Below are 144,179 nucleotides of genomic sequence, written 5' to 3' on the forward strand. Positions count from 1 at the left end.
ATGGCTTGGTTTTTGCTCTGGCATGCAATGTCAACTGTAGGACCTTATTTAGACAGGTGTGTGCCTTTCCAAATCATGTCCAATCAATTGAATTTACCACAGGTGCTCCAATCAAGTTGTAAAAACAAAGGATAATCAATGGAAACAAGATGCACCGGAGCTCAATTTTGAGTCTCATAGCAAAGGGTCTGAATACTTATGTAAATAAGGTACTACTGTTTGTTATTTTTAATACATTTGCATTAATGTCTAAACCTGTTTTCCCTTTGTTATTATGGGGTAGTGTGTGTAGATTGATTACATTTTTAAAAGTTCTCAATTTTAGAAAAAGGCTATAATGTAACAAAATGTGGAAAAAAGGGAAGGGGTCTGAATACTTTCCGAATGCAAAAATGTCTCAATGGGTCTCCTTGTGATTTTTGGTGATGATTATCTACGTACCATGTCATAATGGAGCACTTCCCTATACCGTACGTCCATTCTGGCTCGATGTATACCCCAAAATGCATACATGTATGACCTTTGACCCTCCACGTTGGGCCCATAGAGATGTCACTACCATTCAAATTGTTCCATGCCTTCTTTCATGTTGTATTATGAAGTTAATAACATATCAATACCTTGTTTTGAGAAGATTGTTGTTTTATAATACATTTCTTAAATCCAGTTGTCCCAATTAACCGCATAGGGGTCATAACATTCATGCAGTGATTACCACAATTTATCAATGTCCGATAGTGGTTATCATACCAAAATATAGCTCACAGACATTACCCTTGCCACCCCATAGTGGACCAATATGTGAAATTTGGCCCTCTGGCCCATGGACTATTGATCTAATTAATTGTCAGAGCACCATGCATGCCAGGAAGGCACCATACGCGAGAACAATGAATGCAAGGACAATATTTCAAGTATGAAAACATTTTTATTGGTAAAGCATTTCTATGACAAAAAAAATCTTAACATTTAAGAATAAAAAAATATAGCAAATTACAATCGCAAGTCTTTTACAAGACCATTTTTACGATTTCTCTAGCAACATATTGCTTATTGCACACAATGTCTGCTCAGTGTATGAACATTTGTTTTTTTAAGGCATCTAGATGTTTACAATCCAAAACGTCATCCAAAAACACTGATTTGCAGACATTGTCTGTGGTTGTTTAGAACAAAAAAATACTCTAAATACTCAGTACCTTTCATTATTTGTTCCACAACTCTGTTTTGTTGTTCTTCAATTCCATGAATATAACTGTGCTTTATTACTACACAACAGAATGATTACACGTTGATAAAAACGACATTCCTGCCATATACCCTGCAACAAGAGACTATGCAGATACAGTTCCGACATACCAGCATAAGATTCACCCAGAACAGAACATAACACAAATGCAATTCCAAAAAGCATAGGCTACAACATTACTACACAACGAATGACATAACTGTAGAGGCACATATACACTGCATCTGTTAGGATTCACTGAAATGATTACCATATAATAATCTGCCTTATTATAACTTGACATATTATCAGTCAATATATTCCTGACCTTGCTCATGTGGAATGGTTACTTTGGTGTATCAAAGTGATTCTTTGGAAGTCTCAGTTGCCCAGTGATTTGACTGATGAATGTGCTGGCTGTATTGTTTGCAAATATCATAATATAAAATCCATTCCACCAACTAGCATTGAGGCTTATACAAGTGATAGGTTCCTTTCGAATTATATCAGTGAAATATATAGATAATTTAACGTTCTCTTCCAAGTCTCACTGATAGCCCTGTAGAGAGAGGGTGAAAGGAAGCAACATTCAGTGTTCTCAGACGCTTCAGTGTTTCATCATGGAATATAAAGTGCCGTTGTAGAGTCATTGCTCTTGATTTGCACTTTCTCCTTTTGGCTCTGAGAAATGATCTCTTTCCACACAGCAGTAAAGGTCAGCAGGTACGATACTCCCAACTCTCAATAGATCCACATCTTTGATGCGTCTTTTGGAACATTGTCATCATACTCATGAAGTCATCATTGGTTTTTGAAATCAACAGACATCACTAGATTTAGCAGCGTTTGTAAGAACCTCTGTTAATGCCTTCTAAAATAACATCTTACTTGCTCCATGGCAGGATGGTAATCTTCAAAGATTGTGCAAGTCATGTCCTCTGCTGTATTGCCTCGTTTTATAAGCGCTAATTTGTACTCATTCGACTCGGTTCACTGCTCTGTGTCACTGAGCTTGCCGTTAGATGCCTCGATCATGGCACGGAATCTGGAGTTGTCATCTGCCAGCAGGGCAGCAGGGGTGTCGAACTCCAAAATCTGGAATGAAGAAAATAAACAAGTTCTGACCAACAAGTATTTCGACCCACTAGAAAAATGTTTCCTTAGGTATACAGTAGTATATCAAATATTTTGTTTAGTATATGCTGTTAACCCTTTACACTCGTACCAATATACAGGTTGAAAATTGCAGATATGGACACTGATAAGTGCCTAAATTGGAACACAGTGGCTGTACAGTAACATACTATACATGACGTCAGAGCTCAGGCTCTGTTCTTCACAGCGCTGTATGGGTTTTGACTGACAGCCGTTCTGAACTTGAGCACCCCGTGACAAGAAATTGCCCCCATCCCTCCTGCTAACTGAGCAATTTTCAATTTTTTTTTTGTCTGAGTGAGGGAAAAGCTGTAAATTAAGAGGACTCAATGCATTCTGAAATATGAGACGTTGAGGATTACAATGAAAAATACCACTTTGACGTCAAACACCCGTGAGCCCAAATGTGCACTTCACATTTCCATATCATAAAACTAATGTAATATACAGTGTCAATGTTTATGATGACTATGTTTGATATACAATTACAAGATGACATGGCGTTATACCCTGGGTTGTCTTGAACAGAATGAGCCTGTTTGTTGTATTGTGATGAAAACTTGCCATACACCACGCATCAATGCACTTAAGACTCTATTCTAAGCCCACCAAAATGATGTTCTGCTTCTCTGAATTGCCTTGTGAAAGCCTAGCAGTGTAATATTGTATTTTATAATTTAGCTAGTCATGTTGGCAATAGAACAAGCTTTCAAATTATACCCACCTGTCCCAGATTGCGATTTATAAAATGGACCGCTTTTGGATTGCGTAAACAACAGTAATTGTGTAAAGGCAGGAGTTTTCAGGGCTGTGTTCCAAACAAAACAACTACAAGTGTACTTGCTCTAGTTCCTCAACAGCACAGCTAGGAGAGCTCAAAAAAGCACCTTATAGTTGAATACTCTTCTGCATTGAAATTACTTAGGAACTGGGCACACTTTGGAGAAGTGTGACACCACTTGGAAACACCAGTTAGACCTCTCACTCAAATCCATGTCATTTTTTTCTCTTATGTTGCACTTGTCCCACATTTTCCAGGAATATTATCATCATGTTACTGAATGTATCCAGAGTATTTTCATATTTTGTTATTGTCAAATGAGATGAAAAGTACAGTAAATGTAAAATGCACATAAAAGCAACAGTGTAATGTTTGGGTTCATTATTGTGTCAGGTAAACTGTTGTGTCCTCACCTTTAGTCTAATCATTTGCCCACAATCTCCTAACTGTTCCTGTTTAATTGTTACCATGGTCATGCATATGTTTTCCATATTTCTTCTGTAAGAAACATTTCAATTTAGTCCTATCCATATAGGCCAATTCCCACAAGTGTAAAGGCGTTAAATACAATGCCCTCAGGAAGTATTCATACTCCTTGTCTTATTCCACGCTTTGCTGTTTTACAGACGGAATTCAAATTTATTATTTTCTTACCCAGCTACACACAATACCCCATAATGACAAAGTGAAAACATGTTTTTAGAAATGTTTGCTAAATTATTGAAAATGAAATGCAGAAATATCTAATTGACATAAGTATTCACACACCCATGAGTCAATACTTTGTACAAGCACCTTTGGCAGCAATTTCAGCTGTAAGAGCTTCCACACCTGGATTGTGCAACATTAGCCCATTATTCTTTTCAAAACTCTTCAACCTCTGTCAAATTAGTTGCTAATCATTCCTAGGCAACCATTTTCAGGTCTTGCCATAATTTAAGTCAAAATTGTAACTTGGCGACTCACGAACATTCACTGACCTCTTGGTAAGCAACTCCAGTGTAGCCCTGTGTTTTAGATTATTGTACTTCATCTGTCTGGTGGAAGACTGAACCAGGTTTTCCTCTAGGATTTTGCCTGCGCTGAGCTCCATTCCGTTTCTTTTTTATCCTGAAACTCCCCAGTCCTTAACGATTACAAGAATACCCATAACATGATCCAGCCACCATTATAATTGAAAATATGAAGAATGGTACTCAGTAATGTGTTGTATTGGATTTGCCCCAAACATAACACTTTGTATTAAGGACAAAAAGTAAATTTCTTTGCCACATGGTTCTGCAGTATTACTTTAGTGCCTTGTTGCAAACAGGATGCATGTTTTAGAATATTTTTATTCTGTAAAGGCTTCCTTCTTTTCACTCTGTCAATTATGTTAGTATTGTGGAGTAAAGACAATGTTGTTGATCCATCCAGTTCTCTCATATCACAGCCATCTAACTGTTTTAAAGTGACTATTTGCCTCATGGTGAAATCCCTGAGCGGTTTCCTTCTTCTCCGGCAACTGAGTTAAGAAAGACGCCTGTATCTTTGTAGTGACTGGGTATATTGATACACCATCCAAAGTGTAATGAATAACTTCACCATGCTCAAAGGGATATTCAATGTCTGCTTTTTACATATCTACCAATAGATGCCCTTCTTCGTGAGGCATTGAAAAACCTTCCGGGTCTTTGTGGCTGAATCTGTCTTTGAAATTCACTTCTCAACTGAGGGACCTTACAGATAGTTGTATGTGTGGGGTACAGATATAAGGGAGTCAATAAAAAATCCAGTTAACCACTATTATTGCACACAGCGTGAGCCCATGCAACTTGTTAAGCACATTTCTACTCCTGAACTTATTTAGGTTGGCCATAACAAAGGGGTTGAATACTTATTGACTTAAGACATTTCAGCTTTTCATTTTTAATTAATTCCACTTTGACATTATGGGGTATTGTGTGTAGGCCAGTGAAAAAAAATCTAAATCGAATCCATTTTAAATTCAGGCTGTAACACAACAAAATGTGGAAAAAGTCAAGGAAGGTGTGAATACTTTCTGAAGGCCCTGTATATATTTTTACACTATACTACAAACCCAGAATTAGAAGACGTCAAATGTGTTTCATTAGCCACTGGTATGATTCAATAGATACAAATGGTTACAAGTCCCTCTCAAATAAACACAGAAGAAATAGAATGATATGGCAGCGTCTCAAATGGCACCCTATTCCCTATAGGCCCTGGTCAAAAGCAGTGCACTACATAGGGAATAGGGTGCCATTGAGACGCATTCTATATGTCTGTGGTGCAGAAGACCCACCTGTCCCTGGTCCAACACCATGACCCTGTTACAGCTCATCACAGTGTTGAGGCGATGGGCGATGATCAACGTGGTGCAGCTGCTGAATGACTCGCGGATGGTCTCCTGAATCAGCCGGTCTGTCTCTGTGTCGATGGCTGCAGTCGCCTCATCCAACAGCAAGATCTGGCAACCAAACACATGTCACATTTAAGCACACTTTGCAGAGGTTCAATCACAAAGGTTGGTAGAATAAGGAAGTAACAATATAGAAACAACATTGAATATGGATGTGTATATTACAATCTTAAGGAGTGCTATAACTAGTACTAGTCCCTAAACGTCTTTTGTCGTCATCCTCATTTGATTGAATTTCCAACTGCATTGTATAGAATCAGAGTGACATTACAACACAAGCCACGTGGTGGCAATGTTACGCCTTGGAGAAGCTGCTGCCTTCTGCCCGTCTTATGTGACTACCTCAATATTAGGATGTGAGGCACAAAAGCTTTCCTCTGTGGTAACAGAAAAGAGAAAATCAATCTAACTGCCCTTGTCTATTGTCCTGTGTGTGGTGTGGAGAGAAAGAGACCTGATGCAACGCTAGAGTGTGTGTGTGTGTGTGTGTGTGTGTGTGTGTGTGTGTGTGTGTGTGTGCGCACATGCATGTGTGATGTGTCTGTGTTTGTGTGTGTTTACCTTGCTGTGTCTCAGCAGTGCTCTTGCCACACACAGTAGTTGTCTCTCTCCCACTGAGAAGTTCTCTCCGTTCTCTGTCACCTCGGACTGGAGGGAGTGGGGCAGTTGGCTGATCTGAACATGATGAGAAACAAAATGGAGTCAAAACACAAGCCACATATATCGTTTTCAACTGTTAAAAAAATCTCTAGTGGGGAACTTTAATCTTACACAGGTCTAGGATTTGTTATGAATTACTGTCAGCATTAGTAACACTATCAGAAGGTGTACAAGGCAATGAATAAATAGTATGATGTCAACACATAAGGACTACTTGACATTTGTATACTGACATTATCAATATATTGGGGTTAAACTGACATAGGAATGTATTGCTTACTCTATTTATGTTAACATTTACCATCTATCCCTACTTACCATCTCCTTTATATGGGTCCTTTCAAGTGCATTCCAGATCTGGGGATCTGAGTATTGATTCCATGGGTCCAGATTGGACCTATTTGATAAGGAAAAATAAGAATAAAGAATCAATCTCCATATTTGTGAACAAGCCTAGATAACAGTGCAACAAGAGTCCGGTGAAGTTGCCCGTGGGGTCAGTTTGACATTTCCCCCACTAATGGTTAAAGGGATACTTTGGAATTTTGGGAAATGTCCTATTTACCAAGAGTCAGACAAACTCATGTCATGGATACCATTTGTATGTCTCTGTGTGCAGTTTGAAGGAAGTTGGCGGTAGCATATTGTTAGCTTAGCGCAACTGCTGGAAGTCTATGAGTATCTACTACTCAGCTCCTCTCAAAAGCATGGAAATGAACCTAACTATTCAAAGGCTGGGTGGTTAGCACTTTGTAGTCTAAGTATTCATTACAAGTATATATGAAATTATAATGTTTTTATTATAGTTATTTCTGGAACTATTTTCTCCGGACTACGCATTTCATTCATCGACGGTGGGCGCAAGCATAGGCTGTGCGCAAGTGTAAACACAGCAGGCCAGCTGAGACAGCGGCAGTTTGAACGAGTTTGCTAGATAGATATCAAGTAACCAAAGTGTGAGAAGATAAACCTCACAAAAGAAAAAGAGTACATCAACAGACAGCCAATGCTCGTCCGGAGCAAATATTTTTACCTCGCAGCCGTGACTGTGAAGATTGTTGACACTGCTGGAAGTTAAAGCCATAAAAAATAAATGCTAACCTCCCTTGTTATTGTAATGGTGAGAGGTTAGCATGTCTTGGGGTGTGATATTTGTGCGTCAATCTTTCTCAGTCATCATTATTCACGATTCATTCAGGATTATCCGTAATCATGGTAGCATCCACATTAATGTAGAAGTGTTAAGAAACATTCTATTCTTATTTACAATAAAAGTGACTCCAAAATGACAACACGTTATTTACCATTAATTTCTATTGGGTACAAAATAACCAGAAACACAACCAAAACAAACAGCAAATGGAACCAACAAATTTAAAGGAATATGGGACAAAACACTAAACTATTGACTACTTTAATACAGGTAAATGAATTTGTCCAAATACTTTTGCTCCCCTAAAATGGGGGGACTATGTACAAAAAGTGCTGAAATTTCTAAAACGGTCCACCTGACATGGATGAAAATACACTCAAATTAAAGCTGACAGTGTATCATTTCAAATCCAAAGTGCTGGAGTACAGAGCCAAAACAACAAAAACATGGTCACCTTCCCAATACTTTGAGCTCACTGTACATTTTTGGAAAGTTGAAAGCTTCCAAAGTTTTGAATAGAAAAAGGTCATTCAAGACGGTTGAAAGCCTTTTCAGCATCAACAGACATTATTGATAAATCGATATCTTGTTTTTTAGCGTATTGTATTGAACTGAAACATGTTATTGTATTTGTTTGTAAGGGTCTATTTTTTATAAACCTTGTTTGATTGAGTTGCCATGAATATAACGTTAGCAAGCTAGATAACAACACTCCGACCAAGGATCTCTGAAAGTTAATGGTTTGCTCTGATTTTTTATAACTAGGGGACTATTATGAGAGGATCAAACTGACAAGCCATAAGATGAGACGTTTCCTGACGGATACAGCGGTCCCATCAGTGGCCATTCTACGCACGCCAGAACAAAGTGGAATAGGGGTAAGTGTGATGAGATCTTACATTATCTGATTGATTGAATAGTAGCTAGCTGCTCTCATGATAAAATGTGATAGGCCTGTCACGTTTCTTGTGGATAGGCTGTCCATTCCATCTGTGATGCCCTCCGTTCAAAGCCAAAGAAAAGCAGAGTACAACAAAATGACTAAGAATGCTCAAAACTATGTGCTCTCCTTTTTTCATTATTCAACATTGAGTGGTGCCATTATTTTAGTCTTTATTCAACTTGATTCAAGTACATTCCAACTAATTATACATTTTTCACATGCTTGAGACACAAATAGATTGACTTGACTTTATAGTGTTAGCTATGTAATGCATGACATCATGCCACTAAATCAGAACATCTATTATGGCCTTCTTCAAGTGTGTTCTTCTTTGTATATTTCAAATGATTTTCCCCATTTCCTGTTCCCTTTATTGCTCACTCTGGTTTAGATAGAAGACGTGCCTGCCGTGGACAGTCCACAAGGAACGGACTCCATGTTTGCTGGAGTAACATCACATTCAGAACCAGAATAGAGGACAAGCCTCAACTTTTGCTGGTAAGTACTCAAAATATGCAATCAATGTTTACACTTCAGCACTTGTTTTGTCATATTAGGATGGTAATGCAATCATTGACGTGTCCAGACACATCTATTCTAACAAATGGACAGGTAGCCTGACTGCCCCTCCAAGATAGTTTTGTTGACTTGGGTAAAGTGGAGGGTTTATACCATTCACTGTAGACTACCACTGGACATAACAGCACCCCCATACCATTCACTGTAGACTACCACTGGACATAACAGCACCCCCATACTATTCACGGTAGACTACCACTGGACATAACAGCACCCCCATACCATTCACGGTAGACTACCACTGGACATAACAGCACCCCCATACCATTCACGTAGACTACTACATAACATCACCCCCATACCTACTTTGTACTGTCTATTTTATTGTACATTTGACCTTTTATTGATGTGCATTGTTTGAATGTCTATACTGTGGTGTAAAATACATAATGGTCTTTGCCTCTTCATCGATTGTCATGTCATTACATAGGTATACGCTGTTTTGTTGGCTTCTACCAATTTACCTTAAGTATTCAAATGTTACTGACACATGGATCTGACTGCTATATTTCATAATAAAAATAAGATGTTGTAGCATACTGTAATGAATCACTTCTAGCAGATAGAACCAATACCACCTATTTTGTTCCTAAGGGCATTTATTTCAATGATTTGACAGAATTGGTTAGGCAATGTCTGGCTGTGAAGCTGAATGTAAAACTCTTGTTCCCTCGTTCCAGTCGCTCTCCCTTCAGTGCCCACTCAAACACCAGTCGATATGCAACCAGCCTGTATTGACTAAGAACAAATAAGTTATTATTCATGAGTCGTTTGATCAAATCAAATAGTTTATTATTAGATTATTTGTATCTGAGTGCAATTATGAAACAACAAAAGTTACCGATAGATTATCTTCTTTAGATTTTGTTACTGTGTGGTGGGACAAGCAAGAATAATGTACTTACCAGATAAGACAGCTGTCCATTCGGTCCAGCAGGTATGGGCTGGTTCTTACAGTTTCATTTTGGGATATGGAAGAATGTCTCTATAACTCCAGGATTGATAAGCGCAGAAAATTCCTCAGGGTTTTTTACAGTCTCTGGGTGCCTTGCTTTCTTTGCCATAGATATCAAGCCCCCCCAGTACGTAAATTAGGAAGTTGATAGTAATCTATATTTTATGAAATGAGATTCTATGTATACCTTTGTTAGACTATAAATGACCAACCACATAGCTTTGTAGTAGTTAGGTCTATTTCCCTGCTTTTGAGAGGAGCTGGCTAGTAGATACCCATAGACCTCCAGCAATAGTGCTAAGCTAACGATATGCTACCTTCAACTTCCTTCAAACTGCACGCAGAGACATAAAATGGTATCCATGAGTTTGTCTGACTCTGGGTAAGTAAGAAATTACCCAATATCCAAAGGATCCCTTAAAAGGTTAGGATTGGGGGAGGGGAAGCTGATCCTACATCTGTACCTAGGGGAATCTTAAGTAAATCATTAATTAACCTGATAGTGCCAATGAAGAGAACGGGCTCCTGGGGAATGACTGACAGCTTGCTTCTCAGGTCTTCCAATCCGATCTGTGCAATGTTGATGTCGTCGATGGTGATGGAGCCCCCAGTCAGCTCCACCAGTCTGAAGAGAGCTACGCCCAGTGAGGACTTCCCTAGATAGATAGAAACGGGGGGTTGTGAGTGAACTACGATTAGTTCGGATAGATGATAACCACATCTACATGTGAAGATTACAGTTCACTGGATAATGATTACTTTTATTTTATGATAATCTTTTTGAATGAGAATCATTAGAAAACAAACACCATTACCATCAATTAGAAGGATAAAGTAATCCCCCCCCCCCCCCCCCCCCCTTAAAAGAGTTAGATGCACTATTGTAAAGTGGTTGTTCCACTGGATATCATAAGGTGAATGCACCAATTTGTAAGTCGCTCTGGATAAGAGCGTCTGCTAAATGACTTAAATGTAATGTAAATGTAATGTAATTAAACCCATTGTTATTACATTATTTCTTAGTAAATACCAGGTAAACACCAGCGGAAACAAAGATAATAACATGAAACATTAACGATGTAAAACGACACATGCGAATAACGGAGGGAAGTACCTGAGCCAGTGCGACCCACAATGCCGATGGTCTCCTCTGGCAGGATGTTAAAGGAAAGTTTCTTGAGCACCAGCGGCAGGTCGTCCCGGTAACACATCTCCACGTCCTGGAAGGAGATCCGTCCCTTATCTGGCCAGCAGGGGGCAGGAGAGGAGGGTCCAGTGATCTGCCGCGGCGCCTCACCTTCCAAGGTCTGAGACAGAAAAAAATAGATCCAATATGGAGTGCTAATCTCTGTATCTCTAATCCCATGAAGTAAAGACCTCTACCTCTCAATAGAACTGTAATTTATAGATCTCTAAAAGCTTGTTGGCACTTTGAGAGAAAAAAGTTGTTCCTCTGATATGAGGGTGTTTATGTTTTGATGGGTGTTGTGTGAAACAGGTCCTGTCATGTGCTGTGATGTGTGACGGGCCACACACTGGGTTGCATCTGCTTCCTGCTGGGCCTCTCAGAGACTGGGTGTGCACCAATCGGCACTCGACGCCCTATACTGTGGACTACTTTTAACCAAACCCTATGGGCCCCTGATCAAAAGTAGTGCACTACATAGGGAATAGGGTTCAATTTGGGATGTACTCTGTGTCTGTCTGGAGCTTACCATGACCAACAGCTTTGTGTTATTGGGATTGGGTTATGTGTGTGTGCATGGGTGTGCCGCGCGCAGGAATGTGGATTTAGAGTGTGTGTCTGCATGTGAGTATGCTGTGCCTGTATGTGTGTGTTGCTTCATCTGTGCCTGTGTCCTGCTGCGTTAAGTATATAAGCCTGTGTTTGTTTGTGTCACACCATGTGTGTACTTTCGATTCAGCCACACATGGTTCAGCCAATCAGCAACCCTTCCCCCGACTGTTGGCAGCAGCCCCTGGTGTCATTAGGCCTACCTACCTTTATATAATGATTGATCCTCTCCACTGACGTGAAGCGAGCCTCAGTCTCTGACAGCAATCTCACGGTAAACTGAAACAGACCGGTCAGCTGGAGAAGAGAGAGACAGCGAGAGAGAGAAGTGATTAGTCAATGATTAACACCCTCACACCCTATTACAATCAACCCAGGCTCACGTCAACACTAGTGTTGGTCACTGTGTGCGGTGATACCATTTGGATGAATGAGCAGCACAAACCATAAACCTTTACGGCCCCTAAAGACAGACATACAGTTGAAGTCGGAAGTTTACATACACTTAGATTGGAGTCATTAAAACTCGTTTTTCGTTGGTTAATCCTTGGGAGCAATTTCAAAATGCCTGAAGGTACCACGTTCATCTGTACAAACAATAGTACGCAAATATAAACACCATGGGACCACGCAGCAGTCATACCGCTCAGGAAGGAGATGCGTTCTGTCTCCTAGAGATGAACGTACTTTGGTGCGAAAAGTGCAAATCAATCCCAGAACAACAGCAAAGGACCTTGTGAAGATGCTGGAGGAAACGGGTACAAAAGTATCTATATCCACAGTTAAACGAGTCCTATATCAACATAACCTGAAAGGCCGCTCAGCAAGGAAGAAGCCACTGCTCCAAAACCGCCATAAAAAAGCCAGACTACAGTTTGCAACTGCACATGGGGACAAAGATCGTGCTTTTTGGAGAAATGTCCTCTGGTCTGATGAAACAAAAATAGAACTGTTTGGCCATAATGACCATCGTTATATTTAGAGGAAAAAGGGCGAGGCTTGCAAGCCGAAGAACACCATCCCAACCGTGAAGCACGGGGGTGGCAGCATCATGTTGTGGGGGTGCTGTGCTGCAGGAGGGACTGGTGCACTTCACAAAATAGATGGCATCATGAGGTAGGAAAATTATGTGGATATATTGAATCTTCATCTCAAGACATCAGTCAGGAAGTTAAAACTTGGTTGCAAATGATGGGTCTTCCAAATGGACCATGACCCCAAGCATTACTTCCAAAGTTGTGGCAAAATGGCTTAAGGACAACAAAGTCAAGGTATTAGAGTGGCCCTCACAACCTGGCCTCAATCCTATAGAAGTCAGAAGTTTGGACACACCTACTCATTCAAGGGTTTCTTTATTTTAACTATTTTCTACATTGTAAATAATATTGAAGACATCAACACTATGAAATAACACATATGGAATCATGTAGTAACCAAAAAAGTGTGAAACAAATCAAAATATATTTTATATTTGAGATTCTTCAAAGTAGCCACCCTTTGCATTGATGACAGCTGTGCACACTCTTGGCATTCTCTCAACCAGCTTCACCTGGAATGCTTTTCCAACAGTCTTGAAGGAGTTCCCACATGTGCTGTATACTTGTTGGCTGCTTTTCCTTCAATCTGTGGTCCAACTCATCCCAAACCATCTCAACTGGGTTGAGGTTGGGTGATTGTGAAGGCCAGGTCATCTGATGCAGCACTCATCACTCTCCTTGGTCAAATAGCCCTTACACAGCCTGGAGGTGTGTTGGGTCATTTTCCTGTTGAAAAACAAATGATAGTTCCACCAAGCGCAAACCAGATGGGATGGCGTATCGCTGCAGAATGCTGTGGTAGCCATGCTGGTTAAGTGAGCCTTGAATTCAAAATAAATCACTGACAGTGTCACCAGCAAAACACCACCACACCACCTCCTCCATGCTTCACACTGAGAACCACACATGCAGAGATCATCTGCTCACCTACTTTGCATCTCACAAAGACACGGCGGTTGGTACCAAAAATCTCAAATTTTTGGTACCAAAAGGACAGATTTCCACCAGTCTAATATCCATTCCTCGTGTTTCTTGGCCCAGCAAGTCTCTTCTTCCTATTTGTGTCCTTTAGTAGTGGTTTCTTCGCAGCAATTCAACCACGAATGCCTGATTCACGCAGTCTCCTCTGAACAGTTGATGTTAAGACGTGTCTGTTACTTGAACTCTGTGAAGCATTTATTTGGGCTGCAATTTCTGAGGCTGGTAACTCTAATGAACTAATCCTCTGCAGCAGATGTAACTTTGGGTCTTCCTTTCCTGTGGTGGTCCTCATGAGAGCCAGTTTCATTATAGCGTTAGATGTTTTTTGCGACTACACTTGAAGAAACTTTCAGTTCTTGAATTTTATGGATTGACTGACCTTCATGTCTTAAAGTAATGATGACTGTCGTTTCTTTTTGCTTATTTGAGCTGTTCTTGCCATAATATGGACTTGGTCTTTTACCAAATAGGGCTATCTTCTGTATACCACCCCTACCTTGTCATAACACAACTGATTGGCTCAAACACATAAAGAAGGAAAGACATTCCACAAATGAACTTTTAAAAAGGCACACCTGTTAATTGAAACGCATTCCAGGTGACTACCTCATGAAGCTGGTTGAGAGAATGCCAAGAGTGTGCAAGGCTGTCATCAAGGCAAAGGGTGGCTACTTTGAAGAATCTCAAACATAAAATATATTTTGATTTGTTTAACACTTTTTTGGTTACTACATTATTCCATATGTGTTATTTCATAGTGTTGATGTCTTCAATATTATTCTACATGGAGAAAAAAGTAAGAATAAAGAAAAACCCTGGAATGAGTAGGTGTGTCCAAACTTTTGACTGGTACTGTATATAACATCAAAAAGCCTTCATAAAAACATTCCCATAAAGGGCAGTCAAAATAATTCACCGATAGCAAGGACACACTCTAGCAGTGCGTGTCTGTTTACATACGTGTGTGCGTGTTTACATGCATGTGCATGAATGTGCTTTTGTGTGTGTGTACCTGCACGGCATAGGATATAGCCAAGCCTGCGTAGGCTGGGGGGATCTGGTTGTGCATGAAAACGATGAGCAGGGCTACGGTGGTGATGAGAATGATGCTGATCAGGTCCAGTCGTACAGCCAGCCAGCGCATAGCACAGCTGAACAGATAGTGGGAAGCCTGGTTGGTGTCCAGTAAAGCCTGGTACCTGAGATACACAGAGATAAACCAATAGGAATGGTTAGTGAAAGTCAACGGACCAATAACAGACTTAGTGGAAGGCTGCTCAGTGCCCACATTAGCTCAGCAGAAATCAAATGCTACTCAACTCAAAAGTCCAGGAAATGTTACTAAGGGAGGTTATCTCATTATTAGTTGTGCAATTTGGGCGGCACCTAGCCTAGCGGTTAAGAGCGTTGGACCAGTAACCGAAAGGTTTCTGGTTCAAATCCCAGAGACAACTAGGTAAAAAAAAAAAAATGATGTACCCTTGAGCAAGGCACTTAACCCTAATTGCTCCTGTATGTCGTTCTGGATAAGAGCGTCTGCTAAATGACAAAACATTATTATTTATTTTTTTAATGTAGACGTCTGGTGGGCGAAGCTAACTGGACATGAACTGTCAAAACCAATGTCTTATCAGTGTTTGAAAACACGTCCTGTGACAGATAAAGAAAGTGTCTTCCTATGAGCGCTATACGGTATATTAGTGTACTGTTCTCACCTGTGCAAGAAGTCGTCCCCTCTGCCATAAGCGTGAATGGTGGACAGGCCCTGGAGACTACTGGTGATGTGCGAGGTGAAAGGTGATTGGCTGATGTTCTCCAGACGCTTCAGCTCGCGAATCAGAACCCTAGTCAGACAAAGAGGAAGTGGAACGTCAAGTCTATTACTTAAACGTACCAGAGCACCACTTTAGGGATGCTAAAGAAGTCCACTCACTCACCATTTCTCTAACCTCTGACTCTGTGACCCCCAGACAAACCTCTACTGTTCAACTCTGTTCAACTCACAATGATGCCGCTGCAGTGGATAGCTGCAGTCTTACGGGCTCCTGACCAATTCTGCTATTTTGTGTTTTTTTACGCTGATCTTGTACATAATGTTTCTGCCATAATTTCCTATGACTGAAAACAGATTCTGGACATCAGAATAGCAATCACTAACATCGATTTGAATGAAGATTTCTGCTTCAACAAGTCGGCAGCTCTAAACGTTCTGCTTATCCTGGACCAGGCCCTGATCCCCAGGACACGAAAGAGAAAGCGCCGGCGAGTCACAAGACTACGTCGGCGAGCAAGTAGACCGCCATTGCCGTCTGCTTTTTTTGGTGAACGTGCAGTCACTGGAGAACAAACAGGGAATACAGGGAAACTGAAATCTGTTTTACCTCATTTTTACTAGCATGTCACCTGTGCAACTAGAGGCAACAAATCTCTAGATCATGTTTACTCCACACACAGAAACCCATACAAGGCCCTCCCTCGCCCTCTCTTCGGCAAATAAGACTATAACTCTATCCTCCTGATTCCTGCTTACAAGCAAAAACTCTAACAGGAAGTGCCAGTGACACGCTCAATACAGAAGTGGTCCAATAAAGTGAATGCTAAGCTACAGGACTTTTTCACTAGCATATGTTCCAGGATTCATCCGATTACATTGAAGAGTTTACCACGTCAGTCACCGGCTTCATTCATAAGTGCATCGACGACGTTCCCACAGTGACTGTATGTACATACCCCAACCAGAACCTATGGATTACAGGCAACATCCGCACTGAGCTAAAGCTGCCGCTTTCAAGGACCGGGACACTAATCTGGATGCTTATAAGAAATCCTGCTACGAACTTCGACGACCCATCAAACAGGCAAAGCTCAATACAGGACTAAGATCGATTCCTACTACGCCGGCTCGAATGTAGTCGAAACTCACACATAGCCGATGTGAGTAAGACTTTTAAACAGGTCAACATTCACAAGGCCGGGGGGCCAGATGGAATACCAGGACGCGTACTCAGAGCATGCCAAATTGTTTCAAGCAGACCACCATAGTCTCTGTGCCTAAGAACTCCAAGGTAACCTGTCTAAATGACTATCACCCCGTAGCACTCACATATATAGTCATGAAATGCTTTGAAAGGCTGGTCATGTCTCACATCAACACCATCATCCCAGACACCCTGGACCCACTCCAATTCATATACCACCCCAACAGATCCACAGATGAAGCAATCTCTATTGTACTCCACACTGCCCTCACCACCTTAACAAAAGGAATACCTATGTGAGAATGCTATCGATGGGGCTACAGCAGAGCGGGTCGAGAACTTTAAGTTCCTCCGTGTCCACATCACTAAGGAATTAACATGGTCCACACACACCAACAAAGTTGTGAAGAGGCAACGTCAGTGCATCATCCCCCTCAGGAGGCTGAAAACATTTGTCAAAAAGTTCTACAGCTGCACCATTGAGAGCATCTTGACTGGCTGCATCACAGCTTGGTACGGCAACAGCAAGGAACCCACCGCAAAGCGCTACAGAGGGTGGCGAGTACGGCACAGTACAACCCTGGGGCCGAGCTCCCTGCCATCCTGGACCACTATACCAGGCGGTGTCAGAGGAAGGCCCCAAAAACTGTCAAAGACTCCGGCCACCAAAGCCATAGAGTGTTGTCACTGCTACCGCATGGCAAGCGGGTCTGGAACCAACAGGACCCTGAATAGCTTCTACCCCCAAGCCATAATACTGCTGAACCAAACTGCTAAATAGCTAATCAAATAGTTATCCGGACTACCTGCATTGACCAACTCTCTTGCACGGACTCAACCCACACACTTGCAAGTACTTCCACTAACATCCTAACACACACATAGCACAGGCACACACGCATACTGAGGCCGCACAAACACATACTGCTGGTACTGTCCATTATCTATCCTGTTGCCTAGTCACTTTACCCCTACCTACAGTATATGTACATAGCTACCTCAATTACCCCGTACCCCTGCACATTGCCTCAGTACTGGTACTCCCTGTATATAGCCATGTTATTACCTGGTATTGCCTGTATATAGCCATGTTATTACCTGGTACTGCCTGTATATAGCCATGTTATTACCTGGTACTGCCTGTATATAGCCATGTTATTACCTGGTACTGCCTGTATATAGCCATGTTATTACCTGGTACTGCCTGTATATAGCCATGTTATTACCTGGTACTGCCTGTATATAGCCATGTTATTACCTGGTACTGCCTGTATATAGCCATGTTATTACCTGGTACTGCCTGTATATAGCCATGTTATTACCTGGTACTGCCTGTATATAGCCATGTTATTACCTGGTACTGCCTGTATATAGCCATGTTATTACCTGGTACTGCCTGTATATAGCCATGTTATTACCTGGTACTGCCTGTATATAGCCATGTTATTATCTGGTACTGCCTGTATATAGCCATGTTATTATCTGGTACTGCCTGTATATAGCCATGTTATTACCTGGTACTGCCTGTATATAGCCATGTTATTACCTGGTACTGCCTGTATATAGCCATGTTATTACCTGGTACTGCCTGTATATAGCCATGTTATTACCTGGTACTGCCTGTATATAGCCATGTTATTACCTGGTACTGCCTGTATATAGCCATGTTATTACCTGGTACTGCCTGTATATAGCCATGTTATTACCTGGTACTGCCTGTATATAGCCATGTTATTACCTGGTACTGCCTGTATATAGCCATGTTATTACCTGGTACTGCCTGTATATAGCCATGTTATTACCTGGTACTGCCTGTATATAGCCATGTTATTACCTGGTACTGCCTGTATATAGCCATGTTATTTTTTACTCGTTATTGTTATTCATTGTTTATTTGTTCCTTGTGTCACTATTTCTATATTTTATCTTCACTCTGCATTGTTGGAAAAGGACACGTAAGTAATCATTTCACTGTTAGTTTAAACCTGTTGTTTACGAAGCATGTGACAAATAAAATATGATTTGATTTACTCTGTGACTCCCCAGCCAAACCTCTACTCTGTGACCCCCTGCCAAACCTCCACTCTGTGACCCCCCCCAGCCAAACCTCCACTCTGTGACCCCCCAGCCAAACCTCCACTCTGTGACCCCCCCCAGCCAAACCTCCACTCTGTGACCCCCCCAGCCAAACCTCCACTCTGTGACCCCCCCCCCAGCCAAACCTCCACTCTGTGACCCCCCCCAGCCAAACCTCCACTCTGTGACCCCCCCAGCCAAACCTCTACTCTGTGACTCCCCAGCCAAACCTCCACTCTGCGACCCCCTCCAGCCAAACCTCCACTCTGTGACCCCCCCCAGCCAAACCTCCACTCTGTGACCCCCCCCCAGCCAAACCTCCACTCTGTGACCCCCCAGCCAAACCTCCACTCTGTGACCCCCCAGCCAAACCTCCACTCTGTGACCCCCCAGCCAAACCTCCACTCTGTGACCCCCCAGCCAAACCTCTACTCTGTTAACTCCAGCCAAACCTCTACTCTGTTATCTCCAGCCAAACCTCTACTCTGTGACCCCCCAGTCAAACCTCCACTCTGTGACCCCCCAGCCAAAACTCCACTCTGTGACCCCCCAGCCAAACCTCTACTCTGTGACCCCCCCCAGCCAAACCTCCACTCTGTGACCCCCCCCAGCCAAACCTCCACTCTGTGACCCCCCAGCCAAACCTCCACTCTGTGACCCCCCAGCCAAACCTCCACTCTGTGACCCCCCAGCCAAACCTCTACTCTGTGACCCCCAGCCAAACCTCTACTCTGTGACCCCCCAGCCAAACCTCCACTCTGTGACCCCCCAGCCAAAACTCCACTCTGTGACTCCCCAGCTAAACCTCCACTCTGTGACCCCCCCCCCAGCCAAACCTCCACTCTGTGACCCCCCCCAGCCAAACCTCCACTCTGTGACCCCCCCCAGCCAAACCTCCACTCTGTGACCCCCCCAGCCAAACCTCCACTCTGTGACCCCCCAGCCAAACCTCCACTCTGTGACCCCCCAGCCAAACCTCCACTCTGTGACCCCCCAGCCAAACCTCTACTCTGTTAACTCCAGCCAAACCTCTACTCTGTGACCTCCAGCCAAACCTCCACTCTGTGACCCCCCAGCCAAACCTCTACTCTGTGACCTCCAGCCAAACCTCTACTCTGTTAACTCCAGCCAAACCTCTACTCTGTGACCCCCAGCCAAAACTCTACTCTGTTAACTCCAGCCAAACCTCTACTCTGTGACCCCCCAGCCAAACCTCCACTCTGTGACCCCCCAGCCAAAACTCCACTCTGTGACCCCCAGCCAAACCTCTACTCTGTTAACTCCAGCCAAACTTCTACTCTGTTAACTCCAGGCAAACCTCTACTCTGTTAACTCCAGCCAAACTTCTACTCTGTTAACTCCAGCCAAACCTCTACTCTGTGACCTCCAACCAAACCTCTACTTTGTGACCTCCAGCCAAACCTCTACTCTGTGACCTCCAGCCAAACCTCTACTCTGTTAACTCCAGCCAAACCTCTACTCTGTGACCTCCAGCCAAACCTCCACTCTGTGACCCCCCAGCCAAACCTCTACTCTGTGACCTCCAGCCAAACCTCTACTCTGTGACCTCCAGCCAAACCTCCACTCTGTGACCCCCCAGCCAAACCTCCACTCTGTGACCCCCCAGCCAAACCTCCACTCTGTGACCCCCCAGCCAAACCTCTACTCTGTGACCTCCAGCCAAACCTCTACTCTGTGAACTCCAGCCAAACCTCTACTCTGTGACCCCCCAGCCAAACCTCTACTCTATGACCATCTAGCCAAACCTCTACTCTATGACCCCCCCAGCCAAACCTCTACTCTGTGACCCCCCAGCCAAACCTCCACTCTGTGACCCCCCAGCCAAACCTCTACTCTATGACCCCCCCAGCCAAACCTCTACTCTGTGACCCCCCCCAGCCAAACCTCTACTCTGTGACCCCCCAGCCAAACCTCCACTCTGTGACCCCCCAGCCAAACCTCTACTCTGTGACCCCCCCCAGCCAAACCTCCACTCTGTGACCCCCCCCAGCCAAACCTCCACTCTGTGACCCCCCCCAGCCAAACCTCCACTCTGTGACCCCCCAGCCAAACCTCCACTCTGTGACCCCCCAGCCAAACCTCCACTCTGTGACCCCCCAGCCAAACCTCTACTCTGTGACCCCCAGCCAAACCTCTACTCTGTTAACTCCAGCCAAACCTCTACTCTGTGACCCCCCAGCCAAACCTCCACTCTGTGACCCCCTAGCCAAAACTCCACTCTGTGACTCCCCAGCTAAACCTCCACTCTGTGACCCCCCCCAGCCAAACCTCCACTCTGTGACCCCCCCCAGCCAAACCTCCACTCTGTGACCCCCCCCAGCCAAACCTCCACTCTGTGACCCCCCCAGCCAAACCTCCACTCTGTGACCCCCCAGCCAAACCTCCACTCTGTGACCCCCCAGCCAAACCTCCACTCTGTGACCCCCCAGCCAAACCTCCACTCTGTGACCCCCCAGCCAAACCTCTACTCTGTGACCCCCAGCCAAACCTCTACTCTGTTAACTCCAGCCAAACCTCTACTCTGTGATCCCCCAGCCAAACCTCCACTCTGTGACCCCCCAGCCAAAACTCCACTCTGTGACCCCCCAGCCAAACCTCTACTCTGTTAACTCCAGCCAAACTTCTACTCTGTTAACTCCAGCCAAACCTCCACTCTGTGACCCCCCAGCCAAACCTCTACTCTGTGACCTCCAGCCAAACCTCCACTCTGTGACCCCCCAGCCAAACCTCTACTCTGTTAACTCCAGCCAAACCTCTACTCTGTGACCTCCAGCCAAAACTCCACTCTGTGACCCCCCAGCCAAACCTCTACTCTGTGACCTCCAGCCAAACCTCTACTCTGTTAACTCCAGCCAAACCTCTACTCTGTGACCCCCAGCCAAACCTCTACTCTGTTAACTCCAGCCAAACCTCTACTCTGTGACCCCCCAGCCAAATCTCCACTCTGTGACCCCCCAGCCAAACCTCTACTCTGTTAACTCCAGCCAAACTTCTACTCTGTTAACTCCAGCCAAACCTCTACTCTGTGATCTCCAGCCAAACCTCTACTCTGTGACCCCCCAGCCAAACCTCCACTCTGTGACCCCCCAGCCAAAACTCCACTCTGTGACCCCCCAGCCAAACCTCTACTCTGTTAACTCCAGCCAAACTTCTACTCTGTTAACTCCAGCCAAACCTCTACTCTGTTAACTCCAGCCAAACTTCTACTCTGTTAACTCCAGCCAAACCTCTACTCTGTGACCTCCAGCCAAACCTCTACTCTGTGACCTCCAGCCAAACCTCTACTCTGTGACCTCCAGCCAAACCTCTACTCTGTTAACTCCAGCCAAACCTCTACTCTGTGACCTCCAGCCAAACCTCCACTCTGTGACCCCCCAGCCAAACCTCTACTCTGTGACCTCCAGCCAAACCTCTACTCTGTGACCTCCAGCCAAACCTCCACTCTGTGACCCCCCAGCCAAACCTCCACTCTGTGACCCCCCAGCCAAACCTCTACTCTGTGACCTCCAGCCAAACCTCTACTCTGTGACCTCCAGCCAAACCTCTACTCTGTGACCTCCAGCCAAACCTCTACTCTGTGACCCCCCAGCCAAACCTCTACTCTATGACCATCTAGCCAAACCTCTACTCTATGACCCCCCCAGCCAAACCTCTACTCTGTGACCCCCCAGCCAAACCTCCACTCTGTGACCCCCCAGCCAAACCTCTACTCTATGACCCCCCCAGCCAAACCTCTACTCTGTGACCCCCAGCCAAACCTCCACTCTGTGACCCCCCAGCCAAACATCTACTCTGTTAACTCCAGCCAAACCTCTACTCTGTGATCTCCAGCCAAACCTCTACTCTATGACCATCTAGCCAAACCTCTACTCTATGACCATCTAGCCAAACCTCTACTCTATGACCATCTAGCCAAACCTCTACTCTATGACCATCTAGCCAAACCTCTACTCTATGACCCCCCAGCCAAACCTCTACTCTGTGACCCCCCAGCCAAACCTCCACTCTGTGACCCCCCAGCCAAACCTCTACTCTATGACCCCCCCAGCCAAACCTCTACTCTGTGACCCCCAGCCAAACCTCTACTCTATGACCCCCCCAGCCAAACCTCTACTCTGTGACCCCCCCAGCCAAACCTTAGGGAGGGTTAAACATTTTAATTTCCCGTTGCAAAAATGTTTTCCATTGCGTGTTCTAAGGAACCCGATTCAACTTGTGAACTCATCCCCAAACCAGACACACTAGATCAGGACAACAACAACATCGTGAAATATCTAGGTGGTCGAGGAGAGGGTTGACAAACACTGCATTATAACTCCAATGACAGTGCAGTTATCTGACAGGTTAGTGGACTATGATATGATGAGAGGACACAGGGGAGTCAGAGTGTAATTCTGCCCAGGACAGGACAACCATTTCCTGGCACAGCTCAGGCCATTCCTTGGCTCCGCTAGAATCATTTCTGATTGATGTGTGATTTTATGAGCCACAGACCCACACTACCACGACACTCGACTGAGTCAGCAGGGAAGTGTGAGAGAGAGGGTTTTATTGACAAAGGTGGGGTGGAGTTCTACTTTTAGGTCCATAGATAGGATAGGCTGCACATGTGAATAACAAGTCTGCTCATGAATCATCCCCGGCGGGAGGGAGGGAGGGTTGGAGGAGAAGAGGACAGGGCATTAAAGAACATGACACTCCTTGTTCTGAGACAACCTACACAAACATGTTTATGCAGTTGGTACTTTCATCTCACGATGCCAGCTGGCAAAGTACACCACATCAACAAATGGGACCCGTCCCAAAAAGCACGTTATTCCCTATATTGTGTGGGCCCTGGTCAAAAGTAGTGCACTATATGGGGAATGGGGTGCCTTTTGAGCTTGCTTTTAATGAGGAAACTGGTTAGATGCGTCACACTGAATAATAAATTACCCAAAGACCTAGGGAACCCTAATCCATCTCTACACTTATCGTCTTTAAATCAAAGCACGCACGAGCATACACACACACGTATAAATCGATTGGTTGTAGCCTGACCTGGAGACGCGGTTGACAATGAGGAGGAAGGCTCCCAGGGGCAGGAGGGAGATCAGGAACCAGGGGAATACGATGCCGACCATGACCAGGCAGAAGAGCACCAGGGTCATGTTCTGGAGAAGCATCTCAGCCTGCATGGCCAGACGGACATCCACTGTGGATGGTTGAGAGAGAGAGAGAGAGCGAGAGAGCGAGAGAGCGCGAGAGAGAGAGAGAGAGAGAGAGAAAAGGAGACCGAAAGAAAGAGAACACAGAGGGAGAGAGAAAACAAAAAACTGTCACATCGCACTGTGTTGTCTGGGTGGTATGGGGACCTCAAGGCTCGGAGTATGAAGTCAAGGCAAGACACCTCACCCTCGTCCATGTCTCGGGAGAAGCGGGTGAGGATGCGGCCCAGAGGTGTCGTGTCAAAAAAGCGCATGGGGCTCAGGAGGAGGCGGTGGAACAGCTTGTCGTGGAGCACCGAGGCAGCCCGAACAGTGCACTGTCAGACAAACACAGTGGTGTTTCAACACAGAGCCAGACAGAACACTGGTAAACAGATGGGTTGTCGGGACTTGGGAAAGCTCAACACCCAGTCGCAACAAATGCAAACATACAGTAGTAGGAGTAGACATTAGAGAATTGTTGCCAGCATTCACAGCTATGTACACACACTAGCTAACGCTCATATGACATGTTGCTAATGCTAGTTGGCCATATGTTGTTGTTGTTGATGTGTCCCTATTAGTAGTCACTGTGCTGTTAAGAGCAAGTGGAAAGTTTCTCGTGTCAGGCAAACTGTCAAATCATCAGACATGAATTAATGTCTGGCAGGCTGACACAAAGGTTATGAACCCATGTCTAGGTTAACGCAGTGAGAAACATCTGGCAGAAATGACTTTTGGCAGGAGAGAACACATTCAATCTATTCATAGAATATGCAACACTCCCACATTCACGTTACAGCTAAGGGTAAAAAAAATAAAAGATTAGCCATCTTCGGGAAAAGTTTGTGTCACACAATTACGTGAGGACATAACCTCTGTAATGGGCTGTCAGGAAAGTTTAACAAACACAGGGGACATATCCAAAGGGACAGGGACACACAGCGGCACACGCACACACACAGCCATTAAAGCAGCGTGTCACGGCACTGGACATATAAATGGATTTAGCCTGCAGGCACTTTCAATTATAGTAGTGCAACTCATGAAAATGTCTTAAAGACAAATAGAGAGAGTCAAGGTTGTACCACAACAACTTTGCACTTCTTTCCTTTGAAACGGGCCTGAGCGTAAATCAATGAAAACCTGACTCATGGAGACTATGGTTACGTCCAGAATGGTATCCTATTGGCCCTTGTTAAAAGTAGTACCCTGGAGTGAATCGGCCAGTGATGCACTCTCCTTTGACAGGCCATAGAGTGCATCAATGAATGATCCTGACATTTCAAGATGAGAGAACAATCCACAAGAACCACTCTAAAAGACATTTGAGCAAGATGCTTACCTTGACGAACACTAGCCCCCTCATTGTCTTCAGGAAGAGAGCGGCCCCCATGGACATCACATAAACTCTTGAGTAGTATTGAACGTGAGGGTTGAGCCTCATGCTGTCGCTTGCCAACCCCGCCAATGTTTCATTGGTTTCGTTCTCCAGGATTAATGATGTATTCTGAGGGCAGATGGAGGGATACACACAAGGCATTTCTATCCAATGAAGGAAATAAATGAAACAAAGCCAGCTGAGACAGAAGACATGAAAGAAGCAGCCATTTGGGTAATGTCGCTATTCCAAACACATCCTTCAATCAGACACGGACGACAGCTTCGCAGCACATCCGGTTTTTGCCGGCTCGTCTCGTTTTAATTACGTTTACAGAGACACCGGTACTTTTTTAATTACACGTGCTGAGATTAATGCTCTCACTTTCCCCACTACAACTCAGTGATGCACAGAAGTCGTTTTACTTGTGGGAGACAGCCTGCTACAGTATAGACATCCCTCAGAGTAGGCAGAAGTTGTCCTATCCCACTAACACAGCATCAGATATTTCTTTCAATTCTAATAATTCTAATAAGTATTGTAGGTAGGGTAATCTGATCCTAGTTATGTGTCTGTGTGTAAGGCCATCAGAAAATCCAAACTCACCCCACTGCCCTGGCGGATCCAGTAGCTCAGCCACCAGTTACTGAAGGCGATGCTGCCAGTGGTGAAGAGGAAGAGGATGACATTGATGATGAAGGCACAAGGGCCTCCAGCCGCATTGATGTAGGCCTTGTACACATCCCAGGCCACGGCACCAGAGCCCTTCTCCTCCGCTTTCATGAGCTGGTCTGGAGAGAAGAAAGGGAAGGAAATAAGGAAGGAAAAAAGAGGAAGGAAGGAATGAAGGAAGAGAGGAAAGAAGGAAGGAAGAGAGAGGAAGGAAGAAACCTGTGAGTAATTTCCTCATTTCAAGCCAACTGTTTTAAAGGGAACACATGAACACATTTTATTTGGCGCGTTCGAGTCTCACCTCCTTTCCCTTTCTCCACCGGAGGTCTGGCAACTTTGGCGAAATTCTCGGTGGTCTCAACCTTTTCATCTCCCTCTTTCTTCTCCTTATTCTTCAGGTTTGTTTTCACCAGGTTCTTTTTCACCAGGTTCTAGGAGAGCAAGCCAAAGAGACCTACAGCATAAGACAATCGGCCAAGTCATAACATTGCCAGTAAGTAATTTAAACAGAGATATTGGTGACAGGGTCTTTAGCAGTGTGACACCGATAAATCAATGCCGACCTAAATAATGAAAAGCCCTGTATGCATTAACATTTCCCAGCCACCCACTTGGCTTCTCCTGCCTGAATTACGCAGGATGTGATGTACGATAGTGTTGTGTAAAGAGGGATGGAAAAAGGTGTTTTTACACAGAGGAGAGCTGGGCTAGCCTGGTCCCAGATCAGTTTATGCTGTCTTGCCAGCTCATGCCAATGCATGACAATGACCATAGGAGTTGGAAAGGCTAGATCTGTTCGCAAACAGATCTGTGATCAGGCTAGAGCTGGACATGCGCTCCGTGGTTGGAATTACCTCCTGCTGTACGCTGTTGAAGAGAGTGGCGTAGTCACGGTCTCTGCCCATAAGCTGGGAGTGGGTGCCATGCTCGGCAATCTGCCCGTCCTTCATCAGAATCACGTGGTCACACTCTGCCAGGTACTGAGAGAGGGTCAACACCAGTGAGATCTGGGATTCTCCTGATGAAGAATCCTGGGCTATAGTATGCTCCTCTATATTTCTATATGGCTTCCTTTCCTCAGCCTTCTATTTTCGGGACAAAGTCTTGAGAGTCGTCAATGGGAGACTTGTGTGAAAACTCAAGTTGCACTATAATCACCGACCTAGGAGGTCTACATAGGGCCTCTCTCATTTCCTTTCAGATTAGGCGTCCCAAAGATATACAAGAGAGTAGTTAAGAAAGCCATTTCAGATCATGAATGCCATTTCCTATCATTTGGCCATAGTACACAAGTCACTTATTTGCTGCAAATTCTTCTGTTTCTCACATAAATACAATTTGAATTGATCATTCAGATAATCAGAAGCTCCTCTTACCTGCAGCTGGTGTGTGACAAAGATGGTGGTCTTGCCCTTGGACGCCGTGCGGATGGCATTGTGGAAGAGGTGAGAGCCCACGTGGGCGTCCACGGCACTGAGAGGGTCATCCAGGAGCAGGATGGGCCGCTCGCTATACAGGGCACGTGCCAGGCTCACCCGCTGGCGCTGCCCGCCACTCAGGTTGGCACCCCTCTCACCTATCTTGAGTGAAAACATTGGGACAATGTTGACTAAATGTATCAAGGATAATTTCTGATAGGCTTCACACAGAGGCAGCAACAGACCAGACCAGATATGTACTTACATAACACTTTATCATGTTCTCTCATAAAACACCACAATGCACCCCAAAGCATTCCATCTATACATGCATGTACTACTTACTAGCCTGTTACATGGTAAATACACTTTCTGCTACTTTGGTATAGTGTAAGGCAAATGTATTGTACAGAATGGCCAGAGTTCATATTGAGAGCATCTCCAGCAGAGAGATGCAATAGTGGTCTGATACATACCGCAGTCATATCCCTATAGGGCAGCTCTGTCAGATCAGGGATCAGGCAGCAGGCAGAGACCACAGCATTATACCTAATAAGGAAACACAGCCAAGGACATAACTTAACATGAGAGGGAAACGCAGTCATGGTCCAGAGAAATGAGTAAACCATGAGTTAGAAATGAGCCTTTGGCCCTTCTGAATGTGAAACTATCAAACTATGACATCCAAACGTGACTGGTCATGGACTACAGATGAAAATGAGCCATCTACCTAAATCCAGCACTAAGACACCTCTAAATTCTGCGTTGTTGCTTTCATTGTGTACTGTTCTATAATAAATGACTCAAAAGTCATAAACACGAATCAATCAATCTTACTTGTCTTCGTCATATTCTTTTCCGAACAGGATGTTCTCTCTGAGTGAGTCATTGAGGATCCAGGCCTGTTGAGCCACATAGGCAAAGCCGCCACTGGCTGCCACGTTGCCCTCCAGCAGGGTCATCTGTTGCGCACCAGAGATAAGACTCATGTTAAAACATACTAGAGGTAAAGCTGACCTGGGCTTTCACGAGAGGGAAAATACTTGAACTGCGTTTGATTGCCCGGTACAACGGAACAGTCCCAAAAGTGCAAAAGTCAAGCTTAATCAAACGCACCTCGAATGCTTTCCAGTCTGGTTTGTAGGGGAATCCCCCAGTAATCTGGTTTGAAGGCCAATGATATAGAACCTCACCTGTCCCAGCAGAGCAGACAGAAGAGAGCTCTTTCCGCTCCCCACAGCTCCACATATTCCTACCAACGCCCCCTGCAGATCAGAAGGATACCAGGGAGTATTGGTATGGATTTGTAATTGAAACGCACTCAGTCCATTTCAAAAGGAAAGAAGTTGCTGACTCCCTCCAATTGTCTACTCTGTCAGTCGTTCTCTTTTTTATGAGTTGTGCTACTATAATCAAATGTGCCTGCATGCTAAATCCATTTATCTTTCCAGTGCCGGTCACGCAATGCTTTAGAGCAGTGGTATTCAAACTTTCTCAGCAGGGACCCAATTTTTTCCGCCAGAATTTCGGACGACACCATTGTTTTAGGCACAAATTTCTAGCAACCCCACCCCAAATATAATGACACATCCTTAAAACCTGTACATTTTGTGGACCCCAGGAAGAGTAGCTGCTGCCGCAAAAGCTACAAATAAAATTCTCAGATGGAATAAAAAATATATACAGTACCAGTCAAAAGTTGACACACCAACTCATTCAATGTTTTTTCTTTATTTTTTACTATTTTCTACGTTGTAGAATAATAGTAAAGACATCAAAACTATGAAATATCACATATGGAATCATGTAGTAACCAAAAAAAGTGTTAAATACAAATATATTTCAGATTCTTTAAAGTAGCCACCCTTTGCCTTGATGACAGCTTTGCACGCTCTCGGCATTCTCTCAACCAGCTTCATGAGGTAGTCACCTGGAATGCATTTCAATTAACAGGTGTTCTTTGTTAAAAGTACATTTGTGGAATTTCTTTCCTTCTTAATGCGTTTGAGTTCCTTCTTAAATCAGTAGTGTGGTGACAAGGTAGGGGTGGTATACAGAAGATAGCCCTATTTGGTAAAAGACCAAGTCCATATTACGGCAAGAACAGCTCAAATAAGCAAAGAGAAATGACAGTCCATCATTACTTTAAGACATGAAGGTCAGTCAATCAGGAAAATTTTAACAACTTTGAAAGTTTCTTCAAGTGCATTCGGTAAAACTATCAAGCACTATGATGAAACTGGCTCTCATGAGGACCGCCTCAGAAAAGGAAGTCCCAGAGTTACCTCTGCTGCCTTCATGGTCGAATTTCTGCAAAGAAACCACTACTAAAAGGACACCAACAAGAAGAAGAGACTTGCTTGGGCCAAGAAACACAAGCAATGGACATTAGACCGGTGGAAATATGCCCTATGGTTTGATGAGTCCAAATTTGAGATTCTTGGTTCCAACCGCCGTGTCTTTGTGAGACGCAGAGTAGGTGAACGGATGATCTCCACATGTGTGGTTCCCACCGGGAAGCATGGAGGAGGAGGTGTGATGCTGTTGGGGTGCTTTGCTGGTGACACTGTCTGTGATTTGTTTAGAATTCAAGGTAAACTTAACCAGCATGACTACCACAGCATTCTGCAGTGATACGCCATCCCATCTGGTTCGCGCTTAGTGGGACTATCATTTGTTTTTCAACAGGACAATGACCCAACACACCTCCAGGCTGTGTAAGGGCTATTTGACCAAGAAGGAGAGTGATGAGTGCTGCATCAGATGACCTGGCCTCCACAATCACCCAACCTCAACCCAATTGAGATAGTTTGGGATGAGTTGGACCGCAGAGTGAAAGAAAAGCCGCCAACAAGTGCTCAGCGTATGTGGGAACTCCTTCAAGACTTTTGGAAAAGCATTCCAGGCGAAGCTGTTTGAGAGAATGCCAAGAGTGTGCAAAGCTGTCATCAAGGCAAAGGGTGGCTACTTTGAAGAAGCTGAAATATATTTTATTTATCACTTTTCTGGTTACTACATGATTCCATGTGTGTTATTTCATAGTTTTGATGTCTTCATTGTTATTCTACAATGTAGAAAATAAATAAGAAAGAAAATTAAAAAAACTCTTGAATGAGTAGGTGTCCAAACTTTTGACTGGTACTGGATACAGTTGAATTCGGAAGTTTACATGCACCTCAGCCAAATACATTTAAACTCAGTTTCACACAATTCCTGACATTTAATCCTAGTAAAAATTCCCTGTATTAGGTCAGTTAGGATCACCACTTCATTTTAAGAATGTGAAATGTCAGAATAATAGTAGAGAATGATTTATTTAAGCTTTTATCTCTTTCATCACATTCCCAGTAGGTCAGAAGTTTACATACACTCAATTAGTATTTGGTAGCATTGCCTTTAAATTGTTTAACGTGGGTCAAACATTTTGGGTAGCCTTCCACAAGCTTCTCACAATAAGATGTGTGAATTTTGGCCCATTCCTCCTGATAGAGCTGGTGTAACTGAGTCAGGTTTGTAGGCCTCCTTGCTCGCACACACTTTTTCAGTTCTGCCCACACATTTTCTATAGGATTGAGGTAAGGGCTTTGTGATGGCCACCAATACCATGACTTTGTTGTCCTTAAGCCACTTTGCCACAACTTTCGAAGTATACTTGGGGTCATTGTCCATGTGGAAGACCCATTTGCGACCAAGCTTTAGCTTCCTGACTGATGTCTTGAGATCTTGCTTCAATATATCCACATACTTTCCCTCATGATGCCATCTATTATGTGAAGTGAACCAGTTCCTCCTGCAGCAAAGCACCCCCACAACATGATGCTGCCACCCCAGTGCTTCACGGTTGGGATGGTGTTCTTCGGCTAAAAAGTACAATCTTTGTCCCCATGTGCAGTTGCAAACCGTAGTCTGGCTTTTTTATGGCGGTTTTGAGGCAGTGGCTTCCTCCTTGCTGAGCGGCCTTTCAGGTTATGTCGATATAGGACTCGTTTTACTGTGGATATAGTAACTTCTATACCGGTTTCCTCCAGCATCTTCACAAGGTCCTTTGCTGTTGTTCTGGGACTGATTCGCACTTTTCGCCCCAAAGTATGTTCATCTCTAGGAGACAGAACCCGTTTCCTTCCTGAGCGGTATGACGGCTGCATGGTCCCATGGTGTTTATACTTGGGTACTATTGTTTGTACAGATGAACGTGGTACCTTCAGGCATTTGGAAATTGCTCCCAAGGATGAACCAGACTTGTGGAGGTCTACAATTTTTTTCCCCTGAGGTCTTTTTTTTTTTTTTCTCTTGATTTCCCCATGATGTCAAGCAAAGAGGCACTGAATTTGAAGGTAGGCCTTGAAATACATCCACAGGTACACCTCCAATTGACTCAAATGATGTCAATTAGCCTATCAGAAGCTTCTAAAGCCATGACATAATTTTCTGGAATTTTCCAAGCTGTTTAAAGGCACAGTCAACTTAATGTATGTAAACTTCTGACCCCCTGGAATTGTGATACAGTGAATTATAAGTGAAATAATCTGTCTGCATACAATTGTTGGAAAAATAACTTGTGTCATGCACAAAGTAGATGTCCTAACCGACTTGCCAAAACTATAGTTTGTTAACAAGAAATTTGTTAAGTGTATGTAAACTTCTGACTTCAACTGTATATATTTTACATCAACAAATAACCTTCAAGTCATTACATTTTCATCTCATATAAATATGAAAGAAACCAATAAATACATTTACTAAATACAATTTTCAGAAAATGTTTGAATACAATAATCTGTCCTCTGATTTCTTTGTTCCAATTGTATTCATAAAAAAATATATGTTTTGCAAACCCCACTGCGTTCTCCCCCAGACCTTGAACACCACTGCTTTAGTGTGTGTGTATATGCAGGTTTGCATGTGTGAGTGCATGCATATATTTGTCAATGTGTACAAGCATTTGTGTAGGCTGGTATGAATGGAAATCAGGGTTGTTTTGTGCGTGAGTGAGTACACCTGTGTGATTGATGGTGCTTGTTCGAGCAGTTTACCTTCTTGACGCGCAGATCGATGCGATGTAGGGTTTTGTGCAGCGGTGGGCGGATGATGGAGCTCTGGGTAGAGGAGATGGTGCTCTGGGGGCTCTCCTGTTCCATGTGGGTAAGGAGACTCTGTCCGTTGGGACCCTCGTTGTTTCCCTTACCCTCTTCTGCTGTGATATACAAGCTCAGTTTCTCCTTGCGCAGTACTCGATTCATTCCACCTCTCTTGCACTGCTTCTTGGGGACAGGGGTGGCTTTGGCGGGAGCTTTGGCCTTCTCCCAGGCCAACGTGGCGTACCGGAACTCCACGGCGTTCATCGGGTCATCCGTTTTGGCCAACACAACCTCTCGGTCCTCCATCAAGAAGAGTCTCTGTTGACATGACATATGATATACTGTATGATATATGGAGAAGATTCATTAATGAACATGTCTATTTTGAAGTGTTATGCTGACAACAGTCCATCCTGACTGAACGCTACAATCATTCCCAATTTTGTATAACAATCTTATCTGTCTTTCATTTACCTGAAATCGGTTGACTGCCACAGAACCCTCTGATAATGCTCGTACAGCCAAGGGCGTGACTTTGAGGGCAAAGGTCATGGAGTTGAAGACTGCAACAACGGTGAAGGCCTGAAGGGAGCAACATAGGGGGGTGTGGTCAAGTAATTTCACATTTAGTGTAATTCCACATATTTAAAAGCTACTGGGGAGCTTTCTATTGAAACAAACAACAAAAGCTACTGGTAGATATTGAAGTCACTTGACTCTTGAAAAGCTAGTGACAGCTGAGGGGAGGGGTTTACCTGGGCAGCAGTGAGGTCAAAACCCAGGGCCATGTGTAGAGTGAATGTGCAGACACTGGCGATCACCACAACGATGGGGGCCACGCCCACTGTGAGGCTCTGAACACAACCAGCCCTCTCCAGTATCCTCCTCTCCTCAGATCGCACTGCTGGGGGGGGGGACAGAAAGAGAAAGCGTCAGAGAGCGAGGCAGAGAGCGGCAGAGAGCGAGCGAGGCAGAGAGCAAGCGAGGCAGAGAGCGGCAGAGAGAGCGAGAGCGCGCAACAGAGAGAGCGAGCGACAAACAGAGAAAGCGAGCGACAGAGAGAGAGCGAGCGACAGACCGAGAGAGAGAGAGCGACAGACCGAGAGAGAGAGAGCGACAGACCGAGAGAGAGAGAGCGACAGACCGAGAGAGAGAGAGCGACAGACAGACAGAGAGCGAGTGACAGACAGAGAGAGAGCGACAGACAGAGAGAGAGAGAGCGACAGACAGAGAGAGCGACAGACAGAGAGAGCGACAGACAGAGAGAGCGACAGACAGAGAGAGCGACAGACAGAGAGAGCGACAGACAGAGAGAGCGACAGACAGAGAGAGAGCGAGCGAGCGACAGAGAGCGAATAGACAATGAGCTCTTCTTGTATTACCACTGTAGAGTCTTTCAGGAAGTTACGCCTGGCACTGTACAGTTATATTCAGCCGCAAACAACATTAGAGAGAGTCACTTACAGTCATGGCCAGAAATAAGAGAGACAAGTTGGGCCTCGCGGCCATAAATGGTATGAAATGGACTTTTAAAATTGTGGGCCATTGGCAGTTGTCCAAGTCAAGTGGGTTGTCATCCATGATTGTGTACATCTTCTAAATGCATGTGTTGGCTGCTTCACTCAACAGTCCATCCAGTGCACTCTGGCTCCAAGCCAAGGTTTATTTCTTTCTAACACAGCCAAGGCTACTACGTGCTCCAGGAAAGCTATAACATGACTGCACTCCTCCTAAAACATATTTCATATTATTCTCCAGGGACTCACAGCACTGTTGTTGAATTGCCTTTGTAGAAGCTGCTACATATACAATGTATATTTTTATCAGCAGGTGGAATAGGGCCGTAAACTAACAACACTAACTGAAGAGAACGATATCAGAACTCTTGATATGAAACACTCGATAGCCCTTAAGATGAATGTCCAATTAATGATCATAATAATAGGTATTATCACTATTATCCAAACAGCGGGCTGTTATGAGGATATGAGTCCAACCTGGCTAATTACAGTTATGATTAAAAGCACCAAACGCTTCTTATCCACAATGTAAGGCAGAGCCTCGTGAGAAATGTCCCCCCTCCCTCTCTAATTCTTCAATCTCCTCTAAGTGGAACAACCCTCTGCAGGTCTTAAGTATGAAAGAGCTTTAAACGCTTTTCAAATTAAACTTTGGGCGCAGTGATCCAATCAGGGCTTGTGTAATGTGGGAAGCCATGGAGGAAATCTGAGCCAATGGAACCTAACGTGAATGGAGTTGCCGGGTCAATTCCGGGGATGAATCTAATTTGAATAGATGATTGGAGGATTTGAACTAATGGATTTCAGGTAACGGGTTGAATTTCCTGGACAGACTGGAATTGAAATAGAATTGGCCTAACAGAGAAGAAAATGTAAATACAGTCAAATAAAGGAAGTACGAATTCGAGAGGCGCATTCTCAGCTGGAAATAATCACTCTAACACAGACGCAAAAACAGGAAGTGAGTACTATGATTTTTGCTGTGTCACTGGGACAGTGCTGTAAAAATGATGACTGCAGAGTCACTAGCCCCCGGGCCATAAACATGATGACTGCAGAGTCACTAGCCCCCGTGCCATAAACATGATGACTGCAGAGTCACTAGCCCCCGTGCCATAAACATGATGACTGCAGAGTCACTAGCCCCCGTGCCATAAACATGATGACTGCAGAGTCACTAGCCCCCGTGCCATAAACATGATGACTGCAGAGTCACTGACCTTGTGCCATGATGACTGCTGAGTTACTGGCCCTTTGTCATAAACATGATGACTGCTGAGTCACTGGCCCCGAGCTATAAACATGATGACTGTTGAGTCACTGGCCCCGAGCTATAAACATGATAACTGCTGAGACACTGGCCCCATACCATAACATGATGACTGCCGAGTCACTGGCCCCGTGCCATAACATAATGACTACTGAGTCACTGGCCCCGTGCCATAACATGACTACTGTCACTGGTCCTGTGCCATAACATGATAACTACTGAGTCACTGGCCCCGTGCCATAACATGATGACTACTGAGTCACTGGCCCCGTGCCATAACATGATGACTACTGAGTCAATGGCCCCGTGCCATAACATGATGACTACTGAGACACTGGCACCATACCATAACATGATGACTGCCGAGTCACTGGCCCCGTGCCATAACATAATGACTACTGAGTCACTGGCCCCGTGATGACTACATAATGACTACTGAGTCACTGGCCCTGTGCCATAACATAATGACTACTGAGTCACTGGCCCCGTGCCATAACATGATGACTACTGAGTCACTGGCCCCGTGCCATAACATGATGACTACTGAGTCACTGGCCCCGTGCCATAACATGATGACTACTGAGTCACTGGCCCCGTGCCATAACATGATGACTACTGAGTCACTGGCCCCGTGCCATAACATAATGACTACTGAGTCACTGGCCCCGTGCCATAACATGATGACTACTGAGTCACTGGCCCCGTGCCATAACATGATGACTACTGAGTCACTGGCCCCGTGCCATAACATGATGACTACTGAGTCACTGGCCCGTGCCATAACATGATGACTACTGAGTCAATGGCCCGTGCTATAAACATAATGACTACTGAGTCACTGGCCCCGTGCAAAAAACAATATGACTGTGGCCTGGTGTTTATCCTCACCAAGTGACCTGACCATAAAAACACCAATACAAGCCCAGTGTGTGTGTGGACGTGTTTAACTATTCCTGTGGGGACCAGAAGTCCCTACAAGAATAGTAAACGAACAAAAAGTTGACCAGCTGGGGACATTTTGTTAGTCCCCACAAGGTCAAATGCTATTTCTAGGGGTTTTAGGGTTAAGGTTAGAATTAGTGTTAGGGTTAGAATTAAGTTAAATATTAAGGTTAGGAGCTAGGGATAGTTGTAGGGTTAGGGTTAGGAGCTAGGGTTAGGTTTAGGGTTAGGATAAAGTTTAGGTTTTTGGGTTAGGGTTAAGGTTAGGGTTAGGGTAAGAGTACGGGTTAGGATTAGGGTTAGGTTTAGGGTTAGGGGTTAGGGAAAATAGGATTTTGAATGGGACTGAATTGTATGTCCCCACAAGGTTAGCTGTACAAGACTGTGTGTGTGTGTGTGTGTGTGTGTGTGTGTGTGTGTGTGTGTGTGTGTGTGTGTGTGTGTGTGTGTGTGTGTGTGTGTGTGTGTGTGTGTGTGTGTGTGTGTTACCAAACACTCACTGTGGATGTTCTGAGCGAAAGCGTTTTCCAAGCAATACATCTTGATGAACTTGATACAGCCGAGGATCTCATTCATGAGCCTCACGCGCTGGTCAGTCACTAACACACACTTCTTACGGAAATACGCTGTGAGACGTGAAGCCAGCATCTGTCCCGGATAGAGAGAAGAAAATAAGTAACAGAGGAGAAATGCGAGTGTCGTAACAGGGAAATGAAGGCAGACACAGTCAGACTACATCCCTATGTTTCCCCTAGTGCACTACTTTTGAACAGAGCCCCATGGGCCCTGGTCAAAGGTAGTACACTGTATAGGGAAGAAGGTGCCATTTGGGATGCAGACACAGCCCTATTGCATCAGCTGTACGGCAGGGTTACTGCAAGGAACAGGCTATAAACGGCTTCCAAATCAAGGCAAAGGTCCCCAACAGGCAGGCTCAGACTGAAGCTAACTCAATTGAAAGACTAACAACAGCAAAGTCAACAGGAGATTGGCAGTCGGAGAGTTTTCGGGAAGTTAAAGGGCAACTCCACCTCAATTTCATTATCCCCAGCACAATACCAGTGTCAACATATGTGAAAACAGTGCATTTCTATGTTTTGTAGAAACAAATCAAGTTAAAAACGTTCTACCCGATGACATCCTCAAACATTATAAAAACAGTGATTTTCAAAACACAGATTTGCGGTGACCTGGGGAGCAAGAAAATACCCTCCCTAGATATCCGTTGCAGGTTTTGAAAATCACTGTTTTTTAACCTACCCTCTGATGCCACAGAGAAGCCATTTATAGGACCTTTTTTCTTATCTTTTTAACCACAGATCATAGAAGCAGGCTGTTTTCACATATGTAGACACTGGTTTACTGATGGAGATGAAGATGAAAAATGGCAGAACTGCCCTTTAACTCCCCAAAACCCTTTTAAGGGGAATTAACAGGCTGTGCTGTAAAGGATAACGGTCTGTGAAGTGAAGGACATTAACTTTAGTTCTCCAGTTATGGGGAAATATGATGCTGTTCATCACTAATACTATAAACAGGAAAGACAATTCATGAACGACTAAGTGCTGAGAATGAGATAAGTTCACAGGAATCATGCTCCAAGTAACACTGCTGTCAAAATAATGTTTACTTTCATAGTGTATTCTTTTTTCAGTAACTAAAGCTTTGTTCCTAAATAAATAAACTGTATGAAAAGGTAGCACCAAGATGCCCCTGAGTTAATGAAAGTGGAGTAACTTTCCTTTAGACATCGGTTCACATTTTTTCGTTAGTCGGCACTTTTTTCCCCCATAAGGTGTGGATTCCTTTGTTAGGAGACATGTGGAGGACTTCCTACCATAGCAGGGTAGAAGAAGATGAATATGGCTGATCCGACCAGTGCAGTGGGTCCCAGAAAGTAAGCAGTGTAGGACAGACCCAGGATGCCAACCAGCGGGCCCCCGGCCAGCAGACAGCCCACTGAGACTGCCTCGTATACCCGCTGGCCATCGCTGGAGCAGATGTTGATCAGCTGTAGGGAGGGACATTGACACAGAATGTTAGTGGACACATTGAACAGACCATTTACTTCACAAGGACATAGTGAGTCAAAGAGAATGAAATTAACCCACAGAATCCTGAAATGCTGCAATGAGAATAAGCTACAATAGTAGCGCATGGTCAAAGGGCCGAGACATTGGCAAGACATAGGATTTAATTTTGTTATCTGAGACACACCTACAATGTAACCACTAGAAGTGCATTTCACTTTCAGAACTGAAGGCAATGTCTGTGGGGTAGGATTGCACATTATGGGGAATATTCAGAGGTGGAAACTTTCCGTGGAAATTAACGGGAATATATGTGAATTAAAGGAAATATATGCAAATGAATATTAATACCATTTAAATGTAGATGTTTTTTTGCATTGGATATATTTACCATATCATATAGAGACAGAAACATAAACCTTTTACCTTATCATAAGTAGACATAATTGCAAATTATTAAATCCTTCCAATAGAAATAAAGAAAAGTATTTAGTTATGAACTTTAATTAAATGAGTTGACTCTTCACATGGGATGATTTCATTGAACAACAAAAGAAAGGGAATATTGAATGATGCCCAATGATCCATCGCATCTCCCCCAAAATATTTCAACATACATCTTTAAAATGATAGTCTAGAAAATAAAGCTTTGGTTGTCTTCCTCTCAGGCTTCCATGTCTTCTCCCTGGACCTCCTCAATGTCCACCTCTTGAACATCAGACTCTGAGGCCTCATCTTCACTGTCACTTTCCAACCTTGTTGAGGATGGCTCGTTGTCAGGCTCAAAAAGCCTCAAATTTGCCCGGATGGCCACCAATTTTTTAACCCTTGTATTGGTCAGCCGGTTGCGTGCTTTGGTGCGTGTGTTCCCAAACAAGGACCAGTTGCGCTCTGAGGCGGCTGATGTTGGTGAGATTTGGAGGATGATGTAGGAAACAGGGGAAAGAGCCTCAGAGACACAAAGTCCCTTCCACCAGGTGGCTGATGAGATATGTTGGCAGGACTGCCATATTGCATCTCCATCCCAAAGCCCTTGCTTGGAAGTGTACCTCGCCAGACTGCCAAGAACCTTGCCCTTATCCAGGCAAAGGTGGCGAGACATGGTAGTGATGACACCATAGGCCTTGTTGAGCTCTGCACCAGACAGGATGCTCTTGCCAGCATACTTGGGGTCCAACATGTACGCTGCGGTGTGTATGGGCTTCAGGCAGAAGTCTTCACGCTTTTTGATGTATTTCAGAACTGCAGTTTCCTCTGCTTGGAGCAACAGTGAAGTGGGCAGGGCAGTACGGATTTCTTCTCTTACACCTGCAAGCAGAGTCTGAACATCAGACAGGATGGCATGGTCTCCCTCAATCCATGCAATGGCTACTGCAATAGGTTTCAGGAGATTTCGGCTGCTTACCTCTGTCAAAATACATCATCCAGGAGGATCCTCTTGATGGGGCTGTCTATATCAGCAGACTGTGTGTGATATGGCCATATCTTGGAGAGACTCCTTCGCCTCAAGGAGACTGTCAATCATGATGACAACGCCACCCCAACGGGTGTTGCTGGACAGCTTCCATGTGGTGCTCTTATTCTTCTCTTTGCTTGGTGCTGCTATATCTTGATGACCCTTCACATACCTAACCATTTCCTTGGCTCTCTTGTAGAATGTATCTTCAGTGCCATGATGTCATTGAGCAGCAGATTCAATGCATGAGCAGCACAGCCAATGGGTGTGATGTGAGGGTAGGAATCCTTCACTTTAGACCAAGCAGCCTTCATGTTCGCAGCATTGTCTGTCACCAGTGCAAATACCTTCTGTGGTCCAAGGTCATTGATGACTGCCTTCAGCTCATCTGCAATGTAGAGACCAATGTGTCTGTTGTCCCTTGTGTCTGTGCTATTGTAGAAAACTGGTTGAGGGGGAGAGATTATGTAGTTAATTATTCCTTGCCCACGGAAATTTGACCACCCATCAGAGATGATTGCAATGCAGTCTGCTTTCTCTATGATTTGCTTGACCTTCACTTGAACTCTGTTGAACTCTGCAGCCAGCAAATGAGTAGATAAAGCATGTCTTGTTGGAGGGGTGTATGCTGTGCGAAGAACATTCAGAAATCTCTTCCAATACACATTGCCTATGAGGATTAGAGGTGAACCAGTTGCATACACAGCTCGAGCAAGACATTCATCAGCATTTCTCTGACTACTTCCTCCATTGAGTCAAAAAAAACTTCTGATTCATCATTTTCACCTCGAATAGAAGTAGAGGGACTTTTGTCAGAGGTTGCTTGTTGTGAGCGCAGAGGAAACTTTATGCACTTGGCCAGATGATTCCGCATCTTTGTTGCATTCTTCACATATGATTTGACACAGTATTTGCAAATGTACACCGCTTTCCTTCTACATTAGCTGCAGTGAAATGTCTCTCCACACATCAGATAGTGCCCGTGGCATTTTCCTGTAAAGATGAGAATTATTATATATTTTTTTTAAATATAAAATACAATTCCATCTACAGATAAATAGTTCAGCAGTTAGATTAAACACCTCCTTTTTAAGAAATGTTTTCAAATGAAACATGTATAGAAACAGGTGAATTAACACTCAGTTAGCAGGCTCAAGCAAGCTAAAACCCACATGGTAGCAAAAACTAACTAGCAGAAATTGTTAACAAGTTAGAAAGGATTTAAACACATGTTGCTGTAGGCTCCTATTTACTAGTTAACAAAAAATCATGTATGTCATATAAAATATATTCACCCCACCCAGTATTGTAATCAAAACTTACCAGAAAGCATGTAGTCCTTGGCTCAGACAGTGTAGTAGTGTGGGGCATCATTAGTGTGCAAGATCTTGAGAATCAGCTGTACGTGTGATGGAAGAATGCACTGTACATGTGATGGAAGAATGCACTGTACATGTGATGGAAGAATGCACTGTACATGTGATGGAAGAATGCACTGTACATGTGATGGAAGAATGCACTGTACATGTGATGGAAGAATGCACTGTACATGTGATGGAAGAATGCACTGTACATGTGATGGAAGAATGCACTGTACATGTGATGGAAGAATGCACTGCAAATGTGATGGAAGAATGCACTGCAAATGTGATGGAAGAATGCACTGTGCATGCAGAGGGTTGCAATTCCATTGAATTGGGTATAGTTTAACCAAAATATGCCACAAGACCTAGAATTGCCTTATGCGTATCACACAAAAAAGGTTCAATGTTATAAGCTAACTTCTTTGATAAATTTAAGCAAAATTCCCCAAATTCCCGGGCTTAACTTCCCATGGAAAAATTCCGGAAATTTACCGTAATGTTCCGACCCTTCGCAAACCTACTGTGGGGATAAGGGGCTGATTTGTTCCACCATCACAAAAACACCCTAGCCTGTTCGCAGATCTGTTTGGGACCAGGCATGACAATGACCATAGGAGTTGGCTATACTGCACAAACAGATCTGGGACCAGGCTAACAAACACTCACCTCTCCAGCACTGATGTCTTTGGTGCTGCGCAGGCGGAGGATCTTGTGGAAGGCGAATGTGAGCGCTGCACCCCGGAGGCGAGCGGCGGTGCGGTAGTTGACGGCCCACATGAGTGCCAGCGACCAGGAACGCATCAGCTCCATCAGGAAGATCCCTGCCACTAGGGAGAGGCCGTAGGGCAGCCAGGCCTCCGCACTCTGAGAATACTCCAGCAGGGCACGCACCAGGAGAGCCTGGAAATGGGAATGAGGTGGGAAAGGGAGAGGTAAGAAAGGAAGCGTAGAAGAGGGAGAGGAAGAAGGAGAGGAAGGAAGAGTAGGCAGAAAAAGGAACATTTGGAGCCAGATTAGAGACATACAATAAGGTAATTGAGGAAGACAGACGTAGAGTGAACTGGAGACTTTGGAAGGACAATGGAAAAGATAGGCAAAGTCTTAAATGATGACATTAGATGGTGCCCATCTTTCCCTTTCATTTGGGATTGAGCCATATGGATCTACAGTGCATTCGGAAAGTATTCAGACCTCTTGATGACTTTTTTCACATTTTGCTACGTTACAACCTTATTCTAAAATGGATTAAATAAAAAAATCAATCAATCTACACACAATACCCCATAATGACAAAGCGAGAAAAAATACTGGGGGAAAGTTTAGCAAATGTATTAAAAATTTAAAACAGAAATATCTTATTTGCATAAGTATTCAGACCCTTTGCTCTGAGACTCGAAATTTAGCTCAGGTGCATCCTGTTCCCATTGATCATCCTTGAGATGTTTCGACAACTTGATTGGAGTCCACCTGTGGTAAATTCAATTGATTGGACATAATTTGGAAAGGCACACACCTGTCTATATAAGCTCCCACAGTTGACATTGCATTTCAGAGCAAAAACCAAGCCGTGAGGTCAAAGAGCTCTGAGACAGGATTGTGTCGAGGAACAGATCTGGGAAAGGGTACCATAAAATGTCTGCAGCATTGAAGGTCCCCAACAACACAGCGGCCTCCATGAGAAACAAGATTCTCTGGTCTGATGCAACCAAGATTGAACTATTTGGCCTGAATGCCAAGCGTCACGTCTGGAGAAAACATTGCACCATCCCTACTGTGAAGCATGGTGGTGGCAGCATCATGCTGTGGGGATGTTTTTCAGCGGCAGGGAGACTAGTCAGGATTGAAGGAAAGATGAACGGAGCAAAGCACAGAGATCCTTCATGAAAAGCTGCTTCAGAGCGCTCAGGACCTCAGACTGGGGAGAAGGTTCACCTTCCAACAGGACAACGACCCTAAGCACACATCCAAGACAGCGCAGAAGTGTCCGAATGTCCTTGAGCGACCCAGCCAGAGCCCGGACTAGAACCCGATCAAACATCTCTGGAGAGACCTGAAAATAGCTGTGCAGCGACGTTTCCTATCCAACCTGACAGTTTGAGAGGATCTGCAGAGAAGAATGGGAGAAATACAGGTGTGCCAAGCTTGTAGAGTCATACCCAAGAAGACTCGAGGCTGTAATCACTGCCAAAGGTGCTTCAACAAAGTACTGAGTAAAGGGTCTAAAAGCTTATATAAATTTGCACCCAAGAATATGTTATCAATTTTAGAATTAGGCTGTAAAGTAAAAAATGTGGAAAAAGTCAAGGGGTCTGAATAGTTTGAATGCACTGTACATAACTGACTGGGGTCATGAACTCATCTCAACAGACCACTCAAGGTCTGAAAATGTGCAGGCGTCCAAAATTGTAATTACAGTAAGATTACCAGTGCTACTATAGTTCAATCTATGCCAAATAAATCTGTACAGTAGGCCTACATAGCACCCAGGCAGGAATGTGAGACAAATGATTCATTGTGTAACTTGTAAATACAGTTGATAATTAGTGGAATGAGGAAAGCTGCTAGCATGTACAGTAGCATGCCACACATAGACCTAGCATGACATCCATATAAACAGCCAGAAGTGTTGATAACAATACAGCCACTCAATATCTCAGTTGAAAGGCAATTAAATTCGGAGTTCCTCATCTGAAATTGTGTTTAATATGGCTGTAATAAGCGCTTGCATTGTGGTTCAATATCGGCACAAATGTGTACTAATTTGGGGTATTTTAGGTAGGAGGGGGAAATGAAGTCCGTAGTGTGGCAGTTGGAAAAGAACAGCCTATTTCTGGGACAAAGTGTAACCGTGGTACCAATGGTTAATCTGGAGGATTAATATGGGTTTCACCATCTAAAGCGTTCTAATCTTCTGGTATGTTTTCATTTAAATTTTCAGACCAGCGTGAAATTGGATGAAGTGCTTTTTTAAACAGTTAGAGCTAGGGTACGTCCCGAATGGCAATCTATTCCCTGTAGAGCAGCGGTCCCCACCACAGGACTGCACGGAAAGGATAAATCATTATTTTTTAAATCGGTAAAATAAAATAATAATTATATACAATTATGGGCTATTTGTGCAGTAATTACGCTGAACTTGGTGCAGTCTGTTGGTCCTTTTCTCACCACTCTAATATCTCCGTCACGCCCACAACAGTTACAGATTTTGAATGAGTAATGTGCTCGCTGCGAGCAGTGTTGCCAACTAATTTTCAGGGTTCAAGTTGCTAGAGGCAGGTTGATATGTTGCTAAAAGTTGCTAAATGACATTGTGATGTCATTGCGTGATAACGTAAAACTGCGTCATTACGTAGAATACACAATAACGTTACTCAAATTGACTGGCCATCTCGGCATAAAATATGATTTGACATTTGTTATCAAGGTACAGACTCCCACTCTTTTCTGTACTTCTGGCTGTACAATTTTGATTGAGACATGTTGATTGATGTTGTAAGTTCTGTTCAAGATCAAACATTTGTAACCAACTATATTCACTGGGTTTGGCTCGTCAAACCCGTGCTGCAGTCAGCCAACAATGACTTGCAATTTGCTGAAATTGCTGCTGTCTGTGCACGAGCTGAGCGCCTGCTGCTGACGTCACTCACAATGCACTTTTGCAGCCAGGCACGTGTGTTGTGACTGAGGGTGTGACAGAGAAAATCATTTTTGTGTCATTTAGAGGGAAAATGCGTGCATTATAGCGTTTGAGTCACTTTTCAAAAGTTGCTAAAAGTTCCAAATACATTTTTAAAAGTAGCTAAATATGTTGCTAGGTGATGTTTGGAAAAAAAGTTGCCAGGGTACTCTGAAAAGTTGCTAAATCTAGAAACAAAATTGCTAAGTTGGCATCACTGGCTGCGAGTTCATAGCGGTCTGCGTGAGCTTTGTTGCCCGCCGACTTTGTACTAGCTAGCTACGTTAGCTGACACGAATATTACCAAATAAACGTCGCTGGAGAGCTTCTTCGGAAGATGTAAAGGATATTAAAAAGGCCCAACGACGATTACGATAATGCAAAGATAGCAGAGCCCGAGGCTGCAAAAAATAAATAAAATAAAGCCTCATTCAATAGAAAATATGAGTCCTACCTAAAATATGGCTTTATTGCAACAGGTGACTTTCATGCTCCAAGCCCCCTGTGTACAGTATCACGTTAGACCTACTTAAACTAAAATGTTATGAAAAAGCAGCTATACTAAACTTGTAGGCCTAATCGATATCCCACAGCCAGTCCTGGAAAATATTGTCTATATGAGAACGGCCCATGGTGCAATGGGGACCGCTGCTGTAGCATGCACTACTTTTGACTAGAGTCCTACAGGCCCTGGTCAGAAGTAGAGCACTACATAGGGAATAGGGCATTATGTGTGAACACATCCCCAGTCTCTGAGCCAGTATGCAGGCAGATTGAGGGCTGCAGCAGAAGACAAAGAAAGTAGGAGGGATTTGGAGTGTACTTACAGGCCCAATGAAGCCAGTGACCATGGTGATGAGGAGAGAGAAGATGGCAACCAGCATGCGGGTCTGGCAGAACCTCCAGAAGACGCGAGACAGTGATGCCCCGTCTTTCCCCTTCTGTTTCAGCTCATCATGCCACAGGTTCTCCAGTCTGACCATGGGGGGGAAGAGAGAGAGAGGAGTTAAGATGGACAGATGAAACTTGAGACCATGGCAATAGGATCTGATTAGCCTTCACCCAGTTCTAACCTTTTCCTATTCAAGGGATGGCAAAAACACCTGGGCCTCATTTATAACCGTTGCCTAAATTTGACACTAAATAATTAGCCTTTCTGCAAAGACTGTGCACACAGAAAAATATTGCAATTTATAAACTTGGCGCACGCCATACATTTTATTTTATTTTATTTATGTAACTAGGCAAGACGGTCCCATTTGGGGTGATGCATGCTTCTGATATAAATCAGACACATAGTAAAACTGCGTGAGCGTGAAAGAGCATTATAACGCTGCCTGAAAAACATCCATCATTCACCTTTTATGGTGACAATAACGTGCTTATGTGCTGTATACATTGGAAGTATTGGAATTAGGCCAAGACAGTTTCTAAAGGAAATAGCCATGGCCAACTTGATCAAATGTCTCTGCATGTTTTCTTTTGCAGTGACATTTGCTGTCTGACCATTTTTGAAAGAGAAAAACTATTGCAAATTGTTGTGGATCGTTTGAATTCAATACCGTTGTGCATTTACCTTTTCCCAAACCTAAATATACTGCACTGCCCGCGAATTCTGAAACATTGTCTTCTCTGATGAAAACAACACTTTTTTGGGGGGGTCGTTTTTTGCTGTTGTAAAATGAAGGTTCAATTCAACTAGGCAAGTCAGTTAAGAACAAATTCTTATTTACAATGACGGCCTACAGTAGGCCTACTTAGTGGTAGCCTAAACACTTCAATGCAGAAGATCAACTGTCTGTTCACCTGTTAAATTCACCTGTATGTTATAAACAGCGCTTCCTTTCAGATCTATAGAGCAATAACAACAGTCTTATAATTATAATCTAATAGGCCCAATTAAATGAGAGATGCGCATGGTAATTTGTTGTATGGCTACTTTGGGAATATGAATTCATCATGGCCAGAATAGGTGAGGAACTTATTTTGCAATGGTTATGATTATTGTACTATGTTTAGAAATTAAATATTATAAATTAAATGCTCAGTAGCCCAATCTTTTGGCTACCATCGCTAAAAGAGATCTCAGTGATGTTGAATGAGGGATCTCAAAGGAGCATAGGGTGTTTAAGGGGTGTGAGTGTGTCTCAGTCACCAGATCTCAATCCAATTGAACACTTATGGGAGATTCTGGAGCAGCACCTGAGACAGGGTTTCCCATCACAATCAACAAAACACCAAATGATGGAATTTCTCAAAGAAGAATTGTCGAGTCCTTCAAATAGAGTTCCAGACACTTATAGAATCTCTACCAAGGCACATTGAAACGATTTTGGCGGCTTGTGGTAGCCCAACGCCCTATTAAGAGACAAGGTTGGTGTTTCCTTTATTTTGGCAGTTACAGTGCATTCGAAAAGTATTCAGACCTCTTAACTTTTTCCACATTTTGTTACGTTACAGCCTCTAAATCATTTTTGTCCCTCATCAATCTACACACAATACCCCATAACGACAAAGCAAAAACAGGTTTTTAGAAACCCTAAAAAAAGTAAATATTAAATTTACATAAGATTTCAGACCCTTTCCTCAGTACTTTGTTGAAGCACCTTTGGCAGGGATTACATCCAAGTCTTCTTGGGTATGACACTACAAGCTTGGCACACCTGTATTTGGGGAGTTTCTCCCATTGTTCTCTGCAGATTCTCTCAAGCTCTGTCAGGTTGGATGGTGAGCGTCAGTGACCACCGGGTTCTTGGTCACCTCCCTGACCAAGGCCCTTCTTCTCCGTTTGCTCAGTTTGGCCAAGCAGCTAGCTTTAGGAAAAGTATTGGTGGTTCCAAGCGTCTTCCATTTAAGAATGATGGCCACTGTGTTTTTGGGGACCTTCAATGCTGCAGACATTTTTTGGTACCCTTCCCCAGATCTGTACCTCAACACAATCTTGTCTCGGAGCTCTACGGACAATTCCTTCGACCTCATGGCTTGGTTTTAGCTCTGACATGCACTGTCAACTGTGGGACCTTATATAGACAGACTCCAATCAAGTTGTAGAAACATCTCAAGGATGATCAATGGAAACAGGATGCACATGAGCTTAATTTCAAGTCTCATAGCAAAGGGTCTGAATACGTATATAAACATGTTTTTTATACAACTGCAAAAATTTCTCAACCTGTTTTAGCTTTGTCATTATGGGGTATTGTGTGTAGATTGATCAGGATATATCTTTTTAAAATCCATTTTAGAATAAGGCTGTAACGTAAAACAAAATGTGGAAAAAGTCAAGGGATCTGAACACTTTCCAAATTAGTATGCCCTCTGCAGACAGATGAAGGTGATAGATCAGCTAATATTAAGATGGTGATGGAAATTAGCATTGAGGACAAAATGATTATCTTGGAAAAATGCATAATTCATAACAGTATTTTACACTAAATAGACTAATTTAACATTGTGGGTCAGATTAATCACAGCAACGGCCAATGAGCCCAATGGAGATGAGAATGGATGGCACGTAGGATAATAGTCGCGTGAGCATTACACGCAAGCATGTTAAATATGTGGTAATGCACTCTTTTACCGGTGTGTAAATTCCTCATGAAGAGGGAAAAATGCCTTGACAAAATGTATCATTCCTAATGGCTGGAAAAAGAAAAGGATAGAGCAGGTGCCACATCTAATTGATGTGTTAATGAGTTTATTACAAACGTTACAGAGATACAAAGTGCACTAACCCGTGCACATTCTCCCCTGGGCAGATAATTAAAACTTTAATTCACATTTACCTCCGAGCTGAGTGAGAAATTACAATTAACACTATATCTACACTAAGCCGTCTATGCAGAGAGAGGTTTGCAGGAAAGGAAACATTCAAAGCTTAGTGTAAATATATATCCATTTGAGTTTTTGGTTTGAATTGATATCAATGGTCGATACACCAAGCAGTTTAACTTAGAGAGAAGCCTTTCAAGGCTGTAAAAGGTATACAAGCAAAATAAATCCCGTCCACTGTCTAATGTTGAAAAGAGTCTAGTTGTAGTGCACTATGGAGTGTAATTGCACATAAAGCACCTATAAATCTATAAAACACCTTTCACTTGTCTTAATAATACTGAAAGTAACAAAATAAAAAGTCAGTGCTGCAAAATGTAGGCCTAATAGCAACACTTTGTACTGGCTCGCCTTAGAAAGAAACGTGCCTAAGAAAACAAATGTGGTGACTGAATGCAGCTAGGGGCTAGTCTGCTAGCGTTTCATGAATAGCACCTTCTTTTGGCACTCAAGTGTCAACTCTCCCAGGGGGCTCTCTGGCTCCTCTCCCATCCCTCTCTTTGGTAGTTGCGTTACGTAACTGTTCTAGCCATGTAAACACAAAGTTAAACCCTCCACTCTACCTCTTTTTCTCAGACGTGGCACAAGCATATCATTGTGTCCGTTTTCTGGGCCACGTTTGGACCCAGGCCAGGGACATACTGCGAGCTCTTCTCATGCCTCTCTCCCATGTAGTCCCCTATAGCATGTTATAAGCCTAGCTGACAGGAATTTCTGCTCTTGATCAAAATGTGGAAGTCGTTTAAGATGAGTCACAAATGATCCACCATTTAATATGTCCTTCTTGTGTTCATTCATTCATTCATGAATGACAGATTCACCTCCATAAGGGTGAGGACACAAGACTCAAAGGATTGCTTGAAATGCTGTTTTGGCAGCCACACTGAGGCGAGGACGAGGGATAATGACATAACTGTTCTCTCTGTAGGCAAGACTGAGCGAGGCTAGTCCTGGCTAACTCTAACACCCTAATCTCTAATCCTAGGCTATTAATACCACCCTCCCTAACCGCCATATCTCTCCTGGAAGTGACAAGATGTTCATCAAATCAGGCAATCAACCTCTGTGGAGGGTGACTCTGGGAAATCCCACAAACGGCAAATGTGGAGGTCCACTGATATTACCTTGCGAAACCTTGGCTGCACTACTGTTTTCTGGTTTAACTCGCACAGGGGCAGGAAAAGGGATTCATCAAATATTTGTTGAAGGGGAAAACATTGGGTTTCTGATAAGATACAAAATAATAACCCTGTTGAACCTATGGAGAGTCAATGGACCATAGGGTGCTTGGGCATTGATGTTTGACAATAGCCTCACCTCTGACAGTTGAATTCAGAGGCCTCGTGGCAGGATAGGCCCCATACGTCATCTATGGAGAGGCTGGATGTCTTGTGGGCTCTCCGTGCTAGTGGGGTGAGCCAGTGCAGAGTCATGAAGGAGAAGAGGCCAGCGTTGTCGACTGGGTGCTGGTGCCTGCGAGAAAGACAGGAGCAGAAAAGAACGGACTGAGTGAAAATCTAGGCACCATCTGGGTGCTAGGTGGAGAGAGATAGAGCGAGAGAGATTAAGCGAGAGAGAGAACACACTGGCCCCTGAGAGAAAAGAAAAGAGCCCCTGAGCCTTCACTTTGACCGGGGAAAGATGAATCATGAACCACCGTTGTTTGAACAGCAGTTTGCAGGCACTTCATAGAAATCTTGGGGAGCTGTGAAAAAAGTTCAGGGACAGTTTATCAGTCAGTGTGCGTTCAAACACAGAGCCCTCTGTTAGCGGGGGATAAGTCAATTCCCTTATCATGGCCTCCTGCTGCTCGCTTAAAACAGGAAGACTATAGTTGAGTCCCAAATGGGACCCTATTCCCTTCATAGTGCACTTATTTTGACCAGGGACTATAGTACTGTACTACGAAGGGAATTGAGTGCCATTTGGGATGCAACCATTTACCCTATACACTCACAACTCAGCAGGGCACACTGTCTCATGTTGACATTGCAGGATTTCTGCCGATTAGTAAAGGCTCTAAAACAGCGGTTCCCAAACTAGGGGTCCTGATATGAAAATGGGGTCACGGGAGAAATTCTGAAAAATATATACAAAAATAAATATATCGTCTTTGTATCTCAAAATCACTGTAATGTGGTTAACCTTAAAAATCGAAATGAAAATTATTCAAATCTAAAAGATAAAATTCAACCAGAGAGCTCCCTTAGATCACGGGAAAAGGCCTCACTTGACTGTTGCACTTTAATCATTCCCACGGTGAATGGCTAGGCCTGTTACGCTATGAAACCACACACTATTGCAGAGACTTTGATATTACCGTCCGCAATTGAAAACAATGTGTGGGGAGGCACAAACTCAAATCAATACCTTTGTCATATAACACTGTTAAAAAAATGTATGCTATTACAACAGTATGGCGGGCAGGCCGCTGCACTCTAGTTATGAATGTGTCTCCCTCTGCCATATGGACACATTGTATGATACACCAAAAGCAACTGGTGGCAAGAGAGCGGAGCACAGGACTCTGAGATACTGTATACTGCAGCAGGTAACTTCGACTGTAAACTACCACATCCACTGAGCGAACGCCCGTTTGCAAAGTTATGTGGAGATATGATATCAGAGCATGACAATGTTCTATTTCACACTGAGGCTTTGTGGTTATCGAGGGGGAGTGTTGGAAAGATTTTTTTGCTTTGAGAGAGGAACTGTTGTGTCTCCTTGCCTACGTAACAGACATATTTGGGAAACTGAACGAACTGAACACAAGCATGCAGGGGAAATACAAAAACATTCTACAGACAAGTGACCGAATCAGTGGAAATAATTCTTATTGGACAGAGTCTTTCAAAAGTGAACCATGCCCCCTTCCCTTCGGCTGTGCATGTTTCCTAACAAAAAACAGCATCAATAAGTGTCCCACACAAGGGACGACTGCTCACCTCCAATGCTTGGAAGAGCACTTTGGTACCTACTTCCCAATCCGTTTGACTGTAATTCTGGCTCAGTTGCGATTCCGGTGAGTGAAATTTAACCGAATGCATTCATGGGTCACTACAGAGGAGTTTTGGTTACTGACTCAAAGGGAATAGCCTGCCGTCTCCCTCTGAGTATTAAGGTTGCGTTCAAAACAACTAGGAACTCGTCCGGGTTAGGGAGGGTTTGGCCGGCCGGGAAGTCCTTGTCCCATCGCGCTCTGGCGACTCCTAGTGGTGGGCCGGGCTTGGCTGTCTTCCGGGTTAAGCGAGCGGTGTGTCAAGAAGCAATGCGGCTTGGCAGGGTCATGTTTCGGAGGACACATGGCTCTCGACCTTCGCCTCTCCCAAGTCCGTATGGGAGTTGCAGCGATGGGACAAGACTAACTACCAATTGGATATTACGAAATTGGGGGAGAAAAAGGGGTAAAAAAGTAACGAAAATTTAAAATATTTTATGTGATGGTGAGTTGAGAAGACAGTTAGAAATAATGCTAGAATGTTTTTCAATTGACTGTCATAGCACCAAATAAAAAAAATAAACATTGTCTGTTAATTACAATTTTTTCACATGGTGGAGGTCGCAAGAATTTTCAGATATCAAAATGGGGTCGTGGGCCCAAAAAGTTTAGGATCCCTAGGCCTAAAAAGAGTGTGCTTACTTGTGCGTTATCCTGAAGGGCTTCAGTATCTGCAGGCTGTGACGATAGCGGCCAGCCCTCCGCCTGGGACTGGTCCACGGCACAACCTCCCTCTGGCCTTCCTCTTCATCGGGGTCGGGTAAGGTTGGGGTTGCGGGGGAGGTCAGGGGCAAGCCCTCCACCCTGCCAACTGCCTCCAGAGCATCGGGGAACATGGCTGACCTTCTGTAGAGGGGAAAATGCAAACACAAAAGTTAGTTGACATGTAAAAGTGTTCGAACTGGCCCTTTCTGTGAGAAACCTGGGTTGGAGTTGAATTAGGGTTTTTGGAGAGACACTTAAACAATCTGAATAACCTAACAGCAAGTTTGAGTGCAGTGATTTCAAGCACTTGAGTTGAAAAGTCCTCATAGCAAATAATGGGCCATTTTCAATTCATGAATTTCAGTTAACTCTAAATTAAATCAAATCTTGGTGGGAACCCTTTCTATCCATCTATTGCCTAATCACCTCTTTTCTGAGCCCTATTAGAGAAGTATATTTGTTTTGCTGACTCACCTGTGGAGACCTGGTATGACTGAAAAGCACCTTGCTTATGTAACAATATTCCTTCTGGCCCTCTCCATGTTCTAAACTAGCCTTGAACCAGAGACCTTCTGAACACATCAACAACAGCCTCCCATGAATCATCGGTACCTATGGCTCTACAAAAGCTGCGGCCCTTGCAGGGCAAGGGAAACAACTACTTCAAGGTCTCAGGCCGAGTGACGTCACCGACTTTAACGCTATCTAGTTAGCCATTTCACACCAGTTACACTCAGGTTGTGCCCCCCACAGCCACAAATATGAAGTGCTTATCTATTTAAAGACGCCCGCTGGCGGCTTCAAGGGCTTGGGAAACATTGAGAGGAGGGAGGATATTTGAGCCGCTTGTGTGTTCGCACAGCGTCAGTGATCCTTCTATGGCAAAGCTCCACGATAAGGTCACTCAGAGTACTATGTTGCAGATCGACCTTGGCCAGGGAAAGGACAGCAATGTGGACTAAGACGAAAGGTTTATTTAAGAATGTATTTATTGACACAGACATGCTACCAATAAAGTTTAGCAAGGAAAAGCGGCCATAGGTCTACTACACCCAATGGGTCAGACACACACACACAGTAAAGTAGCATGTTGCAAGAGTCAGTTACAGTTCTGTGTACGTCAGACAGATCTTATCGGTATATGCGCTGAAAAGTAGCACTGTAAGAGTCAGTGTAGTGTCTGTAGCATGAGAACTGCAGAGAAGTGAGACGTTTCACTTTCACTTGAAAGTGATATTCCCCCCCCCCTTCCAACCTTTATCACGTGGCCCCTTCATCATGTGAAGTTTGTCACAAAGGCTGATAACTTTGCAGAACCAGCTGCTATAGCAGAGACCATGCCTAAATAATTCCTAAACAGGCACCGTCAAGCAAACAGCCCCTGGACTGCCCAAACATGTTGATCAAGTTAATATCGTTATACAATTTCCTTATGTCAAATAAGTCCTGTAGGATGGGTAAGTGCATATACTCAATAGTCCACTAAAAACATGAACTTAGCGAACGATAAAAGGACAACAAAACAAATATATATAATGATGCCAAAGCAGGTTAATATTAACCCAAGTTCCATTGTAGACTGTACTTTTAATTGACCCACGTTAAAAGGATGTGACCGGAGCATAAGCAAAAAACATTTTTGTTAACCCTACATTCGAACTGCCCTGTTTGCTGGCAATGTCAAGTCCAAATAAATGAGAGGTCATTCAGTACAAAATCAATTTTGTCTGGGAAAAATTATGCACTGATGTAATTAGAAAATGGTATATCATTTGTAACAACCACAATCACCAAAATCCTTCACAATCATCATCTCCAGTGAAACATTGTAAAAAGTTGTCAACATCTACATTATTCTGTGTAAGAAACTTACATGTGCAAGTCTGCAGTCTGCCCTCAGTTGTCCCCCAGCGGTGCAGCTCTCAAATCTGATGTTTATGAATATTGGTTGAGGTATGGTCATTGGGTTTTATACCACTTTCGAAGGTTGCATCTACTTTTCTCTTAATAAAATACATAGGCAACACTTCTATAACATCAACTTTAAAATAATTAGCCATCTCCCACAGAATGTTTCTTGCTAGTTGTGTTACCACTTTTTCCGGACCTCTTTTCTTCCACTCCGTGCATACGGAATTCCCGATATCCACATGACGTCATCGCTGCTCAACCAACCGTAGCCTTGCTTGCATCGTCGCCGTAGCAACGTGAATGGTGACTACAAGAAAGCCACGTGGTGATCTCCAGCAGGGCGCGCGAACAGCTTACGTTTCTCTGTCTATATTTGGCTATGGAGAGAAGGTAAACAGCAGTCCAGCCAAGGCCATGGAGCTGAGTTGTGTGCTCTTTGACGCTTAGTTGGGTTGGGTGCATGTGATTTCCAAAAGGAAGAACATTGACAGAATATTCATCTAGATAACATGGTGGCTTTAAGCATGCCTGCAATGCATCATGAATGGATGCAAGCTCCCTAAATAAAATAAGGAATATTGTGCTCTGTTGTTGATAAGATGCACTGATTCCTTATGAAAAACACGGGGTTGAGAGACCTATGTAATTTCTTGTTGTCCGACGTAGGTGTCAAAATCAATCTATTTTGCACAATGTATTTCAATAAACTATTGAAAGTAACTTTGAAAAATAATAATTTGGTGGGTGCTTTTGTTTGTCCTATTTCACACATGTACAAGTGTGTATTAATTTGCATGTGTAAATTGGATGGTGCTTTTTTACATATTCCAACTCTCCCGAAACACCCTCGGAGAGTGGAATCACAGCTGGGGTCTGCAATTATTAACGGTGACCATGGAGCAATTAGGACAGATTTTTCACCTTGTCAGCTCGGGGATTCGAACTAGCGACCATTCAGTTACTAGGATCTAACCACTAGGCTACCAGCCACCCTGTGTTTGTGTGTATAGGAACTGGTGCGAGGGTAGTCATTAGTATTCTTACAGTTGGTGTAATGGCCAGGCTGTAGATCTTAGTAGGGATGTCTGCACCAGGCTGTGTTTACCCAGCTGACGGGGGAGTGGGTGGGGGAGACAAAGTTATATTTTTTGCAACTGAATAGTCAGTCGGCCCCTGGCAAGATGTGATGAAAAAGATCATGTTTCCCGGTAGATGTATGAATAACAATAAATAATCAAGCTTTGAAGACTCAACTTGAGAGGTTGACAAAGTTGAAATACCCATAAATACTGCACTAATTTATTATTAACACCTCAGATACAAAGATTTAGTCTGATCAAGTCATTATGGCCAACATCCCTTTCTATTCAGAATCCACTGTTATCTAATAGAAAAATACTTGATGACATTGCTGCTTCTTGTAGAGATCCCCAGGGTGGCCAATGGACGAATCATCTCACCTCTGAATTAGTCAGTGACCCCTGTTGGCACTTCAAACTCTTCTGCATTGTAAGTGCTGCTTAACCTTGTCCAGTGATGTGATCCACTCCGAACTAACACGCTTGTAAAAGCCACTTGAGGACAAGAGAAACTGTGTTGTTACAGTATGAACATTTTTAAGAAACCATAACTCTTTACAGTGTCCTCTATGGGTTTTGAGAGGCAGCGCAGTTGTTTCTTTGTCCAACCCAGCCCATGCAGTGCAAACACTGAAGTTAAAGGGAGACTGCACTTCCTGATTTGGCCTCATTTTGAAGATTGCTCATTAAGAAATGCAAGCAGCCAAACAAGGGTCATGGGGGTGTGGTTTGATGTGGGTGTGTTATGTCAGAGAGGAAAAAAAGGTGAAGCAAGAGGTTTCTCTCTTGACAAAATCTGTCCAAAATAAGCCCAATACGTTTCTATGGGCTTATTTTGGACCTAAGCTTGTAGTCTGCCTTCCCGCCTTTGGGACAACGACTCCCGTTGTTAGGGGAGAGACATGAGCATCTCGTCATTACAGATCTCTGGTTATGTTTGCATATCATACCCTTGTAGGTACTGTAGTTTGTCCTTCCTGAGTTTCCATAGCAACAACATAGCCACTTCCTCAAAATAGTCAATTCCTTAAAATAGTATTTTTCCTTAAAATAGTATTTTTCATATGGAATAGCCTTCATTTCTCAGAACAAGAATAGAATGACGAGTTTCAGAAGAAAGGTCTTTGTTTCTGTCCATTTTGAGCCTGTAATCGAACCCACAAATGCTGATGCTCCCAGATACTCAACTCGTCTAAAGAAGGCCAGTTTTATTCCTTCTTTAATCAGCACAACAGTTTTCAGCTGTGCTAACATAATTGCAAAAGGGTTTTCTAATGATCAGTTAGCCTTTTAAAATGATTAGCTAACACAATGTGCCATTGGAACACAGGAGTGATGGTTGCTGAAATAGGCGTACAGAGGCCCAATGAGGATATTCCATAAATTATTATTATTATTTTTTTTTAATCAGCCACTTCCAGCTACAATAGTCATTTACAACATTAACAATGTCTACAGTGTATTTCTGATCAATTTGCTGTTATTTTCATGAACAACATTTTTTCTAAGTGACTCCAAACTTTTGAACGGTAGTGTATATATTTTTGTATAATCTTTTTAATCCCAGCCCATATCCCTGCAGGAGGCCTTTTGCCTTTTGGTAGGTTGTCATTGTAAATAAGGATTTGTACTTAATTAATGGACTTGCCTAGTTAAATAAAGGTTAAATATAAAAATACAACTTAATCTGTAAGCTGTTATCACTGCCCAAAATCACTTGCTAGCTAGCTAAGTTCCAACTCTGTGTTTGTCAAAGACGCTAGCAATCAGCTTATCAGGTCACTGGTGAGTGGCTGTGTGTGTGCTTCAATGCTATTTGTTTTTTTTACAACTATTACCAGAGTGCATCTGTCCGGCAGTGTTTCATATGGAATCATGTTACAAAACAGGTCGCGGGGGACAAGATTTTGGAATTTTGACAGGTTGCAGTTGGGATACAAGTCCGCTCTGATCGTCTCAATTCTAATTTTACCCCAAAAAGTGGCAGACACTATAAAACACACTAGCAAGTGGCCACACCATAAAGGGCTTATGGCCAAGGGTCATTTCAACATTACATTGACGACTTGTTATCTTATGTAAACAAGTCGTGAGGCCCTGTGTCATGGGCAGGTCTGTACCACTGTCTGGAGATTCTGGCTGCTATGGTTGAATACAGTGCACAAAACTGATAGAGCGCAATCAGCACAGCAGCTTCTCTCATGTTAGTGGGCACTGGGCAAGATCGCCACACCCAACCCTCCTGTAAGTCGTGACAAACTCACTTGCAAAACTCAGTTTGGAACGAGACTGACTTTTTGACCAAAATTATCCTATTAAGACACTATATATGTTTGACTCATATCGATGCCACAGAGGCCATTTTAAACCAGACAAGTTGGTTCTAAGCGACAGTTGACCTTGAACACTGTTGGATGGGTGAAAATCAAGGGTTTACTACGTAGGTTAACTTTCTATCTCCAATCCAGTCATGACCGATCATTGGATAGGTACCATTAAGGAAGTGAGAAAGGGCTGAAGGAAGGATTGTCATAGTATTGGAACAGGACCCAGAGTCTCGCTCTACATTTCTTTGATAATTTGTATTCAGCCCAACGCCATCATCTTAATACAGTGATGCCATCTCATAGACTGGTTTCTCTGTACCACCGGCAGCCAGGAGAAATCAATACATAAACCGTCCCAGAAAATCATTGGAGTCGTCTCACTTTACTGAACTGGGAAATTTGCTGAATGCCTGAGATCAATGAACTGGATCCAGTCTCCTCTATCCATTTCCTGGGTGATTCCTGATCTGTGGCAACCGATGGCTGAGTTTGGAGAAAAAGTTCCACAGCACATACAGAACTTTGTTGCTATGGTGAAGAAACTGTGAAAGAAACTTTTTTTGATTGAGGGAGCGCTGGGTCAAAGATAGAATAGTTAAAGTGATGGTTCACTCAATAGTTTGGCAGATGTTTCAATAAATCAGAAGTGGTCTAAAGTCAAATTAAGGCCATGCTTATCTTTAGAGTGAGTAATGCTCTATGCATTGGAAGAGATCTGCAGACTTCAGGCAAATTAATGGGAAATATAAAGCACCAACTGGATTTGGAGTGTATCCCTTTAAGACTAGCTTTGTCCGTCCACAGCTCAGGAGCAGTGTCAGGCTGGAGCAAATGAAGGCCTCATGCTGCTCTGGTACACTTCACACGAGGAAGAAATCATTTAATTCTCCTGCAAGACAGAGCAGGCGAGCTACACCAGCAATTTGACAGCATGCTCAGTGGTGGCCTTCAGAATGGTGTCGACTTCCAATCAGCAACTCTAAGCTGATTATCTCTATGCTAGAAATTCATAAAGTCAGAGATCCAAGCCTGGCAACCCAACTCATAATTGGGCCCTTACATGACCTGAATAATAACAAATGTAAATTTGACGACCCAAATAACAATGAATGTAAATGTTACGGCTGGATAAGTTACAATCCTATTGGCTTGCAATTGGGATTCTTCTTCTTTACCAAGAGGCGCTGAAATCCCTGGGCCATCTTTGGGGAGCATGGCTTACAACTTGACTATCAATCAGCCCTAATAACAATACATCTAATCTATACAGCACTTTGATTACACTTCTCAAATGCCTACTGAGGATTTCTTTTTAATATTACATACAATAAAAACAACAAATATTTAGAATCAAGGCAGATAAAATAGCAATAGTGGGTTTGGTGCAAATACGTATTAGATTGGGACTAGGACTATGAAAAACAGAAGTGAGTTTTAATCCATTCATGGTTTTAAATACAAGCATTTTGAGGATTTTGAAGCCGATCCTGTAGTTAACCGGTAGCCAGTGGATTTTGGCCAGGATCGGGGTCATGTGGTTTGACGTCTTGGTCCTGGTCAGGACTCTGGCAGCACTGCTAGTTGGATTAGTTGGAGCATTGAGGGACAGAGAAGGGACAGAGAAGGATCAAACTTGACTCCAACGTTAGAGATGACCGGGAGCCTGGCCACTGACTGTAGGGCAGTTTCCTGCATTGGTGACCAGTTTGGGTGTCCCAATAAGCATAGCCCCAATCTTGCTACTGTTCAAATGGAGAAAGTTCTCTTTCATCCATGTCCTCTAGGCAGCTGCTGAGATTTGCTAGGGCAGAGATGGTGTCCGGTTTGGTGTTAATGTAAACCTGGGTATCGTTAGCGTAGCAGTGGAAGTTGATGTTATAATTGGAGGATTTGGCCGAGAAGGAGCATGTCAATTCAAAACAGGATAGGCCCCAGCACTGACCCCTGTGGGACACCGCATGTGAATGCAGACTCCTCCATTCTGGACTCTCCAATAGTGATGTATTGCATCCAATTGGAGAGGTAGGAGAACCAGTTCAGAGCTGTTCCAGAGACAGCAGTGTGCTCTCTGATGCCACAGGAGACAATAAGGGGTCAGTCATGTGTTCAGTGGGAGCTCCCGGGCCTATGGCTGTCACTGTTGATTTTGTCTTAGCTTATCTCTCAGACTCTACAGCAAAGGATGAAAACCCATTTGAAACGGACTGGGCCGATGCAGAATAAATAGGAATTACACGAAGAACACTTAAATGTATTTACCAGTTTTCATAGGGGTAGTCTTATAATGAAGAGTGATCGATGTCCGACTCAATCGTTTTGGTAATGACGACCATAGTAAAATCAGCATGATACCTGTGATACAGTATGTGTTGTTTTTTTAACTACTGTGGTTGTTTTTTACTCAAGTCATGGGAACAATATTAGCATGCTTTTACACACCACATTCAAAACATCTAAGTGACTTTCGGATGATTTGGACAACTTGAATGGGATTTGTGCTACAAATGCTAAAATGTTAGCATGTGGAATCAGTACCAGGGAAAAATATAAAACAAAGCATGGACTGCTGTCATACAGTACCTTGTCTATAGACCGATAACAGGGTAAGTAACCCAATGCGTCAATTTTGTAATTTGGGTGATCTATCCCTTTAAACTTATTTCAATGCATTGACTGTAAATAGTCCCTGTGCCCCAGAACGCCAAGGTAACCTGTCTAAATGACTATCGCCACTTAGCACTCATCTGTAGCCATGAAATGCTTTGAAAGGCTGGTCATGGCTCACATCAACACCATAATCCCAGACACCCTGGACCCACTCCAAATCCCATACCTCCCCAATGGATCCACAGATCACGCTCTCTCTATTGCCCTCTCCCATCTGGACAAGAGGAACACCTATGTGAAAATGCCTTTAACTGACTACAGTTCAGTGTTCAACTCCATAGTGCACTCCAAGCTCATCACTAAGCTAAGGACCCAGGTACTGAACACCTCCTTCTGCAACTGGATCCTGGACTTTTGACGGGCCGCCTCCAGGTGATGAGGATAGGTAACAGCACATCCGCCATGTTGAACCTCAACACGGGGGCCCCTCAAGGGTGCGTGCTTTGTTCCCTCCTCCACTCCCCCCGTTCACCAATGACTGCGTGGCCGTGCACGGATCCAACACCATTAAGTTTGCTGACGACATGATGGTGGTAGGCCTGATTGATCACTGATGACAATGAGACAGGTCAATTTGGTAATGTGGTGCCAGGAAGACAACCTCTCCATCAACATCAGCAAGACAAAGGAGCTGATCATGGACTACAGGAAACGGAGGGCCGAGCATGCCCGCATTCACATCAACGGGGCGGTAGTGGAGCGGGTCGAGAGAAGTTCCTCGTGTCCACATCACTAAGGATCTATCATGGTCCACACACACAGTAACACAGTCGTGAAGAGGGCACGACAACATCTCTTCCCCCTCAGGAGGCTGAAAAGATTTGTCATGGGCCCTCAGATCCTCAAAAAGTTCTACAGCTGCATCATTGAGAGCATCTTGACTGATCATGCTGCATCACCGCTTGGTATGGCAAATGCTTGGCATCCTACCGTCAGGCGCACAGAGGGTACAGCGTACGGCCCAGTACATCACTGGGGCCGAGCTCCCTGCCATCCAGGACCAACACACCAGGCGGTGTCAGAGGAAGGCCCTAAAAATTGTCAAAGACTCAAGCCACCCAAGTCATAGGCCGTTCTCTCTGCTACCACACGGCAAGCGGTAACGATGCACCAAGTCTGGAACCAACAGGACCCTGAACAGCTTCTATAGTTAATTAAATAGTGAACCAAATATCTACCTGCATATACTTTTTGACTCGTCACATGCACTACTGATACTGTTTTAACTATCCTGTTGCCTAGTCACTATTCCTGGTTAAATGTACATATTTACCTCATACACCTGCACATGGACTCGGTACTGGTACCCCGTGTATAGAGCCAAGTTATCATTACTCATTGTGTATTTATTACACTGCTCCAAAAAATAAAGGGAACACTTAAACAACACAATGTAACTCCAAGTCAATCACACTTCTGTGAAATCAAACTGTCCACTTAGGAAGCAACACTGATTGACAATACATTTCACATGCTGTTGTGCAAATGGAATAGACAACAGGTGGAAATTATAGGCAATTAGCAAGACACCCCCAATAAAGGAGTGGTTCTGCAGGTGGTGACCACAGACCACTTCTCAGTTCCTATGCTTCCTGGCTGATGTTTTGGTCACTTTTGAATGCTGGCGGTGCTTTCACTCTAGTGGTAGCATGAGACGGAGTCTACAACCCACACAAGTGGCTCAGGTAGTGCAGCTCATCCAGGATGGCATATCAATGCGAGCTGTGGCAAGAAGGTTTGCTGTGTCTGTCAGCGTAGTGTCCAGAGCATGGAGGCGCTACCAGGAGACAGGCCAGTACATCAGGAGACGTGGAGGAGGCCGTAGGAGGGCAACAACCCAGCAGCAGGACCGCTACCTCCGCCTTTGTGCAAGGAGGAGCAGGAGGAGCACTGCCAGAGCCCTGCAAAATGACCTCCAGCAGGCCACAAATGTGCATGTGTCTGCTCAAACGGTCAGAAACAGACTCCATGAGGGTGGTATGAGGGCCCGACGTCCACAGGTGGGGGTTGTGCTTACAGCCCAACACCGTGCAGGACGTTTGGCATTTGCCAGAGAACACCAAGATTGGCAAATTGGCCACTGGCGCCCTGTGCTCTTCACAGATGAAAGCAGGTTCACACTGAGCACATGTGACAGACGTGACAGAGTCTGGAGACGCCGTGGAGAACGTTCTGCTGCCTGCAACATCCTCCAGCATGACCGGTTTGGCGGTGGGTCAGTCATGGTGTGGGGTGGCATTTCTTTGGGGGGCCGCACAGCCCTCCATGTGCTCGCCAGAGGTAGCCTGACTGCCATTAGGTACCGAGATGAGATCCTCAGACCCCTTGTGAGACCATATGCTGTTGCGGTTGGCCTTGGGTTCCTCCTAATGCAAGACAATGCTAGACCTCATGTGGCTGGAGTGTGTCAGCAGTTCCTGCAAGAGGAAGGCATTGATGCTATGGCCCGCCCGTTCCCCAGACCTGAATCCAATTGAGCACATCTGGGACATCATGTCTCGCTCTATCCACCAACGCCACGTTGCACCACAGACTGTCCAGGAGTTGGCGGATGCTTTAGTCCAGGTCTGGGAGGAGATCCCTCAGGAGACCATCCGCCACCTCATCAGGAGCATGCCCAGGCGTTGTAGGGAGGTCATACAGGCACGTGGAGGCCACACACACTACTGAGCCTCATTTTGACTTGTTTTAAGGACATTACATCAAAGTTGGATCAGCCTGTAGTGTGGTTTTCCACTTTAATTTTGAGTGTGACTCCAAATCCAGACCTCCATGGGTTGATAAATTTGATTTCCATTGATAATTTTTGTGTGATTTTGTTGTCAGCACATTCAACTATGTAAAGAAAAAAGTATTTAATAAGAATATTTCTTTCATTCAGATCTAGGATGTGTTATTTTGGTGTTCCCTTTATTTTTTTGAGCAGTGTATTATTATTGTGTTATTGCTTTCCTATTATTTCTCAATGATCTGTCTCTCTGCATTGTTGGGAAGGTCCCCGTAAGTAAGCATTACAACCTGTTGGTTACAAAGCATGTGACAAATAACATTTGATTTTAGTCTCTCCGGATAAGAACGTCTGTAAATGACTAAAATGTATAATTAGCACAATCATGTTGTATGACCATATAAAGTAAACTGGGGGTGTTCTACAGTGTGGCTTTCTGCAGATCACTGTCTGAAAGAATGAGAAATGCAACGCCCTCTATAATTTATTTCACCCTCAGAATCACTCAGGAACTTACAATTCACTCAGGCAATTAATTTATTTGAAATTTCTATGTACAATTTTGGTTTGGAGCTTGTTTGTGAGAGAAAGACAATATGGCTCAGCTTTCAGAGAAAACCGTCTCCCGAAGAACAGCATCTAAAATCTGATGGGGAAATAATTATACAAAAATAAATATGACAAATCCTTTCGGAGCAGAAAAATTACACCTGTACAAACAATCAGTTTCCTCTTCTTTCTGCGAAAGGTCATGCAATCTAATGGACGTGAAGAGCAGGCATCGTTCATTAGGTGCAGTACTACATTATGCCATCTCTCTGGCATCAGGGGCTGGAACCATCAGGCTGGCATTTCAAATCAAACATTTTAGGAGCAGATCAGGATGGTCATTACACTGTTTAATGGGCCAGAAAAAATAACACCTTTCTCCCTGGGAGTTAAATATGAACTACACTGTCAGCATACACTGTGATAGGATTTGAGACAGATTCTCACTCCATGGGTACATCTCAATAGTCTAAGTAGCTTCCTCTACCAACTCCTTTCCTTCAATAGGACATTCTACCTATTCTATGTTTTCAGTTCAGTGCAGATAAAAAAAAAAGCAACTTTAGACAATTGACATGCACCCTTTACCCAAGCTTGTAGCCTACACTCTATTCTGTGCCAGCTAAGAAAGCACAGCAGCCAAAAACCTGTCAGTCATTCAAAGTCTGGAGGTGTTAATAATTATTTAACTGAATATAAATAATTAAAGGAACTCTTTGTACATAGCACAGCTTGGCTCCTCTCTCCCACTAATATCCTCAAAGAAAGAGAAATCTCTTTAGTTCGAGCTTTAATATTCAATAGTCTGCCATTTCTAAGATGCCATTCCAAGTGCCCACAGGGCAAGAGTTTCTGGAGCGGTGCTTCCTGTCTCAGCACTGGCTCTTGGGGAACACTGCTTTTAAAGCCCCTTTCTACCCATACATAAATGAATGAGCTCGGTTCAGGGTTTATTGAGACATGAGTCCGCGTGAGCTGCTCCCTAATGCTGTGGCCATATACCAGCTGCCACAGCAAATCACCAGCATCACATTAGCTGTGGAATCCATTATACCGTTATGTAGCTGCGTTTCTGGCCCATAGGGGGAGCTATTGACTCACCCACTCTTATTAAGGAGGACTTGTGAGGGCTTTTCAATGTGTTATTGGAATTCTATATTGTATAGCACTTAACTTTGTGTTCAGCTTCGTTTCCATTTTGTGTTCAGTAGAGTCACTGGCAGCTTCTGTTTCCATTTTGTGTTCAGTAGGGTCTAGGGTTGTTGCGGTGACCATATTACCGCCACACCGGCAGATGCACGTGGCAGATGCACGAGTCATGACCGCAGTCAAATGCCACGTGACCGTTTAGTCACGTAATTAGGCTTCTCCAAGCTCTGATGCTGCTGATGGTCATTAGTAGCCTACCAAACTTGCTAACTGCCTGGTACTCAGCACTCTATTGTCCCTCAACTCTTTGACATCAATGCAAACGTAATCAGAAATCAATTCAAACTCTAAATGAGAGCCCATTAGCTCATGTTGCGCAACAATTCTATAGGCTATAAAATGAGAAAACAGAGTTTTGGTGGGCTCTTAAAAAGAGGAACATCCCATCAGCTTTCTATAGGCTAGACCTATTATATTTATTTCTCAACTTTCCTAATATTAAGCACATTACTTCACTTTACAACAGGAGTATAGCCTAGCGGGCTAGCATGACAATTAACCACAGGGTTATTTAAGTGTATAGGTGTTCAGAGAGGTGCATGATAATGGTCCATTCTAAATCAAAACTCATTTCACACATATATCATTGAGTATATGTAAAGACAAGATTAAATCAAGAAAAGGTTGATGGGTGACAATATAAGCCTATCACTTGTGAATGATGCCCAGCTGGTCTGCAGTAAGGCAAGAAACGCCGTATGCCTTTCCCCCCCAATTTTTTCAAATCATAGGCCCACACCTCATAGGCCTATATGTTTTGTTAAGGTTTGTATCACAACTAAAGTGGCCAAATAACTTCTTAAAATTAAGAACATTAATCCGCTTTACAACCGGTGTAGAGCCTAACTGGCGTGAGTTTGGAGAAGATAATTTTCACCATAAAAATGCACCTTTATAATAAAAGCATTACATGCATAATCACATTTGTGGTCACTTTTGAGAATGGTGTTTTCCTGCTAATTGTTTCATTTTGGAACATTTGCGCTTATATCCTACTGCCGCGCGCACATTGCTACATAATGTGAATTAATAGCCTAATAGTTCATCAACATTTTAAGCTAAACCTTCTCATTTGTTGCATCAGCTTCATTGCTTTTAAAATGTTTTTTGATGTGAGTGGTTGTATTAATTTGGGATCTATCGCATCCCACAACTTTCTCAGACTATGTTTGGAATATTTATTTCTCGCACAGAAGGACAAGTTGATCATAGAATAGGTCAACTTTTGTACTATGGGGGATAGTAGATTGATGGGGGATAGTAGGCTAGTGCTTTTGCTGTTCATTACTCATCTTGTTGGCTGACGAAAAGTTCTTCTAACATCTTCAATATGTGCCTTGGAATTCGATAAGGACGTGCTCAGTTGCGTCCACCATCAATCAAATGTATTTATAAGGCCCTTTTTACATCAGCCGATGTCACAAAGTGCTATACAGAAACCCAGCCTAAAACCCCAAACAATGTAGCTGTAGAAGCACGGTGGCTAGGAAAAACTCCCTAGAAAGGCAGGAACCTAGGAAGAAACCAGGCTCTGAGGGGTGGCCAGTCCTCTTCTGGCTGTGCCGGGTGGCGATAACAGTACATGGCCAAGATGTTCAAACGTTCAGATGACCAGCAGGGTCAAATAATAATAATCACAGTGGTTGTAGAGGTCAGCACCTCAGGGGTAAATGTCAGTTGGCTTTTAATAGCCAATCATTCAGAGTTAGAGACAGCAGGTGCGGTAGAGAGAGAGAGTCAAAGACAGCAGGTCCGGGACAAGGTAGCACGTCCGGTGAACAGGTCAGGTTTCCATAGCCGCAGGCAGAACAGTTGAAACTGTCTTCACTTGTAGCCTACTTCGGAGCTGAGATAGATGTCTGTGAGAAGAACCCGATCACGTGACAGGCATTGGCTAATAAGAATTGAGATATCTGAGCGAGCCATGTGAGGTGTTTCGGAACACGCAGCCGGGAGAAGGGAATTATAATTATTTTCAGCACAAAGGCACAAAGGCCACTAGCTGCAAAAGGCATGGATTTTTTTTAGGGGACATTACACCCACACTTGGTGGATGCCACCGGGAAATTCGAGGCATTATCAAGTTCTTGTCAAACTGATGAAGTGTGTGCAGCCTGTGCAAGAAACAAAGCAGAGCTCATGCCTTTCATGAGACTTTTTTCAAATCATCATTAGAGTCGCATCATGCTGCCTTAGAATGTATTAAAAATAAAAACATGTGTTGCATAAATAACTCATAGCAGGACCTGTTTAAACGCTCAACACAGAATAGCTGCATCTGCGCACTCCCTCAGAAATCTTGAAAACATTATATTTTATTCAGCTATGTTTAATTGTATTCTTCATACTATAAAATAATGCCATGGAATTCTAAGTAAATCTTGTCTGCTAAATGAACTAGTGTAGCCCACCGCCATATGGCATAGCCAGATCAGGGCCTGACATAAGGATGAGTATGCTATTCTGTTCTTCTGAAATAGGTCTAAAAAAAACAAAGAAAATGTAGTCTGTCTAAAATAAATAATGAATTTATTGTGATGTGTAGGCTATATTAAATGGATTTAGACTTTTTAAAATGTAGGTTTTCCAAAGGTCTGCATCAGTGGGTTGTAGGCTGTGTGTGGAAGCCAGGAGATGCTACAGTAAAAGTGTTTATGTTAATTAACCGCCAATTACCGTGAGACCGGCAGTTATTTGCCTGACAATCACCGGCTGACAAAATTTCATGACCGCCACAGCCCTAGTAGGGTCCGTCTCCACTTTGTGTTCAGTAGGGCCACTGGCAGCTTCCGTCTCCACTTTGTGTTCAGTAGGGCCACTGGCAGCTTCCGTCTCCACTTTGTGTTCAGTAGGGCCACTGGCAGCTTCCGTCTCCACTTTGTGTTCAGTAGGGCCACTGGCAGCTTCCGTCTCCACTTTGTGTTCAGTAGGGCCACTGGCAGCTTCCGTCTCCACTTTGTGTTCAGTAGGGCCACTGGCAGCTGCCGTCTCCACTTTGTGTTCAGTCGGGCCACTGGCAGTTTACGTCTCCACTTTGTATTCAGTCGGGCCACTGGCTGCTTCCGTCTCCACTTTGTGTTCAGTAGGGCCACTGGCTGCTTCCGTCTCCACTTTGTGTTCAGTAGGGCCACTGGCAGCTTCCGTCTCCACTTTGTGTTCAGTAGGGCCACTGGCAGCTGCCGTCTCAACTTTGTGTTCAGTAGGGCCACTGGCAGCTTCCGTCTCCACTTTGTGTTCAGTAGGGCCACTGGCAGCTGCCGTCTCCACTTTGTGTTCAGTAGGGCCACTGGCAGTTTACGTCTCCACTTTGTATTCAGTCGGGCCACTGGCAGCTTCCGTCTCCACTTTGTGTTCAGTAGGGCCACTGGCAGCTGCCGTCTCCACTTTGTGTTCAGTAGGGCCACTGGCAGTTTACGTCTCCACTTTGTATTCAGTCGGGCCACTGGCAGTTTACGTCTCCACTTTGTATTCAGTCGGGCCACTGGCAGTTTACGTCTCCACTTTGTATTCAGTCGGGCCACTGGCTGCTTCCGTCTCCACTTTGTGTTCAGTCGGGCCACTGGCTGCTTCTGTCTCCACTTTGTATTCAGTCGGGCCACTGGCTGCTTCTGTCTCCACTTTGTATTCAGTCGGGCCACTGGCTGCTTCCGTCTCCACTTTGTGTTCAGTAGGGCCACTGGCAGCTTCCGTCTCCACTTTGTGTTCAGTAGGGCCACTGGCAGCTTCCGTCTCCACTTTGTGTTCAGTAGGGCCACTGGCAAGCTGCCGTCTCAACTTTGTGTTCAGTAGGGCCACTGGCAGCTTCCGTCTCCACTTTGTGTTCAGTAGGGCCACTGGCAGCTGCCGTCTCCACTTTGTGTTCAGTAGGGCCACTGGCAGTTTACGTCTCCACTTTGTATTCAGTCGGGCCACTGGCAGCTTCCGTCTCCACTTTGTGTTCAGTAGGGCCACTGGCAGCTTCCGTCTCCACTTTGTGTTCAGTAGGGCCACTGGCAGCTTCCGTCTCCACTTTGTGTTCAGTAGGGCCACTGGCAGCTTCCGTCTCCACTTTGTGTTCAGTAGGGCCACTGGCAGCTGCCGTCTCAACTTTGTGTTCAGTAGGGCCACTGGCAGCTGCCGTCTCCACTTTGTGTTCAGTAGGGCCACTGGCAGCTGCCGTCTCCACTTTGTGTTCAGTAGGGCCACTGGCAGCTGCCGTCTCCACTTTGTGTTCAGTAGGGCCACTGGCAGCTTCCGTCTCCACTTTGTGTTCAGTAGTGCCACTGGCAGCTGCCGTCTCCACTTTGTGTTCAGTAGGGCCACTGGCAGTTTACGTCTCCACTTTGTATTCAGTCGGGCCACTGGCAGCTTCCGTCTCCACTTTGTGTTCAGTAGGGCCACTGGCAGTTTACGTCTCCACTTTGTATTCAGTCGGGCCACTGGCAGTTTACGTCTCCACTTTGTATTCAGTCGGGCCACTGGCAGTTTACGTCTCCACTTTGTATTCAGTCGGGCCACTGGCAGTTTACGTCTCCACTTTGTATTCAGTCGGGCCACTGGCTGCTTCCGTCTCCACTTTGTATTCAGTCGGGCCACTGGCTGCTTCCGTCTCCACTTTGTATTCAGTAGGGCCACTGGCAGCTTCCGTCTCCACTTTGTGTTCAGTAGGGCCACTGGCAGTTTACGTCTCCACTTTGTGTTCAGTCGGGCCACTGGCTGCTTCTGTCTCCACTTTGTATTCAGTCGGGCCACTGGCTGCTTCCGTCTCCACTTTGTATTCAGTCGGGCCACTGGCAGCTTACGTCTCTGAGTTGTTTCCTATACAGAAGGATTTTGTTAGGGGTCATGGGGAAGGATGGAGCCATGCTCTCTTTTTTTCAGAAGTACCATCACTTTCATACCTATATACACACACGTAGGCCCATAAGCTGCAACCAAAGATATGCAAACACATGCACACAAGCGCCCAGCATCTTCTCACCTGTGTAGTCAATGGAGACCATGTTTATAATTAACTGGATCTCGATGGCGTCAGGAAGTGATTTAAAGACTGCAGTAATTACAATTCTCTCAAGCACCATGATACCACCCAAAATAACCTTGCTATCGTCTCAAATCCAATTACTCCTTTTTTAAACTCTTTACTTCTGGGTATTCATAGTTTGACACTACTGCCCTTCCTACTTACAGCCTCTGAGATACAAACTCTCCACTGGTGCCCTTCCTACTTACAGCCTCTGAGATACAAACTCTCCACTGGTGCCCTTCCTACTTACAGCCTCTGAGATACAAACTCTCCACTGGTGCCCTTCCTACTTAAAGCCTCTGAGATACAAACTCTCCACTGGTGCCCTTCCTAATTAAAGCCTCAGATACAAACTCTCCACTGGTGCCCTTCATACTTAAAGCCTCTGAGATACAAACTCTCCACTGGTGCCCTTCCTACTTAAAGCCTCTGAGATACAAACTCTCCACTGGTGCCCTTCCTAATTAAAGCCTCAGATACAAACTCTCCACTGGTGCCCTTCCTAATTAAAGCCTCAGATACAAACTCTCCACTGGTGCCCTTCCTAATTAAAGCCTCAGATACAAACTCTCCACTGGTGCCCTTCCTAATTAAAGCCTCAGATACAAACTCTCCACTGGTGCCCTTCCTAATTAAAGCCTCAGATACAAACTCTCCACTGGTGCCCTTCCTAATTAAAGCCTCAGATACAAACTCTCCACTGGTGCCCTTCCTAATTAAAGCCTCTGAGATACAAACTCTCCACTGGTGCCCTTCCTAATTAAAGCCTCAGATACAAACTCTCCACTGGTGCCCTTCCTAATTAAAGCCTCAGATACAAACTCTCCACTGGTGCCCTTCCCACTTACAGCCTTTGAGATGCAGGCTCCTATTTTTTGTTCTTCCAAACAACTTGAGCAGAATGAGGGCAGATGCTCAAGGACATCCTCCGAACATCTTCTGTAGATTCATCTTCCAAATAGGGGAAATGTGCGCATCGGCTTTCGCTGGCACGGTGAATCACACCCTTGAATAGCTTTCGCTTAAATTTTGAATCCACCTTGGATTGAATTAATGAGGAACTCTCCCCGGTGCGGCGATGGGAAGACAACACCAAATGGAAAAAATCCACCGGGGACTGCGGGCCGATTTAATTAGGCTGTGTTTACATCCTTTGTGTGACGCACTGAAAACTTCACATGCCAAAAAACTCTCAAGTCTGAAGAACAGATGAATTATGAATGACTCCCATCTAACTCTACAGAGGCATCAAGTCGATGGGGAGATTGGACTTGACAGAAAGAACACAGCAACTTCAGTGAGGATAGAAACTGGCAGTATGATCATCGGTGCCTGTAGGAGACTAGAGTGAAGAGTCATGCTGTGAAGTGCACTCTCATTTGTCAAATGGGGCTGGCCTGTTATGACAGAGATAAGTGTTTGAAAGGTGGGGGTCCACGTTTTGTTCCCTGGGGCTTTTGGTGAGTCCATGAGAGAATCTGACTCAAAGTATCTAACACTGTGTCTGAATGCCAAACATGAACCATTCCAAGCATGGAAATAACTGTGCATTTAACCAACCTGAAAAGGGAACGTGTTGAAGCAGTTGAGTGTGCGAGCCCAACTTCATTACTAGAACCACCATGCTCTTTGTTGTCAGACAAAACCTAAGTATTAGAAGAGGACTATATACAGTGCATTCGGAAAGTATTCAGACCTTGACTTTTTCCACATTTTGTTACATTACAGCCTTATTCTAAAATCGATTAAATTATTATTTTTCCTCATCAATCTACACACAATACCCCATAATGACAGTGGAAACAAGTTTTTAGAAATCTATTACAAATAAAAAAACGAATACCTTATTAACATAAGTATTCAGCGCCTTTGCTATGAGACTCGAAATTGAGCTCAGGTGCATCCTGTTTCCATTGATCATCCTCGAAAACTTGCAGTCCAGCCAAACTGAGCAATTGGTAGAGTGGCCAAACGGAAGCTACTCCTCAGTAAAAGGCACATGACAGCCAGCTTGGAGTTTGCCAAAAGGCACCTAAAGACTCTCAGACCATGAGAAACAAGATTCTCTGGTCTGATGAAACCAAGATTGAACTCTTTGGCCTGAATGCCAAGCGTCATGTCTGGAGGAAACCTGGCACCATCCTTACGGTGAAGCATGGTGGTGGCAGCATCATGCTGTGGGGATGTTTTTCAGCGGCAGGGATTGGGAGACTAGTCAGGTTCAAGGCAAAGATGAACGGAGCAAAGTAGAGAGAGATCCTTGATGAAAACCTGCTCCGGAGCGCTCACGACTTCAGACTGGGGCGAAGGTTCACCTTCCAACAGGACAACGACCCTAAGCACACAGCCAAGACAGCGCAGGAGTGGCTTCGGGACAAGTCTCTGAATGTCCTTGAGTGGCACAGCCAGAGCCCGGACTTGAACCCGATGAAACATCTCTGGAGAGACCTGAAAATAGCTGTGCAGCGATGTTCCCCATCCAACCTGACAGAGCTCGAGAGGATCTGCGGAGAAGAATGGGAGAAACTCCCCAAATCCAGGTGTGCCAAGCTTGTAGTGTCATACCTAAGAAGACTCGAGGCTGTAATCGTTGCCAAAGGTGCTTCAACAAAGTACTTAGTAAAGGGTCTGAAATGTGATGTTTTTTATTTTTTTTTGACATTTGCAAAAATGTTTTGCTTTGTCATTATGGGTTAGTGTGTGCAGATTGATGAGGGGGAAAAAAACGACTTAATCAATTTTAGAATGAGGCTGTAACATAACAAAATGTGGAAAAAGTCAAGGGATACTTTCCGAATGCATTGCAGATCTATATACAATACAGTACACACATCTCCACTCAGCTCTCTGGTTCTGCCGTGTGTGTTCTCTCCACTCTCTTCCCCTTTGGACCCCATGTTAATAACACATGCCAAGGCAAATTCATATGTATAGAAGGGAGCCTTGCAGGGGGAAAACCAACTCGATACTTATCATTAATTCAGGAAGGACGGATGGTGTTCTGACAAGCGCGTGGACTTAATGTTTCATACACAAGGCGTTAGGAGATGGCAGAGTCTGATGAAAGCAAATCATGTGTAATAAACCTTCGGTTTCCCCGAGCAACAAGTAAAGAGTACGCCGACAAATTGCCAGACGGAGGCGCATTAGGAACGCTCCAGCAGGCTTTTGGGAAGGACCTCCGGTCCTGGCAGCCAGGATTCAACCTGGAAGGAGGGGAAACTGGAGGGGAGACCAACATCTGTTCTGTTGTAAAACAGCCTTATATACACAACCAGTACATGTACGCATGCTCACCGAGACAGATGCTCACACGCCTCTATAATTAGATAATGATGCTTCATTAAGATGACCCCCGACAGCGTGTTTCAGCTTTGCCTTTGCCCAGGCACAAGAGCACAGGCAATAATGTTATTTTGATGGTTCTAAATGCCCTTAGGTAAGGTTTAATGACAGGCCTTGGGCAGCGCTAAGAGATAACAAAACCAGCATCACAAAAGGTCTCAGGCATCTCTCCAGGCATGGCTGTGCAGGAGCAGTGTGTATGAGAGAGAGAGCGAGAGAGATAGTGTGAGTGTACCTATCATGGGCTCCTCATGTGGCTGGGGACCATCCTTGACTGGATTAGCAGTTTGCTCCCACTCATGCTACATACAGCATCTACACACATCATATACAAGCAACCTACCTAAGTGCCAGCGAGCATAACTCTATTCAATACAACTCTATTCTCAATTCTTCAGATTGCTTTGATTTTTTATTTAAAAATATCATCCAAGCATTTACAGAGTAGGAAAACAAATCAATCTATGCAACTGTTACAGGGATACTTCAGGATTTTGGCAATGAGACCCTTTATCTACATCCCCAGAGTCAGATGAACTTGTGGATACCAGTTTTATATCTCCGAGTCCAGTATGAAGGAAGTTAGCATTGGCTCACAAAACTACCTCTAACTACCTCTAGCTAGCGCAATGACTAGAAGGCTATGGGTATCTGCTAGCATGCTATCTAGCAGATACCCATAGCCTTCCAATCATTGCGCTAGCATCAGTTAGAAAATGCCTTCAAACTACACGCAGAGACATAAAAATGGTATCCACAAGTTCATCTGACTCTGGTGAAGTAGAGAAAGGGTTTCGTTGCCAAAACCCAGAAGTATCCCTTCAACAGCCTTTACAGAAAATGAAGAAATATATTCATTTTTACTCATAGAATTGTACAAACAAGGAAAGAAAAGAGTGTGAGAGGCCAGAGGGGTTGGAGGTTGACAGTGTTCAGCAGACCCTGATAACCTCCCTGGGTAGTAGTCCTGGCTGAGTGACAGCAGAGTTAACCAATTAGAGGATCTGAGAACGGTCCGACCCGCTCATGTGACGGACAGTCTGAGTTCTATGTTTTTACTTCTGTGTCTTCATAATACAGTCAAGAGTTCTATGCCAGTGTTTCTCAACCTTATTTGTGACAGGGACCAGCAAACTGTTTACATTATAACTAGCACTTAAGAACTGACTAAATCAAGATCAATTAACCATCACAGGGACTGGAGAGCAACAGCCAAGGGACCAGTGCCGGTCCCCATAAAACAATATCCTCGTAAGACCGTCAGATCTCTATGCTGTTTCTCCTGTGATATCCGCTGCGTCTCTGTAATGTTCTATGTGGTCTTGATTCCCTCGAAACCACAGAACTTCCAGCGTTTCTCCAGGCTGGCGCCCACCCCTGTCAGCTCCTGTCTGAAGGTACTGGGCAGCCGACCCAGTAGAGCCCCCACCTGTCCGGTGTTAATCTGAAACACACACACACACTCTATAAATACACAGATTTGATACATACACTGACACACATCCACAGATACAATCACAATACAAACATAACACACAGATTTGATACACAATCCTACAAACTCAAAGAGCCCCACATCTCAGAAGAACTGATCTGAGTGACAAACGCCAACACAATAATCATCACAAACCCACACCTACATATGCAATCACATCACATTAGGATATAGCATCACTTTCAAAAGGTGAGATTACACAAAACAACGACAGCAGGAAGCACTGTATCATTGTATACAGAGAAAAAACATTTTGTAAGAAACAGATGGGTAAAACTCTGTCGGTATGTATTAAACACTATATCATGAAGATGTCAATGGTGTATCATCTTTAACAATGCCGTAGTGAATCATGAACACAGTAGATAAGTAGAGAGTAATGGAGTTAGTGGAGAATCCAGCTACGACTGTTGACAAAGCTCTGTGGACTTGTTGTGTGGTGTTACAGAGAAGCAGCGTGGGAACAAACACACCCTCAGACCTTTATGGAAAACCCAAACGGAGAAAAAAGGAATGAGTCAGTGTGTTGATGAGTGCAGAGAGGTTTTAATGAGCTGGTGGTGAGAGTGGTCAAACAATATATAAGAGGGCCTCCTCATGGAGGTAGTAGTAAGAGTAGTCATGTCTGAGGTCCTCCTCATGGAGAGGGCAGTAAGAGTAGTCATGTCTGAGGGCCTCCTCATGGAGGTAGTAATAAGAGTAGTCATGTCTGAGGTCCTCCTCATGGAGGTAGCAGTAAGAGTAGTCATGTCTGAGGTCCTCCTCATGGAGAGGGCAGTAAGAGTAGTCATGTCTGAGGGCTTCCTCATGGAGGTAGTAATAAGAGTAGTCATGTCTGAGGTCCTCCTCATGGAGGTAGCAGTAAGAGTAGTCATGTCTGAGGTCCTCCTCGTGGAGGTAGCAGTAAGAGAAGTCATGTCTGAGGGCCTCCTCATGGAGGTAGCAGTAAGAGTAGTCATGTCTGAGGTCCTCCTCATGGAGGTAGCAGTAAGAGTAGTCATGTCTGAGGGCCTCCTCATGGAGAGGGCAGTAAGAGTAGTCATGTCTGAGGTCCTCCTCATGGAGGTAGCAGTAAGAGAAGTCATGTCTGAGGGCCTCCTCATGGAGGTAGCAGTAAGAGTAGTCATGTCTGAGGTCCTCCTCATGGAGGTAGCAGTAAGAGTAGTCATGTCTGAGGTCCTCCTCATGGAGGTAGCAGTAAGAGTAGTCATGTCTGAGGTCCTCATCATGGAGGTAGTAGTAAAAGTGGCCATATAGTATATCTGAAGGCCTCCTTGCGGAGGTGTCAGTGAGTGTAGTGGTCATATGTGGAGGAGAGAAAAGAACAGAATCAATCTGACAGTCGAGAGCAGAGGAGTGCTGAGAACCCAGAAAGGCCCCTGAGGAGCCCGACATGTGGAAACGGGTGTTTTAGCGAAGTGTCAGAATAAATAAAACCGCTCTGCTTCGTCAGGGAGAGACAGGAAGGATCCAGATGTAACAGGTCTCAGTGTCCAGGGAAATCACACTGGGACACTTCCACAAGAGCACTGGGAGATACAGAGATATCCTATATTCATGTCTATTGTACTATAGCACTGGGAGATAGAGATATAGCCTATAGAGATATCCTATAATCATGTCTATAGTAATGTAGCTATGGGAGATTCCTATATTAATGTCTATGGTAGCTACACCGAGTGGAGAGTGGGACTTGTCTTTTCATTAACGCCAACTCTAACCCGAGCCTCAGCATCATGAGGGCCCTGCCTGCACCAGGGGGATCAAATTAGATGAGCAGGATCTGGCTGCATGAGGAAACTCTTGCTGCACGATGGGGCTCTGCTGTCACAAGGGGATGATTCAAATTGCATTAGGGGGAGGCTGCTTGCACCAGGGGGCTCCAACTGCATTGTGGGGCCCTGGCATACATCGGGCCCATATGTCAGCGCAGTAGGGATGCTTAGTCCATGTTTGTGCTGGGTGTGTGGTGCCAGGACGGCTCTATTGCTGAACTGGCTGTGTTGTGTGTGTGTGTTGTGTGTGTGTTGTGACGGCCCTGAATTTGTCTGAACCGTCTGTGCTTCCCCTTTAACTCCCTATTAAATAGCCAGCATCAGCTGTGCAAAAACAAGGGTTGTGACGGTGGAACGAATGAGGAAGTGTTCAACCCTCGTTTCCCGAAGCTCCTCTACTCCGTTTGTTTTGGTCTATTTATAAAGTGTGCTTTGTAGCCGTGTCTCAGAATAACCAGGATCCACTCATTTCTTCCTTCGAACTACTCATCTCAGTTGGTCTCCACTGTTTCTCCGTGGACTTCGGTGGAGATCTGTTGATGGATTTGACTGGATTGACTGACTACAACTTTTTCCAACCGGTATTTCATTTGTTTTACACCGTGTTGGGTTATGTGTTTGTCCTTTGTATTGGTGTAGACTTGACAGACCAGATGGGACTCATTCCCTCACAAACAAAAGGGAGAAATCAATATTTTCTCTGGTAGGTACGACCTACCTGGCACCCCTACAAACAATAACCTCAAGTCAAAACCATTACAGTGTGTGTGTGTGTGTGCCAGCAGTACCTTGGTGCCCAGCTGCTGTAGGTAAGAGAAGATGTATTCGATGCTGGCTCCAAACGGGTGGACATGGAGGAACGTAGAGATGATCCCTGAGGAAGGACAAACAGAGACATCAATACAGCTGTCAATCAAACTGGAATACCATATTAACATGTAGTTTCATTCTCTATAACTACAACCCTACAATCATATGTACAAACACCTCAATTCAGTCAGTGTTGATTTACCCATCTATCAAAAATGAAAGCCAGCGAGAAGCTCACATTCAAGAGACCACTAGTCAACTCATGCTGTCTGACTGATGAAATGCATCTGGACTCTTCAAGTGTGTCTTCCCCAAAGCACTCCCAGCTCTATGGAAGACTATTGTGTTTGAACAGTCCACATTAAGGTAAGTGTCTAATGAGGACTTTGACACTGCTTTCTACATTAAAGCTTCTCTGATCAGAGCACCATGGGGCTTCACACACACACCACCAGCATGTTTTTCTCTCTCATCAATTTCAACGATAACATCTGTTATCAGATCATCCACTACTGATAATCCTGAACCCCTGTGTAATAATATATTATAGTACACTGAGGAGTCAGCTCAGAAAACACAGCAAAAAGCAAAGTCCAATTTATATCCCCATATGAATCAGTCGCGTCTTCCTCAGGCATTTTACTGCTTGTTTCTAGCCTTAAAGCATGGCAGAGTTATGCATCGTGACCCCTAGGTTGGAACCCCTGCTCTAGAAGGGATAAAGCAGTTATAGCTAACCTACAGCTAACATATAGCTGACTCTACCTGCTCTAGAAGGGATAAAGCAGTTATAGCTAACCTACAGCTAACATATAGCTGACTCTACCTGCTCTAGAAGGGATAAAGCAGTTATAGCTAACCTACAGCTAACATATAGCTGACTCTACCTGCTCTAGAAGGGATAAAGCAGTTATAGCTAACCTACAGCTAACATATAGCTGACTCTACCTGCTCTAGAAGGGATAAAGCAGTTGAAGATGCAGACCTTTCTTTCTTCATGAGTTCACTTAGGAGCCAATGTCCCGTTTTCCCTGTGGTGCTACCTTCAATTAATCTTCAAACAAAACGTCATGTAGAGCGATTCTGGCAGAGAGAACACCCAGAATCCTCACCAGCCATCGCTGCTGAGCGGTCAGAGTGGGCCGGCATGGAGAGAGGGAGCGGAACGCCCCATTGGCTACACAACTACCTCTGAGCCAATCATATGATCATTCTGGCATGACACCACTGTGGGACAGGACAGGTAACTCCCACTAACACACAATAGTGTGCATCTCGCCATCTGGCATAGGCCTACACGTAACTCCACAACTCCTTTCCCTTGTAACTCCACAAGACCTCAATTTCAGAAAATCTTTTTGATCCAGGACCAGCCATTCCCTGTGAAAGTACGCTCCACTGAAATGGAGAATGTGCCAGAAGGCTGTGGTGATTAGAAACAGTAGAGGTGCTGAAGGCCTCAGTCAACCAGCCAATTAAAATGTGTGAACCTGCCCAGAGAACTGAGAATAAACTGGGGAGGAAAACCAGGCTTTCCACAAATAACCTGCTTAATGATTGAGGTTGATGAAAGTTTCTCTAAAAATAACCTGTTTAATTAGCAAAAAGTGAAGCAACAATCAGAGCCTCTCTGCCAGGGTGGACAGCGCAAGGGGAATGTTCTCCTCTGTACGTACGAAGCCCTGCGTGTTGTACGTACCAACACGCAGGGCTTCTCCCTCAGAGTTGACAGGACTTGGGGGAATCTTCTCCTGTACTAATGTTAGGGTAACATAACGTCATACTACTGTTATAAGCCTAGTAACGTTATAGTTATGTTAGGTGAATGTACCCACTAGCTGGGCCTCTCTCTCAGAGTGGACTGGACTGGGGGGATCTACTCCTCTATAGTTAGGTTAGCACAACATTATTATAATGTTGAAGTAAGGTTATTGTAATTTTAGGTGAACTTACCAACTAGCAAGGCCTCTCTCTCAGAGTAAACAGGACTAGAGGGAATCTTCTCTGGGGGCAGACTCTCTTTCTCCTGACTGCAGGAAACCACTTCTAATGCTGTCGCCTCCTACAGGACAAGAGGAGAAAACACAGACTGGTAGATGACGCCCGCCTGCCCACACAGAAGCAATCAGTGCTCAGCAGCCATGATGACGCACCACACAACAACAGACAGATGCTGTGGAAGAAGAAGGGAGTCAAAGGCAGGGAGATCTTTCAGAGAGGAGATGGTAATAGTTCTACCAGAGGGAGGAGGGAGAGAGATGGCAGTGTTAGCGATGCTAATGATGAAGCTGTTGTTTACTGTGGGCCTCTGACAGGCTGGAGGAGGGAGGGTCGGGTATGTGTGTGGGCGCTAGGGTTGCCAACTGTCCCGTATTAGCCGGGATGTCCCTTATAGTGTGCTAAATTGGTTTGTCCCATACAGGACATCCCTTGTCCTGTATATTCATCCAATCACAGTATAGTGTCAACGCGCCAATTCCTGCAAAATCATTTCTGTTGTTGTTCGGTCGGTTTGGCATATCAAGGAAATATGGATAAACCTGCAAAAAAAGAAAAGCCTGTGCAGCTACAACAAACAATGGGAAGCAAAAAATACATGGGTTAAGCCCGTCAGTGGTGACTCGATGAAATCTTTCTGTACTTTATACCGTTGGGAATTCTCAATTGGCCATGGAGGGGAGAATGACCTAACTCAGAAATGCACAAGAAGGCCACACTAGCTAAAGGTGCTACTGTAGCAATATCTGTGCATTCTTCGTGACGGCAAGTGAAGCCTCTTTTCCATTTGAAATTATTATTATTATTTTTTGCTGTAAAGGTTCAAATTGTGATTTCTTTGATAATTTATTTTGAGGTTTATTCACATAAGTTTACATAATGATACAGTTTTAGTAAAGCTATAGACTAAATGGAATATAAAAATGTTTTGCCTTTCCAATTGAGAAAGAATATGAATATACACTGTCCCTTATTTGGTAGTGAGAAAGTTGGCAACCCTAGTGGGCGCTGACCTATCGTCACAGTCGTGGTGGCCTTTCTTATTTGGCTTGTCCTCACTATTTTATTCTGTGTGTGTGATGAGACAAGCCCTTGATATCCTAACCCAGTTGTGTCGGGTTGATTTATCCTGCGACAAATAAAGTCCTCCTGCACTGGATTGGTCTGTAATGATCTGTCATGTCACTGGAAGAGGAGAGAAAGTGAGGAACAGAGAAAGAGATACAGGGAGAAGGAGAGGGATTCAGAGGGTCACATCTCTTTTCCACTTACATTGACTTGATCAGCACTCTCCTCGCTCCCTCTGTCATCTCGCGGTGAGGTCTCCAGCTAGAGTCAATTATAAAAATGAGAAAAGCCGTCACTGTCTAACATTCACATTCTTATTTAAACAGACATGCGTGTGGGGCGGCAGGTAGCCTAGCGGTTAAGAGCGTTGGGCCAGTAACCGAAAGGTCGCTGGTTAGAATCTCTGAGCCGACAAGGTGCTCTGTCATGTCACTGGAAGAGAGTGAGGAACAGAGAAAGAGATATGGGGAATAGAGAGGGATGGAGAGGGTCACTCTCTCATCTCTTTTCCACTTACATTGACTTGATCAGCACTCTCCTCGCTCCCTCTGTCATCTTGCGGTGAGGTCTCCAGCTAGAGTCAATTATAAAAATGAGAAAAGCCGTCACTGACAATCATGTCACACACTCACACAAACAGACAGACGCGCACACACACACATACATACAAACACGCTTTCTCCTCAGGCAAGACCACTATAAAACACTGTTAAGGAGAGGTCAACATCACATATAAAGCCCTGAATAGTTAGAGGGGGTATGTTGTAATGTGCAATCAGATATAGAATCAGATCAGATCGAGCAGAGACATACAGTACATATTAATATGTGTTCATTTCATGAGTAAGAACCAAACATAATTGGATGTCAAAACGTCCTCTGTTCATGACTGACATTCACACAGTGAGTGGTGTGTATCTCCATTTTCTATTAAAATGGTTACGACACCCTGTTTCAGTGGTCCTAGATGAAGCCTGACTCAGTGGTCCTAGATGAAGGGACAGTTGTTGGTACAGTAACCGAAAAAGCTTTAATACATAATGCTTGGTGACAGCTTGGACAGTGAATGGGGCTCTGGGGTTAACTGATGGCTTGCAGAAGTCTGCCGAACATGGCAAGTTGGCAGCACACACAATCATTCCACAATGGCCACAAATCTAGCAACGCTTTCCTCAAATTGATTTCTCTATCTTCTGTTGATGAGTCTCCAGGGATCCATCTCTGTGAGTATACATGTTTTAATTGCCATATTTACCATGGATCACTGGAAGGGGTTCATCTCTACGTGTATACATGTTTTAATTACCATATTTACCATGGATCACTGGAAGGGGTTCATCTCTAGGTGTATACATGTTTGAATTACCATATTTACCATGGATCACTGGAAGGGGTTCATCTCTGCGTGTATACATGTTTTAATTACCATGGATCACTGGAAGGGGTTCATATCTACTTGTATACATGTTTTAATTACCATATTTACCATGGATCACTGGAAGGGGTTCATATCTACTTGTATACATGTTTTAATTACCATGGATCTCTGGAAGGGGTTCATATCTACTTATATACATGTTTTAATTACCATATTTACCATGGATCACTGGAAGGGGTTCATCTCTACGTGTATACATGTTTTAATTACCATGGATCACTGGAAGGGGTTCATATCTACTTGTATACATGTTTTAATTACCATGGATCACTGGAAGGGGTTCATATCTACTTGTATACATGTTTTAATTACCATGGATCACTGGAAGGGGTTCATATCTACTTGTATACATGTTTTAATTACCATGGATCTCTGGAAGGGGTTCATATCTACTTGTATACATGTTTTAATTACCATGGATCTCTGGAAGGGGTTCATATCTACTTATATACATGTTTTAATTACCATATTTACCATGGATCACTGGAAGGGGTTCATCTCTACGTGTATACATGTTTTAATTGCCATATTTACCATGATCACTGGAAGGGGTTCATCTCTACTTATATACATGTTTTAATTGCCATATTTACCATGGATCACTGGAAGGGGTTCATCTCTACTTATATACATGTTTTAATTGCCATATTTACCATGGATCACTGGAAGGGGTTCATCTCATTTACATTTAAGTCATTTAGCAGACGCTCTTATCCAGAGCGACTTAAATCTCTACTTATATACATGTTTTAATTGCCATATTTACCATGGATCACTGGAAGTGGTTCATATCTACTTATATACATGTTTTAATTGCCATATTTACCATGGATCACTGGAAGGGGTTCATCTCTACTTATATACATGTTTTAATTACCATATTTACCATGGATCACTGGAAGGGGTTCATCTCTACGTGTATACATGTTTTAATTACCATATTTACCATGATCACTGGAAGGGGTTCATCTCTACGTGTATACATGTTTTAATTACCATATTTACCATGGATCACTGGAAGGGGTTCATCTCTACGTGTATACATGTTTTAATTACCATATTTACCATGATCACTGGAAGGGGTTCATCTCTACATGTATACATGTTTTAATTACCATTTTACCCATGGATCACTAGAAGGGGACACATTTCAGTGCCTAGCGGCATTCTAATGTACAGCATCATTTACATTTACATTTTAGTCATTTAGCAGACGCTCTTATCCAGAGCGACTTACAGTAGAGTGCATACATTTTATTACATTTTTACATACTGAGACAAGGATATCCCTACCGGCCAAGAGCAGACGCTCTTATCCAGAGCGACTTACAGTAGAGTGCATACATTTTTATTACATTTTTATTTATTTTTATTATTATTATTTTTTTTTTTACATACTGAGACAAGGATATCCCTACCGGCCAAACCCTCCCTAACCCGGACGACGCTATGCCAATTGTGTAAATCTATCTTGTGGACAAGATAGATTTACCTGCTAAAGATATACAACAAATGTCAAGTGCATCTTCCTAGGCTCTCATTGTAAATAAGAATTTGTTCTTAACTGACCTGCCTAGTTTAATAAAGGTTAAATAAAATAATAATAATAATAATTTCAAAGCCACTAAGATTGCTTCTTCTAGCCATGGTAGCCAAAATAATGGGTAACTGGGTATTTTTATACATGGTTAATTAACTCAGAAAACCACACCTGCTTAAAATATACTTCGTATCCCTCATTTACTCAAGTGTTTATTTTATTTTGGCAGTTACAGTTGGAAGTTTACATACACTTAGGTTGGACTCATTTTTCAACCACTCCACAAATTTCTTGTTGACAAACTATAATTTTGGCAAGTCGGTTAGGACATCTACGCTGTGCATGACAAGTAATTTTTCCAACAATTGTTTACAGACAGATTATTTCACTGTATCACAATTCCAGTGGGTCAGAAGTTTACATACACTAAGTTGAAATCAAATCAAAGTTTATTTGTCACGTGCTCCGAATACAACAGGTGTAGACCTTACAGTGAAATGCTTACTTATAGGCTCTAACCAATGGTGCAAAAAAGGTATTAGGTGAACAATAGGTAAGTTAAGAAATAAAACAACAGTAAAAAGACAGGCTATATACAGCAGCGAGGCTATAAAAGTAGCAAGGCTACATACAGATATCGGTTAGTCAGGCTGATTGAGGTAGTATGTACATGTAGATATGGTTAAATTGACTATGCATATATGATGAACAGAGAGTAGCAGTAGTGTAAAAGAGGGATTGGCAGGTGGTGGGTGGGACACAATGCAGATAGCCCGGTTAGCCAATGTGCGGGAGCACTGGTTGGTCGGCCCAATTGAGGCAGTATGTACATGAATGTATAGTTAAAGTGACTATGCATATATGATAAACAGAGAGTAGCAGCAGCGTAACAGAGGGTTTGGGGAGGCACACAATGCAAATAGTCCGGGTAGCCATTTGATTACCTGTTCAGGAGTCTTATGGCTTGGGAGTAAAAACGGTTGAGAAGCCTTTTTGTCCTAGACTTGGCACTCCGGTACCGCCTGCCATGCGGTAGTAGAGAGAACAGTCTATGACTGGGGTGGCTGGGGTCTTGGACAATTTTTAGGGCCTTCCTCTGACACCGCCTGGTGTTGAGGTCCTGGATGGCAGGCAGCTTAGCCCCAGTGATGTACTGGGCCATACGCACTACCCTCTGTAGTGCTTTGCGGTCAGAGGCCGAGCAATTGCTGTACCAGGCAGTGATGCAACCAGTCAGGATGCTCTCGATGTTGCAGCTGTAGAACCTTTTGAGGATCTGAGGACCCATGCCAAATCTTTTTAGTTTCCTGAGGGGGAATAGGCTTTGTCGTGCCCTCTTCACAACTGTCTTGGTGTGTTTGGACCATTCTAGTTTGTTGTTGATGTGGACACCAAGGAACTTGAAGCTCTCAACCTGCGATGAGAATGGGGGCGTGCTCGGTCCTCCTTTTCCTGTAGTACACAATCATCTCCTTAGTCTTGGTTACGTTGAGGGATAGGTTGTTATTCTGGAACCACCCGGCCAGGTGTCTGACCTCCTCCCTACAGGCTGTCTCGTCATTGTCGGTGATCAAGCCTACCACTGTTGTGTCGTATGCAAACTTAACGATGGTGTTGGAGTCGTGCCTGGCCATGCAGTCGTGGGTGAACAGGGAGTACAGGAGGGGACTGAGCACGCACCCCTGGGGAGCTCCAGTGTTGAGGATCAGCGTGGCAGATGTGTTGCTACCTACCCTCACCACAAGGACCACTGTGCCTTTTGAACGGTTGACTGTGCCTTTACACAGCTTGGAAAATTCCAGAAAATGATGTCATAGCTTTAGAAGCTTCTGATAGGCTAATTGACATCATTTGAGTCAATTGGAGGTGTACCTGTGGATGTATTTCAAGGCCTACCATCAAATTCACTGCCTGTTTGCTTGACATCATGGAAAAATCAAAAGAAATCAGCCAAGACCTCAGGAAAAAAATTGTAGACCTCCACAAGTCTGGTTCATCCTTAGAAGCAATTTCCAAACGCCTAAAGGTACCACGTTCATCTGTACAAACAATAGTACGCACGTATAAACACCATGGGACCACGCAGCCATCATACCACTCAGGAAGGAAACGCGTTCTGTCTCCTAGAGATGAACGTACTTTGGTGCGAAAAGTGCAAATCAATCCCTGAACAACAGCAAAGGACCTTGTGAAGATGCTGGGGGAAACGGGTACAAAAGTATCTATATCCAGAGAAAAACGAGTCCTATATCGACATAACCTGAAAGGCCGCACAGCTAGGAAAAAGCCACTGCTCCAAAACCGCCATAAAAAAGTTGTACTTTTTGGAGAAATGTCCTCTGGTCTGATGAAACAAAAATAGAACTCTTTGGCCATAATGACCATTGTTATGTTTGGAGGAAAAAGGGCGATGCTTGCAAGCCGAAGAACACCATCCCAACCGTGAAGCACGGGGGTGGCAGCATCATGTTGTGGGGGTGCTTTGCTGCAGGAGGGACTGGTGCACTTCACAAAATAGATGGCATCATGAGGTAGGAACATTGTGGATATATTGAAGCAACATCTCAAGACATCAGGAAGTTAAAGCTTGGTCGCAAATGCGTCTTCCAAATGGACAATGACCCCAAGCATACTTCCAAAGTCGTGGCAAAATGGCTTAAGGACAACAAAGTCAAGGTATTGGAGTGGCCATCACAAAGCCCTGACCTCAATCCCATATAAAATTTGTGGGCAGAACTGAAAAAGCGTGTGCGAGCAAGGAGGCCTACAAACCTGACTCAGTTACACCAGCTCTGTCAGGAGGAATGGGCCAAAATTCACCCAACTATTGTGGGAAGCTTGTGGAAGGCTACCCAAAATGTTTGACCCAAGTTAAACAATTTAAAAAGGCAATGCTACCAAATACTAATTGAGTATGTAAACTTCTGACCCACTGCGAATGTGCTGAAATAAATCATTCTCTACTATAATTCTGACATTTCACATTCTTAAAATAAAGTGGTGATCCTAACTGACATAAGACAGGGAATTTTTACTAGGATAAAATGTCAGGAATTGTGAAAAACTGAGTTTAAATGTTTTTGGCTAAGCTGTATGTAAACTTCCGACATCACCTGTAAATATATGAAGATGTTTTAGCCTGTGCGGTGGCACAGTGCCATAAACAGTATCGTGACACATGGTAAATGTAATATGCTGTGTCAGTTTACAGAGGCTGGTTTAGTTTAAAGAAGCTAGCCAGATAAAGAGGTGGTGAATCTAGTAGATAGTTTGAAGAGTCTAGTTTGATGTAAAGATAATTGAGACGCCCTTCTCTATATACAGTGCATTCGGAAAGTATTCAGACTAGAGATGCACCGATACCGATATCTTCCTTGACAAAAAATGAAAATGATCATTTTACCGTCCTTTTAAGCATTCTAGTACATTCAGAAAGTTGAAGCACACACACACAGACCAAAAAGTAATGTTTTTGGCATTTACGTATGTCCCCATTACCTGTAAAATATAATCAAAACCTATTTCTTTCACTTACTTGCTGTGCTGTTTCATTGTTCACTTGTTCAGTCTCAACCAGAATTTCATCATACATGATAAGCAGTGAAGTTTCAGCTCTGTCTGTCCATGGCCTCTCTTGCTCGGTGCGCACTATCACTGTGTCCGTTTCCATCTTGTCTAGCTGTCTAACATTTTACGTAAACCCTGTTTCTTGTCTGCATCAAAGTAGTTGTCCTTGTACCTATCAACGAGCATGGTGGCGACACAGTTGAGGCCCAGAGAATGCCACCGAATCGCTTGTTCACAGCTTCTTGTAGAGTACTTTTCCAACTTAACCCGATGGTCTGTGTTGGCATTTTGGTTGAGCAGGCATTTCAATGCCATGACAGGGTATCACGTCTGCTGCAGATGCAGTTGAGCTTATTTCTCGAGTCAGTTGTTCAAATGGCGCTAGGAGTGTTCATGTTTCCAAGTTTCAAACATGTTCTCAAATACCATTGAAATGGCAGCAGCAGTATGAGAACCAGCACATTCTTGAGCATGCAATACGACTTTCCTCAGTACGAAATCCTCCTTGACCCACAGTGCTGTCAGACTCATAATGCTCATGGGGCTGACATCGCTGGTCCAAATGTCAGTCGTGAAGCGAATAGCAGTGATGCTCATTACACAATACTGTGTAACTCCGGTAGGGCAACATCCGAAAAAAAGCGCCTACTTGGTAGTGTGTACCGGTGCTCGACCAATCGGCGGAAGCCAACATCATCCACGACAGAGAACGGTTGATTGCCAAGGGCAATGAATTCCATTATCTTGGTGTTAATGGATTTCGCCTTTGAGTTGTCTCGCTGAAATGTTCTTAATCTTTTAAATGGATGCTCGACTTGACTGCTCGATCCACACAGCAGACATTGTGGGCTAGGTTAGGAATGGTGTGCTGCACGTGTAGCGCTATATTTTTTTGTGGTGTCATTATGTCATCTACCTACGTTATACAGGTATGCACGTCAGCTTTGACATCGGTTTTGCACATCGGCGTTAAACTAGACATTGGGCCGATGCCGGCATTTTTAGATAATATCGGCCGATTCCAATATATCGTGCATCCCTAATTCAGACCCCTTGACGTTACAGCCTTTTTCTAAAATTTATTAAATAAAAAATTGTCCTCAAACTTCATACAATATATCATAATGACAAAGCGAAAACAGGTTTTCAGAATTTTTTGCAAAAAAATTAATAGAAATACCTTGAATACATAAGTATTCAGACCATGTGCTATGAGACTCGAAATTGAACACAGGTGCATCTTGTTTCCACTGATCATCCCTGAGATGAGGTCGAAGGAATCGTCTGTAGAGCTCCGAGGCAGGATTGTGTCAAGGCACAGATCTGGGGAAGGGTACCAAAAAATGTCTGCAGCATTGAAGGTCCCCAAGAACACAGTGGCCTCCTTAATTCCTAAATGGAAGAAGTTTGGAACCACCAAGGCTGTTCCTAGAGCTGGCCGCCCAGCCAGACTGAGCAATCAGGGGAGAAGGGCCTTGGTCAGGGAGGTGAACAAGAACCCGATTGGTCACTCTGAAAAAGCTCCAGAGTTCCTCTGTGGAGATGGGAGAATCTTCCAGAAGGACAACCATCTCTGCAGCACTCCACCAATCAGGCATTTATGGTAGAGTGGCCAGACGGAAGCCACTCCTCAGTAAAAGGCACATGACAGCCCGCTTGGAGTTTGCCAAAAGGCACCTAAAAACTCTGAGACCATGAGAAACAAGATTCTCTGGTCTAATGAAACCAAGATTGCACTCTTTGGCCTGAATGCCAAGTGTCACGTCTGGAGGAAACTTGGCACTATCCCTACGGTGAAGCATGGTGGTGGCAGCATCATGCGGTGGGGGTTGTTTTTCAGCTGCAGGAACTGGGAGACTAGTCAGGATCGAGGGAAATATGAAGGTTCACCTTCCAACAGGACAACGACCCTAAGCACACAGCCAAGACATCGCAGGAGTGGCTTCGGGACAAGACTCTGAATGTCCTTGAGTGGCCCAGTCGGAGCCCAAATTTGAACCCGATCGAACATCTCTGGAGACTTAAAAATAGCTGTGCAGCAACGCTCCCCATCCAACCTGACAGAGCTTGAGAGCATCTGCAGAGAAGGGAGAAACTTAATCGCTGCCAAAGGCGCTTCAACAAAGTACAGAGTAAAGGGTCTGAATACTTATGCAAATGTGAAATCATGCAAAAATGTTTAAAAAAAACCCGATTTGCTTTGTCATTATGGAGTATTGTGTGTAGATTTGATTAAATTGATCATTAGAATAAGGCTGTAATGTAACAAAATGTGGAAAAATTAAAAGGGCTCTGAATACTTTCTGAATGCTCTGTATGGCATACTACTAAAATTACCTGTCTCTCTCTATATAGAACATTCTATTCGACCTCTCGCTCTATGGGATTCTAAATTAAATGTTTGAAATCAATGTCTAGTGGGGACACTTCTTTACTCCTGTGAGTTGATATTGAAGAAATGTAATACCATTTTGGAATTAAACTAAATAAATAGCAATTCTGGTATGGTAATTCCATTCAAACATGGTAATTCCATTTCAAACCACAGGCGCCTTTCAAATTAGCCAAGCTGTAAAGTGTTCTTTAAAGCTTGCACTATGAGTGTGTTAGGGCCTGTAAAGGGTATGTGTTGTGTGTGTTACTGACCTGTGGTGGGCGTGTTTTCTTCAGACTTTCCAGTCCTTCCTTGAGGCTCTGTACTTGGCTCTCCAGCTGCTGTTTGTCCTCCACACTCTTCTCCAACTCTGCCTCCCTCTGTTTCATTTCTTCACGCATCTTCAGCAGTTGCTGCAAACACAGAGTACATACAGTGAGCCACATATAGTACGCTAACTAACCTTTAAAGGGATACTTCAAGGATACATGAGTTCATCTGACTCTGGGGAAGTAGATAAAGGGCCTCATTGCCAAAATCACAAAGTATCCTTTTAAGCTTCTGATACAGAGGCAAAGTTAACTACAGATATTATTTTTCGTGACAGCCAATTGGTAGTTACAGTCTTGTCCCATCGCTGCAATGTACGGGAGAGGTGAGCACTGCTTCTTGACACACTGCTCGCTTAACCCGGAAGCCAAAGGAAGTTTCCGGAGGAAACACCGTACAGCTGGCAACCAAAGTCAGCGTGCATGCGCCTGGCCCTCCACAAGGAGTCGCTGGAGCGCGATGGGACGAGGACATCCCGGCCGGTCAAACCCTCCCCTAACCCGGACGACGCTGGGACAATTGTGTGCTGCCTCATGGGTCCCCCAGTCGCGGCCGGCTGCGGCACAGCTTGGGATTGAACTCAGGTCTGTAGTGACGTCTCTAGCACTGCGATGCAGTGTCTTAGACCGTTAAGCCACTCGGGAGGCAACTACAGATTTGAACTAATCTTTAGAGAGAAGACAGATAGCCCCAAATGCAAACTAACGCTTAGCTTTACCACAAACCTGGCAAAGTTAGCCACAGATGCTAACTAACCCTTAAGCGTCTGCTACAGAGAGGAGCCTAAAATTAACTTTTTGGTCCACCAGCCACTGAGGCAGGGAGATACAAAAACCTATCAGCAACTCTGATTTTTTACAAGCCAAAATATATTTTGGCTGCAAAAATTACACCAACAAAATACAAAAAAAACAGATGAGCATTGTTGGAAATGTTTTTAAAACAAATGTATTACTAGTAAGAGATAATGTGGTATATTGAATAATTACATTTTGTGAGACCTTTTTTACCAAAATGTTCCCCTGCCCCTTAGAGGTGGAATAGGCTATATAGGATTTGTAGTTCTTTGACTTAGTGCAATTAATTTACCAGCGGAAATACTTTGTAAACAGCTACTGCAGCATTTATTTGATTATAAATGGACTATTTTTCATACTGGACTATTTTTATTCACAAATGAGAGTGAAATGTCTCCACGGTGGGGCAGTGACCACCTGCCAACGTGGTTGGTGAAATACACATCTTATCCACCAATGTCAAAATCTACCGTCATTTGGCAGGTAGCAGATGTTTATATAGAGGGGCACAGTTAGCTACAGATGCTAACTAATCCTTAAGACAGGATCTATTCATATGAGCATGACCGTTGACTACTTGAGGATATTTGATGACCCAGCAGGTGATGGAAGCAACAGATTTCCTGCCTGAGGGTTGTTTAACCAACAGTTTGTTATCTCTGAGGGGGATATTTTATTAGAAAACCCCTCCAGCTGGTATTACTTTGTGTACAGCATCTAGGTCAGCAGACTGATCAGATTTTAGAATGACTCTCTTCCTGTCAAGTCTTTTAATTGTTCTTTATATCTCTCTATCCATCCTACTCTCAGAGTGCACCCCTCTTCCTCTCTCTCTTTACGCCTCTCTCTATCCCTACTCCTCTTTCTCAGTGTTGTGTGTGTGTGTGTGAGATTGGGAGGGCAGTTCTCTATCCACCTCTATTAAAAGTCACTTTTCCTCAATACGACTGGTCACCCCAGGAAGCCAAACCAATGGATTATGAGTCTCACCAGCCAGAATCTGCAGGGGTTTAATATCTGTATGGAACCAGGAAATGAAAAATTCCTGTGGAATTGATTAAAATAAATCCAAAGTAGGAACTGCTGCAAGAAGTTAACTACAGTGGGTATGTCTGGTAGAAGTAGTACCTTCTGCATTCCCTGTAGTGCCTGTTGTAGAAAGGTTAGTTGTTGCTGCCTGATGGTGTCCTCTTCACTGTGTTGTGGAGGTGTGTGTTCTTGGTTTTTGCCCTGCTCCTGCTTCAACAGCTCCACCTCGTTCCTGTAGGCGTCCAGCTGACAGCGCAGAGAGTCATTCTCTTCCTTTAGGGCCTCCACCTGGGCCACAGGGCCTACACACACACGAACACAGACACACACGACATAGAACATCACAACTATCATAACATTGTACTGTATAGACAGCCTTCAAATGTCTGAGGACATACTGTAACTATACTGGAGAGGCTATGAAATCCTAACCTGTCCCATTGGACAGAGAGGAGAGACAGTGTGATGAGAACTACTCATTAAATCCTAACCTGTCCTATTGAACAGACAGGAGACAGTGAGATGAGAAACACTCATTAAATCATAACCTGTCCTATTGAACAGACAGGAAACAGTGTGATGAGATCTACTCATTAAATCCTAACCTGTCCTATTGAACAGACATGAGACAGTGTGATGAAAACGGCTCATTAAATCCTAACCTGTCCTATTGAACAGACATGAGACAGTGTGATGAAAACTGCTCATTAAATCCGAACCTGTCCTATTGAACAGACATGAGACAGTGTGATGAAAACTGCTCATTAAAATCTAACCTGTCCTATTGAACAGACAGGAGACAGTGTGATGAGAACTGCTCATTAAATCCTAACCTGTCCTATTGAACAGACAGGAGACAGTGTGATGAAAACTGCTCATTAAATCCTAACCTGTCCTATTGAACAGACATGAGACAGTGTGATGAAAACTGCTCATTAAATCCTAACCTGTCCTATTGAACAGACAGGAGACAGTGTGATGAGAACGGGTCATTAAATCCTAACCTGTCCTATTGAACAGACATGAGACAGTGTGATGAAAACTGCTCATTAAATCCTAACCTGTCCTATTGAACAGACAGGAGACAGTGTGATGAAAACTGCTCATTAAATCCTAACCTGTCCCATTGGACAGAGAGGAGAGACAGTGTGATGAAAACTGCTCATTAAATCCTAACCTGTCCTATTGAACAGACAGGAAACCGTGTGATGAGAACTGCTCATTAAATCCTAACCTGTCCTATTGAACAGACAGGAGACAGTGTGATGAAAACTGCTCATTAAATCCTAACCTGTCCTATTGAACAGACAGGAGACAGTGTGATGAAAACTGCTCATTAAATCCTAACCTGTCCTATTGAACAGACAGGAGACAGTGTGATGAAAACTGCTCATTAAATCCTAACCTGTCCTATTGAACAGACAGGAGACAGTATGATGAAAACTGCTCATTAAATCCTAACCTGTCCTATTGAACAGACATGAAACAGTGTGATGAGAACTGCTCATTAAATCCTAACCTGTCCTATTGAGCAGACAGGAGACAGTGTGATGAAAACTGCTCATTAAATCCTAACCTGTCCTATTGAACAGACAGAAAACAGTGTGATGAGAACTGCTCATTAAATCCTAACCTGTCCTATTGAGCAGACAGGAGACAGTGTGATGAAAACTGCTCATTAAATCCTAACCTGTCCTATTGAACAGACAGAAAACAGTGTGATGAGAACTGCTCATTAAATCCTAACCTGTCCTATTGAACAGACATGAAACAGTGTGATGAGAACTGCTCATTAAATCCTAACCTGTCCTATTGAACAGACATGAAACAGTGTGATGAGAACTGCTCATTAAATCCTAACCTGTCCTATTGAGCAGACAGGAGACAGTGTGATGAAAACTGCTCATTAAATCCTAACCTGTCCTATTGAACAGCCAGGAGACAGTGTGATGAGAACTACTCTTCCCCTGTTCCTTTGATAGGAGAGTCTGTTCTTTACAGCTGTCGGAGGGGGATGTGTGTGATGTAATGAGAGGGTGTGTTTGAGTGGCTGAGCTGGGGAGATAAGACCTGAGAGTGAGTGTGTGAGGGAGGGAGGCCCAGCATAGGGTGTGTGTGTGTGTATGTGTGTGTGCGTGTGTGTAACTCAACACACGGACTCCAGCTGCCTGCTTTGAATCCGGCATTATCTGTCTGTTTAAGCTGAGAGAGAGACCTCTGAGTCATGGACCTGCTGTGTGTGTGTGTGTGTGTGTGTGCGTGAGAGAGAGCCAGCAGGCGAGGTGTGTATTGATCAGGGAGCCTCATCAAGTTGCTGTCTGGGGTATTCGACCGATTCCCCTTCCACAACGTGACAGGCTTTAGTATCGACCCCCAGCACCTCAGCACAAGGCTGCTGACAGGAGAGAAGCACCAACCCATTCTCACTTTGCACTGTATTAGTGTAGAAGCACCAACCCATTCCCACTCTGCACTGTAAATGTAGAAGCACCAACCCATTCCCACTTTGCACTGTATTAATGTAGAAGCACCAACCCATTCCCACTTTGCACTGTATTAATGTAGAAGCACCAACCCATTCCCACTCTGCACTGTATTAATGTAGAAGCACCAACCCATTCCCACTCTGCACTGTATTCATGTAGAAGCACCAACCCATTCCCACTCTGCACTGTATTGGTATAGAAGCACCAACCCATTCCCACTCTGCACTGTATTAGTATAGAAGCACCAACCCATTCCCACTCTGCACTGTATTAGTATAGACGCACCAACCCATTCCCACTCTGCACTGTGTTAGTATAGAAGCACCAACCCATTCCCACTTTGCACTGTATTAGTATAGAGGCACCAACCCATTCCCACTCTGCACTGTATTAATGTAGAAGCACCAACCCATTCCCAGTCTGCACTGTATTAGTATAGAAGCACCAACCCATTCCCACTCTGGACTGTAAATGTAGAAGCACCAACCCATTCCCACTCTGCACTGTATTAATGTAGAAGCACCAACCCATTCCCACTCTGCACTGTATTAATGTAGAAGCACCAACCCATTCCCACTCTGCACTGTATTAATGTAGAAGCTCCAACCCATTCCCACTCTGCACTGTATTAATGTAGAAGCTCCAACCCATTCCCACTCTGCACTGTATTAATGTAAAAGCTCCAACCCATTCCCACTCTGCACTGTATTAGTGTAGAAGCACCAACCCATTCCCACTCTGCACTGTATTAGTGTAGAAGCTCCAACCCATTCCCACTCTGCACTGTATTAATGTAGAAGCTCCAACCCATTCCCACTCTGCACTGTATTAGTGTAGAAGCACCAACCCATTCACACTCTGCACTGTATTAGTGTAGAAGCACCAACCCATTCCCACTCTGCACTGTATTAATGTAGAAGCACCAACCCATTCCCACTCTGCACTGTATTAGTATAGAAGCACCAACCCATTCCCACTCTGCACTGTATTAATGTAGAAGCTCCAACCCATTCCCACTCTGCACTGTATTAATGTAGAAGCACCAACCCATTCCCACTCTGCACTGTATTAATGTAGAAGCACCAACCCATTCCCACTCTGCACTGTATTAATGTAGAAGCTCCAACCCATTCCCACTCTGCACTGTATTAATGTAGAAGCACCAACCCATTCCCACTCTGCACTGTATTAATGTAGAAGCTCCAACCCATTCCCACTCTGCACTGTATTAGTATAGAAGGACCAACCCATTCCCACTCTGCACTGTATTAATGTAGAAGCACCAACCCATTCCCACTCTGCACTGTATTAATTTAGAAGCACCACCCCAGAATACAGGTGTTCCTCTTCAAGCCTGCCGATAGGTTAAACAGACCACCTGTCTATGATTGAGAGCACAGAGACTAGGCTTCTTAAACAGGATTGGAGGAGGTGTAAACAAGCCCTCCCCCTGTGCTCCTGCATTACAGGAAGCCATAGCAGGTGTGACGGAGACTGTAAATATGATGGGGTGTCACATCAACACCTGTTTCCCTGCCACATCCTGTGCCCTTCTCCACAGCATTCCTTTCCAACATTGTGACAGCCTCCTGACAACGATTGATCGTTAGTGTTTTCTAATAAGAAAGGTCACACATGAAAAGGTGGAAATCAAAACCTGCTAGGCTGATGATAACATTTGCATATATCTGCATAGAAATTAGGGAGGCGGTCTTAACCGGCAGAGACCACAACAATTCAAAAGCAGAAAGTAAACGACACACTTGAAAAGGAGACCTGATTGTAGCAGTTAGCCCCGCTCTCTTGGCTTCCATTCCCTTCTCTCTTTAACTGCTTAAGAGAGAAGCAGAGGGTCATCTGAATCTCCAGGTGAATATTATGGTCTGTTCCAATCTGTTTTACATCAGTAGCTCTGTTGGCTCAGCAGACATAAACAGGATGTTCTGTGTAAAGACGACCTTAATGGTAATTCACTGGTACCCAGAACAGCACTGAATTAGCTGAAGGAGCTGACACACACACACACACACACACACACACACACACACACACACACACACACACACACACACACACACACACACACACACACACACACACACACACACACACACACACACACACACACACACACACACACACACACACACACACCCCTGAGTTTAAGACAAGGGTTTAGCCATCTTGGAATTAATAACATTTCCAATAAATTAATTTTCAAGAATCTAATTTCTCAACTTTTTGCATAAGGAGAAACATTTCAAGAACATTTCCAAATAACTTTGAGGAATAGCAACTTTGCTTAACTTTCTTCTTAAATCTATAGTTTAGGGAAAAAAATGGCAGTGAAGACATTTCTTCCGTAGTAGCCAGCTCAGTGTCTCTACCAGCTAATTACACCCGCACCATGCCAACAGACAGAACCATAAACACTTAGTTCCAGCTGTGACTGAGTGTCTACCAGCCGCGTGCACCCACTCTCTTTCTTACTCTCACAAACACACACAGCCACAGACAATCTGGAGATGGCCGTAACACAGTCTCTGCATGCCGTTACACAGTCTCCTCTCCAGCTTAATTTGGCCATTTAGAGAGTGAATGAGCTGGCGACTGTTTCCTCTCTAATGTTACGGCTCCATTCACACTGAGGCTGGAGAGGAACTCACAAAACACCTCATTAGCAACACAGAGAAGGCTGAGCTACAGGTCTATTCTACAATAAAGGAGAAAAGACACCAGCCATATACCAATAGTTGTCAGATTCCTTTCTGTCGTGTGTGTGTGGTATGTGTGTAGTGTGTGTGTGTGATATGTGTGTTGTGTGTGCATGGTAGGTGTGTAGTGTGTGTGTGTGTGTGTGTGTGGTATGTGTGTAGTGTGTACCTGAGTCGTCAGGATCGTGTGTATCCTCCATGTCATCGTCAGACATCTCCATCTCCTCCTCTCGTCTGATCCCCATCAGCTCTTCATTTTGCATGTTTCTGATCTCCTGGAGGGAAACAACAGAATAGGATTATCACTGGATGTTCATACTGAACACAATCCTCCTGGGTAGCCTGGCTGGAGTACGCTTTACACTGTCGCGTACGCACGCACACACCTATGGAAGAAATGCTGATCCTAGACCTGTCCCTAAGGGCAGCTTCTACCCAGAGTGATTCACAGCAGGACTGATATCTCCCTCTGGTGCACTGATGACAGTAGATAGAGAGCAGCAGTCTGCCTCAACACTGATGACAGTAGATAGAGAGCAGCAGTCTGCCTCTACACTGATGAGACAGTAGATAGAGAGCAGCAGTCTGTCTCTACACTGATGAGACAGTAGATATAGAGCAGCAGTCTGCCTCTACACTGATGACAGTAGATAGAGCAGCAGTCTGTCTCTACACTGATGAGACAGTAGATAGAGAGCAGCAGTCTGTCTCTACACTGATATGACAGTAGATAGAGCAGCAGTCTGCCTCTACACTGATATGACAGTAGATAGAGAGCAGCAGTCTGCCTCTACACTGATATGACAGTAGATAGAGAGCAGCAGTCTGTCTCTACACTGATGAGACAGTAGATAGAGAGCAGCAGTCTGTCTCTACACTGATGAGACAGTAGATAGAGAGCAGCAGTCTGCCTCTACACTGATGAGACAGTAGATAGAGAGCAGCAGTCTGCCTCTACACTGATGACAGTAGATAGAGAGCAGCAGTCTGCCTCTACACTGATGAGACAGAGGATCCTACACTACATGGCCAAAAGCATGTGGACACCTGCTCGTCGAGCATCTCGTTGAAGGAGTTGGTCTGCTATAACAGCCTCCACTCTTCTGGGAAGGCTTTTCATGATGTTGGAACATTGCTGCGGGGACTTGCTTCCATTCCATTAGTGAGGTCAGGCACTGATGTTGGTTGAGTAGGCCTGGCTCGCAGTCGGTGTTCCTCATCCCAAACTCATCCCAAAGGTGTTTGATGGGGTTGAGGTCAGGGCTCTGTGCACGGCAATAAAGTTCTTCCACACCGATTTTGCCAAAGTTTGAAGCACAGAATCATCTAGAATGTCATTGTATACTGTAGAATTAGCCAGAACCATGAAAAACAGTCCCAGACCATTATTACTCCTCGACCAAACTTTACAGTTGGAACTAATCATTGGGGCAGGTAGCGTTCTCCTGGCAAACCCAAATTTGTCCGTCGCACTGCCAGATGGTAAAGAGTGATTCATCACTCCAGATAACTCGTTTCCACTGCTCCAGAGTCCAATGGCAGCGATCTTTACACCACTTGCATTGCGCATGGTGATCTAAGGCTTGTGTGCGGCTGCTTGGCCATGGAAATCCATTTCATGAAGCTCCCGACAAACAGTTCTTGTGCTGACATTTCCAAACGGCCTCTGGAAGCACTCTGTAGTGAGTGTTGCAACCAGGGACAGACAATTTTTATGGGCTATGCACGTCATCACTCAGTGGCCCCATTTTGTGAGCTTGTGTGGCCTACCACTTCGCGGCTGAGCTGTTGTTGCTCCTAGATGTTTCCACTTCACAATAACAGCACTTACAGTTGACCGGGGAAGATCTGGGAAAGTCACTGAGCTCTTCAGTAAGGCCATTCTACTGTCAATGTTTGTCAATGGAGATTGCAAGGGGTGTCCACATACTTTTGGTCATGTAGTGTAGATCTGTACCTAGGGGAAACTTCACCCTGGAGCCTCTAGCTCAGTAGGAGGCATGACCTGCTGTGTGTGGATGGGAGCACATGGGAGCCACAGTAGTGTGTATTTCAGCTAGCAGTATGTCTAGCCGGCTAGCTCGGCAGTGCTGTTCTCGGCTAATGAGGCGAGTATATTCAAAAGACAGCCAGCTCTGTGTTCTGCCTACACACACACACACACAATGCCTTCACAATGCTGGGCGAGGGAATCATTATTTCACACCAACAAACAAAAAGCTTGAAGTAAACAACCATCTGTCTGGTGTCTATAACACGTTGAGCTGCTGGCCAATCAAAGATGTCAAACAGGTAGTCAGAAACCAGCACACCCATCTGCCCAGTGAGATAATAATCGCCAGCTGTTAGACTTTGATCCTGCCTCTGTGAGTCGCAGCTACTAGACTATCCAGCTAACTGCTACCTGACAAGACTCACTGTTTGGTGTGTCTACCAGCCAGCAGCACTAACAGTGAAGGTAGCATCAGAGTCTAGATACACTGGTAGGGGACACTAGGTGAAGGTTCAAGATTGAGCTGAACTCCTTCATGCATGTATGCTGGTTCTTACCTTTGTCTGTAATGGAGTAGACAGAGACAGACAGACAGACAGACAGAGACAGACAGACAGACAGAGACAGAGCATCTGGATTCAGTCGGATGACAGGTTGTCCCTACTCTCTCCAGCTAATGCCCTAAAGGAGTAAAACTGATAAAAGAGAAGAATGGATTATAACAGGATGTTGAAGGAATTAAGCCCTCATGGAATTAACTTGGGTTGTAAAATATAGGTGTTGTATTATTTAGTTCTACTTCCAATCTATCATCCCCCTGGTGTATAGTGGAGATGGAGTTTGTATTCTCTAGTTAGCCCTAGGTTATTCCATCTATTCCCCCTGGTGTCTAGCCAGTCCAGGACTATTGTTAGGGTCTATTTCCTTAATCACAGTGGACTGGAGCTGAAGGTACCCGGAGGTCTATTGCATACATTAGAATATTCTATTGTTTATGGTATTTCTTGGTTGTGTACACACCTTTTCTATTCATACTGTATACTGTCCATACACACCATTATATGCTTTGCTCGTTCTGATATTTCTTAATTATTTTCTTCTTGGGATTTGTGTGTATTGTTAGGTATTACTACACTGTTGGAGCTAGAACCATAAGCATTTCACTGCACCTGCGATAATGTTGGCATGATGTGTACGCAACCAATACAAATCTATTTTATTAAAAGTTAGTGTGTCTGTGCAATGAGTAGAAAGACTGACTGCAACCCAAATGGCATGCTATTCTCTATATAGTGCACTACTTTTTACCAGAGGGATGCAGCCTGAGATGGATAGATGTGTTCTTGGGTTGATGGCTAGATGGCCAAATGGATGGATTGATGGATTGGAACAGGTAAATGGATAAATGAAAGGATGGATGGTAGAAGATGGGTGTTGTGATTGTGCGTCAGACAGATAGTGAAACCCCTGCAGTCTTTCAGTCCTGCTGTTCTGTGCATCCTGTCTGATGAATACAGAACAGACCCATTAAGAAAGATACTGCTGTAGGGTTGCAAAATTCCAAGGTATTCAAGAAATCCTAGTTAGAAGATTTCTGGAATCAGGATGTAATAAGCAGGAAACCTTCATAACCAGGATTTCTGGAAAACCTAGGAATTTGGGGGGAAATGTTGGAAATATGTTGCTTCCCTGCATTACCTGTACTACTATTATCCTGTATTACAGTACAGCACAGTGACACGTTGCAGCAGTCTTTGTGCATTTAGAGACTGTCTTCTATAATAATGGCCCCTATAAATAAACTCCATGTCAATAAGAGAGTGCTAATTTTCCTCTAAAGAATATATTTAGGTCTGAGAGTCAGATTGGTCCTGCTGACCACAGAGATGATTTTCGACTGTAGAAAATACGTATTTTCTGATCGTTGAAATCAGGTTAATTTTAGGTTCTGAATGAAAGTTGAAAAGACGTCATTTATAGAATCAATGTCCGTGGAAGTTGAAATCAAGGCCGGTCCGTACCACACCAAATCTGAACCAAACATAGACATCTATGATTGATTCAGATTTGGTCCGGACAGAACTAAAAACCAACATCCCGTGGACGTGGAAATCAAGGCCGGTCCAAAAGGCATCGGCCCGTGCTTACTGAGGTGTAACCTACAGTGTCGCCTGAAATAAAATGTTAGAAATACCCATCCATGTGGTACGCCCACCGTTTGCAAAACACCACAAAAAAGACGTCCGGTCCGGGAAAGGACCAAAACAAGACGCCCAAAAGACATCTGCGTCAGTCTGTGCTCACTGGGGTGTAGTCTACCGTGTCGGCGATTTTACCAATGGGACTTTACGAATGCCCTTCCATCCATTTGGTTTGGTCCACGCATTTGCGCGTAGGCTAAACCACCCATTTAAGTCCATTCCCTCATTTGCGGTAATGATAAAAAGTGATGTAATGGCCTAATTTTTCTTGACATTATGCTTTAATTATTGTGAATGGCTCATGTTTTACTCTGGCTATATCTGCTACACAATTTATGTTAGATAGTTTTTTTTGACTTGCGTTTCTCCAACAGCACCCTGGAGAGGAGTGTTGGAAATGGACAAACATATTTTGCTGCCCTGCCTTTGACAAAGTGGGCACTGCTTATCACAGGGCAGCATCAGTGCTCACCTAAAAAGCCCATATGCCACTGGTTGTAAGAAATTGTCATTGTTTTGGGGCAGAATTACAAGGTTTTGTGTGTTGTTGTTGGTGCATCTTGGTCAGTTTAGCTCAGAAAATGCAGCTCGTCAATCTGCCGCCTAATCTTGCCTAATGAGCTGACCGGCCCTGTTTGCAGACGTGTGCAGCCCTGCAATAACAAACTTGCCGCAAGACCGCCATTTTGAGTAGCTTTGCGTATGTACGTAAGGTATAAGTTAGGCTTTAGTTGTAATTTTCGCTTAGTGAGGAGTGACGTCACTAGTCTACACACACCAACTCACACCTACCTTTAGAGCAGAAGAGTCCCTAGTCTGAGATCAAGACATACCAAACATACCTGCTATATCTCAGAGTGAGTCCATCACGATGTACACACACCCAAACACACAGCTACCAACCCATTACAATTTATACCGTCAGTTACACATTCATATGACACTGTACAAATACAAATTCTTCTCACTTTACAGAATGCCTAAACACTTTCACAGGCAAACTGCATGAAGAGTTTATAATGAATGTGTTCCACTAGTTTGTAATCTATCTTCTGCACTAGGATCTCCAAAGGAAAGATAAACCATCTCCAGCCTGTGATCCATGGTGACTGTTTCAGTGTTGCTATGAGACAGAGATTAGGCAGTTAATTACATACCAAATCTGCTTTTTTACACACTAACACCCTCAGAGATTTGTACCCAGATCAAACTTACCCGTTTGGCCCTAAAATGACAGCCGCGCCACACTTGAGCACCCTCCATTAAAGAGGAAAACATGTTTGAGGTAATTAATGCAGCGGTTGTTGGATAGGAAGTAATGAACAAAATACAGAGAACAAATTTTGCCAGGTTTCATTAGTTAATACCTGTGCATCTCAACATGGAGCATGACCTCGATTTTACACCAAACAAAAACTGAAAGTTGGTTATTTGTTCATCTATTGGAAGAAAGCACAGTCAGTAATAACAGATAGAGAGTATACATGTGTGATGAAGTGTTCTGCACAGAGACCAGTCCAGGGTACTGTGGTTGACTTAAAGGGTGAGTTACCTGTTTCTGGCAGTGAGACTGAGCACTCACCGGGCTGGAGTGGCCGGGACCTGGACCTGACCGGAGCACCCACTCTGGGACTGAACTAAGTAGAGAGCCTGGGTGTAGCCTAACATTCAGCCTAGTGATAGCATTTACTTGACCTCTTAGGCTAGAACTTAATGTTGATGTTCTACCATCTCAGTTCCTTGATACTACTAGAGGAATACCACAAGGTTCCCTTTTTCCATTTATATTAAGATACGTTTTAGGATCATGCTGAGTGTAGTTTTAAAGCTGGTGTTAACTTTAACACTGTTTAACACAAATCATCCTGCCAAGACAACACCATGAATTCCAAAAAAAGTAGTTAGAATCCGGAATACTGGAGAGATGGGGATGCTCACATAATGTTCACATAAAGGACACAATAATATGTAGACTATACTGCACTTCACCAAATGAATAGAAGATGTGAATAATTGTAGAAAAAGTAAAGGACCAACCTCTGCTTGCTTGCGCCACATGTCCAGGTTCTTGCGTTGAGCTTTGGAGAAATGGTCCCATGCCTTTTGTTTGGAAGCAGCGTGGAATACAGACACAATCTGCTCAACTGTGGCAGGGGATGCAGGGGCCAGTTTACCGTCCAGAGAGAGAGGGGGCGGGTGGGAAGGAGCAGAGGAGTGAGAAAGTGGAATCAGGTAGGAAGGCACTTCATGTTGATGTGTTTTCAATGTTCTATTCTGTGACCACAGAGCGCCCAACCTAAAACACAAGACGGTGCTGAAAGCTACAGGAGGACCAGACCGCAACCAGCAGGCTCCTGCTCCCCTCTCACCCCCCTAGACAATGGGAAGGCGCACACAAACACACCTCCTCCTCCTCCTCTCCTCCACAGGGACATAGACTCTCAGTAGAGCCTGACAGTAGAACAAGGGAATTCTCTAAGAGGGACAGAGAGGCCATCTTATAAAGAGATAAAAGTAACTACCTCTAACTGAAACCCTCTTTTCCTCTCAAACATCTCCTGTTTTTAATGACCACAACACTTCTCACCTTCATCGACTCTCAGATGCTTGGAATGTCACAATCAAAGAGTGTAGATTTCAGACCTAATGAAGGAAAAGCCTGTTTCTATCTATCTGAGAGAGGGGCTGCGTGTCAAATCAGATCCTATTCTCTATATAGTGCCCATAGGGCTCTGGTCTAAAGTACAGTAGTGCACTAAATAGGGAGCAGGGTGCCATTTGGGACAAACTTGTCTCTCCTCATTACTGTCCTCACTGTGGGTTAGATAGGAGCGCTGATCTTAATGTCACTGTATATCTTTAGAGAGGAGGTATCTCTAACGAGCACTCAATAATAAAGACCCTGAAATCTGATCAGATTTGAAAGAGGTAATCTAGAGTCTTGGGGATGAGAGAGATGGTGGGTGGTCTAGTCCCTGAGGAAGAGAAGAGCGAGATTTTGAAAAAGTGAGAGGGTGAGCAACTATGATTCAGAGCTCAAGGTTGGAGGAGGAGAGCTGCTGGAAGACACTTCTGTTCATCACTCCATCCTAACCACACCTGCGATTGACAGCTAGACCTCGTCTTAACCACCCCCAAATTAGTTAACAAAACACCTGTGTGTGTGAACCCAGAGCAGGGAGAAAGGATTCAATAGACGATAATAGATTAAAGATTGTGAGACTGTGCTAACTTTTCATTTCTCATAATTAGTGTGTGTGTGTGTGCGTCAGAATTACCCATTTACCTACCTGTTGATATAATGCAGCATCACATAATCACAGATTGTCCAGACAGAGTACTCACACATAACACAGCGATATAAAACTATTCAACAACTCATAATGTAATGTGCGGCTGTGAAAAAGCCTGTGAAAATATGGATGTGGCTTTTGTTGACAGATCGACAGTGTGAACCTGTCTCCCGGGACACCTTTTGTTGACAGATCGACAGTGTGAACCTGTCTCCCGGGACACCTTTTGTTGACAGAACGACAGTGTGAACCTGTCTCCCGGGACACCTTTTGTTGACAGAACGACAGTGTGAACCTGTCTCCCGGGACACCTTTTGTTGACAGAACGACAGTGTGAACCTGTCTCCCGGGACACCTTTTGTTGACAGAACGACAGTGTGAACCTGCCTCCCGGGACACCTTCTGTTGACAGAACGACAGTGTGAACCTGTCTCCTGGGACACCAAACTCTGTGTTTACATTTGTATGTGTGGAACCGTAGAGAAAGACAAACTCATGAATACAACTAAGTGTTTGTGTGGATTATTGTGATGGAGGATGGTGGCCTTTAAAAGACAACGAGAAACAGAGCGAGAGAGAGGAGAAAGAGAGAGAAAGAGAAAGAAAGAGACCAACTTTGCTCTTTCCAATATTTGTATTACTGTATAAACAGGAACCGATTATGTGGTATATCCCAATATCCATACTAACACAGTACTCAGTATGCACACTACTGTAAGTGGTGTATCACCAAAGATATCTGAACTCATACATGCTCTTAGCATTGGCAGTTGTGAATCATTAATATGACTCATTTCATTTCTTCCTTCAGTTCCAGTTGTTTTCATGTAGAAAGGTGTTACTTACTTTGATTCTATGGCTGAGTGGGTTCCTTCAGATGAGCTGTCCACAGACCAATACAGGCTAAAGTTAACCAGAGGAGTTTGTGGGGAGCTAACCTCTAACTGGTGCTTTAACCAGGTAACACAACCATTGGGGAACCTATCACAGTGGACTATTTCTACATGCAGCCCAATATACTGTTCTTATGGGGCCAAAAACAAACTTACCTTCTGTATCATCAAAAAACATTGATCCTAAATACTAGTTCAACACACAAGATGTATACAATAGCAAGTGTATCAAGTGGTTAAAGAGTTGCTAAATCATAGGTGTTTCTTTGTTGTGTGTGTTATCTGTGGCGATTGTTGTGTCTGTCTGTGGCGATTGTGTTGGTGTCAATTAGGGATGTGGGGGTCACAAAATTTTGTCAAGCAAATAACTGGTTGGTCTCACAGTAATTGACCGTTAATTAACAAACACATTTAGCATCTCCTGGTTTCCACACATAACCTACAAGCCACTAATGCATATCTTTTGAACATCTACATTTTAAAAAGACTAATAAATCCATGTAATATAGCCTGGACCTTCACAATAAGTCTATTTCAGAAAAACAGAATAGAATATTATGAGTTGTCCTTATGTTAGGTCCTGATCTGGCTATGCCAAACGGCTGTGGGCTACACTAGTTCATTTAGCAGAGAAGATTTGCTTAGAATTCTGTGGCATTATTTTATATTTTATAATATGAAGACAATTGAACAAAGCTGAATATAATAGAAAGGATATTTTCTCCAAATGATTTGAGGGAGTGCCACATGCGGCTATTCTGTGTTGAGCGTTTAACAAAATAAGTACTCCTATATGCTTAATTTAGAGTTATTAATGTAACTTTAGTTCTACAAACGTTGGGCATGTTTAGATTTATAATACATTGTAAGGCTGCATGATGCGACTAATGATGATTTGAGTTGCTTGAAAGGCATGAGCTCTGCTTAGTTTTTTTTGCGCAGGATGTACACACTTCAGTCTGTCATTCACAATTTGACAAGCACTAATTATTCCTCAAATTTCACGGCGGCATCCCCTTTGTGTGGCCGTAATGCACCCTAAAAAAATCTATGCCTTTTGCGGCCAGTGGCTGTTCTGCCCTTGGCCCGGAGTGCTGCGTTGTGCCCTTCTACCCGAGTGCTGCGTGCACCTCTCACTCGCAAGGCTCTCCATCACGTGATCAGGTATTTCTCAAAGAACGTTTATCTTAAAATGTTCATAAACTATTAGGCTATTTGTAAAGCACTTAAGTAAAAGTACTTTAAAGTACTACTTAAGTAGCTTTTTGGGGGGTATATGTACTTTACTATTTATATTTGACTACTTATACTTCACTACATTCCTTAAGAAACTATTATACCTTTTATTCCATACATTTTCCTTTACATCCAAAAGTACTCGTTACGTTTTCTTAGCAGTACAGGAAATTGGTCCAATTCACACACTTATCAACAGAACATCCCTGGTCATCCCTACTGTCTCTGATCTGGCGGACTCAATAAACACACAATTATGTGTGTTTAAAAAACAAGAAAATGGTGCCGTCTGGTTTGCTTAATATAAGGATTATATGATTTATTATTTTACTTTTGATACTAAAGTATATTTCAACAAATACACTTACTTTTGATAAAGTATATTTTAAACCAAATACTTTCACTCAAGTAGAATTTTACTGGGTGACTTCTTAAGGCTGAAGGGGCAGTATTGAGTAGCTTGGATGAAAGGTGCCCATTGTAAACGGCCAGCTCCTCAGTCTCAGTTGCTAATATATGCATATTATTATTAGTATTGGATAGAAAACACTCTAAAGTTTCTAAAACTGTTTGAATTAAGTCTGTGAGATTAACAGAACTCATATGGCAGGCAAAAACCTGAAAAGTTCCACTTCCTGTTTGGATTTTTTCTGGGGGTGCCATATTTTCAACCAAGCTCTCATTGAATATAAAGAGAGATATGGATGGGTTTTCACTTCCTACGGCTTCCACTAGATGTCAACAGTCAATAGAACTTAGTCTGATGACTCTAATTTGAAGGGGATTCGAAGGAGACAGGAATGAGTAATCACTGCCATGAGGTGCCCACGCATTGAACTGGCGCGTTCACGTGAGTGTGAGCTCCGTTCCTTCTCTCAATTGAAGTCGATTTAATTCTCTGGTTGGAACGTTATTCAAGATGTATGTTAACAACATTCTAAAGATTGATTCAGTACATCGTTTGCCATGTTTCTACTGACTGTAACGGAATGTTTGGACATTTCGTCACGTTATAGTGGTCGCGCTTTGAGACTTTGGTTAGGGTATTTGGTAAACAATTCGAAAGTAGCTAATTTGACATAAATAACGGACATGAACGAACAAATCAAGCATTTATTGTGGACCTGGGATTCCTAGGACTGCATTCTGAAGAATTCATCAAAGGTAAGGAAACATTTATCATGTATTTTCTGGTTTCTGTTGAGTCCAACATGGTGGCTAATTTGGCTAATCATCTGAGCTCCGTCTCAGATTATTTCATGGTTTATATTTTCGTAAAGTTTTTTTGAAATCTGACACAGCGGTTGCATTAAGGAGAGGTATATCTATAATTCTATGTGTATTACTTGTATTATCATTTATATTTATGTTGAGTATTTCTGTTGAAACGATGTGGCTATGCAAAGTCACTTGATGTTTTTGCAACTAGTGAATCTAACGCCTCAATGTAAACTCAGATTTTTTTATATAAATATGAACTTAATCAAACAAAACATGCATGTATTGTGTAACAAGAAGTCCTATGAGTGTCATCTGATGAAAATAATCGAAGGTTAGTGATTAATTTTATCTCTATTCTGGTTTTTGTGAAAGCTATCTTTAGCTGGAAAAAATGGCTGTGGTTATTGTGGTTTTGTGGTGACCTAACATAATCGTTTGTAGTGCTTTCGCTGAAATCCTATTTGAAATCGGACACTTTGGTGGGATTAACAACAAGATTACCTTTAAAATGATATAAGACACATGAATGTCTGAGGAATTTTAATTATGAGATTTCTGTTTTTTGAATTTGGCGCCCTGCACTTCGACTGGCTGTTGTCATATCGATCTCGAACGGGACTGCAGCCATAAGAAGTTAAGCTATCTTTACTTTTACTCAAGTATAAAAATTGGGTACTTTTTCCACCACTGTCCTGTTGTAAAGATAAGCAATGTGCTTAATATTAGAAAAGTTGAGAAATATAGTAGGCCTAGCCTATAGAAAGCTGATGGGATCCTCTTTTTAATAGAGGCAATCACTCTGTATTCTCACTCAATTGCATAGCCTATAGAAATGTTGCAAAACATGAGCTCATGGGCTCTCATGAAGTGTTTGATTAGATTTTCAATTACATTGATGTCAGAGTGATTAGAGGGACAATATAGTGCTGAGTACCAGGCAGTTAGCAAGTAGGCTACTAAGGACCATCGGCAGCATCAGAAGCTTGGAGAAGCCTAATTACCGTGACTAAACGATCACGTGGCATTTGACTGCCTTCACGACTTGTGACCGCTGGTGTGGCGATAATACGGTCACCGCAACAGCCCTAGCGTCAATCGTATTCAAGTGTCACTGAAGCATGTCACTGAAGCTGAGTTTTCATGAATCCTACAATAGAAAGAGTACTTAGTACATAAAAAGTTACTGTATGTGCTATCAATATTTCACAAAGGCCCAATGACAGGTCATTGCCATTCAATTATCACTTGAGTGACTTCAAATAGTCCTTTTGCAAGGTAGCGCCACCCATCACAGGTTTCCCTGCAACCTCAGACGTGTATCTCTCTATTCCCCCCAGGTGTATGTGAGTATATGACAGTTGTGTTATATCTTGATTCTTAGTGTCAGGCACGTCACAGCTGTGAGATACAGAGAGGCTGCCACAGTGCAAGTTGAAGCAGGTTTATAAAACTATGTTTTTTCCCTTTGTAAAAATGAACAGGAGGTAAAGCTGAAAAGCTGACAGACAAGAGTTCCGTCTGTAGACTACCAACATGCCCCTGGATAGTCCCGGCCTCAAGATAAACAGAGAGGCAACATGACACAGGAGTTCCCTAGTTGGAACTCAACATGGGAATAGGAATGGGATATGCACTGGGACTTTGTGGATGATACTACGTGAATGTCTCTGGCAGACCCTGGTACTACATGAATGTCTCTGGCAGACCCTGGTACTACGTGAATGTCTCTGGCAGACCCTGGTACTACGTGAATGTCTCTGGCAGACCCTGGTACTACGTGAATGTCTCTGGCAGACCCTGGTACTACGTGAATGTCTCTGGCAGGCCCTGGTACTACGTGAATGTCTCTGGCAGGCCCTGGTACTACGTGAATGTCTCTGGCAGACCCTGGTACTACGTGAATGTCTCTGGCAGACCCTGGTACTACGTGAATGTCTCTGGCAGGCCCTGGTACTACGTGAATGTCTCTGGCAGACCCTGGTACTACGTGAATGTCTCTGGCAGACCCTGGTACTATGTGAATGTCTCTGGCAGACCATGGTACTATGTGAATGTCTCTGGCAGACCCTGGTAGTCTAATAGTTCTGACTGATCCAGGGTCAGCTTTACAGGGGTCTACAGTGAGATCAGCACCAGTACCTAAAAGCCTCATTAGTGAATCGGCTGACAGTTGCTCTCCTCAGACAGAGGTGTTAATTACTATGAGAGACAGAGACAGGAAGAAAGAGAAGAAAGATGGGAGATGGAGAAGTGGCCACTCTGGGCCTAATGAAGATGCGCTGAGAGAGGTAGCTAACAGCTCCCTAAATAACCTGTTCAATGTTATAGCTGCCATTACGGGCCTTTACCAGGCAAACTGCCCCAAATCTACTCCTACAAAGAGTAATCCCATAGAGTGGGTCTTCAGAAGTGCTGTCCTCTGTTTGTGTGCAGCCATGCATGTGTGTGTCTGTTTGCAGAAAAGACCATCTCTGTTCCATGTCCCTGGGTATTTGATCCATCATGTATGGAGCACTGACCTGGAACTTGTGAACTTGTGACATGAAAATCACTTGAGGGTGGAGAACGTTTAGAGGGACAATGTGACGTTGCCTCAAAGGGAACGCCACAAGTGATTTGATGTTGACCCTGACCCTGTTTTGTGGGACATGGTTCTCTGCGTGTGTGTGTCAGCCTGGTGTGTACTCACATTGTGCCAGGATGCCAGACAGGGCGGTCTTGAACTTGTCCTTGGCCACCTCCAACTCCTTCTCGTGGGCGGCCTTCTGACTCATCAGCTGGCGGATGTGGCTGTTGGACGACTGGATCATGGAGTAGAAGTTGTTGGCGTTACGACGGTTCACCTCACCGCGTTCCACCCAGGTCAGCAGCACGTGCACCGCCTCCGCAAACGCTGCCTCATCTGAGGAGAGGGTTAAGGTAAGCCTTAAGGTTAAGGTCAGTGGTTTGTTTGGGGTAAGGTTACGACTAGCAGCGAAAATAAATGCAAAGTTAGGTTAAGGGTTAAGGGATATGAATCCATTTGTGGTTTGAAACATAGGTAGGAATTAGAACATACATTTATGAATTCAATAACAATTAATTCAATAGGATCTCTATGGTCTGAAAGTTCTTCTGTCCTATTTATCATGGCATGAGAGAACTGAGAGGAAAGGGGATACAGAGATGGCAGAGAAGCAGGAAGTCACAGATTTTGGCGAACAACCCATTTCAAATCAAATTGTATTTGTCACATGCGCCGAACACAACAGGTGTAGACCTTACAGTAAAATGCTTACTTAGTAGACATTAACTGACAACGCAGTTTTAAGAAATTACTCCCCCAAAAAAGAAAGAGATAAGAATAACAAATTAAAGAGCAGCAGAAAATAACAATAGCGGGGTTATATAAAGGGGGCACCGGTGTCGAGGTAATATGTACATGTAGGTAGAATTAATAAAGTGACTATGCATAGATAATGGAGTAGCAGCAGCATAGAGGGGGGCGGGCAACACAAATAGTCTTAAGTCTTATGTCTTGGGGGTAGAAGCTAGATTTGGCGCTCCGGTACTGCTTGCCGTGCGGTAGCAGGGAGAACAGTCTATGAATAGGGTGGCTGGAGTCTTAAAACAACTTTTAGGGTCTTCCTCTGACACCGCCTGGTATATACAGTTGAAGTCTGAAGTTTACACACACTTATGTTGGAGTCATTAAAACCACTACACAAATTTCTTGTTAACAAACTATAGTTTTGGCAAGTCTGTTAGGACATCTACTTTGTGCATGACACAAGTCATTTTTCCAACAATTGTTTAGACATATTATTTCACTTATAATTCACTGTATCACAATTCCAGTGGGTCAGAAGGTTACATACACTAAGTTGACTGTGCCATTAAACAGCTTGGAAAATTCCAGAAAACTATATCATGGCTTTAGAAGCTTCTGACAGGCTAATTGACATCATTTGAGTCAATTGGAGGTGTACCTGTGAATGTATTTCAAGGCCTACCTTCAAACTCAGTGCCTCTTTGCTTGACATCATGGGAAAATCTAAAGAAATCAGCCAAAAACTCAGAATTGTTATTTAGACATCCACAAGTCTAGTTCCTCCTTGGGAGCAATTTCCAAACGCCTGAAGGTACCACGTTCATCTGTACAAACAATAGTACGCAAGTATAAACACCATGGAACCACACAGCCGTCATACCGCTCAGGAAGGAGACGCGTTCTGTCTCCTAGAGATGAACGTACTCTGGTGCGAAAAGTGCAAATCAGTCCCAGAAAAACAGCAAAGGACCTTGTGAAGATGCTGGAGGAAACAGGTACAACACTATCTATATCCACAGTAAAACGAGTCCTATATCGACATAACCTGAAAGGCCGCACAGCAAGGAAGAAGCCACTGCTCCAAAACCGCCATAAAAAAGCCCGACTACGGTTTACAACTGCACATGGGGACAAAGACCGTACTTTTTGGAAAAATGTCCTCTGGTCTGATGAAAAAAAATAGAACTGTTTGGCTATAATGACCATCGTTATGTTTGGAGGAAAAAGGGCGAGGCTTGCAAGCCGAAGAACACCATCCCACCTGTGAAGCACGGGGGTGGTAGCATCATGTTGTGGGGGTGCTTTGCTGCAGGAGGGACTGGTGCACTGCACAAAATAGATGGCATCATGAGAGGGAAAATTATGTGGATATGTTGAAGCAACTTCTCAAGACATCAGTCAGGAAGTTAAAGCTTAGTCGCAAATGGGTCTTCCAAATGGACAATGACCCCAGGCATACTTACAAAGTTGTGGCAAAATGGCTTAAGGACAACAAAGTCAAGGTATTGGAGTGGCCATCACAAAGCCCTGACCTCAATCCTATAGAAAATGTGTGGGCAGAACTGAAAAGCGTGTGCGAGCAAGGAGGCCTACAAACCTGACTCAGTTACACCAGCGCTGTCAGAAATGGGCCAAAACTTATTGTGGGAAGCTTGTGGAAGGTTACTGGTGCTTCCTGCTTAACATTTTGCTTGTAAGCAGTTATCAGGAGGATAGAATTACGGTCAGATTTGCTAAATGGAGGGTGAGGGCAAGCTTTGTACGCATCTCTGTGTGTGGAGTATAGGTGGTCCAGAGTTCTTTTCCCTCTGGTTGCACATTTAACATGCTGATAGAAAGTAGGTAAAACGGATTTAAGTTTCCCTGCATTAAAGTCCCCGGCCACTAGGAGCGCTGCCTCTGGATGAGTGTTTTCCTGTTTGCTTATGGTGGAATACAGCTCATTGAGTGCGGTCTTAGTGCCAGCATCGGTCTGTGGTGGTATGTAGACAGCTACGAAAAATACAGATGAAAACTCAAGGTAGATCGTTTGGTCTACAGCTTATCATAAGATACCCTACCTCAGGCGAGCAAAACCAAGACTTAGGTATCGTGCACCAGCTGTTTACATATATAAATAGGCCCCAGCCTCGTGTCTTACCAGAGGCTGCCTGCTGATAGAGTGTAAACCCGCCAGCTGTATGTTCTTAATGTCATCGTTCAGCCACGACTCGGTGAAACATAAGCTATTACAGTTTTTAATGTCCCGTTGGTAGGATATACGTGTTTTCAGTTCACCCCATTTATTTTCCAGCGATTTAATGTTAGCTAATCTGTCTAATCTGAGGTGAGTAATCGCAGTTCTGATATCCAGAAGCTCTTTTCGGTCATAAGAGACGGTAGCATCAACATTATGTACAAAACAAGTTAGGAACAATGCGAATAAACAAGAATAGCATTGTTGGTTAGGAGCCGATAAGACGGCAGCCATCCCCTCCATCATAGCTTATTAGAGAAACAAGTTCCTTCATTCAGCCCAAAGCTGATAGCAGTAGAGGAGATAAACGGAGGGAGGACAGGAAAGGAGAGGGAGGAGAGAAAATAGTGATATCTTCAATAAAATCCCGAAAATGTATTGTAAATGGCACCACAGGCTCTGGCTCTTCTCCAGTACTGCTCTGCATGTTAACTAGAGGGCAGTGGATGGTAGCGATGTGAATATCATGTTTCAAATGCCTTTGTATGAACAACAGTGGTTGTTTTGCATTATTCATGTTTGGGGTTGTAGACTGATAAGGAGATGTGAAGAGACGAGTGTTATTGATTTTCATTGTTAATAACACTGGTGATGTCCTCGTTCCCATTACCCATAAGCAATCCGTTACGTCGCGCCGGATGTTACGCAGTGAAAACGCAAGTCCACCTTGCAGTTGAAAGCTCTGTTGCGATATGGACACCGCATACTTTGAAATTCAGCCACACCGGTTACGTGGGCCTTACCTTTCCAACAAGTCAGTTCGTTACATTTCTGCCCTGTTAGAGCTGCCCTGGTCAATTGCAAGTGCTGTTATTGTGAAGTGGAAACGTCTAAGATGGTTTTGTTCTCTGTGGTCTCTCATCACGGACAAAATGAAATGGTCCAGCCACCCAGATGGTGTGGTGAAGGCGGCGCAACAGTGCCTGTTCAACCTCAGGAGGCTGAAGAAATTTGGCTTGTCACCTAAAACCCTCAAACTTTTACAGATGCACAATTGAAAGCATCCTGCCGGACTGTATCACCACCTGGTATGGCAACTGCACCGCCCACAACCGCAGGGCTCTCCAGAGGGTGGTGCGGTCTGCACAACGCATCACCGGGGGCAAACTACCTGCCCTTCAGGACACCTACAGCACCCGATGTCACAGGAAGGCCAAAAAGATCATTAAGGACAATAACCACCCGAGCCCCTGCCTGTTCACACCGCTACCATCCAGAAGGTGAGGTCAGTACAGGGGCATGAAATCAGGGACCGAGAGACTGAAAAATAGCTTCCATCTCAAGGCCATCAGACTGTTAAACAGCCATCACTAACAGAGAGGCTGCTGCCTACATACAGACTTGAAATTATTGGCCACTTTAATAATGTCACTTGAATAATGTTTACATATCTTGCATTACTCATCTTATATGTATATACTGTATTTTATACCATCTATTGCATCTTGCCTTTGCGGCTCAGTCATTGCTCTTCCATATATTTATACATTCTTATTCCATTACTTAGATTTGTGTGTATTAGGTCGTTGTGAAATTGTTAGATTACTTGTTAGATATCGCTGCACTGTTGGAACTAGAAGCACAAGCATTTTCCTACACTCACAATAACATCTGCTAACCAATAAAATGTGATTTGATAAGTGTCAAAAGTGTTCCACAGGGATGCTGGTCCATGTTGACCCCAATGCTTCCCACAGTTGTGTCAAGTTGGCTGGATGTCCTTTTGGTGGTGGACCATTCTTGATATACACGGGAAATGGTTGATTGTGAAAAACCCAGCAGCGTTGCAGTTCTTGACACAAACCGGTGCGGCTGGCACCTACTACCATAACCCATTCAAAGGCACTTCAATATTTTGTCTTGCCCTTTCACCCTCTGAATGGCACACATACACAGTCCCTGTCTCAGTTGTGTCAATGATTGAAAATCCTTATTTAACCTGTCTCCTCCCCTTCATCTACACTGATTGAAGTAGATTTAACAAGTGATATCAATAAGGGATCAAAGCTTTCACCTGGATTCACCTCTTTACGCTACTGCTACTCTCTGTTCATCATATATGCATAGTCACTTTAACCATATCTACATGTACATACTACCTCAATCAGCCTGACTAACCGGTGTTTATATGTATCCTCGCTACTTTTATAGCCTCGCTACTGTATATAGCCTCGCTACTGTTTTTCACTGTTGTTTTTATTTCTTTACGTACCTATTGTTCACCTAATACCTTTTTTGCACTATTGGTTAGAGCCTGTAAGTAAGCATTTCACTGTAAGGTCTACACCAGTTGTATTTGGCGCACGTGACAAATAAACTTTGATTTGATTCACCTGGTCAGTCTATTGCATGGAAATAGCAGGTGTTCTTAATGTTTTGTTCACACACTAAGATCAAGAGGGCTTTTGATTTATTTAATGTGAAGCCCCCAAGGTGTCATAACCAGAGGTCCCTCAGGTGTTTGTCTGTATCTATAGAATGATGTAGGTTTCCAGGCTCTCCACAGTCACTAGTCCTCCCTACCAACTACCGGTCCATTATCAATACATACACAATATCTACACTTGTCAATCACTGACAATGACCAGGGCCCAATAAACTCTCATTTTGTCCTGATATGATATTTTATCTGCTGTATAGAAGCAGCATCCAAAATGGCACCCTTTTCCCTATATAGTGCACTACTTTTGATCAGGGCACTAGTTTAAAGTAGTGCACTATATAGGGATTGGGTGCCATTTGGGACGCAGAGAAAACATATCTTTCAGTATTATTCAATGCATCTATACAGCGAGGGGGCTAAGTGGCTTATCAAAGAAACCAATATTGATGAGGTCCCTAAGATTCACAAATCCCACATACAGTAAAAGCATAGGAATGTGTTGAAGAGATGTGTGGTTACTAAAACTACTGCCTGGCAGCTCATTTTCATATCTAGCTTCTCAGCTAAACTGAAAGTAGAGAAGCCACATTCATTACTTGGCCACTGCTCTGTGTAGCAGTTCATGGAGAACGTCTCAAGGTATTTGGGCTAAGATGGCAGTGAGGCTAACTGTCTGCTCACCTCATCACTAATTCACAAAACATGATGTTGAGCTTCTTTCCACTGGAATCCTAACATTCAGAAGTCTAAGTTGTACAAGTTGTGGGAGGGGATATTTATGTACTTCAGCAGTGGGGACATGCTTTACACTCTATCTTTAAGCATATAAATACACAAACAGATTAAAGGGATTCTATACAATTAAGCCATTCCTCTACTTAGCATTGGCTCGTGAAACTACCACAAACTTCCTTCATACACGTGGAAATGGTATCCATGAGTTCATCTGCCTCTGTGAAAGTACAGAATCACACTTTAAGCCTCAGAGAAGATGGGGCTTTTGAGTCTACAGCTTCTTTAAATCCAGAGACAGATTCATACCCAGACGGATAGACAACATCAAGCTCTGTAGTGTGTCAGGAGGATTTGTCAACCAAACTAAACCCAGAGGACCACAGTGGAACACTGTACATTGTGTACCGGTTGATCAGCTTGATGTGAGGGCATTTTGAAGTTAAACCTTACTAATGCTTGTGTACTAAAACATCTGTGTTTATGCCTGGACTTTGGGTTTGAGATAGTTTATATGACAAACATATATAGGATAGAAAAGTGTTTGCGCGCATTAATAGAGGCCTGTCCTGACTGTGTGTATAGAATGACCCCATGATGTCTGGCCACTCAGTCAAGATTGACAGAAACTGACTGGTTCCTCTTGATCGGAGACAGACTAAAGGTTATATCCTGCACACCAGTAACAGAGCTATTGTTCTGTCTGGAGCCTGTTTCTGGGCCAAAGATTCATGCGTTGTGTGTGTGTGTGTGTGACCAGTACAACCATACATCATCTGGGCCGACAGTCAAAGGCGCTTGCTTGCCCAACTTGGGGGAACCGTAGAGCTACTGTTAGAGGAAGTATGTCTGGAGTGACTTCCTGTCATTCTGGCCCCTGTTGTTCTCACTCAGTTGCGACAGACTGAGGCAACCTTTTCACCCAGTTGTCTCCCCTCACACACACACAGGGTCACGTGTTTTGCAGATGCTTACATGGGGTAGCTTGACTATAAAATGATCCTGTACTCTTTGTACAGGAGGCTCTCACTCCATCTCACCTGCGTGGGCGGGGTCAACGAGCCTCATTATAATAGGTTTTTAATAAAAGTATTAGCTTGATTGATTATTGATTTTGCCTCTCCTCATTAGTTAAAGGTAGAATTTCCACCACATTGATAATGTATGAGTTTTGTATTCTGTGTGTGTCCTTGGGTGTGTTTATATTCTCTGTGTCTCTCTCTGTACTGTGTGTGTGTATGTGAGAACATGCATGTGTCTGTGTGCTGTGTGTGTGTAAACGTTTCAATATCTCTATTTTGTGTGAATGTGTAAACGTTTCAATATCTCTATTTTGTGTGAGTGCGTACTGTGTGTGTAGCCCCACCTTTGATCTTGTCCCCCAGCAGGCTACACTCGTGGTCTGTGTAATGGACGATGGGTGGAGGGGAAGGGGGTCTGAAACGGTCCTCCTCCATCCTCCTGCGGTGTCTCTCCTCTCTGGCATACAGGCGCTGACGACACTCCCACTCATACAAGTCGTCTCTGGCCTGGGCAAAGTCCACATGGAGCCGCCCTGTGTCCTTCTTGTCTGTACTGGAGCCCAGACGCATACGGTAGCCTGGGGGGAGAGGAAAGGGGGTTGAGGGGAGAGAGAGAGAGAGGGAGGGGCGAGGGAGAGAGGGGAGAGAGAGAGAGAGGGGGGAGGGGAGAGAGAGAGAGGGGGGGAGGGGAGAGAGTGAGAGGGGGGAGGGAGAGAGAGGGGGAGGGGAGAGAGGGGGGGGAGGGGGAGAGAGATAGGGGGGAGGGGAGAGAGAGATAGGGGGAGGGGAGAGAGAAAGATAGTGGGGGAGGGGAGAGAGAAAGATAGGGGGAGAGAGAGGGGGGAGAGAGAGAGGGAGAGAGAGAGAGAGGGAGAGAGAGAGGGAGAGAGAGAGAGAGAGGGAGAGAGAGAGGGAGAGAGAGAGGGAGAGAGAGAGCATTAGAACCAATTGGTAACATCACGAGTGACATTTCACTCTGCTAAACGTGCAGGTGCAGGGCGATAAAGCGCCGTAAATACCCACAAACCACTTTCTATCAGACACCTGCATCTCTCCTGACATCCTCTATTTGGGTTGAAACGATCTGTCCATCCATCACTCCCCATCCCTCTGAGGCTCTCCTCTTTTTAATCTGTTGGTTCCTCTGTCACAGCTGCATCCTAGCTAAAGTAGCTTTGTGGGGTTGGAGTAAACACCTTTCTGTTCTCAAACTAATTCATAGAGAAGACTTAGAGACTAATTGGTCCTCTAGTGACACCCTAGCAAACACATCTCTCTCCCTTTCCCTCCTTTCTCTCGCTCATCTTTCCTCTCTCTCTCCCGCTCCTATCGGTTTCTCTTTCTCTCCCTCCTGCTTTCTGCTGTCTCACTCTTCAGTCTCTTTCACTCCTCCTCCTCTCCATTGCTGCTCATTCACTCAAATGACCCTGGGTGAAAACGGGCGCTCTCACACAAACACGGCCTGCTCTTTGCTTCAGGCTCACAGATGTGATTCAATATTTCATAGCGAGACTTGAGAGCTCTGTGCTGCTGGACCACTAGGCCGATGGACTACTAAACTGTAACTAGAATGGTCTGCGGGACTGGTGGTGGACATAATGCATGGGACAGTTATCCATTCTTACTGAAGAGAATAGCTAGGCCAAGTCACTTGAGACGGCTACACACACGGGTCAGTCTCACAAAACTCACATTTGAAAAAAGAAGTGTCATTTTTCACAAAATGTCCTTTTGGATCACTTATATTAGGATCTGTACGTATTTATTTGATCATTATTGTGTTTATTGATAAGATATTATGCATTTTTCAAGGGGGGGGTTAATGTTAAAACAAAACTGAATGGTCAAAATGTTCATCACAGTGGAGTTATCACAAAACGACCACCAACAGGCCTCGTTCATCACCACGAAGCCAACATTATTTACAAATAGGCCTACCTAACGCAACTACGCTGTAAGAGGGGATACGGAGCATATTTCTAATTATTTACCACACATCATCGCCATCAACAGTTGGAGAACAAAGGTACTGATTATAGAAATGACTGCAGTTGATATAGACTAATAGACTAGACTAATAAATACACTATTTGCTTTCATCAAAACAATGGTTTTGTTGCATATTTCAGTCTGGAACCTGCCGAGGTTTAGGGGGGCTGTAACCTTTTCTAAATGGCACACTACAGCAGTTCACAAAAAAGCCTGAAATAGACGAGCCACATCTATTATTCCAAAACTGCAGCTCGTGGTTGGAACACATACTTCCCTACTTTTAAATCAACCAGTCCATTTTGAATTTGTGATTAAGCTGTTGTGATTTGGCAAGGAATGTAGCTTGTCTACAGTGTTGTTTGTGTATTCCATCAGATACATTATATTTCTGTTGACCTATTGGGAGCGGTCGGAACGAAATTGAGTAGGAGAAAGGGAACAGAGACTGTAGGGAGAAGAACTGATCACTTGGCTAGGTTTCTTTTTTGTTGAGAGTCCCTAATGCACATAACAAATGGAAGGAATACTAGAGTCAACATGAATTAACAGTTGTCTTTGGGACAAATTTCACCTGCCCAGAGAGTTGCATAGTTTGCCATTGAAAAACTGTACTGATCTCTATCAGAGATTCAGAAACCCAATACATCAGACTTGCATAATACTAAAAGCACTGCTCTTAATGCAATTGACTAAAACACCCCTTATTTCAGTATAGTACTGTAACTACATCCATGTATTTTCAAGATTCAAAAGTGAACGTAAGCGTAAAACAAAGTTACTCATTTTTTAAGCAATAAATGATCCAAGGTCTTTAAAGGTAATATTGGTGTACCATGACGTGGATGTGTGGTTGTAAGGTATTTTAGATGTATTTCTGGATTGAATGGGATCCTATGGGCAAATGCCTAACAAAGTATCTAAATATGTGAGATACGGACCAAAAACTGGCTTATGATATCAAATAACAGTATAAGTAAGTGCTAAAACAGGTACACATGTCAAAATGGGGCATATCCTAATTTAAATGGCAGGGTTGCTCTTTGCTCAAATTGCAGATTGTGGCGTAAAGTAAGTTAAATGGGGTTTATACACGCCATATTTCTTGACAAACTCTATCAAATAATACGTTCAAATCAGGAAAACTGGTCTGAATGGTTGTTTAACTTCATTAACTTCTAACAGCCAGTGAAAGTGCAGGGCACCAAATTCAAACAGAAATCTCATAATTAAAATTCCTCAAACATACAAGTATTTTACACCATTTTAAAGATAAACTTGTTGTTAATCCCACCACAGTGTCCGATTTCAAAAAGGCTTTACGACGAAAGCACACCATCTGATTATGTTAGGTCAGTACCTAGTCACAGAAAAACACAGACATTTTTCCAGCCAAAGAGAGGAGTCACAAAAAGCAGAAAGAGATCAAATTAAATCACTAACCTTTGATGATCTTCATCAGATGACACTCATAGGACTTCATGTTACACAACACATGTATGTTTTGTTCGATAAAGTTCCTATTTATATGGTGATTTTGCAGAGAGTCACAGCAATTTACAGAAATACTCATAATAAACATTGATAAAAGATACAAGTGTTATTCATGGAACTTTAGATAAACTTCTCCTTAATGCAACCGCTGTGTCAGATTTCAAAAAAACTTTACGGAAAAAGCACACCATGCAATAATCTGAGTACGGTGCTCAGACACAAAAACAAGCCATACAGGTACCCGCCATGTTGTGGAGTCAACAGAAGTCAGAAATAGCATTATAAATAGGCACTTACCTTTGATGATCTTCATCAGAATGCACTCCCAGGAATCCCAGTTCCACAATAAATGTTTGTTTTGTTCGATAAAGTCCATCATTTATGTCCAAATACCTCCTTTTTGTTCACGCGTTTAGTTCAAAAATCCAAATTCATGACGCGCAGGCCAGACGAAAAGTCAAAAAAATTCCATTACAGTTCGTAGAAACATGTCAAACGATGTATAGAATTAATCTTTAGGATGTTTTTAACATAAATCAAAGGAGAATTCCTTTGTCTTTAGAAACAAAAAGGAACGCAGCTACCTCTCACGGGGGAGCGCCTGAGTGAGCTCATCACACTCTGCCAGACACCTGGTTGAAACAGCTCTCATTCCCTCATCCTTCACAGTAGAAGGCTGTTGACATCTAGTGGAAGCCTTAGGAAGTGCAATATGACCCCATAGACACTGGTAGAGCATGGCGCTTGCAACGCCAGGGTTGTGGGTTCATTCCCCACGGGGGGACCAGGATGAATATGTATGAACTTTCCAATTTGTAAGTCGCTCTGGATAAGAGCGTCTGCTAAATGACTTAAATGTAAATGTAATGTATATTGGATAGACAAACCTACAAACCTCAGATTTCCCACTTCCTTGTTAGATTTTTTTCAGGTTTTTGCCTTCCATATGAGTTCTGTTATACTCACATACATCATTCAAACAGTTTTAGAAACTTCAGAGTGTTTTCTATCCAAATCTACTAATAATATGCATATCTTAGCTTCTGGGCCTGAGTAGCAGGCAGTTTACTCTGGGCACCTTATTCATCCAAGCTCCTCAATACTGCCCCCAGCCATAAGAAGTTAAGCAGCATAACATAATTCACTCTGGTTCCTATTATACAGGTGTAGTGGGAATGAAAACAAACGTATCATCAGCATAGCGTCTCGTTCATCTCCACTTTCCTATTTGCCATGTGTGGAACGTCATTCACCTATTTACCTTGTAGCCTATAAGCACGGCACAAGAACGCACATTCCTCACGCTTGCTGTTTAACCTACGGGCTAACTCATACAATTATGACTTTCCTGTCAACAAATACATTTAAACCTTGGGATCTATTTACATGTCAATTTACCCATGTTATCTCACTTGTCATACTCCAAACTATTTAATACAATTCCATACTGCATTCTGTCTATGTTGTTCATTCAGTTAAGCCTGTACACAATTGAACTGTTTTACAAAAAATCGATACAAACCGATAAAAGTAGTTGTCCTAGTAAATAATTGAAGTTACCAGCACAGCACACCCATTGTCTATACATTAGAATTAGCATTACCGATATTAAGGTTCCCGTTTTGGTAATGAGGACCCCTTATCTACATCTGCAAATAAAAGGAGTCAGCAAACAATTGACCACATCACTAAAGCCCATTCATGCCGCCATGTTGGTAAGGTAATAGTTCTAACTTTATCCCAATGATATATTTTTTGCCATAATGTGAGAAGGTCAAGTGGGGTAAAGGGAGTGTTTGAGAATAAGAACCTCATTCTGAAGGCATAAAAGCAAATAAATGAACTTGTGCTCATCTAAGGACTACTCCTCTAGATCAGGCTTTCCAAACTCCGTCCTGCCCCCTGGGGGCAGACAGAATGCAGACAGTTTTACTTACCCATGATGCATTCTGTCTAAAAACTGATTGGAGTTTTTACAGAAACTGTAAAAAGTTTTACGGAAATGAGACATGTCTCCAGACACTGTTTTTACGTAATAAATATAGTGTAATATACATTTTTTATGATTTATGGACAAACTACAGCAACATATTTGGTGTTTTATATTTTTCTAAAGTAAAATTACCAGAGAATTAAACCCGGACGCATTTCAATAATGAGAATTTGGGGTGAAAATAAAATAAGACACTTTACCAAAAACTATGCATCTTAGTCTTCAGAATCATAGTTGATTTTTGCAGATGCATCATGGTTTTGTAACTCAAGTTGCTACTTACATAGTTAAAACTGGTTTCATGAGAAACAGTCACTACACGCACACACATATGCACAAATAGACACCACACAGACACGCACACACAGAATAAATAATGCATAGGATATTATTGTAGAGGCCAGTGTTAAATGTACTTTGTCGGGCTGTGATATATGTATCCAGTTTGCATATAGAGAGAGATTTAAGATGGCATGTGTCTGGAGTCTAAAAGCTTTGATGGAAAAGGAGATAAAAAAAGAAAAGACCCTGGTGCAACATGACTAGAGATTACCACTGGACTACCTCTAGGGGGTTAGCACTGGACTACTAACTACTGGAGGTTAGCACTGGACTACTAACTACTGGGGGTTAGCACTGGACTGCTAACTACTGGAGGTTAGCACTGTACTACTAACTACTGGAGGTTAGCACTGGACTACTAACTACTGGGGGTTAGCACTGGACTGCTAACTACTGGAGGTTAGCACTGGACTACTAACTACTGGAGGTTAGCACTGGACTACTAACTACTGGAGGTTAGCACTGGACTACTAACTACTGGAGGTTAGCACTGGACTGCTAACTACTGGAGGTTAGCACTGGACTACTAACTACTGGAGGTTAGCACTGGACTACTAACTACTGGAGGTTAGCACTGGACCACCAACTACCGGAGGTTAGCACTGGACCACCAACTACCGGAGGTTAGCACTGGACCACCAACTACCGGAGATTAGCACTGGACCACCAACTACCGGAGATTAGCACTGGACCACAAACTACCGGAGGTTAGCACTGGACCACAAACTACCGGAGATTAGCACTGGACCACCAACTACTGGAGATTAGCACTGGACCACCAACTACTGGAGATTAGCACTGGACCACCAACTACCGGAGATTAGCACTGGACCACCAAATACCGGAGGTTAGCACTGGACCACCAACTACCGGAGATTAGCACTGGACCACCAACTACCGGAGATTAGCACTGGACCACCAACTACCGGAGATTAGCACTGGACCACCAACTACCGGAGATTAGCACTGGACCACCAACTACTGGAGATTAGCACTGGACCACCAACTACTGGAAGTTAGCACTGGACCACCAACTACTGGAGATTAGCACTGGACTACCTACCACTGGAGGTTAGCACTGGACCACCAACTACCGGAGATTAGCACTGGACCACCAACTACCGGAGATTAGCACTGGACCACCAACTACCGGAGATTAGCACTGGACCACCAACTACTGGAGATTAGCACTGGACCACCAACTACTGGAGATTAGCACTGGACCACCAACTACCGGAGATTAGCACTGGACCACCAACTACCGGAGATTAGCACTGGACCACCAACTACCGGAGATTAGCACTGGACCACCAACTACTGGAGATTAGCACTGGACCACCAACTACCGGAGATTAGCACTGGACCACCAACTACCGGAGGTTAGCACTGGACTACCAACTACTGGAGATTAGCACTGGACCACCAACTACTGGAGATTAGCACTGGACCACCAACTACTGGAGGTTAGCACTGGACTACCAACTACTGGAGATTAGCACTGGACCACCAACTACCGGAGATTAGCACTGGACCACCAACTACCGGAGATTAGCACTGGACCACCAACTACTGGAAGTTAGCACTGGACCACCAACTACTGGAGATTAGCACTGGACCACCAACTACCGGAGATTAGCACTGGACCACCAACTACCGGAGATTAGCACTGGACCACCAACTACTGGAGATTAGCACTGGACCACCAACTACCGGAGATTAGCACTGGACCACCAACTACCGGAGATTAGCACTGGACCACCAACTACTGGAAGTTAGCACTGGACCACCAACTACTGGAGATTAGCACTGGACCACCAACTACCGGAGATTAGCACTGGACCACCAACTACCGGAGATTAGCACTGGACCACCAACTACCGGAGATTAGCACTGGACTACCAACTACTGGAAGTTAGCACTGGACCACCAACTACTGGAGATTAGCACTGGACTACCAACTACTGGAGGTTAGCACTGGACCACCAACTACTGGAGGTTAGCACTGGACCACCAACTACTGGAGATTAGCACTGGACTACCAACTACTGGAGATTAGCACTGGACTACCAACTACTGGAGATTAGCACTGGACTACCAACTACTGGAGATTAGCACTGGACTACCAACTACTGGAGATTAGCACTGGACTACCACCTACTGGAGATTAGCACTGGACTACCAACTACTGGAGATTAGCACTGGACTACCAACTACTGGAGATTAGCACTGGACTACCAACTACGGGAGATTAGCACTGGACTACCAACTACGGGAGGTTAGCACTGGACTACCAACTACTGGAGGTTAGCACTGGACTACCAACTACTGGAGGTTAGCACTGGACTACCAACTACTGGAGGTTAGCACTGGACTACCAACTACGGGAGGTTAGCACTGGACTACCAACTACGGGAGGTTAGCACTGGACTACCAACTACGGGAGGTTAGCACTGGACTACCAACTACTGGAGGTTAGCACTGGACTACCAACTACTGGAGATTAGCACTGGACTACCAACTACGGGATATTAGCACTGGACTACCAACTACTGGAGACTAGCACTGGACCACCAACTACGGGAGGTTATCACTGGACTACCAACAACTGGAGGTTAGCACTGGACCACCAACAACTGGAGGTTAGCACTGGACTACCAACTACTGGAGATTAGCACTGGACTACCAACTACGGGATATTAGCACTGGACTACCAACAACTGGAGGTTAGCACTGGACCACCAACAACTGGAGATTAGCACTGGACCACCAACTACTGGAGGTTAGCACTGGACCACCAACTACTGGAGATTAGCACTGGACTACCTACCACTGGAGGTTAGCACTGGACCACAAACTACCGGAGATTAGCACTGGACTACCAACTACTGGAGATTAGCACTGGACTACCAACTACTGGAGGTTAGCACTGGACTACCAACTACTGGAGGTTAGCACTGGACTACCTACCACTGGAGATTAGTACTGGACTACCACTGGAGATTAGTACTGGACTACCACTGGAGATTAGTACTGGACTACCACTGGAGATTGGTACTGGGCTACCACTGGAGATTAGTACTGGACTACCACTGGAGATTAATTTCCTTCATTTAGAACTATTAGGAGAGGGAGGATATTTATTGCACAACACCTCTTGTTGTCTCCTCATTGACCAACATAGTTAAGGTCTCTGAATGAAGAGGGAGGATATTTATTGCACAACACCTCTTGTTGTCTCCTCATTGACCAACATAGTTAACTTCTCTGCGCTACGGATCCCTTTAGCGGGATCATTTTCCTAAACAACCGCTGAATTGCAGGGCGCAAAATATTACAAAAAATATTTATAATCATGCAATCACAAGTGAAATATACCAAAACATAGCTTGTTGTTAATCCACCTATCGTGTCAGATTTTGAAAATATGCTTTGCAGCGAAAGCAATCCAAGCTTTTGTGAGTGTTTCAATCAATGCTAGAACAGCTAGCCCCAAATTAGCATGGTCACGAAAGTCAGAAAAGCAATAAAATTAATCGCTTACCTTTGATAATCTTCGGATGTTTGCACTCACGAGACTCCAAGTTACACAATAAATGTTATTTTTGTTTGATAAATATTACTTTTATAACAAAAAACAGCCATTTGGGTTGCGCGTTATGTTCAGAAAACCAAAGCCTCGCTCCGTTCGACGAAAATTCCAAAAAGTATCCGTAATGTTCGTAGAAACATGTCAAATGTTTTTTATAATCAATCCTCAGGTTGTTTTTAACAAACATAATCGATAATATTTCAACCGGACCGTAACCTATTCAATAAAAGAGAGAAAGAAAATGGAGAGCTACCCCTCTCGCGCGCAGGAACTAATCAAAGGACACCTGACTACTTTTGAAAAATCTTGCTCATTTTTAAAAATAAAAGCCTGAAACTATGTCTAAAGCCTGGTCACAGCCTGAGAAAGCCATTGGAAAAGGAATCTGGTTGATACCCCTTTAAATGGAAGAAAGACGGGCAAGGAAACACAGATAAAAAAAATAAAAAAAATTCACTTCCGGGTTAGATTTCCTCAGGTTTTCGCCTGCAGAATCAGTTTTGTTATATTCACAGATTTTTTTTTGACAGTTTTGGAAACTTTGGAGTGTTTTCTATCCTAATCTGTAAATTATATGCATATTCTACGATCTGGACCTGAGAAATAGTCCGTTTACCTTGGGAACGTTATTAAAAAATAAAATAATAATCTGACCCCTAGCGTCAAGAGGATAAGGTCTCTGAATGAAGAGGGAGGATATTTATTGCACAACACCTCTTGTTGTCTCCTCATTGACCAACATAGTTAAGGTCTCTGAATGAAGAGGGAGGATATTTATCACACAACACCTCTTGCTGTCTCCTCATTGACCAACATAGTTAAGGTCTCTGACTGAAGAGGGAAGACATTTATTCCACAATACAGCTTGAAGTTTAATAGAAAACGTAGGCAATGTACCAGACAGGAAGAGGGCTCTGTCCACAGTGAACTCTTCGGCAAATCGGATATGGCAGAAGTTCTTCTTGCTCTTGCGGATTGCGATGATCTCACCCAACTGGCCAAATACCTCCACGATGAGTGCCTCAGTGGCATTCTCTGGCAGACCACCCACAAACACAGTCTTACAGCCGGGAGGGCGATCCCTCATGGCCGGAAAGGGAAGGTCTGTAGATGAGAAGAGAGAGGCATCAATACAGAGAACTAACCGTAAACTTGGACACTATGAATGATAAAGTATTAATTTGAGTTTAAAGGCGTTAGTTAGCGTTTTTTTTTTTGCAATGTCCAGAATCTCCTGGCTAGCATCTCCTAGTTAACATCACCATGCTTTTGAAATCACTACCAACTGATAATCTGTTTGCACTAGCACTTCTAAAAGCTAGCCAGATTATTATAAGCGTTGCTAACTAATCAGTTATTTTATTTAATGGTAATTAAAAAATATGCAAAATCCCAAAAAGTGACCCAACCAAGTCGCACTGCTGCTTGACACAATGCCCGCTTAACCCGGAAGCGAGCCGCACCAATGTGTCGGAGGAAACACCGGACACCTGGCGACCGTGCCAGCGTGCATGCGGCCGGCCTCCCACAGGAGTTGCAAGAGCAAGACCACAGTGCACACGCCTGTCCTATCAATAGACTGCTAGAAGATGCATATCATTCTAGTGGGAGAAGGCTCGGCAGACTTTCTGACTAGCGAATTGAAAAGTAGCCTAGTTAATTTAAGTGGAAAAAGGATCCGGCTGAATATAACTAATCGGCTGTATAGACTAGCTGGTGCTAGTGGTAAAGACTGCATTTATTTGGCCATTTATTTTGTATAACAGACATGCTTTTGTTATAGGTTATGTCATCTCCAAACCAGACACTGTTGATCTGAGCCTTGCTGAAGAAAAACTACAGTATCAGACTTTCGGCTGTCACAGATGCACCTCTCCCGACTTTAGTCTATAGTCGGATGCTTTAGTCTTACCACTCAAACGCGTCCAATATCTGCAGTGCTGCTCGTGGCAACGTCGTCTCGCTGAGTCTACATTTAAATTATAAAGTCAATCTCAATGTGACCCACCAGAACCTTGAAAACTTAAGGCTTAAAAAAGCTTAACACACTCATTCAACCCCCCCCCCCCCCAAAAAACAACTATTGATGGTTATTTTTATTTTTGTTAGTTTTGGAGTCAAAGACAATCGTTTCAGTATAGTTTTCGTTTTTCAAACGGATTTGTTAATTATTTTATTTCAGTTTGTGACAGTTTACTATAATAACCTACAATAACATTAATAACAACATATAATAACATTCCACCTACAAACTGGGTCCCATAAATCAATCAAACCCTCATTAACCTCTCTGGGATATGTGGGACGGTAGCGTCCCACCTGGCCAACATCCAGTGAAAATGCAGAGCGCCAAATTCAAATAAATTACTATAAAAATTAAACTTTCATGAAATCACACATTCAATATACCAAATTAAAGCTACACTTGTTGTGAATCCAGCCAACGTGTCAGATTTAAAAAATGCTTTACAGCGAAAGCAAACAATGCTATTATCTGAGGATAGCACCCCAGCTAACAATCACAGACCATCATATTTCAACCCTCCCGGCGCGACACAAAACGCAGAAATAAAGATATAATTCATGCCTTACCTTTGACGAGCTTCTTCTGGTGGCACTCCAATATGTCCCATAAACATCACAAATGGTCTTTTTGTTCGATTAATTCCGTCGATATATATTCAAAATGTCAATTTATTTGGCGCGTTTGATCCAGAAAAACACCGGTTCCAACTCGCTCCACATGACTACAAAATATCTCAAAAGTTACCTGTAAGCTTTGTCCAAACATTTCAAACTACTTTTGTAATACAACTTTAGGTATTTTTTTACGTAAATAACCGCTAAAATTGAAGACGGGATGATCTGTGTTCAATACCGGAGGAAAACAATGTGTAGCATGCTTTCTGGTCACGCGCCTCTAACAAACAGTACACTTCACTGGAGCATCATTCTGAACATGGCTACTTCTTCATTTCTCAAAGGAAAAACCTCAACCAATTTCTAATGACTGTTGACATCCAGTGGAAGCGATAGGAACTGCAGGAAGGTCCCTTAGAAATCTGGATACCCATTGAAACGAGAGTGACCTCAAAAAAAAAAATTCTGAATGGTTTGTCCTTTGGGTTTTGCCTGACAAATAAGTTCTGTTATAATCACAGACATGATTCAAAAAGTTTTAGAAACTTCAGAGTGTTTTCTATCCAATACTAATAATAATATGCATATATTAGCATCTGGGACTGAGTAGGAGGCAGTTTACTCTGGGCATGCTTTTCATCCAAACGTGAAAATGCTGCCCCCTATCCATAAGAAGTTAAAGAAGCAGTTAAATACTCAGTCTGAATTTACAACACAAATAAAACTAGTGTTTCTACAGTGAAAGAATAATGTGAAATTGATTTATGCATTTAGAAGTACTGTTATCATAATGCAATGTGCAGGCTGTAATTTATGTTATACAATATCCATTTGATTAATTCAGAGGCTTCATGCTGGGAAAATCTATTAAAGTACTATTTGAAAAATTACATTTGGAAATATCTCCCATGACCAACGAGTAGCAATAATGACGAAAACATACAGCAATACGCTTGGATAACTTTTCTATTGATATCTAATGTTAATGTGAAAACTATTGTGGGATAAACACAAATGCATCCTCTTAGCCAAAAGCTGGTTGATTCTCTCATGTGAATGGTTCATTGCTTGAGAGACCTGATTAATTGAACACAGATGAGAGTTTACTGAACCATACATGGGGCTCTACTGCTCTGGACAGAACTAATCACCAGGGCCTGTAATCATAACCAATCTCAGAGTCAGAGTGCTGATCTAGGATCAGTTTGCCCTTTTAGATATGGACGGGGGAGACCTGATCCTAGATCTGCATTCCTACTCTGAGACGCCTCTGCCCTCCTAGAGATCTATGGCAGAGCCTTGTGGTGCAAGAGCAAGGCCTCTTATGTTAAAACGTCAGTGATATGAAGCTTGTTTCAAAGCTCAGATCTTCCAGAGGGCCAGACCTGTGCCACTGTTGTTCAGCTAAAGTCCTTCGACATTTAGCCGATGGCTCTATGATCTGAAAGTCTGCTTTTAAAACCCAATGTGCATGTATTTTCTAGGTTCAGTGGGGGTGGTCTCTGTACTACGGAAAGAGTATGAACGGTGGGAGTGACACTGGAGAATGCAAAATGTGGTGGCTACTTGTCAACAAGGAGATGGTGCCGATCAGAATCTTCAGCAACATGGATAGAGGCAACATTGGTGTCCTGGGAGCTGAATTTACAATGCCACTGGCCACTGTGACAATCCTGTTTAACGGGAGATGAGGCCTACACAGAAGCCAAGAAGCCTGAAGGACTCACCCATAAACTTTTTGCTAGCCTGTGTTCAGCCATATTGACTTTACCAAACAACATATAGAATGGGAAACGGTAACATAATAACAATAGAGCTCTCCATTCTTTCCCTGAAATCTCCGTGAAACAAGACAATAACGGCCATCCTGTACCGCCCACTCTGCTTGCTGGGACAAACACACACCTATACTTATGTTATGATCCACCATCAGTGTTTTCCTCTAGCGCCGGCTGTTGTCTATACAGCCAATTACAGACTCATTTTCAGCCTTAAATTAAACTAGACTTCAATTCGCTAGTCGGAAAAAAAGGTCTGCTAGTGCACTCTGCGCCTAGAATGAACAATATGCATCTCCTAGCGATCTATTGATAGGACAGGCGCCTGTCAGTCACAAAGTGAGCGATGACAGGGAAAGACTGCTGGTTTGACAGTCTGCTATCTGTTCCACCTCTCGGTACCTGGCTGTGTACCTGGCTGTCAAATTTCTACTCGGATGGAGAGAGCATGAATTTGCACGTCCCATATAATGTGGAGTGGAAATCCACTTAGCCTATTGTTTTCTAGAACAGTCATTTATTTTATTTCCTGGGCAGGGTCCTATAATAATGATGGCCCGCCAGCCCGGGACCAGTAAAAACATGTGTCGGTCGGGCCAGTGGATCTTGTCAGTCAATGGCCCGACAGTACATTTTCAGCGCATCTTCGCATTCCAGTTCAACATTTACCTGCTCTGTCGCCAACCATTGAAGACCACAAGCGTAAATGTCATGCTATTTGTATTTGGGAAATATGATTGGCCGTTCATTCAAGCACCACCACGCTTCCACGAGTTACAACTTCTGGAGCAGCTTTTTTCTTTTAGAGAAAGTTATTTACAATATTAAACCTTCAATAGTGAACATACTAGCAATATGCTGGCTACTGTTGAGCTACAAAAAGACAGCTAGCATTGGTCTTGGCTAGCCTACTGTAGCCAGTCAATATCTCTTTTGGAACGTTTGTTTGGAGGGAGGCAGGAAAAAAAAGAAGAGCAGGAGAGGGAAAATAAGGAAAGAGGGGGCTAGATAAACATGTGAATTGAACGGTTCAAAGCGAGAGAAAGAGTTGAGTGAGAGAAAGGGGGAGTGAAAGAGTCGAGCGAGAGAAAGGGGGAGTGAAAGAGAGTCGAGCGAGAGAAAGGGGGAGTGAAAGAGTCGAGCGAGAGAAAGGGGGAGTGAAAGAGTCGAGCGAGAGAAAGGGGGAGTGAACGAGAGTAGAGCAAGAGAAAGAGAGTAGAGCGAGAGAAAGAGAGAGAGAGCCCCTGCAGGTGTTATTCAGATCAAGGTCAGTGTGAGGGGCTGTATGGTGTCAGGGTAGCCTGGAGGTCCTGCTCCCTGTGATGGCCACCATATGCAGCCTGTTGACCTGCTGCCCTGGGGATGACAGGGACACTGACTCACCAGGCTCCTCTATCCCTCCCACGCCCCTGGAGCACACACAAACATACAGGTGAAGGGCAGAAAAAAAGATGACATGGCTTGGATCTCTACAAAAATAACAGAAAACAGACCCTTCAGCTCTGACCTTTCTTTTATTCTCTCTATATTGCTTTCTTTCTTTTATTTTCCTAGTAGATGTAATCTATTTTCTCTCCTCATCACCTATATCACTTCCCAATGGGCCTATTTTCTAATCTACCTCGAATACTCTGTTTCATCGTCTTCACTGGTCCCCCACTAGTCCTCTAAACATCAGCCTCATGGTGCTGTGACCTCCGCAGTGGAGTTTACTATTCTCAACGGTCACAATGATTCACTAACTAATGGCTGAGCAGATGTCTTTCTATTTGCCAAACAGAGGGACAGAGGCTCATCAAGGAGCCCTGTGATAACTTTAATCTGGAGAATAAATAGGCTTCCTCTGAAGTAGGGCTTTAAAGATATCCCTCCTTGAAGAGACTCTGCCTTTCATGAGGAACACAAAAGTGATAGCGAGAAAATGAATAGAAAGACATGGGGCGGACAGAGGAGAGCGAGAGAAAGAGGGGGAAGACAAGGAGCAGACAGAAATAGAGGGGGAGGACAGGGAGCAGACAGAGAGAGGAGACAGAAATAGAGGGGGAAGACAGGGAGCGGACAGAGAGGAGACAGAAATACAGGGGGAAGACAGGGAGCGGACAGAGAGGAGACAGAAATACAGGGGAAGACAGGGAGTGTACAGAGAGAGGAGACAGAAATACAGGGGGAAGACAGGGAGTGTACAGAGAGGAGACAGAAATAGAGGGGGAAGACAGGGAGTGTACAGAGAGAGGAGACAGAAATAGAGGGGGAAGACAAGGAGCGGACAGAGAGAGGAGACAGAAATAGAGGGGGAAGACAGGGAGCGGACAGAGAGGAGACAGAAATAGAGGGGGAAGACAGGGAGCGGACAGAGAGGAGACAGAAATACAGGGGGAAGACAGGGAGCGGACAGAGAGGAGACAGAAATACAGGGGAAGACAGGGAGCGGACAGAGAGGAGACAGAAATACAGGGGGAAGACAGGGAGCGGACAGAGAGGAGACAGAAATACAGGGGGAAGACAGGGAGCGGACAGAGAGGAGACAGAAATACAGGGGGAAGACAGGGAGTGTACAGAGAGGAGACAGAAATACAGGGGGAAGACAGGGAGCGGACAGAGAGAGGAGACAGAAATACAGGGGGAAGACAGGGAGCGGACAGAGAGGAGACAGAAATACAGGGGGAAGACAGGGAGCGGACAGAGAGAGGAGACAGAAATACAGGGGGAAGACAGGGAGCGGACAGAGAGAGGAGACAGAAATACAGGGGAAGACCATAGGTAGAGGAGGGAGAGCGAGAGAGAGAGGGGAAAGAGACGGTAGAAGATGAGGAGGAGAGAAAAAACCAGGGGGAGAGGGAAGACCATAATAGGCAAGAGGGAGAGAGAGACAGGAAGAATATTCACATTGAAAACACACACACAACATGAAAGCCTTGTGTGCTTAAGGAAGGAGAGGGGGAGTGACTCCAGACTGTGTTTTATGTTTTCTGAAGGAGCCTGAATTCCCAACAACTGACGAGAGAAAAATTGCTTTTTGTTTTAGTTTAGGGTGAAATTGATCCCTTCCAAATCTGACAAGTGAGCTTTCTTTGAAAAAGTCACCAGACAAAGTTCTCTCTCAGAGATATTAAAGGAGAGCTCCCACTGGGTGTTCTTCACAGACACACACACGCACACAATCAGAATTGTTACGTAGAGACCGAGAAGCACAGTTCTGGTGACTTTTTAAAAGGACATTCTACTTCAAAATGAATGAAAATTACATTTTGCTGGCACCATCTAAAATATCATTTACATTTCCAGAAATGAGCCCAATAACATATTGGCAAAATTATTTCTTAAAATTATTTTAACAGATTGGACCATGCATATAGCCTATGCATGGTCCATATTATCAGGTATGCTATTAGCAATAAGCATTATCACCTGTATATATACACACTGAACAAAAATAGAAACACAAGTGTTGGTCACGAGTTGAAATAAAAGATCCCAGATATTTTCCATACGCAAAAAATGCTTATTTCTCTCAAATGTTGTTCACAAATTTGTTCACATCCCTGATCGTGAGCAGTTTAACCTTTGTCAAGATAATCCATCCACCTGACGGGTGTGGCATATCACATAGCTGATTAAACAGCATGATCATTACACAGGTGCACCTTGTGTTGGGGACAATAAAAGGCCACAAAAAAATGCAGTTGTGTCAAACAACACAATGCCACAGACGCCTCAAGTTGACGGAGCGCGCAATTGTCATGATCACAGCAGGAATGTCCACCAGAGCTGTTGCCAGAGAATGTAATGTTCATTTCTCTACCACAAGCCATCTCCAACGTTGTTTTAGAGAATTTGGCAGAACGTCCAACCGGCCTCACTACCGCAGACCAGTACGTTCAACCCGGGACCTCCACATCAGGCTTCTTCACCTGCGGGATCATCTCGGGGAGGGGGGGGCTGAGGAGTATTTGAGTCTGTATTAAAGCCCATTCGTGGGGAAAAACTCATTCAGATTAGCTGAGCCTGGCTCCCAAGTGGGTGGGCCTCTGCCCTCCCAGGCCCACCCATGGCTGCGCCTCCGCCCAGTCATGTGAATTCCATAGATCAGGGCCTAATGAATTCATTTCTACTGACGTCCCCTGCCTGTACTTCTCACAGAAACCCCTTCATGCAACCATTTCCACCCACAGCACTTTTCCTGGTTGCCACTACTCTTGCTCAATTAAAAATGTAATCTCATCACAAATTTTTAAGTCACTATCCAAAATATTTTGAGGTAGGGTGGTGTATTACCCCAAGCTAATGGGGTGAAAATTGATCTGTGTTACATTCAGCCCCAATCTCCCCTAGGCACTCTTTGCAAATTGCAGAGCAGTAACATGCTTAACCATGCAGTTGCTAAAAACACTGGGTTTAAAATGGTGCAGTTCACACATATTAAAGGAGTTGATAAATCAATAAAGAAGGAATGAAAAGCTGGGATCCGCTTCTTTAACAAATGCAATTAAAACTGCTGCTATTACAATTTGCATTATGAATTGTTGTGCATTGACTGCTTGTCAGAATGCATGTTTCCCTCCCTATGACACTTGCAACTTGAATGCACCTTGAGAGGAATATTTCTCTCCCATAGAACACATAACAAGCTAACTAGGTAAACAGATAAACTATTCTACTATGGGGTTGTCTGGTTTTTCTATTCATTGCTCGTTTGCCGTGGAAAAGTAAATGTGGATTGTTCTAGCATCTTCATAGTGCGCCTCTGCAGAATTTTTTCCCCATGTTCCATATTTTTGTGTGTTGCGGCAATGACTTTGCACCACTAACTTAAAAAAAAAAATATTCTGTTACAGCCTGAATTCAAAATTGATTAAATTGTCTTTTTTTGTCAGACAATACCCAATAATGTCAAAGTGTAATTAAGTTTTTCAAAATGTTTGAAATTAATACAAAATGAAAAGCTGAAATGTCTTGAGTGAATAAGTATTCAACCCCTTTGTTATGTCAAGCCTAAATAAATTGTAGAGGAACATTTTGCTTAACAAGTCACATAATAAGTTGCATGGACTCACTGTGAATGACTACCTCATCTCTGTACCCCACACACTATCTGTAAGGTCCCTCAGTCAAGCAGTGAAATTCAAACACAGATTCAACCACAAAGACCAGGGAGGTTTTCCAATCCCCCGCAAAGAAGGGCACCTATTGGTAGATGGGTAAAAATAAGAAAAGCAGACATTGAATATCTCTTTGAGCATGGTGACACTTAATTACACTTTGGATGGTGTATCAATACACCCAGTAACTACAAAGATAAAGGCGTCCTTCCTAACTCAGTTGCTGGAGAGGAAGGAAACCGCTCAGGGATTTCACCATGAGGCCAATAGTGACTTTAAAACAGTTACAGAGTTTAATGGCTGTGATAGGAGAAAACTGAGGATGGACCAACATTGTAGTTACTCCACAAAACTAACCTAATTGACAGAGTGAAAAGGAGGAAGCCAGTGCAGAATACAAATATTCCAAAACACGCATACTGTTTGCAACAAGGCACAAAAGTAATACTGCAAAAAATGTGTCACAGCAATTAATGTTTTGACTTGAATACAAAGTGTTATGTTTGGGGCAAATCCAATACAAAACAGAATACCACTTCATATTTTCAATCATAGTGGTGGCTGCATCATGTTATTGGTATGCTTGTAATCATTAAGGACTGGGGAGTTTTTCAGGATAATAAAGAAACCAAATGGAGCTAAGTACAGGCAAAATCCTAGAGGAAAACCTGGTTCAGTCTGCTTTCCACCAGAAACTGGGAGATTAATTCACCTTTTTATTTTATTTATTTTTTATTTAACCTTTATTTAACCAGGTAGGCTGGTTGAGAACAAGTTCTCATTTGCAACTGTGACCTGGCCAAGATAAAGCATAGCAATTCGACACATACAACAACACAGAGTTACAAATGGAATAAACAAAACACACAGTCAATAATGCAGTAGAAAAATAAGTCTATATACAATGTGAGCAAATGAGGTGAGATAAGGGAGGTAAAGGCAAAAAAGGCCATGGTGGCGAGGTAAATAGCAAGTAAAACACTGGAATGGTAGATTTGCATTGAAAGAATGTGCAAAGTAGAGATAGAAATAATGGGGTGCAAAATAAGGAGCAAAATTAATAAATACAGTAGGGGAAGAGGTAGTTGTTTGGGCTAAATTATAGATGGGCTATGTACAGGTGCAGTAATCTGTGAGCTGCTCTGACAGCTGGTGCTTAAAGCTAGTGAGGGAGATATGGGTCTCCAGCTTCAGAGATTTTTGCAGTTCGTTCCAGTCATTGGCAGCAGAGAACTGGAAGGAAAGACGACCTAAGGAGGAATTGGCTTTGGGGGTGACCAGTGAGATATACCTGCTGGAGCGCGTGCTACGAGTGGGTGCTGCTATGGTGACCAGTGAGCTAAGATAAGGTGGGGCTTTAACCTAGCAGAGACTTGTAGATAACCTGTAGCCAGTGGGTTTGGCGACGAGTATGAAGCGAGGGCCAACCAACGAGAGAGTACAGGTCAAAATGGTGGGTAGTGTATGGGGCTTTGGTGACAAAACGGATGGCATTATGATAGACTGCATCCAGTTTGTTGAGTACAGTGTTGGAGGTTATTTTATTGATGACATCACCGAAGTCGATGATCGGTAGGATGGTCAGTTTTACGAGGGTATGTTTGGCAGCATGAGTGAAGGATGCTTTGTTGCAATATAGGAAGCCAATTCTAGATTTAATTTTGGATTGGAGATGCTTAATGTGAGTCTGGAAGGAGAGTTTACAGTCTAACCAGACACCTAGGTATTTGTAGTTGTCCACGTATTCTAAGTCAGAGCAGTCCAGAGTAGTGATGCTGGACGGGCGAGCAGGTGCGGGCAGTGATCGGTTGAATAGCATGCATTTAGTTTGACTTGGGTTTAAGAGCAGTTGGAGGCCACAGAAGGAGAGTTGTATGGCATTGAAGCTCGTCTGGAGGTTAGTTAACACAGTGTTCAAAGAAGGGCCAGAAGTATACAGAATGGTGTCGTCTGCGTAGAGGTGCAATCAGAGAATCACCAGCAGCAAAAGCAACATCATTGATGTATACAGAGAAGAGAGTCGGCACGAGGATTGAACCCCGTGGCACCCCCATAGAGACTGCCAGAGGCCCGGACAACAGGCCCTCCGATTTGACACACTGAACTCTATCAGAGAAGTAGTTGGTGAACCAGCCAAGGCAATCATTTGAGAAACCAAGGCTGTCGAGTCTGCCAATAAGAATGTGGTGATTGACAGAGTCGAAAGCCTTGGCCAGGTCGATGAATACGGCTGCGCAGTAATGTCTCTTATCGATGGCGGTTATGATGTCGTTTAGGACCTTGAGCGTGGCTGAGGTGCACTCATGACCAGCTCTGAAACCAGATTGCATAGCAGAGAAGGTACGGTGGGATGCGAAATGGTCGGTAATCTGTTTGTTAACTTGGCTTTCGAAGACCTTAGAAAGACAGGGTAGGATAGATATAGGTCTGTAGCAGTTTGGGTCTAGAGTGTCACCCCCTTTGAAGAGGGGGATGACCGCGGCAGCTTTCCAATCTTTGGGAATCTCAGACGATACGAAAGAGAGGTTGAACAGGCTAGTAATAGGGGTTGCAACAATTTCGGCAGATCATTTTAGAAAGAGAGGGTCCAGATTGTCTAGTCCGGCTGATTTATAGGGGTCCAGATTTTGTAGCTCTTTCAGAACATCAGCTATCTGGATTTGGGTAAAGGAGAAATGGTGGGGGCTTTCGCGGGTTGCTGTGGAGGGTGCCGGGCAGTTGACCGGGGTAGTGGTAGCTAGGTGGAAAGCATGGCCAGCCGTAGAGAAATGCTTCTTGAAATTCTCAATTATAGTGGATTTATCGGTGGTGACAGTGTTTCCTAGCCTCAGTGCAGTGGGCAGCTGGGAGGAGGTGCTCTTATTCTCCATGGACTTTACAGTGTCCCAGAACTTTTTTGAGTTAGTACTACAGGATGCACATTTCTGTTTGAAAAAGCTAGCCTTAGCTTTCCTAACTGCCTGTGTATATTTGTTCCTAACTTCCCTGAAAAGTTGCATATCATGGGGGCTATTCAATGCTAATGCAGAACGCCACAGGTCTGGAGTGAACCAAGGACTATATCTATTCCTAGTTCAAATTTCTTTTAATGGGGCATGCGTATTTAAGATGGTGAGGAAGGCACTTTTAAAGAATGTCATTCCAGGATACCCCGGCCAGGTCGATTAGAAAAGCCTGTTCGCTGAAGTGTTTTAGGGAGCGTTTGACAGTGATGATGGGTGGTCGTTTGGTCGCAGACCCATTACGGATGCAGGCAATGAGGCAGTGATCGCTGAGATCTTGATTGAAAACAGCAGAGGTGTATTTGGAGGGCGAGTTAGTTAGGATGACATCTATGAGGGTGCCCTTGTTTACGGATTTGGAGTTGTACCTGGTAGGTTCATTGATAATTTGTGTGAGATTGAGGGCATCAAGTTTAGATTGTAGGATGGCCGGGGTGTTAAGCATGTCCCAGTTTAGGTCACCTAGTAGCATGAGCTCAGAAGATAGATGGGGGGCAATCATTTCACATATGGTATCGAGGGCACAGCTGGGGACAGAGGGAGGTCTATAGCAAGCGGCAACAGTGAGAGACTTGTTTCTGGAAAGGTGAATTTTTAGAAGTAGAAGCTCGAATTGTTTGTGTACAGACCTGGATAGTAAGACAGAACTCTGCAGGCTATCTTTGCAGTAGATTGCAACACCGCCCCCTTTGGCAGTTCTATCTTGGTGGAAAATGTCATAGTTGACGATGGAGATTTCAGAGTTTTTGGTGGTTTTCCTAAGCCAGGATTCAGACACGGCTAAGACATCCGGGTTGGCAGAATGTGCTAAAGCAGTGAATAAAGCAAACTTAGGGAGTAGGCTTCTAATGTTAACATGCATGAAACCAAGGCATTTACGGTTACAGAAGTCAACAAATGAGAGCGCCTGGGGAATGGGAGTGGAGCTAGGCACTGCAGGACCTGGATTAACCTCTACATCACCAGAGGAACAGAGAAGAAGTAGGATAAGGGTACGGCTAAAGGCTATAAGAACTGGCCGTCTAGCACGTTCGGAACAGAGAGTAAAAGGAGCAGGTTTCTGGGCTCGATAGCATAGATTCAAGGCATAGTGTACAGACAAAGGTAAGGTAGGATTTGAGGACATTGGAGGTAAACCTAGGCATTGAGTAATGATGAGAGAGATATAGTCTCTAGAGACGTTTAAACCAGGTGATGTCATCGCATATGTAGGACGCGGAACAACATGGTTGGTTATGGGTATCTGCTAGCATCTGCTAGCATGCGGGTTGCCCCCATCACTTCAATAGATTTTTTGCTGGTGGCTTAAATTAAATCGACTTTCTGGGGTAAGAGGTCAATAGACTTACTTGGGTTTGGGGGGAAGAGGGTGCAGCTCTGGTAGTGAATGATCTCCTTAATGATGGGTAGATCATGGGGCAGGGGCGGTGGGGGCACGTAACCAAGGCCGGGCATCATAGGGTTCATGCCTGTCATCATGCCAAGGCCCGAGTCGAAATCTGAAGGAGACACACACCAGAACACACACATGAGAATGGAATAACACGCATATTAAAACAACATTTCCACAGGCATTAGTTCATCCATGTTGACATTTTCTTGTTTCATTTGACATTGTGTGTCTCTCCATGAACACTTTGTGGAGGTTTCTGTCAACAATGGTGACACACAAGGCCAGCAGTATACCACCCTGCATTCCAATGCTGGCTTGCTTCTAAAGCTAGGGTTGGTCCTGGATGAGAGACCAGATGCTGCTGGAAGTGGTATTGGAGGGCCAGTAGGAGGCCCCCTTTCCTCTGGTCAAAAATATAAATAAATCCCAATGGACATAGCCCTGTGAAGGGTGCCGTCTTTCGGATGGGACGTTAAATGGGTGTCTTGACTCTCTATGGTCACTAAAGATGCCAATGGCAAGAGTAGGGGTGGTAACCCTGGTGTCCTGGCTAAATTCCCAATCTGGCCTTCATACCATCATGACCACCTAATCATCCCCAGCTGACAATTGGCTCATTCACCCCCCCCTCCCCTGTAACTATTCCCCAGGTCGTTGCTGTAAATGAGAATGTGTTCAGTCAACTTACCTGGTAAAATAAGGGTATAAAGAACATTTTAAATAAATGTCTATAAATAACTGAATAAATTAACAAGCATCCTACATGTTTAAAGTGGAGCTACATGAGCTTCTACTGACTCTCTGTTGCTGATTGGCTGACCTTTGATCTTCCTGTCTGTAGTCAGAGGGAGGGAGATGGATCTGAGAACTAGCACACAAGTGAGCCTTCATTCACAGGTAGGGGATTATTGATTTAGACTGCAGCTGGATTCACTCTGCACACTAGCTGAGTTCCAGCAGATCATTTTTTTAATGGAAATGACATTTCCTCTACTGCACCTGCAGAAAACTGTGGGCTTGAAAGCTTGTCTTCATTGTGTGTGTGTGTGCCTTGATGGACCACACAAAGGCCTGAGTATAACTAAATACCACTTAGTAAAACCACATGTGGATAACTTATGTTTAAATCCCAGAAAGGGCAACGAAAGCTTTTCAATAATTTCAGCTTTCTGTGTGTGAGAGAGGAAGGTATTTGGATGAAGGATGAGGAAGAGAGGGGAACAAGCCAGAGGTGTAAATGGACCAATCAGAGGAGAGGACAGTAAAAGAGGAAGAGGACGTCTAGGTCCGCTTCATCTCTCTTACAGGGACCCTTATTGATGACCTCATCTCTGGTAAGTAAGTGATAAGAGGGACCCTGTTGCCCAGGTGATGATGACTCCTGCCCAGCGAGGCGGAGGTGAAATGATGGCAGTAGGAGAGATAGAGGGAGGGAGGGGTACAGCGGACACAGTGTCTTCTGAATACCAAGGCCAGTCTCAGTGGCAGTGAGAGGCCCACAGAGGAAATCTCTGGTAGGCCGTCGGGCTGTTCTGGGTTAGGGAGGGAGGCCCACTGCAGAGCTCTGTCATGGTCCTTACTGCAACAGGTGTGAGCTGCTTCATAACTGCGACTTAGTAGGGCTGCACAGTTAATCAAATTCACATTGAAACTGCAATATAGACAAACTCTAAAAACGCAACTGTGTGCGGCTGCTTCCCAGACACACCAAGCCTCGCCCCCAGTGACTAGAGTCTGGTTTCAATGATGGACTCGTCATAGAGGAACTACGTCACTACCTTATGCACGTGAATAAAATACTAAATAGTACCTGGCAAGATGGAGATCAGAGGTTATTTCACATCAACTACCTTAACTTAAACCACTGCAAAGGTTTTGCCTGCAAACTTTGGCTTTGAATCGCGACAATCTGGCATGTCTGCCTCGTGATTTGTTGAGGGAGTCCCAGGAATAATTGTTTTCTCTTATAGACATAGGCAGTGACTTAGTTCCTCTATGCCAAGAGTCCATCATTGAAACCAGACCCTGGTCACTGTGGGTTTTTAAGACAGTTATTCCTCCTGGCTGTTTGTTAGATTCACAGTTGGCATGCTGTTCTGAGATAGAACAGATTGTTTCAAACAATAATGATACTGCTTTCCATTTTCCTTTTTAATATGTCATTCAATTTCTATAATTCACACAGTTCACATATGTTCTGATCTTTAGTGCACGTCAAATTGCAATATTTTGTAAAACATTCGCAACACGATTTTTGGCCCACTTCGTGCAGCCCTACCACTTGACACTGAGGAACCCTGACACTGAGGAAATGGGCACAGTGCTGATGAATAATGGAAAACACTCCTGGCTGCCACACACACATTTTGAGCACAGAGAATAATTTCCTCAAAGTCAGAGAGTCACTCTTGAAGAAACACAAAGCTATTAAATAGAAGATTTCTGCACCATATTTATTCATGAACATGACAGATGACAGGAGCCAAACCAGGCTCCGGGTGCACATCAAGAAAAGAAGATCTGGTTTGATCAAGACCAGCCTGTTTTCATTTCACTGCTGAATTTTTATTTTTCCTTCCAGTCTGTGTGTGTGTGTGTGTGTGTGTGTGTGTGTGTGTGATATACAGTGGGGGGGAAAAAGTATTTAGTCAGCCACCAATTGTGCAAGTTCTCCCACTTAAAAAGATGAGAGAGGCCTGGAATTTTCATCATAGGTACACTTCAACTATGACAGACAAAATGAGAAAAAAAATCCAGAAAATCACATTGTAGGATTTTTAATGAATTTATTTGCAAATTATGGTGGAAAATAAGTATTTGGTCAATAACAAAAGTTTATCTCAATACTTTGTTTTTACCCTTTGTTGGCAATGACAGAGGTCAAACGTTTTCTGTAAGTCTTCACAAGGTTTTCACACACTGTTGCTGGTATTTTGGCCCATTCCTCCATGCAGATCTCCTCTAGAGCAGTGATGTTTTGGGGCTGTTTCTGGGCAACACGGACTTTCAACTCCCTCCAAAGATTTTCTATGGGGTTGAGATCTGGAGACTGGCTAGGCCACTCCAGGACCTTGAAATGCTTCTTACGAAGCCACTCCTTCGTTGCCCGGGCGGTGTGTTTGGGACCATTGTCATGCTGAAAGACCCAGCCACGTTTCATCTTCAATGCCCTTGCTGATGGAAGGAGGTTTTCACTCAAAATCTCACGATACATGGCCCCATTCATTCTTTCCTTTACATGGATCAGTCGTCCTGGTCCCTTTGCAGAAAAACAGCTCCAAAGCATGAGGTTTCCACCCCCATGCTTCACAGTAGGCATGGTGTTCTTTGGATGCAACTCAGGATTCTTTGTCCTTCAAACACGACGAGTTGAGTTTTTACCAAAAAGTTATATTTTGGTTTCATCTGACCATATGACATTCTCCCAATCTTCTTCTGGATCATCCAAATGCTCTCTAGCAAACTTCAGACAGGCCTGGACATGTACTGGCTTAAGCAGGGGGACACGTCTGGCACTGCTGGATTTGAGTCCCTGGCGGCGTAGTGTGTTACTGATGGTAGGCTTTGTTACTTTGGTCCCAGCTCTCTGCAGGTCATTCACTAGGTCCCCCCGTGTGGTTCTGGGATTTTTGCTCACCGTTCTTGTGATCATTTTGACCCCACGGGGTGAGATCTTGCGTGGAGCCCCAGATCGACGGAGATTATCAGTGTTCTTGTATGTCTTCCATTTCCTAATAATTGCTCCAACAGTGGATTTCTTCAAACCAAGCTGCTTACCTATTGCAGATTCAGTCTTCCCAGCCTGGTG

General features: G+C 43.8%; 2 protein-coding genes and 1 non-coding gene across 9 annotated transcripts in view; all 3 read right to left on the reverse strand.

Moving 5' to 3' along the window:
- Nucleotides 1–908: 908 nt before the first annotated feature.
- On the reverse strand, nt 909–54,422 carry LOC139574523 (ATP-binding cassette sub-family C member 5). 2 transcript variants are annotated; one of them, XM_071399189.1, is made up of 29 exons: nt 54,165–54,422; nt 52,229–52,432; nt 49,906–50,061; nt 45,585–45,732; nt 41,748–41,981; nt 38,069–38,242; nt 36,732–36,879; nt 33,255–33,403; nt 32,974–33,081; nt 32,455–32,817; nt 28,615–28,686; nt 28,259–28,383; nt 27,898–27,970; nt 27,380–27,583; nt 26,858–26,983; nt 26,305–26,434; nt 25,938–26,122; nt 25,296–25,460; nt 24,159–24,288; nt 23,805–23,958; nt 15,405–15,533; nt 14,702–14,888; nt 11,879–11,968; nt 10,991–11,183; nt 10,373–10,532; nt 6,565–6,643; nt 6,148–6,261; nt 5,470–5,634; nt 909–2,323 (listed from the first exon to the last, which is right to left on the reverse strand). In XM_071399189.1, exons 2-29 carry the CDS (start codon nt 52,420–52,422, stop codon nt 2,219–2,221), a joined length of 4,260 nt encoding a protein of 1,419 aa, XP_071255290.1. In that variant the 5' UTR covers nt 52,423–52,432; nt 54,165–54,422; the 3' UTR covers nt 909–2,218. The 2 variants fall into 2 exon arrangements, with proteins under 2 accessions (XP_071255290.1, XP_071255291.1); XM_071399190.1 differs by lacking the exon at nt 28,615–28,686.
- A 19,088-nt stretch (nt 54,423–73,510) lies between these two features.
- Nucleotides 73,511–144,179, reverse strand: part of LOC139574524 (ecto-NOX disulfide-thiol exchanger 2-like) — a 349,993-nt gene continuing 279,324 nt past the window's right edge. For 4 of the 6 annotated variants that reach the window (XM_071399194.1, XM_071399191.1, XM_071399192.1 and 1 more), the window contains 13 exons: nt 140,328–140,477; nt 127,357–127,563; nt 117,397–117,630; nt 110,059–110,271; nt 102,764–102,870; nt 96,702–96,807; nt 91,432–91,634; nt 89,449–89,589; nt 80,775–80,831; nt 80,462–80,518; nt 79,145–79,253; nt 77,170–77,255; nt 73,511–74,555 (listed from right to left, as the gene is read on the reverse strand). In XM_071399194.1, the coding sequence (XP_071255295.1) occupies nt 74,424–74,555; nt 77,170–77,255; nt 79,145–79,253; nt 80,462–80,518; nt 80,775–80,831; nt 89,449–89,589; nt 91,432–91,634; nt 96,702–96,807; nt 102,764–102,870; nt 110,059–110,271; nt 117,397–117,630; nt 127,357–127,563; nt 140,328–140,477 (1,802 nt within the window). In that variant the 3' untranslated portion in view covers nt 73,511–74,423. The remainder of the gene's footprint in view (nt 74,556–77,169; nt 77,256–79,144; nt 79,254–80,461; nt 80,519–80,774; nt 80,832–89,448; nt 89,590–91,431; nt 91,635–96,701; nt 96,808–102,763; nt 102,871–110,058; nt 110,272–117,396; nt 117,631–127,356; nt 127,564–140,327; nt 140,478–144,179) is intronic. The other 2 variants (XM_071399195.1, XM_071399196.1) reach the window with 1 other exon arrangement.
- Nucleotides 87,888–87,953, reverse strand: LOC139574901 (small Cajal body-specific RNA ncR26). Its single transcript, XR_011674859.1, has one exon. It is a non-coding gene; the product is annotated as a small Cajal body-specific RNA ncR26 (non-coding RNA).

This window comes from Salvelinus alpinus, chromosome 4, assembly GCF_045679555.1.
Source record: "Salvelinus alpinus chromosome 4, SLU_Salpinus.1, whole genome shotgun sequence".
NCBI classification, from domain to species: Eukaryota; Metazoa; Chordata; class Actinopteri; order Salmoniformes; family Salmonidae; genus Salvelinus; species Salvelinus alpinus.

Excerpts from the sequence above, each read along its gene's own strand:
- LOC139574523 (XM_071399189.1), bottom strand. The coding sequence starts at position 52,422 with ATGTTCCCCGATGCTCTGGAGGCAGTTGGCAGGGTGGAGGGCTTGCCC. Across the intron at positions 28,687-32,454 it reads TCGATCTGCGCGTCAAGAAG|GGGGCGTTGGTAGGAATATG; the intron begins GTAAACTGCTCG and ends TCTGATCTGCAG. Across the intron at positions 11,184-11,878 it reads GGATCAATCATTATATAAAG|ACCTTGGAAGGTGAGGCGCC; the intron begins GTAGGTAGGCCT and ends TTTCTGTCTCAG.